Source organism: Gymnoscopelus braueri (assembly GCF_963280865.1).
Source record: "Gymnoscopelus braueri genome assembly, chromosome: 12".
Classification (NCBI taxonomy): Eukaryota; Metazoa; Chordata; class Actinopteri; order Myctophiformes; family Myctophidae; genus Gymnoscopelus; species Gymnoscopelus braueri.
The window spans coordinates 29,751,272-29,895,450 of record NC_137614.1 but is presented as its reverse complement, the minus strand read 5'-3'; the positions used below and the strand labels follow the sequence as shown (position 1 = coordinate 29,895,450).

The following is a 144,179-nucleotide window of genomic DNA, read 5'->3' as shown; positions in this document are numbered from 1 at the left end:
GAAATCAAATGTTTATTCGGAGAGAATGTTACTTCTTTAACCTAATGGTAAAGGAATTATATTAAAAAAATACATGAATGCACTTTTTGTAGGTTCCTGAGTGTTGGTAACAGGGTTGCGCCAGGTATAGCAAACAATAAATAAAACATGTAATAAAAAAAATATCTTTGATGCCTGAGCTGAGCCAATCAAGCTTTTGATAGTTTAGTACCTATTATTGATGAATATATAACAGAAATGTGTCAAATAGAAGGTTAATTTTTCAAAAATTTGAAAGCCCAAATGTCCTCCAATTCTGGAATGACCCTTTTATTAAAGTTGGAGACCTCGCACGGTAGTGGAATGTTCGGTCTATGAGCAGAGCAGCGCGCCTGTCAGTGCGTTAGAGAGGGGAAAAAAGTCACTAACACTCTGAGTCTGGACCATCCTAGTTACATTACCTAGGTACTTTCAGTTAGCAGAGACAAAATAGCAGTTTCATGTTTTTGTTAAAAAAAAATACCTTTGAGAAAGTGAAGTGAACAAACACGGCTGTACTTGGGCAGGTTGTTGAACGTTAATTCTGTGCGTCGTACAGCTGAGATCCAAGCCATACTACATCTATTTGAGCTCCGTGATGTTGCCTCCATGCTGGAAAGCTGACAAATTGTACTGCTTTATCTACCACATTACCTCGACCCGACCTGCTATGGCACTTATGAACTGAGCAAGTCCTCACCATTGTGACTGTGAGTTTAAAAAAAAAAACACGGTCGGGTCACTGTTTACAAGCTGTTTATGTACCCTCGGACCCCAACCCTCCGGCCCCTACAATGGCCGCCGCGACCAAATCACACATGTTGACGCCCCCTTCAGGATTTTTTGGTACATCCTATAGAGGAGAACTGACAGCTCTACTGTGTGTCCGTGTGTCTCTCCCCCACCCCCCCCCCCCCCCCCACACACACACACACACACACACACACACACACACACACACACACACACACACCCATGCTCTCCTTGTCTCTCTCTCTCCCCCTCTCCCTCTTTCTTTCGCGCTCTCTCTCACCCCTCTCTCTCTCTCTCTCTCTCCCTCTCTGTCTGTGTCGCTGTCTTGCACGTCAAAGGGTGCTCACTATCTCGCAGATGATGCTGTTCAAAACGGACCAACCGGATGTAAATTGCGAGATGAAATATATAGCACTTTATGATTATTAGAGAAGGAGACACATGTGAAGGTGGAAAATGAAATGTAGGAGATTATATACTTTTGCATGAGCGATTTTTGTGGCAAGTTGGGAGAGAATTGGCCCAGTGCTTTGGCCGTGAGTTGTTCCTTTAGGTTCAGGTTCCAAAGGCGCGCGGGCTCTCTGATTGGTGTGGCAAGATAATCAAAGTCTAGTAACTAGTAACTACATTTTTCAAATAGCCTAATTGTGGTGGAGTAAAAAGTACAATATTTGACCTCTGAGTAAAAGTAAAGAAAATTGGAAATACCCCAGTAAAGTAAAAGTACCTCAAAATTGCACTTAAGTACAGTACTTGAGTACATGTACTTAGTTTACATTCCACCACTGGTGGGCATGCAGGCTCTCGTCAGACCACACCACCCCCCAAAACTAGTTCTCTTCGGATTTGCACAAATCACGAAGATGGCCCATTTTGGATCCAAAACTTTTATCACCAAAAAACTCACAAGTCATACCGAAGACTATTAAAAAAATGGTACCCAGTTCCTCACTGCTTGGCACTCAGCATCAAGAGCAAGTCCCTGCAACATACTAGTGTTGTGTCCAGGGAGTGTACTTGTACAGTAGCTAGCTACCTCACTCTAAGGAAAGTGAAGATACTGTATGCTCCTGACAAGGCTCGTGAACTGTTGGTTCCAAAGGCTACTGAGCCTACTTAATCCCCCCCCCTTAACCGTAATAGTTTTAATTAGTTTTGTTGCATCATAACTGAACACTCAAACAAGAGCAAACTGGTTGCAACAGAACAGTTCGGAGAGACGAGTTTGATTGATTAACTGAATACTTTACTATACTTTACTACTATTATATATTAGTCAGAAATGTAAACAGCACGTGGTGCAGCCAGACATTAATGCTAAAAGGATAACACAAAAAAGTCCTTGGGACTTGTTTCCATTATGGTCCTATATTCAATTCATCAACATAGCAATAAAACTTAACACAAAAATACATGTCATCAACAAATACAAATGACTATATGTACAAAGGAGAAATGGCTGTAGTAAATGACGGCTCCTTACAATTACCTACCCTTGTGGTCTTCTGATAGATGTTTTTCTGACTAATTTTGAAAGAAACCAGTTTGATAAACATCCTTTAATGGATGGTAGGTGCTCGCCACTTAATGAAAAGATCAAAGCCATTCGGGTGCAGTTTAGAAAGAAGAGGAAAGATGAGGAGGAAAGGACACAAAGTTACAGAGGTATATCTTTTTTATGGACTTTTTTACAGGCATGTGTCTGCCACTGGTTTTTCTGATGTTGAAAGCTATCACGGGGCAATTTAGAAAGAAGAGGCAAGAAGAAGAAGAATGGAGACAAAAAGTCTACAGGTATTTGTTTTTATGGACATTTTTATAAGTATCTGTCATTTGTAAGAACCGCCCCCGTCTCTTAACTTTGGCTTGCACGCACGCACACACGCACGCCAGTGTTGCCAGATGGGAAATGTTAAATTATCGTACCGAAGGCTTAAAATGGTCGTATTTGAAAGAAAACTATAGTACACAGCCAAAAAAAGATAAATCACAGGTGTAAATATGTAATTTCACAAAAAATCTTATTTAATGTAAGAAACGACCTTGTTTGAGACTCCTACGTGACAAAAACGCATCACACTACTGCGCGGAATCAGGCAACTTCCTGGACCTATACAAATAAAAGCCTGAAACTGGCCTGGAAAAACACAATTTAATACCTCTATAGGGTCAGATTTACTGACTTATTTTGAAAAGCCAAACCGGATCCCGAATTAGCAGCCAGGGAATTTAGTAAATTCACTCACTATTTTGTGATATGGTGAAATTATCATACATTTGGGCATTTTTTAAATGATTGATCGTACATCGGGTAAAATTATCGTCCAACTACAATAATTATCGTACATCTGGCAACACTGATGCACTGATACACTGACTGTCTCCACCAAACTGCTCTGTTTTCGCACTCAAGACAGTGACACACATTCGGTCGGTTAATGGAATTTTTAGTGGCAGTTAGGACTAAGTATGCACACGCTTGAATATCATTAATGGGATTTCACGACATTTGTGGCTCTTGAGACCACATTAGAGAAACCAAATTGAAAAAGAGAAAGAAAAGTGGGCAGGGAGAGATCGAATGAGAAATGATAGGCTAAATACAGTAACATTAAGCCCAGTCCACTTTACTGTGACCATTTCTCTGTGAAAACAACTTCAAAGCTGTAATAGAAGAAAATATGACAAGGGACTCTAAATTGACCCCCCTCGAGAAACACTTAGAGAAAATAGAGTGTGGAGGCTGTGCCGTGACAGATATCATCATGAAAGGACTTGACAAGGGAGGGAGGTAGCCTGGTTCCAGCCGAATCTGCCTTTGCAAAATCGCATCGCACTTTAGCCCTCGGCAGATTAGGTCTGGCCCCCCTCCATAGAGATTCCATTTCTCTCCCTCCGCAGTGGTGTGGAGCCAACCAGGGCCCAGTATCCAAATGTGGGCGGGCGTATCACCTTATTTGGAGCAATGACGTACAAGGAAGCACTGCTCTGATTAGTTCGTGAACAAGGAAGCACTGCTCTGATTGGTTTAGGTCTAACCAATAGAGTCCGTTTGGATCTTTTTGTAACCGCCCCTTGTAAAAAATCTATCGTTGATAGGGACCAGACTAATATCCACGCAGTGTGTCGTGTGATATTGTCTGGCCACGCGAGGCTAGGAGGGAGGAGCTGCAATGGCTTTAGAAATGAAATTAGTCTCGCACGTTTCATCCCAAAACCTCCATCAGTTGTTTGTAATTTGTATAACAAGGAAAGCTGAACAGATATTGTGGCCCCGAAATGCGCAATACTGATTATAAAACACACGCATGTTAGCCTACAGCCAGTCTAAATGGGTTGAAGCAAAGAAAGAAAACCAACACTATAGAAGATGTGTAGTGTTTGTTTTGAGTTGTCTTTTTGCTTAGCACTTTTCCTTCAACATCAGTTGAAAAGGAAAAGCAGCAAATAGAGAATCAAATCAAGTCCAAGACGACAGTAAATTACCAATGCCCTTGCATTCTAAATGAGTCGTGTAGTTTAAGACAGGAGCCCTGGTTGAGTTAATAGGTGATTTAATACAGGTTTGTGAGTAGGGTAAAGGCAGGTGAGAATAATCAGTCAGTCCTCACTTGGAAAGCAGGAGATACAGTACACTTCTCTTCTCTCCTGTAAAAGTTTGGTTAAACTGTTTTAAGTTCTGCCTTAACGGAAGCATCGTTAGTATTTTATGTTCAATGTTATTTCTGATGTGTGTAGTTTGTGTAGAACAAATGTACTTTGCATTCTATGGGTTTCATTACTGTTTGCAACCATTGTATGTCTTGTATAATGAAGAACACAGTACCAACCTGTACAATAGTTACCTCAATACTTAGCTGTCGAATTATAATACCTATCTGTATTCTTACCTGTATGAATGGGATGCTGTATGCAAGCTGAATTAGAGTTCTTTTATTTGTACATGCCTTACATTATTGCTTACATTTGCTTATTGTAATTTATGTTCTCTCCAGTTTTACCCTACCCTTGATGGCACATTAAATGCACTAACGCAGTGCTGACTACAATACAGTGTGTACATTGAAGGAGGAGTTATCTGCCTGTCAGTCTGTGCAAGGGGCATAGGGGTGACAGAACAGATATAATTTATATTCACAGGCACAGCACTTCAACTGTGTGTGTATAATGGACAGCCCCAGTAAATCTGAAGAAAAATGAGATAATGGTGAGTAGTCTACCAATGATTAGGATCAGGTTCTGGTGAATTGTTTGTACATGTAATTAACATTAATAACCTGCCATTTCAGGATCATTATGGAAAATGTATTGCTTTTTATGACAACACCTAACATATGGCACCCTTCAATTTGAAGGCATTTGCATAATATGAATTGGTGTACAGTTTTATCGTCATCAATATGACTGGCAACGTCAGATTCCAGGCCGCTGCAATGTTTGATTTAAAAAAAATATGCGTGGAGGCCGTATTGTTGTAGCGCTCGGACACCTGCAAATCACAGATTGTGCAAAGCAATGATAGCTTTCCCCAACAGTCAGTTGGCAGTAATTACAGCAGAGCCAAGAGGTTGTTTCTGTATAAGATGAGTGCTTCATTTGTGGATATTTGACATCTGGTAGCTTCAGACACTCATGATTCCTCTGTTCCCTATGCAGCTCATCAAGGCATAAGGCTTCAGCTTCTGTCTGAAGCCTCTGCTTTGAGAATGACTTTACCGCACCCCACCCCTGTCACAATCTTCCCACAGATTGTAAAAAAAATAGCACGCAGACACCATTTCTGCAGCCGGAACATGGCTTTTCCAAAGACGTCTTGTCGTTAAAATCTTGTGACAAGGCAAAAAGATTCATGAGCCAAGCGAATTGAAGTGGAGGGATAGGGGAGGAAGGACCTCAACGAGAAATGATGTTGTCACAGAAAATTGTTTAGAATTTCAAATGGAACCAAACAAAAAGGTATGTTTTGCAGTGGTTTTGGCTCATTCCCAGATGATGTCATTCATTTTCGTGTCTCTCTCTGTGCTATAATCCCATTACTCACAGAAAAAGTTATTGTATTGTATTATTCCCTTGCTGAAATGCGGTTTCCATGCTGTTCTTTCCTCTGTAGCTACAGTACAATTTCAACTTGTTCCCAAAATGGTTCTATCCTCCACTATCCATGTCATTTCATTTCATTTCAAACCTTTATTTATTCGCAAAAGACATTGAGGTTGCCCTCATTTGCAGTGTCGTCGAAATACATCACAGTACAATTTCATTTTAATTTTTCACATAAATAGTCACATAAAAAAAACAGAACAGAGACAAAATAAAACATTTCCCTATTGTGTGATACAACACAATTTAAAAGCAATTGCAGACACTTGTGGGTAGACCTGCAATCAAGGTTTTAAATTGTCCTTATGTTAATGGAGAACAGATCTTACATTTAAGCTGTAGGTCATTCCAGGTGGTTGGGGCACTAAAACAAAAGGCCGTTTTCCCCAGTTCAGTCTTTACTTTGGGGACCTTTAGCGTGAGCCAATCACTGGAGCGTGTCCTGTGTGTTACAGGGTTCCAATCCAGCAGGGATTTGATATACAATGGTAAAGTCCCATCAATTGCCTTAAAAATGAATAGGTACCAGTGTTTGCTTTGCCTGTCGGTCAAAGCAGGCCAACCCACTCAAAAGAGATGCAGTGATGAGTCCTATGTGTCTGCTTGTTTTTCGATAAACTGGGAAGCGAGAGAGCTTTGGCGCTGTCTTTTCACTGTTCTACAAGAGCGACCCACCCAGTACACTTGTGTACGAGAGCTGATCCCATATACAGCTCTGACATGCTCCTGATGAGCACAGCTAAACAAATACTACTGGCCCTTTATTCCCTTATCTAAGAAAGCCTTACAGTATCTGTGCTCTCTGTCTTCACTAACCCTGTTCCTATACCGATACGCCCGTGTCAGGTGTACGTTTCAGGTTATGCACAAATGGACAATACATCCCCCAATGCATATATGCGTAGTACATTTAAGCTCTTAATATTGTGACTCTGCCTATCTCGGGCTGGCACTTTCCCAGTAGGGGAAATGATTGGCAGAGTGGGGCAGGTCATCAGCCACAGGTCCTCATCTGGGGGTAATTAGGGGAACCCTACTGTATATAAGGCTGGGGAAACTTAACATCTTTTTCTCCTCTTCTCCTCCAGTGAGCAGCATTCATTTGGGTTCCTGCCTTTATTTTCAGTTATACATTCACACAAATGCATACACCAGTTTCCACTCATCCATTACCCTGGTAAACCATCCCGGTCTCGTGAATTCACATTATCATGTGTCTTCTGCAGACCAGTCTGGGCCCAAGCACTGTGTGGGCATTCAGCGTCTGTCAATCACAGGGCCCTGAGCCAATCAGCGTCTGTCAATCACAGGGCCCTGAGCGCAGACCGCTACTCACCCATGCATTGACACTACAGCGCATCATTGTTGGTTAATTCCTATTTACTAAGTAAAAAAATGTTGTGGACCCCCTCCTTTGTCTCCTGTTTTTTTTTTGTGACAAGACGTATTTTCTAAGAATGTCAACATTTATCAAATATATATAATAAAACAAGATTCTGCCAGACCCAGACTTCACATGACGTGTCAGCCTGTGTCTATGCCCATGTATGGACGAAAGGGGGACAGACTTTTATGGCTGGGGCCTAAGGACAAAGTGACCAAAACCTGTTTTTTGCCCGTGTTTGGAGAAAACAGGTACAAAACATGCCCATGTATGGACGAAAGGGGGACAGACTTTTATGGCTGGGGCCTAAGGACAAAGTGACCAAAACCAGTTTTTTGCCCATGTATGGAGAAAACAGGTACAAAACATGCCCATGTATGGACGAAAGGGGGACAGACTTTTATGGCTGGGGCCTAAGGACAAAGTGACCAAAACCATTTTTTTGCCCATGTATGGAGAAAACAGGTACAAAACATGCCCATGTATGGACGAAAGGGGGACAGACTTTTATGGCTGGGGCCTAAGGACAAAGTGACCAAAACCTGTTTTTTGCCCATGTATGGAGAAAACAGGTACAAAACATGCCCATGTATGGACGAAAGGGGGACAGACTTTTATGGCTGGGGCCTAAGGACAAAGTGACCATGCCAATGTATGGAGAAAACAGGTACAAAGCCTCATGTAAGCCAGACCCCCTGGGTCCGGCAAAAAAAGGTCACCCTGAAAATAGCTGATCTACAAAGCACATATTGTCGCTGTCGGGCAGAAACCTTGTATGTCCAAAACTTTTAATAAAATGAAAACATTTACCTATATTCCAATGAATACAATGCAGTTATTTAGTCACAAGCTTTTGTTAATAGAATCCACAGACGCACTTAGGCACTTTTACTTAAACTTAAAAATAGCAAAAATAGTAATCTACAAGCTCACAGTGCGTCATGGTGTGATGCGTTGTGAGCTTGTATTTGTTTCGACTTTTGTATGATGAAGTAGGGCATTCATTTACAGAAAACGAACGGCAAAGACCAAATACTTTTTGACATATTTTGCCTTTAACGACATCAGTGTTAAAGTGGTAGTAAAAAGCATGCACAGACATCAACACAGAGGTATATAGAGATAGAGAGACATCTCCACCATCTTCATCCCAAAAAACACTGTACACAGTAAAATTGGATTCTGCTGCGTAGCATCCCTGAACCATCTGTCACACACTTGTATCTCTTGTACTGAGGGGTACATATTTGGACAAGCTTACACCAAATGACACCCCGATGTGTGTCAACAACACAGCTAGTTCATCTGGCTGCATGCCTGAACTGACAGTCAAAAAGGTCACACACGCTGATATGAGAGCAACACACGTAATCATTAATAATGCTTGCATGCAACGTGAACCGCAAAGCACACATTTTATGCTTTCCAGTCAACATCAGTTCCAAGAATGCTGACACCTGTTTGATTTGCTGCCACATATCTCCCAGTTAACTGTAACGTCTTCCACGTGCTCCCTGCTGTTTTATAGCCCGAAGTGGCAGACTGATAGAGGAGACATGAAGTATTATTGGTCTCTCGGTCTCTCCATTATGCGCCATTCACTGTGCTGTAAGTGGGACATAATCCTGATTTACTGCACATCTTGAGTTGACGGGACATGAAGAGTTGTGGGAGGCAGACGGAGATACAGAAGAATTACAGGAAGTAGAACGAGAAAGACAGACTTGTGGCTGGAACGGGCATGAAGGAGAAACTTTGCCTGCTTGGAACTTGAAACTTAAGGAAAATGCAAGCACAGCCACAGATCAACAGGCTTCAGCTTCAGTCCAATATTCAGGCTAAGATCCTCAGTGTTAAGGTAACTCCGCACCAAACAGACTCGTCCAGACTATTGCAGACTACTCCAGACTGCAACAGACTGGTATTCGGTTGGCAAAAGTTGGCATTTAAGTCTGTCAGCCGACTGGCCATTCATGTGCTAATTTGACTTTTAGCCTGCCAGCGTTGCCAGGTCTGCTTATTATAAGCGACTTTGGGCTTGTTTCCCTGCAAAGCCACTTAGGGATGTTCCCAGCGTTTTTTCTTCACTGACGTGCAGTGGTGTATTCTTTATTCTTCTTTATTCTTTATTAATTATTAGGATCCCCATTAGCTTCCACAAAGTGGTCGCTAGTCTAAGTAGTGTAAGTAACTAGTACATTTACTCAAGTACTGTACTTAAGTACAATTTTGAGGTACTTTTACTTTACTGGAGTATTTCCAATTGTCTATACTTGTACTCCACAACAATTATTTGAAATGTTTAGTTACTAGTTACTTTGCAGATATAAATCATTATGAAACATACATTAACCTCTTTTGCCCTATTTTATACCTATAAGCTATTTGAAAATAGCAGATCTACAAGCTCACAACGTGTTGTGATGCACGCGTTCTGAGCTTGTAGATCTGCTATTTTCAAACATTTTGGTACTTTTACTTTTGGTACTTTAAGTACATTTTTATACCAATACTTTAGTACTTTTACTCAAGTAAATGTTGAATTCTGGACTTTTACTTGTAACAGACTCAGAGTACATCTATTGCATTCAAGCCTGGAATTTCGTCATTTTAGGGGCAAGGCCACTTGGCCTTTGGTGTTGTAATTTTTTGGAGGGCACAAAGGCCCTGCCCGGTCTTCCTGCCAGGGCAGGAAGGCCATCCAAAAAAATAATAATGATTTTTAAGTCCAAAAATGATTTTTAAGTCCACGGAAATAATGCATTTAACTTGAAGGTTAAGGATCATTGTATTTTAATATATTATAAGAATAGTATAACTATCTGTGAAATATAACCCGTTTATTTCACAAAATAATGTGTTGGCAAATGACCAATATTTAGTTATATAGGTCTCAATATGTCACATTCAGCCCTGGACTTCACTGACTGAAGTAGGGGTCACATTAATCACATTAGATTCACATAATGTATTTTACCCACAATTAATTTTCATTCAAATGAAATGTTAATGAACTTGCACTAATAATGACTTTAGTTGATTTTTCACTCTTTAAAATATAGTATTTCTTAATTATTAATAATTACAGCTTCTTTTTTTTTCACGATTTTTTATTGTTTTTAAATAATAATAAAAAAGGAACATACAAGATTTCCACCCGACAGCCATAATATATAGCCAATATATGGTTCTGTATCAGTATATGAGTCCGTTTTTGCAGATTTCATTCTAATTGGCTACTATGCCTGCATATGAATTTCATGAGCCTGGGTAGGTCACCCTGGCTTGGCGGAGATATGCCCTGTAGCGCACACTCCGCCAGTGATGTAAAGTAACTAAGTACATTTACTCAAGTACTGTACTTAAGTACACTTTTGAGGATTTTTTACTTTACTGGAGTATTTCTAATTTTCAGTACTTTTACTTCTACTCCATACATCTCTGAGGAAAATATTCTACTTTTACACCACTACAATTATTTGAAAACTTTAGTTATTAGTTACTTTGCAGATATAAATTATTACATTATAAAACATACAGTAACCACTTTAGCTCTATTTTATACCTAGGCTATTTGAAAATAGCCGATCTACAAGCTCACAACACGTCGCGAAGCGACGCGTTGTGAGCTTGTAGATCTGCTATTTTCAAACATTTGAGTACTTTTATTTTTGGTACTTTAAGTACATTTTGATACCAATACTTTTGTACTTTTACTCAAGTACTTCTACATTGCAGTATTGATACTTTTACTTAAGTAAAACATTTGAGTACTTTTTCCACCACTGCGCTCCACACAGCAGCAGCAGGTGAAAGCAATTCACTTAAACGAGGGTTGTGTTGCGCACCAAAACTGCGCGAAAGTAGGTCAAATCAATCAATCTCTCTCTCTCTCTGGGAGCAACAACGAGAAACAGTGAATGTAGGTTTTCATAGACATGGTCGCTTGTTTCTCTCACATAATCTGGCAACACCGACAGCCCTCTGTTGTCACTGCCACTGCTCTGCCAGTCGGCTAAAAAGCTGAACATGTTCGGTCGGCTCTGGGTCGGCCGAAAAGGTCCCGATGGACCCCCCGACGGACCCCTAACCGACTGGACGACGCTTCCCGACGCCAAGTCGGCCCAAAATCGGGCCGACTAGGATTGGTCTGGAGTTAGCTTTAGAATGCTGAATGCTGGTTTTGTATTTACTCAGTATCTGGATAAGAGCCGCCTTCCTGTGCCTCCCCCGGTACTATTTCAATGAAATGCTGTAAAAATAGGAACGGGAGTAATATACCCACCCCCGTCTTTAAAAATATATAGTTTCATTTGTTTTAATTTTGGCTTTAAATCATTTTGTAAGGGCAGGGGTGACTGTTTTTTAAATGGTGGCTATCTTATTTTGGAATAAAGTCTCTCAGATGTTATTTTTTCAAACTAGTAACTAAACAAATGAAAAACCAGCTGGGTGCTCTTATTGTAAAGAAGACACAGGTCAAGGTTTTCAAGATTCTTGGTGATTATTTCCGGGGATGCTCATTTTCAAGTTATGCATACCAGCATTTCAGCATTTTAGACATACAGTAGGTATGGCAGCCAATTTCTAAAATGTTAAACATTATGAGGGAAGTTACGTAATGTCAAAACAATTAGTATAGACTTAAGTACTGACCATGTGTAACATTTATTTCACTTTCAGACACTATACCTACAGACCACTTTGTAACACGTATAGTGTTAACTCTTCCTCAAGCGCCAACTTTACCGCTATGGTCAGCACAAGCAGAGAGCGTGGCAGGAAAATAAATATTGGCATCCATTTTGTTTACACTAGTCTCATCCTGGCTATCGTATTGAGCTAGCGCTACCTGGTAAGGTAGATATCAGTGTAGTAGTGCTTATTTGTTATAATCCTGGTAACCCCAATTGAAAACATTTTTTTCCCAGTGTACATTTTTATTTAGCCTATTTCATCACAGCAGTTTGGCTGGTACAACTCGGGTGGTTCAGTCACACACAGTGACACACAATTCATTCTCTGTGTTGTGCGTTTACTCTCTCTCGTATTGGCTGTGCATTGAAAGGTACGTGGCAGGAGGGGTCAAAGTTGAATTTGGTTGACCTCTGGGCAGCAAGAGTGGAGATCCTCTGCGCTCATCGCAACACCAGAGCACAAGAAGACTCTTCATTGATGTCAGTGGCAGCTGCCACCTATATTCGGGTAATTTTTTTTCTGAAAGCCTTGCAAAACATTGCAAATGTTTCGTATTTAAGGCTGTAATTATTAATACGTGTCTTTGGACGTTTTTGACTTTTGCCTTTTTTGGGAGCCCTACTCTCTTTCCTTTTTTTGTGGAGAACCACAAAAGTCTTATCTTTTCACACATGGTTAAAAATGACATTCTCACTGAGAGAGCCAAGGTCAAAACTGACTAGGGGACTAATAAGATCTTTGGATCACGGGGGAGTTTTGCATCAGAGCTTGTTCTGCTAACAACCCTGATAGTGTTCTTGAATCACATCCCTCAGGTTCTTCTATGCCAATTTGAAATGAGTTCGAGTCAGGCAACACTTTTACTACCTGGCATGACAACCCTTGAATTATTCATTAGTCTCTAGTGATGCTTTGTTATGTTTTGAAACTTCACTCACTCACTTGGCTCTGCATTTGTATGCTTGAAGGGAAGAAAGAGAGGGGGAATAAAATGAAAACCTAAGTTCAAAGGGGATGAGTTACTACTGCAGCCCTCCAGAGAGTTGAGATGGATGGTGTTGTTGGCTGGTGCTTTTCCTTTGGAAAACTTGTCATTCATTCATCTTTGGTAGACTCAACTGTAACATGCCTTCACAGGTCTCCCTTCAAAATCGATCAGACAGCTGCAGTTCATTCGTTGCAGCTCAAGTCCTCACTAATACCATGAAAGTGAAGCATATCACTCCAGTAGTCAGATCTTTACATTTGGCTCCCTGTCTGTCAAAGAATTTATTTCAAAATACTACTGCAGGTTTATAAAGCACTGAAGGGTTTAGGGCCAAAATAAATGTCTGGTCTTGCGCTGCATAAAAAACCATCCAGACCCCTCAGCTCGTCTGGGACAGGTCATCTTTATGCCCCCAGATTCAAAACTAAACATAGAGAAGCAGCACTAGCTTTTAGTTTGTATGCACCACATATCTGGAAGAAATTCAGAGAAAACTGCAGGTCTGCTTCAACACTTTTAAATCAAAGCTGAAGACTTTCTGTTTGCTTCTGTCATATACTGTACCATGTTTTTATTATTATTGTGGTGCACAGTATTATTATTGTTGTTATTGTTTTATCTGAACTTATTATTGTTTTTTACTGTATCAACTCTTTGATAACAATTTGTATCTAATGTTCTTTTAAAGTTTGTTAATGCTCTTAATGTTTTGTATAAAACACTTTGAATGTGTTTTCCTTGCCTTAACCCTCAGATGCAAGTAATATAGCAAGTAGTTGACTACCGTACTCAGCTGCCAGCAGCTGGGGTTGCGCCTTGCTCAAGGGACCTTTACACATGAAAAACAGGTTTGTTTTTGGTGTGCATAACAAACGGAACACCTATTCCTCAAAAGCAACTTTCAGTCATCAGACCTAGACAAGATGCAACCAGGTCACATTTGAAGTTATTTGGGATGATTGAGTCGGGTCTGGATGCAGAGAGGAGCTGAACCATCAAAGCAGCAAAGCTTGTCTTGCACATAATCCACCCTCCTTTTGATAAAGGCTACAGCTTTTAGTTCATGCCATGTCTGCTCAGTATTTACTCTATTTTCAACATTTTGCATGCAAAATGTTAAAATGTAATCTGAATATAGAAAAACGCTTTTGTCTTCATGTCTCAAATACGCACGGGCAGAAACCCTTGGCGTTCGCCAGGAATGTTCCAATATGAGCAAAAAGAAAAATCAGAGGTTGGCCATTTCAGGGTTGGTGAACCCAGCAGTAGTCCTTTTTACCACCACGACATAATGCGGCATCATTCCTGGCACATCCGGACTGTCGTGATCATTCACCATAAAATAAGATTACATAATGCTGGTCTGACATGGAAGTCTACACCCCCCACAGAGTCAGACAATCTTGCAATGGCATTTTATGAAGAATCTTGGAATTACCACTGTGGTATGGAGGGGCTTGCCTCTTAACTCACAGCGATTTCCTGATTAAATGATCACAATAAAGTTAAAAAAAATACATTGGTTTGGCTTTATTGCATGCATTATTATCTCTACCAGGCCGAAGGCCAGGGCCTGACATTATGTTTTTGTCCCTATGTCTGTAAGTCTCTATCTGTGTGTTCATTCTGTGTGGACTGCAGCCAGCAGACCAAGGAAGCACCTCCACCCTAAATTTGTCGGCCTCACGGTGGTGCTATACTAGCCCGCTTTTCGTTTTGGCCTGTACTCTTGAACCGTAGGGCATACAATCAAACATATTGTCTCCGCCAGGCCGTAACGGCCAGGAGGCGGAGATTATGTTTTCGCCCTTTCTGTCCGTCCGCTGTTTGTTTGTTTGTGTGTGTTTGTGAATAGCTAATCTCAGGCACCACTGGGCCGAGCCGTGTAAAACTTTGGACGCACACCCCCAGTGGGCTAAGGAATTTTTCAAATCGGCCTCATGGTGGCGCTATACTAGGCCGATTCACGTTTAGCCCTTTAACTCGTTGTTCTTTTTTTGCAAAACACACGTTTTGCTCCTGCAGAAAACTCAGGCACACCGGTACATATCTCTGTAGTCGTTTGATCAAGATGTACAGTATCAGTCACATTTTTCATATTCCATTCCGGCCCAAGTTTGTGGGCCCTGCTGGTTAGCCAAGCCTGGCTGAGATCTGTGCTCAGAGGAGCACACTTTTGTAGTGTTTTTTCTTGAATTCTTTGGATCGTGACGAATATGTCACATTTTCTTGAATTCCTTGGATCATGACGAATGTGTCACATATTTCCACCTAGCTACATTTTATGCCATTTTCTTCCAAACACACCTTTTGTTATTACACATTTTTGTCAGAATACTCACGCTCACAGTTCAATGCACATGACTCCAATCTGGAGATATGTGATAAACATGTATCCTACAGAGTTTTGATATTCCATATCCATTGGCTATAATTGGCTTCCACGTTTTTTTTTAACCTTTTTTGTTATGTTATGATATCCTAGGACGAGTGGTACAGTAGAAACATTTCATAACTCCATCCCGGGTCCGCCGCAGCTAAAAAACGGTGCCTATGGGACTTGCGCTAAATCGCGTATTTTAATAGCTTTCACGAAATCTCGTCTAGCGAGACTTCCGGTGGGGTGCATTCAAGACAATCATGTTGCATAGTGTTCTGTCACTATGAACATCAGATCTCACCAAAACAAAAACAAAAAAAGCTATTAAAATATGCGATTTAGTGCAATCCCATAGGCGTAGGTTTTTAGCTGCAGTGGACCCGGTATGGAGTTATGAAAATTTTCTACTGTACCACTGGTCCTAGGATATCATAACATATTAACATAATCGTAAAAAAGGTACAAAAAACATTGGGTGAAATTCTCCTTTAATGGATAAATAGAACACTTTGTACACTTTGTGTTTGCATATCACGGCACAAAGTGTGGCATTTCTATGTATAATGTTCAAATATCCCTTCATTATCACAAGGCTCAGATCTGAGCATGTTTTAAGTACCTCTTGGATAAATGCATAAAATTATAAATTATAAAAGGATGAACTTCTTTCTTCCTTGATAGTCTGATTCCTTGTTCTTGAAGTTTTCATGTTTGTTTGATGTTTGCTTATTATTTTGGAAGACAAAATAATAATAATAATAATAATAATAGTACATTTTGTAAGTTATTAGAGCCCATGCAGGGTTAAGTTATGTTGTTAATCTTGCTGAAAATGTTGCTGTTTTGGAAGACTCTCAACAGCCATTACCAATGCATTGTCAAAGGACATTTTTTTTTTTTTTTTTTTTGATACAAAACAATTTCATTCAGCAAACAGCTTAATCCGATTCTGAGCTGCTCTGAGCTCAAACAGACATAAACCCAAAAACAAATAGCATCATAACTTCACAAACAGCCAGAAAATCGCTTAATCTTGTAAAAAGAGATAAGACACACACTGACACTGATTGCAAGTAAGACAAAGGGCACTAGACCACCTACATTGCAAACATTTTGTGCTGCAAATACAATATTGTTTCTATGCATTAATATAAGGCAGGATAGTACGATATGGGGACATGGGAATGTGTTGAATTAACCACTTAAACCATACTTTGTTGTCCAGCGTTGGGAACCTCTGCTCTAGAGGCTCCTCAATATGTGATTCCTTTTATGTGGTTGATTGGATGTTGTGCATTTGAAACTGATTGTCACATGATTCCAGAGATCATGTGTAGCTTATTGGCCCCTTCCTTTTCCCCCTCTACAGTAAGTCTCTTCACTGAAATCATATCTTATCTCACAACGCATCTCAATGCGACTATTTTCATTGAATATTTGCCTATACTGTATACTCTATACCTACCAGGGCTGTCCTACAGCTGTGTGTGAATGAGTGAATGGGAGAAGAGTTTAATCAAGATTTGGCTGAGGAAGGGAGAGGCAGGAGGAGAAAGAGAGAAAGTGTGTTTCGCCAGGCCGAAAGGCATGGCGAGAGAGTATGTTTTGCCCCCTGTCCGTCCGTCCGTGTGTCCGTCCGTGTGTGTGACATTCTGTCTGTGTACAGCTAATCTCTGGCACCGTTGGCTTGATCGCAGCGAAACTGAGCACACACACTCCCTGAATTTTTCACATGGGCCTTTTATAGCGCCACCAGGAGGCCGCTTTGTGCAGAACATATTTTTTGACAGTACTCCTACAGATTTTGTCCAAAAATCTTGCAAATCGGTACACAGTATCTCTATAGTCATTAAACAAAACAAATCTTTCAGATTTTTCCTATTCCATCCTGATTGGCTAAAAATGGCGTCCAAAGTTTTGAACAAAATGCCTCAAATCATGAACACAGCATGCAATTTCCGTGACATTTTGCATGCACATTCCCATTAGGCTGAGGAAGAAATGCCACTTGAACATTTTCAAATCAGCCTCATGGTGGCGCTATAACAGGCCGATTCGGGTTTTTACCTATAGCTGCACCAATCTGTGTAAAACTTTGTATGCGCACTCCCTAGAGATCAAGGAACAACTTTTTGCCCTGCATTTTTCACATCTGCGTGTTATAGCACCACCAGGAGGCCGACTTATGTAAAACAAATTTGTTTATATTACCGCTTCCGATTTAATCCAAATTTCACGCAAATCGGTAAACATGATGTCTATAGTCATGTGATCAAGACGGATGTGTCTGATATTTCATATTTCATCCTAATTGGCTAACTTTGGCTTCCAAAGTTTGCAGGAGAGGTCCGTTTACAACAAAATGCCTCAAATCATGTGCGCAGTGTGCAATTTCCGTGAATTTTTACACACACATTCCCACTAGGCAAAGGAAGAAATGCCACCCTTTTCACATTGGCCTGATATAGCACCACCAGCAGGTCTAATTTAACAAAACACATTTTTGGAACAAAATGCCTCAAATCATGAATGCAGTGTCCGATTGCCGTGAAAGGCCTAAGAACAAATGGCACCCGTTTCACGTTGGCCTATTATAGCGCCACCATGAGGCCACAATAACCTACCTGACCTGGCGGAGACCTGTGCTCCGAGGAGCACTTTTTCTAGTTGGGTACTGCTTTTGATAACGGAGTCATAGAAATGATGCAACGCAATGAGACTCAGAAAAAGGCGGGTGGAGGGCTGGAGGCAGTGGGTAAATGGTTGTGATGCATGCTGGTCAGCTTTTATATCACCCAAATGCCAAAATTTTGGCACCTACACCGATCATGAGCTGCAGCAAAGTGTTGGAAATGGAGAGAATAGATGGAAAGTTATTAGCACTCAGCTGGGAGATGGAACATAATAAATAGCCCTCCCAGTAAATTAGCTCTTCTATGTGAGTTCCCAAACGTACATAACACACCAGCATGGGCAAACACACATGGATGCATGCACACACACACACGCACGCACGCACGCACGCGCGCGCGCGCGCACGCACGCACGCACGCACGCACGCACGCACGCACGCACGCACGCACGCACGCACGCACGCACGCACGCACGCACACACACACACACACACACACACACACACACACACACACACACACACACACACACACACACACACACAGAGGTAAATGAACATTCTCATACAGACACACCTGTCTGTCATTTCAAGACATTAGCACTATACACGCCAACAGATAAATACGTTAGGGCACACAAATGGGACCCAAAACTTTCTTTCCCCCTGTCATCACCATGGCAACTGATGGAATTCTCAGATCAAAGGGAAACGGGGGTTCTTGTGACATGGTTACGTTCGTTTTTAGTAGTTATCGCCCACATGACGAAGGATTAGATTTACACCATTTACACCTAATTAGCTTCTGGTCAATTTCGGCACACAGTTTATTGAAGATCTCACTAAGCTGGTGCGCACAATAGCGTAAAAAGTGTCCACAGATGGCATAGAACCGATAGCCTTTCTTAAGTTCATCCTCTTAAGCATATTAATTACTTACTTACTTACTACTTACTTACTCAATCACATTAAACCTGGCATCTCTATTCTGGGCATGTTACTCATTCACTGAATGAGTAACATTCAGTGAAAATTGGGGTACATTTGCTGAAAATACGATGCATTGTAAGCTAGTTTAATTATTTTCAGCACATGGATTTAGTGTAGAAGGAAAAAAGGCGGGAGCCAAGTATTGAGCCCTGCGGCACCCTGTGGTCAATGAATATAATAGGATTTAAGTGGTTAAATAGGGCTGTGATACATTCCTCACATATCAAAATATCATTGAGATATCAAAATGTCATATCTAAGGTACAAGAGACAATCTAAAGCATGGAAACATTTTCAGAGAACTGAAACCTTTCGAAGCGAGATCTTCAAGAGCTTATCTATCATTCACATTCAGATGCAATGGTATTTGACAACATTGCTTCTATAATCTTTAATTCTGTCTTTTCGATTGCACAACCCACCTCCTGCCTGTCTACAATTTACAATTTAGGCATATAATCCTATGCATCTCCACCATGTTAGGGTCTCAAATGTCCTTGGAGATTCAGTCAAAAGATATTCCATCATTTACACCACCACTAACATAGACTCCAGAGTGGGTTCATAGCTCTTGTACTGTATCATCTTAGGGCATGCCATCCTATGAAGATGTTAAAAATGGTGAATGCCTGAATGGGTTTATAATGATCTAAATAGTGCCTGTATCCAAAGCATTTTACGATGTGCATTACATTAACCCATTCACACACACCGACGACGGAAGAAACCATGCAAGACACCAACCTGCTCACCCATTTAGGGGTTCAGTGTCTTGCTCAAGGACACTTGGACACTAACACAGGGGGAGCCTGGCACCAAACAGGGACCTTCTGTTCCCCAAGCGACCGCTCGACCTTCTGAGCCACAGCTTTGTATGTAGCCACATTGATATGCTTTAATGAAGTCTAATCACCAAAACGTTTTCAACTTTATCTCTCCTTATTGATGTGGCAAATCACATACTAATGAGGTATAATAGAATTAGACTGGCTGGCTGGTGGGGTTTATCTCTGATCTCGCAGTTGTGAGTAATTCTACATAACCGTGTGTCTGCTAAATGCCTAAATTGTAAATTGTTTTGCTAATTCCTTTTTTGCTAAAACTTGAAAGATTATTTTCCCGGTTCCTTTCAGGTTTTTGGATGACTTGACTGGGAGTTGTGGATTAGAATAGACCCAAAAAAAACTGTTGGACTTGGACTTGATCAATGTGATTATTTTGTGTGTTCCTTTTGTTTGTTGTTTTCCCCCCACACATCCAGCTTTCTGTTATGTGCTGGCTGTTCTTGTATGTATCTCTATGATGTGTTGTTTTATGTACTGTATCACATGCTTTTAAATCAAAGCGTATACCTAGTTCATGTCGGAATTAGTCACAACACAGCAAAGCAAACCCTGTATCGAACAGAAAGCATTCATCTCTCTAACTGGGACTTGTTGTTAGAGCTATAATTTATACTTTGTCACACAACTTTTTAACTGTCCCCCCTTTCTCACAAAAATAAGTGTCTGCAATCACACTGCATTACACTCTCTTACAGTACTTCTGGTAGACTGTAATATCTGGAATTGTATGTGAGAGCAAATGTGTCTTGAGGGCGGCGCTGCCAAAGTAACAAGTCACAGTGACAGCTTGGTGAATTGTTTCACCCACTCACACAGTGTCACACCGTCACACGCGCACACACACACACACACACACACACACACACACACACACACACACACACACACACACACACACACACACACACACACACACACACACACACACACACACACACGCGCGCGCGCGCGCACACACCCACGCACACACGGGCGCACACACACTACAGTATCACTGGCTCTGTCTCAAGATGAAATTACAGTACTGCTGTACTTAATCATCCATTCTTAATCATGATAATATTAGACTAGTCTAGACTATTATTTCTATTTTGATTTACCCACAGGCTCCTCCTCATTCTCAGTCACCTTTCCTCTACATCGTTCGTCTTCATAAATAAGCAGATGCCCTGTGCATTTCAATGGAGTACATCCCAGCACTGCTGGTATATGTTGCTCTCTATCTCTCATTCCATTGCTCCTTCTTTCAAGCTCTCTCGTTCTCTCTCTCTCGCTCTCATTGTATCTCTATCTCTCACTCTCTTTCTCTCTGATTTAAATTTATGTAACTGACATCTGTTCTTAACTTGACTTGATTTGTTGTATTGGCATTAATGTTGCATGAATGGTTTATCAGTGTGATGGCGTCAAGCTTTCATGTGTCAGAAGCTCAGCACAGTACATGTTGGGGCTGATCAACTTCATAACAAGGCAGGTAAATCCCAAACTCCTGCTGGTATTTACATCATTTGTAAAAAGCTGTGCCTCAATGTTCTTACCCATTTTGAGTTTTCTGACTTGCGGTCAAGGTCGACGACATTTGTGGCGTGTCAGGTGTGTGGTACTTTTAGATGGATGATCTTACTGTAACAGAGAGTACCCCCCCCCCCCATCCGCACTGTTTCTGTAAATATACACCTTTTATTGTCTCTGCCAGTCCAAAGGCATGGCGGGAGAGTATGTTTTGCACCCTGTCCGTCCGTCCTTCTGTCTGTGAACAGCTAATCTCCGGCACCGTTGGCCTGATCGCAGCGAAACTTTGCACACACACTCCCTGGATGCCAATTCCGAACCTCTGCCCCAAATTTTTCTAATTTTTCACATGGGCCTGTCATAGCGCCACCATTTTACCTGACCTGGCGGAGACCTGTGCTCCGAGGAGCACTTTTTCTAGTTGCTTCTGTATTGATGATGACTTGTATTGTATAGTATGTCTTCTTGTCTTGTATGTCTTTATGACCACATGGAAACAAGCCATCAAGGCTTTTTTTAAATCCTTTTAGCATTGCTTGCGTAATTGTACTTGCTGTACTGTTTGCAACTTGTTAATAAAGTATTCAATCAATCAATCAATCAATCAATCAATCAATCAATCAATCAATCAATCAATCAGGAAGATCTATCCACTGTTCCATCCCAAGGCTCTTGAGAGCAACCATTTCATGACAAAGTAAACAATGCTTCTTTACCGATTAACTTTTTGCTGTTATCATATGAACATTTCTTAAAATTTGACAGAGCAATTTAAGTTTATGGGGCAAAAGGGAGGAGTGAGTCTTCCCTGATGCACGGGCAGAACCAGCACACTGAGACAGAACGGTCTGTCTCAGTGTGGCAGGACCTATGGGCAAGACACACACACACAGGCCTGCTCGCGGACACATACTGTACACACCTCACTCGCTCTCTCTCTTCCTCTGAAAAATGTGAAACAGAAATGCATTTTTTTACTTCTTTTTTTTAGCATATTCAGAAATGCATCTAGCAACCCCTCCATATTATTTGGTGACCCCTCTGGGGGTCACGACCCCAAGGCTGAGAACCAGTGGTCTAGAAGAGAGTCTGTCTGTCTGTGTTTCCAGAACTAATCTCGCAAAGCGTTTGACTGGTCAGTGCCAAATTTCCTGCCAGTTCGCTACAGATTGATATACATATATTTTTTATACTTTTTTAAATAGTCCTAGGTCATAGATATGTCATAGATAGACGACAGACGAAAAGTTTAAACAAGAAAATCACAACTTTTCATCAATTAAAAATAATTAGTAGCTAAGTATTTCATGAATCAACGCGGCGCGAAGCGACGCGTTTTGAGCTTGTAGATCTGCTATTTTCACTAGTTTGGGTCCCGGGCAAGCGTAAAATTTCTCTTTTGGATCTTGAGCTAAAAAGTTTGGGAACCACTGGATTAGATCATTACCACCATCTTTGGTTGTAATGATTCTTTATGTTTTCACATGCCGTATTTTGTTGCTCGGATGTGCGTGGTTTTGTAAAGTACAAGTCTAACCTCTCACTCTGTCTCTCTTTGATCTTATAGTGGGAAAAGAGGATTGACATAGACACATTTAAATAATGTCACCTGACCTCCACCACCGTAGTCTCTGATTTGAGTGTTGGTCGGTTGAGACCACGCCTAGAGGTGACAAGGTCATCACAGAGAAAGGAAGGTTAAAGGATAATACCATCATTTTGTTTGCACCACAGATTTGGTTCCATCAGAGTAATTTGTCATTGTCGACACTCAAAACATGAACAACTTAAATGTGAAACAAACTTTATAACAGTCAAAGAGAAAGGATTAAAGGAGACATGCCTGCAACCTTCAAAACAGTTAATATGCATAGTGATTCTAGTGTCACAACACTGAAGTACAGCATGTCTACTTTAATGCATTGCGATGACTACGTTTTGACAATGATGGATTACGTCAATGGCACTAAAAACTAAACATGGGCTGTTCATGAAACAGAACCTTCGTAGTTGCATCTGGGTCCTCACCTGACACACACCGTGCCAACTATACGCTGTAATGATCATGTTCGTTGGTTTGCTTGGAGACCCATTAATACAGTTTGCAGAGCTGTCAATTCTAACGAAGAAGCACCACTCAGTGTACATTATAATTGTTAACAAGTTGATAGAAAGCTCTGTTATTGTGTCTTGTCAGGTGAAAAGTACCGTAAGAGAGTTTAAGTACAGACTGATGAAAGAAGACGAATGAAGAATGATGTGATATTATTTGAATGTTAAGGGAAGATTATCTGAATGAGTAAAGACAGAAACTGGAAATAAATGGGCAACTGACAAATCCTGATCAAATCTAACCTTTTAATTTGGTTAAAACATTAGGAGGGCTGGAAGGAGAACCACATGTCCCCCATTGTAAATACAAAGAATGAGTCAGAGACTGGAGGAGCCTGCCAAAAATGACACATTTAGAAAATTGGCCACTTTTGATTGCATCATGATTGGAACACGTTTTATGTTAACTTCTATGCAACTCGGATTCTAAAAGGGCTAAAAGAAATAACCACACAAGTTATGACACAAGTAAATACAAGTATGAGTGCAAATAAAAAACAGAACATCTCCAGATGGAAAACAAAGCAGAGCGAGCAGTCAAGCATAAGCTTAGCAATAGCAATTTACCGAAAAACAGATTGTGATATGAGGAATTGTTTTAATAAACCAATTTTTCATTTTGTGGGGGTCAGAATAAAACATTTTAATTTGCTGGAAAAGATGTGGAGACGATGCAGCTCCTTAAATGTTCTCAGATGGGATTCCCCAGATTTAGATGCAATTGTAGGAGTACTTGTTAAGAAAACATTATTTGGCAGCAACTATATTGACTCAAGTATACAGTAATTGCTTATACTACTCTCTGAGTGTTGGAGACCTTGAAAACACTTTCAAGGTCTCTAAGACTCTGAGCACGATTTGTATTGTATAGTTTTCAGACCTAAAACAAACCACCTACTGTACTGTTTGTAGCTCAGGGTCCCTCTTTATCTGTGGCCCTTGACCAGTGGTGTAGGAGCTTACGTGATATGCAGGCATAATTCACATAAGTCCACTACAAAATGAGCAGTGATAGGTAATATGTCGACCGCGATATTAAATTGCATAATGTGTGACACCTGCCTCTCGAAAACAACATCCACTCAGAGAGCTCTCTCCCCTCCTCTCAGTTATTCAACAAAGGATGTACAGTAGGAGGTTGTTCAAGTGTACGTGTTTGTAATTGCGGTTGTAGTGTTTGCCGGACCCAATGACCACTACCTCAGACTACATAAGTGCCCTTGCCCTTCAACCCCTGTCAAACAAAATGACATTAGGGAATAGCTCTTATCTTAAAATAAGATGTTACAGGAGGTTGTTCAAAGGCAGTTTCAGCTGCGACAAAGAACAAATAAAACATGTCAAGATATTTCAAACCTGACATGTGTTGAAACTGGAGAATTATTTGGTATACAGTCAAATCCTCTCTGTCAACGTATCCATTTGTAACTCAGAGAGTGTACAAATTTAACTAAATGGACCCTTACGGACCCGGACCTTTACAGGTCCATTTGGTTCAATTTGACATCACTTTTGGGGTTAAATTAACATTCATGAGTTTACAGTGATGGGGGCATCATGTTGTAGAGGTATAGGCACCTACCTCTACAACATGATGCCCCCATACCATGGTATCTCAGAGAATTGAATGGGGAGAGTAATAGCCACTTAAATATGGACCGTGTCCATCCACTGTAATGGCCAAGCTCTCTTCCCATTTGGCTGTGGACACCATCCTCAGCATCTGTCAACTTCTATATAGTGTGATAGTCAAAGAGATGATGTGGGCACTCTTATCCAACGCACATCAGGCATGAAATTGAATCCTTTCAGACGCTCGCCATCATCTCATGGGGTTAGGTGAAATGGAACACCACGGTAGAGTGAAAAGTTCATTCACGAGTAACCCTGTGAATGCAGAAATGCATTATGGTCAGACGTGAAGGTGTGATCTCATACACCCCCAAACACATGCATATACGGTACATGCATTGCACACACATAATGCACACAGGTGCACACGTGAGTACAAATACACAAATGTATTCACAGATATACACATGTATACACGCATATGTGTTTACATAAAGTAATGTGGCAGCAATACTGATGGTTTCTGTTGGTGTATAATGTAAATAATATAACAAGATCATATGCACATGTTCATATGCTGATGTTCTCCTTGCTCTTTTTTGTAGCATCTTTTGCATTATCTCTCTCTCTCTTTTTTATATTTATTATTTATTATTATTATTATTATTATTACCTATGCTGCTGCATTGTCTGAAGGAAGCCGACAATAAAGCACAACCTTGAACCTTGAACCTTGAACACACACACCTACATACAAGACCGTACACTCACTCATATGCACATACACAAAAATGCCCATATCTACAGTACATGCACTACTCACAAACAAACAAACAAACATACATACAGTACATACATACATACATACATACATACATACATACATACATACATACATACATACATACATACATACATACATACATACATACATACATACATACATACATACATACATACAAGCATAATATCTCAAATTTTATATAGCTTTTCTAACTCCCCAAATACGCTTTACATGGGGGAGGAGAAAACAACGAAATAACAACTCTATTAGGAAAAATAAATACTAAGAAAAGGCTAAGGAATTGAAAACAATAAAAGCAGTGGAATTATGAGAAAAGGGGGGGGGTGGAGTTTGCGGGGTAAAGGCCGTATTGAAGAGGTGGGTTTTTAGGGCGGGTTTTGAAGTTTTGGAGGGTGGGGGCTTCTCTGAGAGTACTGGGGAGTGCATTCCACAGGGTTGGGGCTGCAAAAGCAAAAGCTTGATCGCCCCAGGTACGGTACTTGGCCCTGCGACCTCAAGGAGGTTGGCGTCACCAGACCTGAGGGACCTCCTCAAACATGATGTCGAAGAGGTAGGGGGAACCAGATTGTTCAATGCCTTGTAGGTGGTGAGTAGTATTTTGAAGTGGATTCTTTGTTTGGCCGGGAGCCACTGAAGGTCGTGGAGGACTGGTGTAATATGGTCTATGGAACGGGTACTGGTGAGCAGGCGGGCAGCTGAGTTCTGGACATAATGAAGTTTATTGAGTACTTTGGAGGTGGTGCCATGGAGGATACTGTTGCAAAGTCTTGGGTAGAGCGGGTGAAGGAATTGGGGCCTATGATGATGATTTCATTGCAGTTGAGTTTGAGAAATGTATTTTGCATCCATGTCTTTACTTCTGTGAGGCAGGCAGTGAGGGTGGAGTGGGTAGTTGCTGTGATGGTCTTGGTGGAGAGGTAACGCTGTGTGTCATCAGTGTAGCAGTGGAACTGGAGTCCATGGAGGATCTGACCAAGTGGTAGGATGTAGATGATGAAGAGGAGGGGACCAAGAACTGAGCCCTGGGGGACACCATGGGTAACTGGAGCAGTGGAGGAGTTGCAGTTATTGATGGAGATGAATTGTTGTCGGAGAGGTAAGATGTTATCCAGGAAAGGGCAGTGCCGGTTAGACCAAGGGAGGACTGAAGGCGGGTGATGAGAATGGAGTGGTTAATGGTGTCGAAGGCGGTCCTGAGGTCGAGGAGGATGAGGATGGAGAGGAAACCGGAGTCAGCAGACAGGAAAATGTCGTTGGTGACCTTTATGAGAGCGGTTTCGGTACTCTGTGATGAGCGGAAGCCGGATTGAAATGATTCATATTGGAGACCATGTGAGATTTGAGATAGGATGCAACAGTTCGTTCAAGGTTTTCATGCCAGAGGTTATGGAGGATAGGTTATTTTAGTGAAGGAAGTGAGTGGGTGGCTACGGAATAGAGGGGAGGCATACATACATACGTGAAGTTTATGCATACATGCATACATACATACATACATACATACATACATACATACATACATACATACATACATACATACATACATGCATGCATACATACATGCATACATGCATACATGCATACATACATACATACATACATACATACATACATACATACATACATACATACATACATACATACATACATACATACATAGTGATGTGCAGGTCGGGTTTTTTCATGACCCGCCCCGCCCCGCCCCGCCACGGAACCCAACCCGCCTCAACCCGCCCCGCGAACCCATATATAAATCTATGGCTCAACCCGCCCCGCGACCCGCAGTGGGAAAAAAAAGATAATCATCATCATCATAATAGCTCAGATTTATATAGCGCTCTTTTAAGTACCCAAAGTCGCTTTAAATGTCTACAGTAGCACAACATTGTCATGGGCTAAATAAACAAGCATGTTGTTCAAAATAGTTTTTTTTTTTTTTTTTTTGCGTGTGAGAGTGGCTGACCCGCTCACCCGCAGCCCGCATAATTGCCTCTGAAATCCTGACTCGACCACCCGCGCCGCGCCGTGGGTTGACCCGCGGGACCCACGGGTTACGGGTCGGCCCGCTCATACATACATACATACATACATAGGCCTACATACATACATACATACATACATACATACATACATACATACATACATACATACATACATACATACATACATACATACATACATACATACACATCATCATCATCATCATCATCATCATCATCATCATCATCATCATCAATAAAGTCATCATCATCATCATCATCATCATTGTCATCAAAAGAGAAAAGCAACAATACGCTATCACTACATGTACAGTATGTCTGATTTGTTTCAGACAGAAACTGATTTTGGAATATGACATTTTGGTTTAAGTCATTTTATGAGTTCATGGAAAAGGTTATGTTTATTTTCTCTTTATGCATTCATAAGTTCAGAATGTGATCCATGTGCTCAGTTTCACAATCCAACTGCTGTTTGCCTCATGCAGTTACCACCATAAACTATTGATAGTGGTTCAGTGATCCACTGAAATTCATTCAGGGGGAATCCATTAGTTTTCTTCTAATCTCTGATTAGGCCTATTGGCCCATAACCTCCAACTTCCATTTGCATTTAATTTATGGTAAGTGGAAATAGCTTCCAATTTAAGAATAATACACAGACACAACATGTTACAGATGGGTACTCTCTACAGAGGATAGTGTTGCCACTCAAAGTATCTGGAATTATTAAGAACTGTTATGTACAGTTAATGAATAATACATTCCAGTGCTTGCCTTGCACTGCATTAAAATCACTATCTGCGTCAGGCTTTCAATTTGAGAGACGAAAATGATGATAAAATTGAAATGAATGACTGTGGACTTGACTTCAACCCAAAGAGGAAAGTAATAATTTAGTGACATCTACTGGAAACAGAACAGCAGTGCATGGAGTTTGAGAAATGAATTTAAATTCAGTGCCTAAATGGATTTTATTTGTGGTTTGAGACACGGGAGGAATAGAATACAATGGAACAGAATAGAAAACAAAAATGTAATAACAAATGAAGGGGGTCAGCTCTGTAGACATTGAACAATGCATATACTGTACAAGGTATGCCTTATTTAGCATTTTTATTTTTGGGCGGTGAAACCGCCCCTATAAGTGAGATTTGGAAAAATGTACATTTTCCTGCGCTGTGATCTGGGCCCAGGAAATTAGTAGAATTATCCTGCGCTGTGATTGGCCAATCACAGCCTATTCAGGACTGTGATTGGCCAGTGTCACATGACACATGTGCATAGCCTATATAAGCAACCATAACTTGAAAAAAACCAAAATTTGGTTTTTTTCAAGTTATGGTTTTGTCCATCATAAAGAGTGTTTCAATAAATGTATTTATCCTTTGTACATGATTGATCGACTCCATTCAGTATTGTGATTAGCTAGCAAGACACCGCCCACTTCACACAGGGTGTGATTTTTAATGTCATGTTGATGTTATACATGGTCATTACATCAACTTAGAAGTTGATGTTACTACTGCTGCAGAGAAGGTAACTGTTCCTATTGCTGCAAGGCAGGCCTATGCAAGGCATCTGCACATATACTAGTTATGCTTTATACTTTTTTCCCTTTATTGAGTTACACTGATGTTGCTACTGAGGCTTCTTCTTATATTTTTCATGTTGTTATTGTTATGCTATTACACAGTATTTTGTGGACACTTGCTTGTACTTATATGAGGAGTGACAAATAAACCTCTTTGATTCTTGAATAGAATAGAATTGCTGTATTGTTGTGGTTTATTGTTGTCTGAGGTTACATGCAGGCACGTGTATCTGTTTCTTTCTGTAATATCTCGTTTTATATGTTAGGGACTAAGGATGAAAATTAGCATCCCTGCTTACACAGACGTATTGACACTGCATTTCCAACTCTACTGTGTGCAGATTTGTTGTGTTGTGTGTGTGTGTGTGTGTGTGTGTGTGTGTGTGTGTGTGTGTGCGTGCGTGCGTGCGTGCGTGCGTGCGTGCGTGCGTGCGTGCGTGCGTGCGTGCGTGCGTGTGTGTGTGTGTGTGTGACCACCTCTGTAAGGACATTCTGAAATGGGTGGTGTGTGACTTGATGCTGCGGTAAGGTTTTCCTTATGCAGCGGGTAATGTTAATGTCATGGTGCTGTGCCAGCTCTGTGCCAGCTCTGTGCCAACTGTCTTCCCCTCACAATCCTCTGCAGCAGTTTGCAGTCTGGGGCAGCCAAACCACTGTGCCATCAGGGTTATTATGGTTAAAGGACAACTTCACCCATTGTCAATCTATCTTCATATTAAAGCTCATTATAGCTCATTATACAATAAGGTACCATTTTTGTCAACTCACTCTGTGTCTCAGAGGAGGGCTGTGGACAGTTCAGAAACCCGCCTACCAGTGACATCATCGATGGGGAATCAGAGCTAATAGAAACAGTTGGCTTTCTATTCCTGTAAAGTTAGCATGCTATAATGGAAGCCATTGTTCTCACGTTAATAAAAATCAACGAAATTGAAACAATGAAATATTGTTTGGAGAAAAGAAACCTGCCTAATGATGATGTCACCGGTAGGTAGGTTTCTGAAGTGTCCACAGCCCTCCTCTGAGACACACACCGAGTAGATTTCTGTTTACCATATCATAATGAGTATTAGTTAGGACCAATTATATGAAGATAGGTTGAAAATGGGTGAAGTCGTCCTTTAAGTAAAACGTAATAACAAAAACTAGAATCAATAAAACATTTTAGTTCATTGAAATAAACTAACAAACTGAAACTGTTTTGTGTGTTTACAAAACTAACTAAAACAAGCAAATCTGCAAGCTAACAAATAGAAATAATCTAAACTAAACTAAAACTAAGCCTTTGCAAAAAAAAAATTACCAGCAAACCCACTAATTAAAACTGAAAACTGAAATTGAAAAACATAAAGTCAAAACAAATTAGCCTTCACTGTCACCCTTACAGTACTCTCAGTGTAGTGATGAAAGAGGTTTGATACAGTTAATAAATAATAGTTTTGACATTCCGTTTGATATTATGTACTTATCTGTAGCCTAAGTAAACCTACATACTGAAGTTGACAAAAATGTAATCCATCCAAACCTGATTCAAAGTAGGCCTATTACATAATCCAAGGTCATGATAACCACATAAATGCATGACACAGGGAGGGATAGCTACTGCAGTTCCTAGTCCTTTCATACTATGATATATTTTAATTAATTATTGATTAGGGTATTGTCAAGGTGTCATGAAACCAAACTGTTAACACAAATCAAGATAATTGCAATGTAAATAATATATTAAATGATGAAATTAGTATTATTATTAAAGTATTAGTCAAAACAAATGAAACCAACTGAGGGAAGGAGAAAGAGAAAGGTGTGGTGCTGGCATCACTGTCAGACTCGCTCCAATTCCAGTGATCCCTTCAGATCAACACCGTGTTCCTATTTGAAAAGGCTTTGATAAAGTTTGAATCTATTCATAAGCCACAACACAATGAGCCATCCACAGAGCCTAGCCCCTCCACGTACTGTACCAGAGCCTTCCTCTCCCCCATTCCTGGCAGAGTAGTTTCGGACAAGCGTATTTGGTGGCCCTGTCTTTCCCTATTTAGGACTGACCGTGGGTAGCTACCTGGGACGTAAGTCGGGGCTTGATCAACCCTGGCTGGGTCACCTGGGCGAGGGTGTATGTTGCGAGACCCAAAACATTCTATGACCCCAGGCCACAACACTGATGATACGTCCCAGGTGCATCCATGTGATGTTTTTTCGTTATAATTATTCTATTTATAGTGGCTCATAGGAATTTATAGACTACGTGACAACCAGGAATAGATTGGTGACCACCGGAGAGACGGGTGACAGCCGGAATGTAGACGGCATCCGGGAGCAGTTTGGGTTGGCGCCCCAGTCTGTGTCTTCCGTGAGGAAGAAGCCCAACAAATCCACGGTGAGGCCTTTAGGAGGGCCATTCAAGCAAGCCGCAAAGGGAGCCTGCAGTACCACCACGGGCCAAGACACCATCACACCAGAATGAAATGTTTGGAGCGGGGGAGTCTGGTGCAACGCTGAGGTCCTGGACCTGGTAAGACGGAGGAGGAGCCCGGCCAGGAGGCCATCCACAGAGCCTAGCCCCTCCACGTACCAGAGCCTTCCTCTCCCCCATTCCTGGCAGAGTAGTTTCGGACAAGCGTATTGAGTGGCCCTGTCTTTCCCTATTTAGGACTGACCGTGGGTAGCTACCTGGGACGTAAGTCGGGGCTTGATCAACCCTGGCTGGGTCACCTGGGCGAGGGTGTATGTTGCGAGACCCGAAACATTCTATGACCCCAGGCCACAACACTGATGATACGTCCCAGGTGCATCCATGTGATGTTTTTTCGTTATAATTATTCTATTTATAGTGGCTCATAGGAATTTATAGACTACGTGACAACCAGGAATAGATTGGTGACCACCGGAGAGACGGGTGACAGCCGGAATGTAGACGGCATCCGGGAGCAGTTTGGGTTGGCGCCCCAGTCTGTGTCTTCCGTGAGGAAGTAGCCCAACAAATCCACGGTGAGGCCTTTAGGAGGGCCATTCAAGCAAGCCGCAAAGGGAGCCTGCAGTACCACCACGGGCCAAGACACCATCACACCAGAATGAAATGTTTGGAGCGGGGGAGTCTGGTGCAACGCTGAGGTCCTGGACCTGGTAAGACGGAGGAGGAGCCCGGCCAGGAGGCCATCCACAGAGCCTAGCCCCTCCACGTACCAGAGCCTTCCTCTCCCCCATTCCTGGCAGAGTAGTTTCGGACAAGCGTATTGAGTGGCCCTGTCTTTCCCTATTTAGGACTGACCGTGGGTAGCTACCTGGGACGTAAGTCGGGGCTTGATCAACCCTGGCTGGGTCACCTGGGCGAGGGTGTATGTTGCGAGACCCGAAACATTCTATGACCCCAGGCCACAACACTGATGATACGTCCCAGGTGCATCCATGTGATGTTTTTTCGTTATAAGCAACATATTTAGTTGATAAATGAACCCCCAAATACTCAAAGCATGATGTGGCTGAGAGAGAGAAATCCAATTAGTGCAGATAAAACAAAACTATAATGCAGTTTCTCACTATTACCACAAGATGGCAGCATTAAAACAAAAAAGAAGATATTCAGACAGCATCAGCTCAAAAATAATACACTTCTTCTGTGTCATTATCTTTGTCGGCCTGATCCACAAAACTGTTGTAAAGAAGACAGACCAAGCTTAGTTTTTTTTTTTAAATCTAAACACAATATGTTGGTATCATAAATGGCACCTTTAGTCCAGAAGGTAAGTCAATAGCATCTGCTCTCTGCTGATATGTTTTGAAACTGAAGAACTTCCTTTGACAATAGACCATATCAAGTAGCCTACTTGATGTGGTCATAGTTGTGGTCATAGTTATAGTGAAGATGAAAGTGGTGCTGTCTCCTCCAGACACACAGACTGTAATATCTCTCTTCCAGGGTATTCCCTTGAGGCCTGTGCAATTTTTAGAACAGGCTGCTGTGGTTTGTATTACAACAATAATGCACAACAGTTTAGCATAGGTGTGACTCATAGACATAGCCTAAGTACACACACACACACACACACACACACACACACACACACACACACACACACACACACACACACACACACACACACACACACACACACACACACACACACACACACACTCTCTCTCTCTCTCTCTCTCTCTCTCTCTCTCTCTCTCTCTCTCTCTCTCTCTCTCTCTCTCTCTCTCTCTCTCTCTCTCTCTCTCTCTCTTTCTCTCTCTCTCTCACTGTCGTGGAAATCTACCAGCACAACCTAAAAAAAAACTCACAAGAAACTTGGAATCTTAGAACATGAATTATTTGTGCACTGCAATGCAGAACTGAAATGTTCTATGAGTTTAATGAATACAAATTATGTTTGGATCAGTTGTCAGACATATTGTAATGAATTAGGTCCTCATTTTATGTAGCCTGGTGTAGCTAGACTATATCACTGCGTGGATATGAGTCTGGTGCTTCCATGAGGAAGTTTTTTTTCCCAAGGGGCGGGATCAAAACAATGGCCCTCGACGCAATTGGTTAGACCTACAACCAACTACCAATTACAGTCTCCCATATTCGAATACTGGGCCCTGATTGGTTACCCACGTCTTCTGGAGCAGGAAATGGATTCTCTATGGAGCGGTGCCAGACCCAAATCCCAGAGTGCAATTATTTTTTGCACTCGCAGATTCGTCTGGTCCCAGGCTACATTTTATGTCCTTGGCTGAACCATATTAATATTAGGCCAACAAAAATAAATAATAATAATAATTTAAAATAGGAATGCTTACCAAAACGTAAATGAAGAGTACAAACCATTGCTTGAAGTTGTCCTACATCAATTAAAACCTTGAAGTCAGTCCTGTCACAACACCATCAGTCCTGTCACAACACTGTCTTGTCCTGTCACACAGAATATGAAATAATATTTATTATTTGAGAAACTATTGATGAATTAATCTGTTTAACTGTGTAGATAAGGGTGGGTTTATATATCCACCATTATGTTTTTCAAAATAATATCCTAGGTCTACATAGTTTTTTGTCCACATCAATAAGAGTGCCTGGTGGCTATTTTGTGCTTCATCCACTATACAAATGACTGAAAAGTTTATATTTCTTATAGGAATCAAAACCATGTTAGATACAATCAGGGACATATATAGCTACTACTTTGCAAACTCTCTTGCTCGGCTTGGAAGCGGTGTTTCCCTTTAAAGAAACCCTGACGTATTGTTACGCAGCTGCTGCTGCCATCATCATCACACACTGACTCTCCTCCGTCTTCAGGTCTGGGCGCGTCAGCGAGGATCACCGCTCTACAGCGGAGTCCTGGCTGAAAACAACGTAAAGGAGATGGAACTGTAAGAGAACAGATAGAGCTACATGCAGGTAATAAAACGGGCTTTCATATATATATCCACAGACCATGGCAAAGGTGCCGTTCATTCATTGTCATCTTTCAATTTTTTTAGCCATGCAGGATGCTTCCTGCTTCCATGGAGAGTGTGTAGGGCACATCAAGGACTGTGAATAGGCGACATGTATGCATGGGGTGCTAAACAGTCGCGCTGTCATTTAGACACAAGTGCAAAGCATCGGTGTGATGCCGTTTATTCTTGGAAGGTTGGTGCGCTGCCTAGAATGGTAAGACTATTCCCCGCTGTTTACGGTATGTCTGCTGCAACACAAGGAGGGATGGTAACCGGAAGACTCGCCCCTAAACACGCTCGCCCCCATTTCTTTCGTGGACCGCTCGCCCCCAGCTGTTCTTGTATTCTTGTGTTTGTCTTATACTGAGGATACGGTTAGAAATAAGTTTAGGGTTAGGCATAGATTTACTGAGGTTAAGTTTAGGAATAAGGTTAGGTTTTGGCACCATTTTACTGAGGTTATATTATACGTTTAGGAATAAATAGCCTAAGGACCAGGTTATGTTTAGGCATAGTTTAACCTACTGAGGTTACGTTTCGGAATAAGGTAAGGTTTTGGTACCGTTTTACTGAGGTTGGGTTTATGCATAGTTTGCTGCAAACTATGCCTAAACCTGATATTCCTAAACGTAACTTACGTTTAGGAGAATATCAGGTGGCGACCGTGTGCCGAGGTCGCCGGAGTTGCCCCGGGGCGACTGTGTTTCGGGGCGAGTGTTTTGGTATTTGGAGGGATGCTGCGCAGTGCGCTCCAGCAGATGTTTGCGTGCCTTGTCATCCTGTGCGCCTTCAACGCTCCTGCGATCATATAGGGGCCTTTTGCGCGTCAGAGATATTTTGACCGCTGGCGTTTAGCGGGCTAATAACTTATTCTGCAGCTTCTGAGAGAATTGGCTATATTGCACTACAGGTCATCATGCTCTACGGCGGGGTGGAGAATATGTTCTGCATGAGGAAACGGTGATCTCACCAAAGTAGCCTGTATACGGTACCTGCCATGTTGATATAGGGAGCAAAGTCGTGACTGCTTCCCTGGCTCTGCAGTTTGACCTTGCAGCATTTTCACTTTTTAATAATAACACCCGTTGTGTGTGTGGCAGAGAGAGAGAGCAGAAGCAGGGTTTATTGGCATCCATGTGTGTCTTTCACTGCAGCTTTTAGACTTTGCAGCTGTGATCACTTTAAAGCACAATCCAATTTCAACTCACTGCACTGTAGGCTATAACATTTATACAGTGTGGCATTCACCAACATCATGTTGGTGAGTATAGGCTTGTACATGTTGGCAACATAGCTACATTAATTAATGTAGCTACATGTTAGTGAGTTACTGGCATTTGACACATTTACATCTGATCAGATCAAATGTTATTTTTTGTTTTTGCATATGCTTTGGATCTAAAGGCTTGAAAGGAGTTTGTAGACTATATTTTCTGACTAAATTAATGCATGAATGCATTATTTTCATAATGTAAAAGTGCCACGCTGTATAAGCAAATTCTTTCTTTCTTTATTGTATACAGTGGAGCTCAGCAGGTCTGTATATTATACAACAGTATTTTCCATCTTAGCATGGCTATGTTGTCAGCAGTATACTATAGGCCCCAGCCATGTCACAGCCTCCCTTTTACTCACGTTCCACACACGGACATGGACGGATGGTCACCATGGTGACCTGGCAGTCTCTTTGCGGCATGCTGTTTTGCTCGGATGAAACCACAGTGGAAATATGCACCATTGAGATGCAACCATTATTACATTATTTATTATATGGAGCTCATTTGCACAGCAGTAGTACTCTAACATACAACGTGCTAGCATAACAACACATCATTCCACAGTTCCTTGACATGGAAAAGTTATTTTTATTCTTTAGCAACAGCTATAAGGTTGCAAAGGCAATTGATTGTTTTTCTGTCCTCTAGCCTGAAGGACAGACAACATGATTACGGCTGTCTACTCTAGACTATTGGTTGTAGCTCTAATTACGCCATTTAGCTCCATGACATTTTGCTCCAGAGAGTGAAATGCCATTTTCAACCATGTTGCTCTCACCTTTATACGAGGACAGACACATCACATTCCTTCCTTGGGTGTAGCTTTATCTGCTCAGTTGCAAGCAGGATTATACTGTTCTGCGAGACAAACTTAGAAGAGTGGCTTTGAGGAAATAGTAATGCAAGGAATAGGCTAATAAAGTAGGAATAGCGAAGTGCTTACTGATAATATAGGTTTTTAAACATCAACTTTGTCATATAAATGCTTTTTAGCATGGTCCAAGCCTACAAGGCAATTATGGCGCTCATTATCCACCTAAGTCACCCATAATGACAATCCCAAAATAGGGATGTCAGGGTTCAAGTGGTTAAACAGAACGCAGAAGGTACAGTATACATATTGTTCAGTATTATGTGAATACAGTCTACTGTGTAGATTGTAAAACATTCATGAACCCAAGGCAGGGGTCTTCAACAGGGGGTCCTCAGAGTTACTACAGGGGGGCCGCATAATCTTTGTGTGATGGGATTATTAGCTTTATATTAACCACTTGAACCCTAGCATCCCTATTCTGAGGAGAACTTTAGCCAAAAATAGCAGATCTACAAGCTCCAACGTCTCGCGCTGCGCGGTGTTGTGAGCTTGTAGATCGGCTATTTTGGGTAAAGAGGTTTGGTTTAGAGGGAAAAAGACCAGACCAAGTATTGAGTGAAAGGTCAAGTTTACTAAGTATTGACGGTTTAAGTGGTTAAATGTCTGAAAATGCACATTAACATGAATCCAACATATGCTAATGATAGTGCCGTCAAACAAGTCTGTGAAGCTATCTATGAAATCTATGAAAAAGTTGAATCTGCAACACAATTTTATACAATACTGTATGTCATGGGGGTCCCTGCTTCATCTCTCTCTCAGCTAAGGGGTCCTTGGCCTGAAAAATGTTGAAGACCCCTGACCTAGGGTATAAGCAGAAGTCAGGCTGGCATTTCAATATAGTCATAGTTCCAACAGTTCCAATATAACATAAAAAGAGCCAAAGACAAGGTCGGAGCACAGAGTCCTGCACTGGTTTGGGGAACCGACGGGTGAATCTTGATGTAACGGGTGAAAAGTATCCTACAACGTAATTTGCGGATGTGGGTGTGGTCACAAATCAATAGGCCATGGATGGACCGAGGGTCTAAATGGCAATGCTTATTTGTGTAATGTACGTACATACATACTATGTAATGTACACACATAGTATGTACATTACATAAATAGGCTAGAATAAGACTATAATAAGGCTATTATATAGCCTTATAGACAGCATAAAGTTTGCATCAATGTACTGTTTTCAATCGGCTGTAGTTCACTTCAAAGTGTTATGAACTTTTGTTTGTTTGATTTTGATTGATTTGCGAGCCAGTAGAAAAAAAGTTTTTTGTCCAACTGATGTAGTAGACTGATTTTAAGTTGGGTGTGGTTCGGGTCTCAGAATAATTATATTCGAAGCAGGTCGGGCCGGGTATGGAAAAATTAGTGCTTCTGTTGGATGCGTTTTTAAGCACTGCGGGTACAGGTATGTTCAGGTTTCTAAACAGTACACGTGCAGGACTCTGCTAGGACATTAAGGCCTGGTTTATTCTGCATCAATGAAAACACCCAAGAGCAATCCCTCGTTCTAGAGTGCAATCTCAGGCTGTGCTGCCTTTTCCACACATCTTTATTTACAGCCTTCAATTACAGAAACAGACGTGGGCCACAACAATACTTTGAATGCTGCCTGGGCTGGGCTAGTTCATTATGCTATTGCATCTTTAGGCCTCGCATCTAATCTATTAAGTTGAATATTGTGAATACTGATTTCCTGTTAATACATTTTACTCTATAAGCTAGAAGGAACAGCAAGGGCTGCAATATAGTGACTCCAGTTTGGTGCTACAGTAATCCTCGTTTGTTCACTACAAACTCTCCAGTGAACCCCCCAGATTAGAGTGTTTGTGATTAAGTCTCTGAGAAAATAAGTGACATGGGAATTTCTCCCAGAATATCAAATTGTGTAGAGCAGCCAAATTAGTGATAAGTCTGTGATCCTTGTAGTGGGAGCCTGCCATGAGTCCATATAAGACCTGATTGTAAGCATCACTTCATCACCTCCATGGATTATTGGACTATTCTGTTTAGCTTTTCCTATTTTATTTCTTAAATTCTCAATCATGGCTGCTTACATATAACAAGGCAACTCTCCTACCGGATCAGGTCCGTCAGGAGAAGGCGTGCTCAACTCAAGGGGAGTCTTGAGGTGTGGTGTCTTACCACTTAACTGGGTGCAGGTTCTTGACGATATACAGTGAAAGGATCATCCACACTTGAGTAGTTTCTGTCACAGGTTCTACCTCGAGAGTCGAGACATATAGCTTAATCTTTTGTGTCACTTTTATAATTGTGTTATTATTTGGCCTATGTGAACAACACAAGTTAGATACTTTTTAATGTACAAACTCACTTAGCCTGATTAGTCTGATTCTGGTATAACAGGCCAAGGTTAAGTCCAAAATGTGCTGAAGTAGTAGTATACCATACATTAGTAGTAACAAGTTTTTTTCCATACCTTTGTTACTTTCAAGATAGCACTAATTTCAGGAAAAACTGTTAACTGCAAAACATGCTGCTGTCGTTCACATTTTCTGCTTTCACATGCTGTACACTGTTACATCATCATGTCTCTCTCTGTCTCATACACTTATCCTTCCTCATCCTGCCCTCCTTGCACTTTGCTCTTTCTTTCACCCATAATTCACCCCTCAGCTCTCTCCTCTCCTCTCCTCTCCTCTCCTCTCCTCTCCTCTCCTCTCCTCTCCTCTCCTCTCCTCTCCTCTCCTCTCCTCTCCTCTCCTCTCCTCTCCTCTCCTCTCCTCTCCTCTCCTCTCCTCTCGCTCCCTTCCTTCATCTCCATGGTGTAACTGTTGTGTTGATTGATTGACCACAGTTCCAGCTTGAAACTCTTGGATAAGCTCTGCAGCAGTAGGGCTCAATGAATAGAAAATAATCACAAATCGTGATTTGGCTCTTCACAATTATGTAACTGTGAAATTCAGCATTTAATTCCAACATATCATTTGGTCAGATGTTGCGCCTTGCCCTAATCTCCTCACCCTTACTATACACAAGGGGAAGGGGTTAATAACCAGAACATTGTATACAACCCATCTCTCCATCCACCAGGCTGAATAAAATCACAGATTACATACCATAATATGGTACATAATGTAATTATACAGTCATTATGTCATATAGACATTAATACACTTATAAAGAAAAAATAAAACAATATTTTACACACAACATCATCAGTACCAAATATTGTGAGTAATATTCATGATTACTATATTAACTACTTAAGCCCTATTTTATACTTATTGTCTCCGCCGGAGGCGGAGAGTATGTTTTCGCTTCGTCCCGCCGTGTGTTCACCTCCCTCCTAGCCAAGCTAACATTGGTCAAGCTCCACGTGACACGTGTCAATATGTTGACACCAATGCCTTTGATTGGCTAGAGGGACGCATGACGAAATAAAATCCTATAAATAGGTGTGTCACTTCAAAAAAGATTTTGATTTTGAAGTGAGGTAAGACAGGATCAATCAGTCTTGATTGGAACAGTACCTTCCAGTACAAATCACCCGTCCGTGCGTGTGTGTGTCCCTCTGAGAACACCTAACATTGGTCAAGCAAAGGCGCAGAAGGCCAAAGCTAAGAAAGCATGCTCATCTACAACAGTAACACAGAAGAGGACTATAGAGTTGAATTGATCCCACAACAAGGCCGAAGTCTTAATACTGTAACAATTGGCCACCTTGATCAAATACATTATGTAGCACTAGAGAAAACTGACATAGATCAAACACACCAATCAACTGCTGAAACTGTTCAAGACAATGAAGATGAAGAAGACAGACAAGCATTTGAACAAACCAGTCAATTACGACGACTCCCATATGACACATTGCTTCAAGAATATTTTTTTTTAGATGCAGACACTACATATTCAGTCGCCCCTGCAGAACACCAAAAACCACGCGCATTCTACCAAGACGACCCGTTCTACCAAGACGACCCGTGCTATTAAAATAGCACGGGTCTGCTGGCGGAGACTTGTGCTCCGAGGAGCACATTTTCTAGTTTTATACTTTATTACTTAGTAATGACATGCCCAAAATAGGGATCCCAGCATGAAAGTGGTTAAGGAAAATCATCATGATTAATCATGCAGCCCTATGCAGTGACTCTGCAGGATTGGTCTGATCCTCTTCAGTGTGTCATTATATTAATCATAGTGTTTGATCATTAGTGAGCTATAAGGGCACAGTGGAATTCTTCAGTTGGGTCTATATAACAGCCTGACTGTGGTTTACCTAAATAAGGTTCGCTGAGCATGCAGTATCTTTTTCAACACTGCAAACTCTGACTGGGGGCTTTTTATACCCATAACATTCTACTTCAGCACCTGACACTGTTTTTCTCTTTCCTCTTCTTTTCTTTTCTTTTTTTCAAAGGAAAGGTAGTTAAAGTAGCAACGTACATTTGAACATACTGTACCTGAAATGTGTCTTCTACTTTTAACCCATCATCTTAACTATTACTGTAGGAGCAGTGGACACTAGCTACTGGCCAGCGCCCAGGGAGAAGTTAGGGGTTGAGTGTCTTGCTCAAGGAGGACACTTTGATGCGATGCCGGGAGGAAGCGGGATCAAGACACAAACCTTCCGATTCCCGGGTGACCACTCTACCTCCTGAGCCACAGGTATTTTATAGTTGAAGTTCATTGACAAATATAGTATAGTCTTCAAGTCTTCCAAAATAAGCCATGCTATTGTATGTCGCTATCTCCGCCAGGTTAAGGCGGGGTGAAAGATTCTCTTTGTGTGTGTGTGTGTGTGTGTGTGTGTGTGTGTGTGTGTGTGTGTGTGTGTGTGTGTGTGTGTGTGTGTGTGTGTGTGTGTGTGTGTGTGTGTGTGTGTGTGTGTGTGTGTGTGTGTGTGTGTGTGTGTGTGTGTGCGCGCGCGTATTTAGAAGAGTAACAGTTTAGCATAGCTGGTGACTGGTGTGACTCAGATATATATGCAGACGCAGTGACTTTCAGGGTACAAGTTGTGAGTCTTCCACTGCAGTGAGCTGAGACACGGAGGACAGATAGTGGGAGATAAACACTCTGTTTCATGATTTTAAGAGCAAGTTCTTGTTTCCACCATGGACAAATAACTTTTCCTGTTATGAACTCTCATATAACTCTTTCTGTGCCTCAGCCACATTAATCCTGGTGTTCCTGTTTTGGGCACTTTTTGAATAAGCTTCAAAACTTTCTGTATTTTCCAAATTTATAATATTTTTCAAAGATTGCGGTCATTGCAGATCTACAAGATCACAAGCTTGGAGCTTGTAGATCGGCTATTTTTGCTATTTGTTGTACGTCAAAGTATATAGAGTTTATGCCCACATGCATGCAATGCAGATAGTACATCTTCACACATACACCTTGCAGTGTTTCGCAGAAGTTTGTGTGTGTGTGTGTGTGACATAGTTAAAATCACATCTTGTTAGGATTCCAAGGACGTTTTGTCTTCCATGAGACACACTGCAGTGTCACCTCTGCTGCAGCCATAGATAGGGAGGGACAATGTTTGTGCTGATGTGTGTTTGCAAATGTATTGTGTACTGTATGTAAGCCTGTGTGTGTGTGAGTATTTCAGGGCTTGTGAGCATTGTACGCAGACAATTAGATTTTCCCACAGCTCTCTCTCTGTGTCACAAAGTGATGCTTTCAGGCACTATCCTTGCTGTCACTTAATTGCTCTCTCTCTCTCTCTCTCTCTCTCTCTCTCTCTCTCCTCTCTCTCTCTCTCTCTCTCTCTCTCTCTCTCTCTCTCTCTCTCTCTCTCTCTCTCTCTCTCTCTCTCTGTGTCTTTCTCTCAACCTCTGCTTTTCTCCTCTCTTTGTGCAATGTTCATTTGAACTGGCTTGGTTGTCGTGACGTTTGTAATTTTGACATGTGTGATCAGTTTTACAGTAATTGTTTTTTTTTATAGAATGCTCCTCCCTTCTATTTGAGTTTCTTCATGATGCAGCAGAGATTCCTCATTTTACATACCTATGGGTGGGTGATGTGGCCAAAATATCATGATTTATTTAGGCAGTATTGCAATCAATACATATCACAGGTAATTAATTATTCAGCATTCCATTTGCACTCTTTTAAGAAAATCTATAACAAAGCAATCACTGATTATAGCATTCAAATATTTAAAAATACAAGTAAGAGAATAAGCATATAGCACAGATCAAAGTACTTTTTATTCATATTTGTATAACTGCCATACCAGTTTTGAATGGTTGACCAAGCAGACACTACAGAACTGTAACAAGACTTAAAGGGTCCTGTTTGGGGAAATAGGCTTCACTGCAGGTACGGCATGATGATGGACTTTTGGTACATTCTGAACTGGAGACGGCTGGAGTAGCCTACCTGTGTAGAGGCTATTTCGGTTGGAATAGACTGAATATATTATCAGTGGGTGTGTTGCAGGTGGATTCAATCATGTATCATATCATATGAAATGATCTCTTGTCATTACCTTTAAGAGCCACTCTGCTCTGCACAACAGTGTACTGGTAACGTTCACAGTGTCATGGAAGAAAAGTGTCCAAAATGTAATTTATCTCAAGCGCAAACTGAATTGAATTGTAGGGTGGTAAACAACAAACCTGCAGCACATCAAACAGACCACCAAGAACAGATGATATGAAGATCTGAAATAACAAATGCAGTTAATACCTCTGACGTTGGTCTTATTAGCAGTATTTCTCAACGTAAAGCCAAGTTCATAAGCCAAGTTCATTTCTGCCATATAAACTGCAGTATATGGACAGACACAAAACCCTACTTCTGCGTGGATCTCCTAGGCAGATGTCCAGGTCGGACCCTGAGCAGATTTCCATACATGTTTTGTGTCCTTGCAATGCGTGCATTTTGTACGCCCTGAATATGCTTCCAGTATACTGGATTCTGAAAGGCAAAGGTCTGTGGACTCTCCATCCATGTACAGTTTGTGTCTGGCCCCTGTTTTGAATATGACATAAGCACCGTAAGAAATGGTTCAATGATGTCTGCCAATGAACCAAACGGAACATGGCAGTCGTGCGTAAAAATCGGTCTAGAAGACCAATCAGTAAGCCTTTTATAAAGGAGAAGCATGACAGACTTGATTCTAAGTTCAGAAATCCCCCATAGGAAACAGCCTAAACACAGCTATTAAAGGAACATGATTATAGACATATGAACCCACATCAGTGAATATGCTCACAATCACATTAATGAAGTCTTACATCCTAATACGAAGGCAGCTGGGAGATGCTTTGACTTTGATCACTGACTTTGATCACTGATGAAACAGTGTCTGACAACACATTCTCACTCCCAACACGTCATATACAACACACTGCCTGCCAGGACCCTTTGGTGTCACCTTTTAAAGCACTGCGTAGTGCGTACCCCTTTGGTACAATCTTTTATTGCATTTGTGTACTTGCCAGAGTGAGTGCCCGCGCGCAGAGTGGCGCAAAGCCCGCTTCTGCCGACCCAACGGCATCCAACTTGCATACCAGTCTGTCTATCCCCTATGTTTACTGATGTGTGTGCTGGTGCCACTGTCCTACGCAGGCATCTACATGGACAGCACTGATAGAATGGACAACAGCTCTGGGCAGGATGCTTTCAATCTCTCTGTAAAGGCAGTTTGTGGAGAAAGATCCATCATACCCCTCGTTCCACCTGCTGTAAACGCACAGTAACATCCTCAGTGTTCATTTATCCACTTGCAGAGGGGTCCATTTTGTTACATTTGTACATCCTCAGAGACAAATGAACGCTCAAGATTTACTTGAGCAGGTTTACTGTCAGGCCCATGCAGACATGATGTACTGTATTGTATGAGCAAGTCCAGGATCAGCAATAACAGACACAAAGAACATCTCTTCTTCATACAGCACACATTTGATTTATGTGCTATATTATATGCCTCATTCTACCCCTCTCTCTCTCTCTCTCTCTCTCTCTCTCGCTCGCTCTCTTAGTCTCCACTTCTGCCCCTTCTATCCCCATCCTTCCAGCCGTCCTTCCTTCTTCCTGTTGACTTCTCCCAACTCTTCTCTCTCTCTCTCTGTGCTTCGCCATCCCCCTTTATCCATTTCCTGCTCCATTCCTTTCTTTTATTCCCTCTCTCTCCTATCACTGCTCTCCATTTTCCTCTGGTTGGGTGTGCACTTGTTACATAACAGACCTAACGTAATAAATTATGTATGAGCCTTCTGTGATGTGCCTTGATGTGACGTTGTTAAAGAGGATACTGCATTCCCTGCTACTGTCACACCAACAGTGTGTGCGTGCGTGCATGCGTATATGCGTGCGTGTGTGTGAGAGAGGGGATCAGAGAAAGTTAAATACAGTGCTAGGAGATAGTTAGTGTCTAGTAGTTGACTGTGGTTGGTCACTGAAAATTAAGAACTTTCATTCTATCCTTTAATAGCTTCTAGATCTGCTATTCTTGAAAAATCGTGAAAATCTTTGAATATATATTCTTTTAAAGCGAACCCTTGTAACTCAAATCTTTGCTTCTAGGGGTCCCTGGAACAAAATATTTTACAAATGTTCGCTTTAAAAATATATATATATTTAAAGATTTGCGCAAATTGTCACGATTATGGAGAGATGGGCGCCACAAACATGCATCACAAACACCAAACGTAGCATGCCTATATATGGAGAGGTGGGCGTCACAAACATAACATGCCCATGCATGGAGGTTACTATTATGGAGACAATTCTGGCGCACGGAGTGATGCGCAGACTGGAAAGTCAGTCGGATCAGCAGATCTTCAAAAAATATCGACAATCCCGCAAGTCCCCATATGGAGCACTCTGATGTCATCAAATACATGTCATAGTACTGACATAGATAAGCCTGGACTCCATATTTGGTCATTCCTCACACAGAACTCCATATATGGGCATAAAAGGTACGCAGACAGATGATACAAAAATCTCCATAAAGGACTTGGAATTGTAGGAGTTGAGGCATTACATTTTGTTTGACTCTGTTCCACAGATAAATATTGTGAAAATAGCCGAGCGTTTACATTTTTGCCAGACCCAAGGGGTCGGGCTTACATGAAGCTTTGTATCTGTTTTCTCCATACATGGTATGTCACTTTGTCCCCCGGCCCCAGCCAAAAAAGTCTGTCCCCCTTTCGTCACGAACTATTCATGACATCATTATTATGTCACAAGTAGTATAAAGTGGTTTGTAGGTGTGTTACATACTAGGACTTCATTCTGGGTCTGGCAGAACCAGGTCTCCTGGTCTTGTTTTAGAAGACTGGCCCGATGAAGTGAACGGAGGTGACGCAACTCTCCTTATATGGCTCTGCTCTAATCTGCATGTTATCTGAAACCCCATGGATATTCAGGAAACCCCGTGGAGAATCCCCATCGATCTGAATCTCATTTACTCAGTAGAAAAGAGCTCCTTTGGTTTTCTGTGACCGTGTAGATCACAGCGGACACCGAATAGCTCCCAAGAGGATTTGTTTTCTTCTGAAAACTTACTTCAGACTGTACATCAACCCCTAGCGCTCGCCTTTCCTTGTATCACTTATTGTCACCTTTTTTTGATAGACGCTAGATGCTTTATACAGTAACTATGCAGATATGTTGGTTACTTGTTCATATCTGTTGTTATTTTTTCTTGCTTGACCACAAATGCTAAGAATGTTATTTAGATGGTGTTTTGACTGATGCTAGGTTTGATGTTTACTGGGTAGGCCTATCCTAGATTCTGAAGCACTCAATTGTTTTCTTTGTACTCTACTTGTGTGTCCATTTACCCTGTCATTTGTGTCCCCATATCTAAACCAGTGGTTCTCAAAGTGCGGTCTGGGGACCCCAAGGGGTCCTTGGGGGGATCCAGGGTGTCCCCATCAAAATGAGTTAATATAGCACTACAATCAGTCTAACCACTTTAACCCTATTTTTTGAAAATGTTGAAAACAAATGTGGAAAAGTGGAATAGCTAATTAGACAAGTATATCCACAAGTTTCCTAGGGCATGGTGGGCATCACTTCCTGTCGATTTGATCCCTGATCCCTGATCAAATCGACAGGAAGTGATGCCCACCATGCCCTAGGAAACTTGTGGATATACATTTGGGGTTGGCAGGTGGGCAGGTGGGCACCCATTCTGGTTCACACAGTGACTACACAGTCACTGTGTGCTGACATGCATGCTGATTGTTGTTATACTGGCCTTACCTAGAACTCCATTATATAGTAGATTCATGCTTATTATTGTTTGCATTTAAAGGAGTTGTTCACACAAAACAGGACTGATTTTCTATCAATTACACACCACATGAAGCCTTGAATTCATGGAGATGTTTTTCTTTTTGTCGCATTCCTAAGCCAGTATTTGATGATCGGCAGGACTCAAAGAGTCTCCATAGAGTCTCCGCGGGTCATCCAAGTATTGGCTAAGGAATGCGACAAAATCCCCCAAAAAGTCCATGAATTCAAGGCTTCATGGGGTGAGTAATTGATAGAATTATTTTTGGATGAACTACCCCTTTAACATTATAAAGAACAAAGTGGGTTTGGAGGAAAATAGGCCTGTATTGTGTTGTGTTGTGTTGTGTTGTGTTGTGTTGTGTTGTGTTGTGTTGTGTTGTGTTGTGTTGTGTTGTGTTGTGTTGTGTTGTGTTGTGTTGTGTTGTGTTGTGTTGTGTTGTGTTCTGTTGTGTTCTGTTGTGTTGTGTTTCATGAGTTTGAGGATTTTTGTAAAGCTGAACTATTATGTACAGTTGTGTGTGTGTGTGTGTGTGTGTGTGTGTGTGTGTGTGTGTGTGTGTGTGTGTGTGTGTGTGTGTGTGTGTGTGTGTGTGTGTGTGTGTGTGTGTGTGTGTGTGTGTGTGTGTGTGTGTGTGTGTGTGTGCAAACATGCCTGCCTGTGTGTATGCATGCATGCGCTTGCAGTTACTTGCACGCATCAATCCATGCATACAGTAGGTGTGTTTATATAACACAGAAGGCTCATTGTTGCTGTGTCATCTGTACAGTAGGAGGTGACATAAGGACAGACAGGGGCACGGACTGTCCTGTCAGTTCAGCACAACTGAAGGACTTGTGACATCTAATCTGTTACAGATTACCCTGCTAAATTGTGCTAAGTAATTCTGTCAGGACCACTTTCATACCAATAAAACATTTTGACCACTTAATATTCCGTTAACCGGTCTATACTATATACTAGGCCCCCACCTTGTAATGTGTTGTTTGTAGATCGGGTATTTTTACAGAAAGAGTCATACAGAGAGACTCTTTGTAATGTACTGTATATGTTAGGGTCAGGCCCTTTGAAAGAGAACCACTCTTTCAAATGGCCTGTGTGTATGTATATATATATATACATACATACATTATATACTGTTATATTATATTTATATATCAGAGGTCACGCTAGGATTTTAAACTGCCGGCCCCAATTTCCGGAATGATTAAAATAACGGTGATACATTTGTTTTATGCATTAATGACAAGCAGGTCTGTAAATGCAGCCTAGCACTTACAGCATTATATCTTGGATTGAACTATTTTAACATAAACGAGTAATAACAGTATATATGTGTATCTGGCTCTAATCTTTAATTGAAGAGCATGCATAATAATTAAGTGTGAATCACATCAAACATCAGGCAAATGGTACATCCTTGCCTGATGATACACAGTATCTCTAATAGTCATGTGATTTTATCAACTTAATTGTCCCACAATAAGCTACCTGGCCTGGCAGAGACCTGTTCATTTGACATTATTGACACTTATGCTTGATTTTCAGTGTCACTTTCTTCAGCAAAGAGTAGAAAGTTCAAATAATTCATTTTTATGTGGATACACCATTTGACATTTTCAGGCACATCCTGTAAATTTCATGGTAAGAATTGTGCTTATGTCTTTTCAAATGACATGAAACCAATATTCTTACTAAATGTACGTGCCGTACATTTTAACAAACCTGATACATGTATTTAAATAAGACATTTTTGGCCAACCCCATTTTGTCTTTGGCCCACTTATTTAAACCATACTGCGCAACACTGTCCCTCAAATCAGGAGTTTTTGAAAACCCCTATATAGACTACAGTATAATAATAATAATCTCCCTGTTGACATCAGGCTATCTCATTCCATCCCCGTTTTTTGTCTGTCCATCTTTTCTCCCTGGCTTTTCACTCCATGAGATGTCAGCATGCCTATTGCCTGATTGACATCTCACAGTGGATGTCTTCTCGCTACCTCAAGCTCAACATAGGCAATACTGAGCTTCTCTTCTTCCCTGGGAAGTCCTGCCGCTTGCAGGATCTTTCCATTTCCATTGACAACAATCCGGTGACTCCTGCGCAAACTGACATGGATGTGGGAGTGATCCTGGACAGTCTGCTGTCCTTCAAGGCACACATTGCATCGATCACTCCCGGTTGCTGCTCTTATCCAATTCAAAACACTGGTGATGACCTACAAGGCAACCATAGGGCTTGGCACTCCCTTATCTTCAGGACACAATCCACCCCACACTTAGATCAGCTAACACAGGATATCTGTCCCCTCCATAAGACACCTTGGGCCAAAGCTCCAGGTGACCTACTGTAGACTCTGTGGAATGCCACAATTAGACCAAACTATAGGGATACACATTAATAATCAGATTTCTGAATATTTGTGGCAGTCTGTAAATTCTATTTTCTTATTTTCATTGTTCTCTTTTATAAATTATTTGACTCGATGTTGTTGTGGAGCACTTCAGAAGCCATTATTAAGTTATAGTACTCACTCACTTACTTACTACACACACACACACACACACACACACACACACACACACACACACACACACACACACACACACACACACACACACACACACACACACACACACACACACACACACACATACACGTACTCATACACATTGTACACATGGTACAATAATATGTGTATATTATTATACATACATAAATACACATGGTACATAGTACATACACACATTCGGTGCCATACACACATAACCACTAATGCAGATGAATGTCATCCCAGATAGTTGAGAGGTGTTTGACTCCGTGTTGTGAGATTGTAGAGGGTGAGTTCAGGTCTTCAGCAGCTGAGTGTGAACTTGACTCAGCACCACGCTGCATGCTGAGCCATCCACTGCCCAGCACACCGCCACGGCAGTCAGCCAAACTCTGACGCTGTGTGCACGTGTTTATTGCAGTGGGATGTACGCGCACTTGTATTATCTTATGTATCTTATGTATTATGTGTGTGGATTATGCCTTCCTCTACAGAATGTCAGGCATTTTGTGTGAACAAAAAAAACTAAAAAAGTGTTTACAGCCAATAGACATTATTGTTGTTACTTTAGTTATTATTTTGGTAATATGGTGGGGGTAGTCAGGGGCAAGATTCAAATAAAAGAAAAATATCAAAAATAGGTATTTTTTAAGAAACAGATTGGACACTGACAAATACTGAAATACCAGGATTTTCTTTGTATGATTTTAGTTTGTTTTAGTTTTGTATTAAAACACCCAGTAGGCCTCTACAATTAGTTCTAATTTTTCTTTTTTTGGAAAGCCTGGTTTTTATTTTTATGTCAGTTTACTCAAATGTTTTGTCGATTCAAATTTTTATTTTATTTTGTTAGTTTTAGTTAACTGTAATAACCCTCCTCCCCTCTGCCCTCATCCCTGTCCCTGCTTCACCTTGTCTTTGCGCATACTGACTGACTGACTAATCATTTGTCTGTTTACCTCAGGCTGGATGTCATTGAGGAGCTGAAGCCGCAGAGAGAGAGAGAGAGAGGGGAGGAGGAAGACAGGATATAAGAGCATAAAAGTGGAGGGAGCGGCTGTCTGGCCTCATGTCTGCCCCTGCTCCAGCCAATCGGAGGTCTGCGTCGGCCTCGCGCAGGTAGGTTACTCAGCCCTTCATTTGACTAATTTGCGATATTTCTACTCTGAGTGTCAACGAAACTGAGAGTGTAAAAATGGACATGTAGAGGTCCATTTTGGATCCTTGTGGGTCAGTCTTTATTAGATTTTAGTTAAGTTGGCATTAGATATTTTTTGTCCTCAGCTCAATTATTTTCAGATGAAGAAAACAAATGATGCTGTGACCTGGGAGTGTTTGTGTGCATGTATTGTGTATAACATCACTTTCTTATTCTTTACAAAACTTTCAACATGGGTTTCTATTCATCCAGGGGACCTGAGGTGAGACTCACAACTGCATTAAGAGCACCATAAGCAGTTCAGTTTACACTTCCAATTCTCTTACGCTGACCTTTTCTCCCTCATTCTCTCTATCTCTCTCCCTAACTCTCTCCATCTCTGCCTATCCGCCTCCCTCGCTAACCCCACCCTTCCTCTCCCTCAGTTTTTTTCCTCTGCAGTGAAGATTGTGTCAGCACTTTATAAGGCATACAGTTTTTCCACCCTATTTTTCCCCCTGAGTTGTGATTAGGCTTGTAATCTGATATTTTTGCTTTTTTATTTTTTTTATTTGAAAATGTTTGAAGAAGATTTGTGTCAATAATAAGATGCCAAAAATAAGGTTGAAAGCGTTTAAAGTGGCACAATGATTTGAATTGAATTTGAAAACATATTTCCAGTTGGCCTCCCTGGCGCCCCCTGGTGCCCCACTATGCACTACTTACTAAACTGTCATGTTACAGGAAGATAGTATTTTCCTGTAACATGTCAGTTCATTCATGTGTACTGGTGAGTTCTCTCACAGTGACTATACTGGCTGCACTTCTTTCTTCCTTGGTTCAAGACTGGACACAGGTTAAATAATAAGTAGCCTTTAAGAAGTAGTATAATATTGTGTTTTTACAGCCCCTTTTCTGGTGGCATCATAAACCCCCAGCAACATTTTCCCATCCATTAAGCGACTTAAGCAACATATTTCCAGTTCAACACAGACAAACACAGATAATTGTTGGTCTAGCAGACGGTTTTTTAAGCACAGTTTCTGTGATCAAGTTACTAATTTGGCAGTGATCAGAAGTGCATTTTGATCGGATTGCTTTTTTTTTTTTAAGTACTTAGCTTAATGTCCATGTTTGCCAAATAATCTATGCAAATATAATCAACTGCAGCAAGTGTTTTTAAAAGGGCTTTAATTAGTTAGTTAGTTTCATACAGCCATTACATCTGGTAGATATAAGGCTTTACTACAAAAAAAGCAACAGGGGAATACTGTTGCAGAATTCATCTGTTGTGATTCCATGCGCGGTTGACAGATGAGCCACCTCCTGGACAGGAACTGAGACTTGTGGTTCTAGTGGTACCGTGATGTGGTGCAGTGACGTCTGTGGCTGTGGTCTTTCCATCTCCTCCTCAGATTCAACCCTCTGAAGGAGCTGCAGCCCAAACGCCGTTTGCAGCAAATGCTGGCGTCCTCCTCCTCCTCCCTGCCCATCCCGGTGCCCACGGCGGCATCGGGGATGGCTGCAGCGGCAGCGACGGAAAACTCCATGGCCAGTTCCGTGCCCGTGCTCCCAGCGTGAGACACAACTTCAGTTACAGTCTCAGAGAGCATGCAACCGTAGCTGTAGCTCTAGCATGAACTAATGCAAGACCCACCATGGAGACGCAGTTGACTGACAGCAGCAAACACCAAGCAACAACCTTTAATGCTTATTAGTTATTGCAGGGAGTTAAGCCAGGACTCTAAAGGGCAGTGACGTGCATTGTGACATTATGCTGTCTTATCTACAGGGACAAATCGGAACACATCCATCACTTATTTAGCTCAAATTTGTGATGTACGCAACTCTTATGAGTGAAATGAAGTGAACTGTGCTGTTGGTCTCCCCAATAACAGCCAGAACTGCTGCTAGTGGTGGCCAGTCACAGCAAGCCAGAGGCAAAACTGCGACTAGTCACAACGTCCTGCATGTGTCGCAATGTACACATCTTGAAGCTTGATCCTGCTAAGTCGTCTCCCTAGCTACCTGCCAGCTACCTGCCAGCTAGCTAGCTAGCTATGGTACACTAAGACAACAGAAGGCTCGGTTGGGGCAATTTGGTAACACCATCTGGACTGTCTTGTTGTGATTAGCTGCGACATGCACTGCAGAGGCAACTCTGGAATTGTGCTGTGGATGTTTACCTCAGTACACAGTGACTTACGTAGCTCTGGCACCACCAGTGAATTGACCACCTGGATTAGTTGAAGCGTAAAACTAGCCCCACAGCAGACTGTTGGTGAGACATAGCCAGTGTCAATCTGTCAACAAACATACATACGATTAAGGTCTTGGTTTCTTTGAATTTGACATGCAATTCACACCAGAAGGTTAATGTCATACTTAATTTGTCTGTTATTTCTGCTGTATGAGAAAAGTTTCTGTCTCTCTCAATGAAAAGGTACAGCCCATCATTAGCCACTGGTTAAAGGAGTATTACTGTAGACTTACCTCCACTTTCACAGTGCATTTAACACTGCCTCCCTGTGTGGAATACCCCCACCTGTCACCACCTTCACCAGACACCCACCACAGCACTGGGCACCAGCTCCATCCCAGGAGATGGAAGGGATACACAGCTAAATACAAAGTGTTCGTTCAACTCTTGAGTGTAAAAATGGGCCTTAAACATAGCATGCCATATGGTGCTATGTCTCAAGGCTTTCTGCTTTTCTCTGCTCGTGTTTTTGTGCTTATGGTGGTCTGTCTTGCTTGTTGTCACAACACAATCCTCCAAAATGTACCTGTTATTTGACATCTGTTCCCCTTCTGGCTGTTCTCACTGACCCTGCTTGTCCCCGCCTCACTCCTTTGAGGCCAGTGACTGGGCAACACAATTCTACTATTTAAGCCCTTGTCATACAACGGTGTTATGCAGCAAAAATAGCCTATCTACAGGCTCAAAATGTGAGCTTGTAAATCAGCTCTTTTAAAAAATATAATTGGGGGACATTTTAGTTTTATTTGACCTTACAGGAACATTTATTTTGATAGAAGTTGCCCATCACAGAACCCCTTCCCTATCTGATTAATAATGAATAAATTGTACTGTTATTCGGTTAATTCAGCAGTACACTGATTTTAGTAAAAGATTTAACTTTCCTGTTATTTTTCAATTTATTTTCTACATTCATAATTAGCAATTCTATGTACAGTTTCTAGCATTTTGTCATCTCTGAGGTCTTAATGTTGTGGTGGAGAGCATAGTTCCCATTGTGAGGAGAGGTACAATGCCACTAGATAGTACAAGGTGATGCTGTGTGTATTCTAGGCTAACACGCCTTGGTTATTTTCAGCTCGGTTGCTTTGACAAAACAACAACAAATAGATATTGTCGATGTCGGGTGGAAACCTTATATGTCCAAAATTGTTACTTTTCAGGAAATTGAAAAAATAACCTGTGTTCCAATGGATCCAATGTAGTTATTTATTCACAAGTCCTTGTTAATGGATGAGGATGATGAATATGATGTATAAAAAAACATAAAAAGATGAAATATGGAGGTTTCTGCCCGACAGCGACGATGTAGTCCAGTACTGGTATAAAATGTCGGCAACAGTATAGCCTATATTAACACGGTAAAAGGCTTAAATTGATTTTGTTTCACATGAATCCATAGCTGAGTAAATCCAGGATTATTTTAATATTTCATTCAACCTGACATTGGTTTGTCAGTGCCCAATGTATAAAGTTTGCCAGTGTCTGATTAGAGATGTGGGTGATGTGCAATGCATATTATTTCTCAGGTTGTAGGTAGCAGATATGTTGCCGGTCGAGTTTAGCAAATAACCATATTCCATAGATCGTATACCTTTTTGGAAAACAGGCAGCTTTAGGTTATGAACCAGGAAACAACCACATAGGCCCCAGCCCAACCATGTACAGTAGAAATTATTATTACCTACTACTCAACGTTCCCTTGAAGACATTGAAGTACGTCCTTGGCTCCCTTCAGTGTTTGAGTGTATGTTGAAGCTTGTCCTATAGCATATAACATGCCATTTGGCAGTTTTCTCTCACCTCGACAGTACGGCGCGCGCACACGCATACAGTACCATGCACGCCGTATTGGTCAGGTGCTGCCACTTCCTGTCTCCTGTGATGTAACATCCTGTTGTTTCTTGCCCGGTCAGGTTTGACTACTGCAGGTTCATAGAGCTAGACTACGTTCCAATGGAGACAGGCTATATGGTTTCGATGCGGCCGACTAAAAGCTACACGTCGACCAAGTCTCCGACTAAAGGATACATGTCAACCAAGTCTCCGGAGAGGCACAGTCGCACAACAAACTCTCTACCCTCTACCCCTCGTTCTCGGTCTGTTGGCAGAATTGCTTTTATTTATTTATCACTCATTTGTTCTGTTGACATTGAATCCCTAAAGCATGGGTTTGGTCTGAATGTTGAGACCCTTTGAACCTCAATAAGTCCTTGTGAACCTTCACCACAATGTTCCATGATTACTATAGGCTACTGTACGTTTCATTTTGGATGGTGTCTGGACATGGGATAACATTGTTGTCAACTATTTGTTTAATTTGCTTTGAACAAATGCAAGTTATCTTTGTTTTATTTCGTTTGAGCAATTATTTTCTGCTGCACCATTGTCACAGCATTCATGTCTTAATCTTGTTTTGATCTTTGTTTCATCGTCGCTGAGCGCATGGCCCCATTCAGAATTCCCATTGTTGAAAACATCAGTGATGTTGTCTAATGGAGTGTGTCCCAAAAGGCAGAACTGTGTCAGTTTGAATTCTGAACACTGCTCTACTGTCTGTGAGTGCCTTCTGTGTTGTGTTGGTCTACTTGTGTCTTTCTGTGTTCTATTGGCATGCTAGTGGACCTGACTGATGTACCCTCTGTCCATGTGTATGCTACTGTACTACGGTGTGGTTTTGAATACGATTGGGATGACTATGATTGCAGTTGATAGAATTCCATCTCATGTCTCATTGTGCGGTTTCACGGCTACACTGCTATGATTGCCATGAGCGACAGATTAATTTGTCTCCTCCTACTTTGGCACAGGCGTTCAGCAGCCCCGCCCAGTAGCAGAGATCCTGTTGGCAATAACTCTCTGAGCAGCGGCAGCATCTCAGGCTCATGCAAGGGCAGTGAATGTAGCCCCACCAAGGGGTAAGAATGAAGATCATAATATGTTTGTTCTCCTTTCGCCTAACGTTAAAGACTGAAAAACTGAACGAACATGTTCAAACAGCACTAGGAACTGGACATAAAATGTGGAAATGAGGAGTGTAAATCTCTGACCTCACAATGATTTGATTTGATCATTGTGATAAAATGTATCAGTTTCGATACATAATTGTTTTAAAAAATATATATACATTTGACTGGAACTGGAAGTGATTTACTCAGTATTTACTGGAATATTGATCATTAAAAGAATCATACTCCCAAGTTTCAAGTTCTCAGCACATTTGTATTTATTATAATCGATCATACTCAATAACATTCCAAATCAATGCAGCTCAATCACCAAGATCAATGCATCACGATGCATCAATGCATGCATTTTTACACCCCTAGTCGAAATGTATATCAAAAGTGTAATGTATCTCTCTGATTCTATCATTTTCATGTTCCACATGAAACCATTCAGCCAGAAACCATGAATAATAATAATCCTAAAACATGCCCCTCTCTCTCTCTTCCAGACGGCACCAGACAGGGCACCAGACGGGGCACCAGAAGTACACGTCGTGTACAGACAACCATGGTATCCGTCCACCCCCACCAGAGCAGTACCTCACCCCCCTGCAGCAGAAAGAAGTGTGCATACGGCACTTGCGGTCCAGGCTAAAGGATACCGTCGGCAGACTACAGGACAGGTGAATAACAGGCTTGTTGTCCATTCTTTAGTCAAGCAGAGTTTGGGACCCACTGAGTATTAAATTAGTTTTCTGTATGTTCAGTCTATCAACAATGAATATGAATTATATACTGTATATATAGATGATATATATATGAAGTAAACCTGGTGAGATACATTGATTTTTTTTCCCAGCATTTTCTCTATTATGCTTTTGAAGTTGTAATAAGTTAACATTTTTCATATAAACAGCAGTATTATCAGATTCTAACTAATAAACAGCAGTATTATCAGATTCTAACAAATACATGCCTTGATCTGGTAATTAGGATGATATCATAAAATCAAGGTTACTGAATAAATCAGTCAAAGTAATTAACTGCAGTTTCATATTAACTGCACCCCTTTATGTTTTAGCCTCTCTTGGAAGACAAATGTAGCATTTGCTTACTGGATGCAAGTTAGCGGACACTAATTACTGCATCAGTAGATGGGTGTAATATGGAGGATAATTGCACTGATGACAACACTAGTACTGTACCATGAGAATTGGTAGCCGTAAGCAACTTAGATGCTATAAAACTATCTGCATTATAGCATCTAAGTTGCTTACGGATAGAACATTTTTACTACTATGTACTGACAATTAGAGACAAGAAAATGTAAGCTAACAAGAACATAGTATGAACACAGTTGAAATGTATATTCAACACATTCTCAATCATGAATCCATCAGAGCAACCGCCATTAACCTTCACTCCACAGTGTTCATCAAGCCCAGCGAAGGCAGTCAGTGTTCAGTTAAAGTCTCTATCAGACGGGCAAGTGTTTGTGTATGTGTGAGAGACGTTGGGTGAATGGTGTGGTGGTTGCAGATTTGTCCTTTCCGCCCTGGCAGGACAAGGAGAGCGGTTGTCCAGTATAGCCATCATCTTCGCACACATCAGAATTCCTCAATCAGAGAACTCATGGTCTCCGAAAAACCTGGCCTGCATACAACATAAAGGCCAATGTAAATTCCATGTCATTTATGTAAATGCATGAACTAAATAACCAGATTAAAACAAAACAGCTTAAACAAAACATTTCAACCAGTTTCACACACCAATTAAGACGTTTGATTTCAGTCACAGGATAATGAATTGACACTAGCTATCAGCAAAAGGAGGTGGAAATCCAAAAAGCCAGCATCACAAGTATTTTTTACTGATCATACGATACATCAAAGTTGGTAAAGTAAAGGATTTGACAATTGTGTCAATATCTGGAAATGTACGTGCGTATTACACTTTCTTTATGTTACATGTCCAACATCCGAAAACAAAAATGAACTGAACTGAATTGCACTCAACCTCTGTCCCTCTCTATCCTTCCTCCCTCCCTGCTATCCTGTATGACCATCCGTCCTCCCCAGGGACACCGAGATCGATGAGCTGCGGGGCCAGCTGACCAGAATGCAGGAGGACTGGATCGAAGAGGAGTGTCACCGCGTAGAGGCCCAGCTGGCACTGAAGGAGGCGCGAAGAGAGATCGGGCAGTTGAAGAACGCCGTGGACACGGTCCGCAGCAGTCTGAGCGAAGCAGGGGGCCTCAGCGGCGACGAAGGGGTCCAGAAGTACTTCCACGACATCAACACGCAGAACCACAAGCTGGAGAACCTGCTGCTCAGCATGGAGCTAGCCCAGACCGGTCTAGCCAAGGAGGGGGAGGCCGTGCCGGGCTGCCGCCTCCGAGTCGGCGGCTCGGCGCCCGCGTCTGTGTCGGGGGAAAGCCCTGGGGTAATACCCAGACCGGTGATAGGGGGGAGAGGGGGGTCGTGCTCCTGTGACTGCTCGCCGGCCCGCTCGCTGACCCGGAGCTCCACCTACACCAAGCTGAGTGATCAGGCGCTGGCGGACCGCAACGGGCCGGTCTTCCCCGGTCTGTCGGGTGACGGCACCCAGGACAGCGGCTTCGTGTGCTGTGGGGAGAGCGGGGTCCCCAGCCGGGCCGACCTGCTGCTGGAGGCTGCCTTCCTATCAGAGGAGACGGCCAACTTGCTCAGCTGCTGTGCTCAGACTCTGCCCCACTCCCTGCCCAGCTCCCTGCCCAGCTCCCTGACCCATACCTACTCCCACACCTTGCCTCACCCTCGGCCTCATAACCTCTCCCATACCCAGCCCCACCGCATGCCCCACTCCTCCACCTACGAGAAGCTGGGCACGGCCCCTTTCCATTGCACCCTCGGCGGAGGAGGCAGCATGAGCCACCCATGCCTGTCCCACCACCACCTCTACCTGCACCACCTACGGGAGACAGGCATCCAGACGGAGAGCTGCCCCGCCCCGGCGGCACCGGCCTCGGCCTCGGACCTGGACACCATCGCTGAACAGCGCACCTTCCGCTCACAGGCTTGCAGCCCCACCTCCACCTGGATGTCCGACGAGGGGGAGGAGGAGCTGGACTCCGTCACCACCACCGGCTCCATCACCACAGCAACCATCATGACGACAGCCACGGAGCCGATCCCCGTCTCCAAATCGCCCAAGGCCGCTCCCTTGCCCCGGTCCGCCACCATGTCGTGTTCGATTCCACTTTGCGGGGGGGAGAAGGGTGGTGGGGAGGAGGAGGAGGAAAAACAGGAAAGTGAGGAGAGGGAGAAGGAAGTGGCCGCAACGGAGTGGCAAAGAGGAATGTCAGACGCGGGGTCTGCGGCAGAGGGGTTGTCGGAAATCTCAGAGAACATGGAAGACGTCTATTCAGAGATAGCTGATAGAGAACAGGGGCAGGTAGACATGGAGCAGGTGGATGTGGAGCTGGGGGAGCAGGTGGACCCTGTGGGAAGTATTGAAGATGACTGTGAGGGCGGGGTGCAGGAAACAGCTCCAGGGGAACAGGGGGAGTCAGGGGAGACAACAGCAGGTGGGCAGGGCGAGCTTGAGTTGAGCGAATGCACTGAAGAAGAAAAGCAGGGAGACATTAACCCAGAGAATCCAAGTGGGGGAGAGAGGCTCCTTGCAGTGTCTGCAAAAACAGAAACACCAGAGTTGAAACCAAGTAGTCCAGGTTCATCTCCAGACGTGGAAAAGCCTCGCACCACCCAACCAAGGAGATCTACCTCCCACCAAGAGATTGCCGGGGCCACTGTAGTGGAGGTCTGTGATGAGGATGGCGACGAACGCGACACCAACGAGGACGTGGTCATCGGAAGAGGGGCCGCAGAGGATGGAGGAGACTCCGCCTCCGGTCCCGTCGAGAGAAGCTACTGGAGTCGTCACTTCCTGGTTGATCTGCTGGCGGTGGCGGTCCCCATGGTGCCTACGGTGGCATGGCTCTGCCGCGGGCCGGCGCGGGCCGGACAGCCCATGTACCACATAGGATCCCTGCTGCGCGGGTGCTGCACCGTGGCGCTGCACTCGCTGCGCAGAGGGGGAGGGCTTAGGCACTATCCCGCCGGCGGGGGAGACCTGGGAGGAACGAATATATGAGCAGAGCTCCCTGTCTGTCTACACAGAGATCTGTGGTGCTTCAGTATGACCTTTGGCCTTGCTAGCATTGTGGATGTAAAGTGGCAGGAAGTAATGGAGAGAATTCCCTTTCCTTTCTCTGTCTTTTTATGGACTAAGATCGCAATGCTTTGTAGCTGAGGGCAACCCCAAGAACAGGAAATGTGCATCTTTGACTTTGACGCCTTGCTAGCTTGAGCCTTGAGTTAGAAATGGAGTTAACAGCACTGGTTAACCTATTTCCCTCCCTCCCGGTCCTGAATCTCTCCCCCACTTGGTTTCCTCCATCTGAACAAGTATACACCAAAAGTCTGCCCAAGAAATTGACTTGATGGATTTAGCAAAGATAAAGGAATAAATTAGGCTATACATGAATGAGCGACCTGCATAAACTTCTAGCTTGTGTGTTCAACACTGATTGTTATATAATCGAGTGCAGGGAGATTTAAAGGTTTTACTTATCTATGTTGGGCTAATAGTGTGTGACCCTGGCTTGGTTTCGATAAGTGCTAAAATGATTGGCTGTGTGTATATGTATGTGCGTCTGTAAATAAAGTGTGTGTGCGTGTGTGTGTGCGTGTGTGTGTGTGCGTGCGTGCGTGCGTGAGTGCGTGCGTGCGTGCGTATCTCATGAGTAGCCAAAACACCTGGATGCCCATAGGCAGATGTGTCTATATTTGTGCAGTGGAGGACATTTAACCACATGAATCCTAGTATCTCTATTCTAGGCATGTCATAATAGGCGAACATTCTGCGAAAATAGCAGATCTACAAGTTCACAACTCATTGCAAAGAAGTTTAGGGTATAAGTGGTTAATATGCTCGAGTAACAGGCTAAAACACCCTGAAACAGAATTCAAGTGTGTATGTTAGACATTTCAGTTTAGACTGTGACTGTAAACAATTATCTCCTAAAGTTTAGAATAAGGAGTCCTGGGACTGCATTGTGTGATGTCCAATGGGGATTTATCCATTGATATTTGATGGAAATAGCAAATAACACTTTGTCAGAATACAGGGTGATTCTAAGCAGAAACTGGAAACTGTTCTGGTCCAAACCTGTGAAATGAAATAAAGCTTGTTTCGATGAAAAATTCAAAGACTAAATCAGTCTTCAAGTCAGCGTCAGAACTAAAACTGCTCTTCTTTTGATGACAACACAGTTCATAGCCTTTCCTGATATCTGGCTTCGGGAGAGAGCTGTATATGTTCATGAATGTCAATTGAAATATCTAGTATTATGACAATAATGTGTGAATTGCATTTGGGTGGAATTTGCTTAGCCATATGTTTGTTCCTTGTATCTATGAAGTTTGTGGGGCCGGGCAGCCTGCTGTCTTACTAAGGCTAATGGGACTGAATGTGGAGTTTTTGACCTTAGTTGTCGTAGGTCTGAGTGAATCTGAAACCCTCAACCCTGTGCTGTATACTTCTGCCAACTGCTGTCCTAGCGTACTGTATATTTAACTGTCACTCTGGTAGCGTGTAGTCCACCGTGCAAGAGTTAGTCAGAGTTAAGTCACCGCAAAACAGCAAATCATTCGAAAAAGGCATAATGGTTAATCATTTTCTTCACACATGTAAATCTGGAAGAAATTATGGATCATTTTATGTGACTTGTGTTTGCAGGGGGGAATAACAGCATTTAGTGTGTGTGTGTGTGTGTGTGTGTGTGTGTGTGTGTGTGTGTGTGTGTGTGTGTGTGTGTGTGTGTGTGTGTGTGTGTGTGTGTGTGTGTGTGTGTGAGAGTGTGTGTGTGTGTGTGTGTGTTGAGAAACATCTTGATGCAACCAGAGAGAACTGTCTCATAGAAGTTTTACGTCCTTCAGAGAAGAAATATAAGCAGAATGATTCCAATTAGTTTTTCTTTGGATTATTCTGTTTTGCACTATTATTCACTTTATGAATTTTAAGCAATTACTTGAAGTCAAGATTGTGTGTATTTATGTATTTTAAGTATAATATGTCCATTGACTGATGTCATTTAAATCTGATACATTACTTACATTACTGTATTCAATTGCACATTGTTTTGTTTGCTTGTTTGTTTGTTTGTTTTTTAAGCAAAAATGAATAGGGAATACTTCTTACTTACTTACGAGAACTGAACAGATTTCCTGTATTTTGCTTTATATCAGTTAAGCATTTCATCTGTACATACATTTGGATTCCCATTAGGTTACTGTGACATCTAACCATAAGAAAACATTAGAGAAGGCCTTAAGTCCAAAGGAAAAACACCTTGCAAACCCAAATATACAGTATAATGGGGAGGCAGCAACAGTTAAAATGCATTTTCACGCAAAAAAAGCCATATTATTTGAGTGAAAGAACATGTGTGGAGTTACTGTAGCTACTCCTCCAAATATGAATGCATTGTCATGTAATGATAATATATATATATAAATATATATAATCATGAAAGTCGTGTGAATGATAATCAAATAACTAAGCCATGTGCTTTAATGTGAGTCAGTTGAACTCCCAGCTCATGCAATCCCCACCCTACATACACAGATTAAGGACCTATTCTCCTCTCACTCTTGCAATTGAAAAAATTCAGAAATGAGAATTGAGATGGACCCCATATTGTTTATTCATTTTTTGTTTTGTTTTTTGCAATTAATTGATTTGTTAATTTATGTAATTGCCATTCGATTACACAGGCCCTCACCCTAGGCTTGTCATTTCACTGTTGTCACAAAGTGGGGCAACAGTAATAATCATCTTAGCCCCCATAAATAGCCCTATGCACAATAGTGTATACTTTGGCTGCATTCAATGCTCATGCTTAGTATGTGTAATGCTATTTGCTAACAAGTTCATTTAAGGCTTGCAGGGTTCTGCCGATTATAGATAATTGTTCTCTAACATGCTGTAATTGTTATTGCTTCAAAACTGTGTTTCGTTGCTTTAATGTCACATTTAGTGTTTTGGTTTAACACAATGTTTAACACAACAGGTTACAGTGTTATTGTATCAGTTATACTTGATGTACAGACAACCTGATTAGTGCTAGGTCCTCATTTTTAATTGTGACAGTCCCGTGCTAAAGCCTGGTTTATACTTCGTCTTACGACGTATCAGGCTTAAGTGTACTCTGTCTCAGGAAAGACTAAAGAAATATGTTGATTTGAAAATTTGATCTAAAGCATTGATAATCAGGCCTATGTAATCGACCATTTGCTAGAGTAGATGGTCGGTTTTTAGAACAACACAGCACTTAATTTCAACATTTCAAGATTGTTAATGCCTGGTAATTGTATATTTGACAATGGCCTCTGTTCCCCAATTGTCCATGAATGAATTTGTCTTTTGCTGATCCTTTTTTTTAATTGTTTATGCCATAACCCCTAAACATAATTAATTTCCTGCTGAAGCTACATTTAAGTCTGAGTGTGATGTGTGTAAATACTGTCAGTTTGCAGCAGTAACATTTATGTGTTTGAGATAATACGTATACTGCGAATATATAGATTTATAAACACAATGCTGAAATTCTTTCTTCTTTTGGTGGGGGTGACATCTTTTTGTGACTATTTGAATGTGTAGCGTTATTTATTCTGTCAGATTTACACGTTACTTCCTAACATTAAGGACACCCTCTACCTTTCAAATGCCTTGTATAGAAATTCAGCAGATTTCATCGACATGATAGATATATCTATTAACTCAATGTAAGATGAGCTATTTTAATGGCAATGGTAGTGTGTACAGTAACATTAGTGTCGATTGTTACTTCTCCATTCACTCTCCCACCACACTGTATAAAAGACAAAACCAAAAGTCTCTATATTAAACAGCATGGAGGAAAAATGCTGGCTTCATTTGTGTCTGAATCTTAGGCCTCTGTGGATGTTTCCTTCTTCTCTCTATGTTGCCTCTTGCCTGATATTGTTCAGTTTCTGTTGGCCCCCTTATCCATGTGAATTTCTAAAAAGGGACTCAAAAGTTTAATCACTTTGGGATGAGATCTGCTATTCTGTGTAGCCAACGGAGTGAATGAATGAGTCATCATTATTACCTCTAGCAGGGAAGAGACCGTTCCTATTGATCTACAAACAAATAATTTGACTAAGGGGCTTTGATTTGCTCCTGTAGAGCTTTATGTGCAGCCTTGTGTTACGATTCACCCTACCTATCACAGGGCATGGCTGTCATGGCAACCAGCACTCCGCTAATCATATCAGCCTTTTTATGCCAGGGGCCTATTTCACAAAAGCAGAATTAGGGGTTAAACCTGGATTTAACACCTATCCTGGCTTAATTTAGCCGGGATTAGCGATGAATCGGTTTCATGAAAGCTGAATTATCTTGCCAGATTAGTTTAGCCAGAGCACCCTGGATAAGTTTATCCATGACTCGATTTCACGAAAGACAATTTACGCAATCCTACCTTAGTTACCATGGAAATGTAGCTGTGAAGTTAGCCTGGTAGGAACCAGGCTAACAGCCAAGCTTACTAAATCCAGTGCCTTGTTCTTCAAGTTTTTCCTCAGTTAACTCAGCACATGTGTTTGTATATGGACTCATTTTCATGACCCTGCATTCAAATAAAATGAAATAAATACAATAAGATATAATCAATTTAATTATATTACTGAAATAGAGTGTGACCATGAATCATAATTGTTTCACAATGACTCATGTGATATGTTAACACTATAGTTCATATTGTTGTTAGATGTTTGATAATATAGTACAGATTTCTTTTTATATTATAAGAAATGTCTGACAGACAGAGGAGGAGAAGGCGCTAGGCGGGGCTTTGATGCGAGGCGGACCTGGCTTTTGTTGTTCCCCGCACATAGCAACCAGGAAGCTACGCTAGGGGAACACTGAACACGCGTTCACACGCACACGGGATAATAGTTATAGTCCATGACGGAGGGACGCCGACTTAGCAGAGCTTGAGGCCGAGGAGGCGCGCCCGAGCGCCTCCAGGCGAGAGTGCCCGCGCCGACCGGCCGATGGTCTGCTAGTCGAATCAGCGCCGTCCGAGTTGTAAACCGATAGGGTGAGAATAGATCTTTTCATGGGTTATTATCTACGTGTGCGTGTGTGTCGTGGATAAACTAAAACAAATGTTAAAAGCCAGAACACAATAAAATTATCTCAACAGTCATGCTTTCAATAAACCAAATTGAAAGCATGAGCGTGCGTGTGCACACATGCACGTTCATGTCTATGCACGTCTATGCACGTAGTGTGGCTTGCATTGCCCTCTAGTGTTGGTTCTACAGAATTGCCTGGGGGGCGGTGAAAATGAGCGCTCCTTTTTCAATTTCCCTGGAATGCCAATTTCCCTGTAACATATCTATATATATATATATATATATATATATATATATACATACACACACACACACACACATATATATAAATTATTAGTTACGGGTTTAAAAGACCCTCTTCACTGTACAATGTAAGTCAATGAGGTGCATATTTTAAATTATCAATTTCTAGTCAATGGAGAAATTATTTTTGAGTTCTTGTCCACCTTTGAAGTTACATCATGATGGCAAGGTAACTACACAACCCAAACCTCCTATACCAAAGTGGTCTTGCCCTTTAAGCAGTAAATCTGATCACAAACCAATGAGTTTCCCCACACTTATTCAATTCTTATGCGAAAATCTAAGATCTCTTGACCACGCTATGAGAAGCTGGGCTTTGCTGGTCAGTCCAAAAGAACACTTCAAAGCACTAGAAGACAACTTCTATTCATTATTCATTAAACATGTGTGATGGTGTAGCGGACTAATGCTCAAACTCTCAGCACCAGGTTTCCATGTTCAAGTCCCAGACCTATGGTAGTTGATCATGAAATTGCTGTGAATTTGTTAACATAAAGAACCTACTGAGTAATGGTGTAGTAATACACAGTCTTTCAGCAGAGAGTTTCCATTGTCAAGTTTTGCAGCTAAACTACAAAAGAACAACTCAAGAGCATTCAAAGGCAAAAGCAGGGTCGAGCAGGAAAGTTACATAATGAAGCTTTAAATGCTGGAGTATTTCAACTTTACTAACTGAAGGCTAATACAAAATAACGCTTCAAGAGTAGCCTACGAAGAGACATCTCTCCGCATTGAGATTCCATGTTCAAATCCCAGTCCTTCTTTGGTTCATTGCTTTTCAACTTTACTAACTGAAGGCTGACATATAAACACTTTAAGAGACAGCTGCTGAAAGACAGTGAGAGATGGTGTAATGGGATAGTGATCAGAATCTCAGCACAGAGGTTCCATGTTCAAGTCCCAGTCGTCCCATATTTCAATGTTGTAGTACTTTGACATTTTCAAGGCCAAAATACAAAAAAGCAAGTCAAAAGCACTAGAAGACACCTGCTCAGGGCCCAAAGGTGCGTTGGCGCAGTGGTGTGGTGCGCTTGAGTGGTTGCCTCTGCTACAGACAGTTTGCAGGTTCAAGTCCCATGCCATCAACGTACACGGAGGACCGGAGGACCGTGTCCCTCCCCTGTTTCCTGATAGCTAAAGGAGGGGGGTTATGACTGAAAGAACTCTTCCCAGCTAAAGTTTTACTAATTAATTAGTATTAGCTCCATCAGCCAATTAAAGCAGACACACAGGGTTATTGTAATTTAAAGGTGTCCCTGAGCAAGACACCCAACCCCTAACTGCTCCTGTTAATTAATAATACCTTTACATTTTTATGAGGTCACATCATTTATAATAATATAATATAATATAATATAATATAATATAATATAATATAATATAATATAATATAATATAATATAATGTTGTAAAAGACGTGTCTTTTCAACAGCCGGGCACACACAATACAACGCCCATACGCCGTGCATACGCCGTCCATACGACGTCCGAGTCGGACCTCAGTCAGCAGCTGTTTTGCAAAAAAAAATACGTTGAAACAACGTCGACACACGTCTGACTCGGACGTCGTATGGACGGCGTATGCACGGCGTTTGGGCGTTGTTGTATTGTGTGCCCAGTGGGTAAGATGTCTGTTGAAAAGACACGTCTTTGTGCAACTTGAATTGTGGATTTTAAGTTTTAGATGGCTTTTCCCAACCCCGTAGCCTAAGTGAACGGTGAACACCAGTGATATTGTAAGTTTATTAAGTGGAATTCATAATTCATAATTGTCAATTATTGTTTCCCCCCTTCCTATAAATGTAAGGCAAGTTTTAGATTCTCACGCACAAACCTTACATTTTCCCACCAACATAGAAAGAATGCTATCAGTAATTTATCTACATAATGCATATACACAATAAGTGAACGGTGAACACCAGTGATATTGTAAGTTTATTAAGTGGAATTCATAATTCATAATTGTCAATTATTGTTTCCCCCCTTCCTATAAATGTAAGGCAAGTTTTAGATTCTCACGCACAAACCTTACATTTCCCCACCAACATAGAAAGAATGCTATCAGTAATTTATCTACATAATGCATAATACACAATAAAAATATGCTATGAATAATTATGTTGTCAGTGCCTTTATAAAGCACTGCATTTACTTTTTTCAGCCAGCAGGTGTCGCGGCAACAACATGAAACCAAAATACTTGATAGTCACCTGACTTTTTGCCTTTTGTAGTCAAATGCATTTAAATAAAACTAATAATAATAATAATAATAGTAATACCAGCTAATGTCCCTGCCCTGGTTGACATCCTTATTTTTTAACTCTATGGTTGACATAATTATTTTAGCCTGCTTTACTTTATGTTCTTTATGGTAGTTAATGGAACCTCACTCTCTAGCATACCTGCCAGGGGAATTTTTAACAGAGTAGATGTAATTTCCAGATTTTGGGAGGTTGACACTTTTATCAGGCTTTACTAAAGTTAAAAGTAGCAATAAAAGAGCCATATTTAATAATAACATTTTGCTGGGGACCCCCTGGAACCCCCCCCCCCCAAGGACCCCTGGGGGTCCCCTGACCCCACTTTGAGAACCAATACTTAACGCTTTTGTGGGCGCCTTTTTAGGAGACCGGAAGCAGGTTGGGGTCCGCCCACTTCACGCAGATAGCTACGCGAGACGCGAGACTATGCAGATACGGGAAGTAAACCGGAGATGGTGTGTCTTGCCAAATTATGTTGTGCGAGTCTTGTTTTTTTTTGGCGATCTGCTGTTTTTGCTATTTTAGAATGTTTATGCTGAAAAGTAACAGTTTTGGCCATAATGAGGTTTCCGCCCGACAGACAATATCTGGATCTGTCATGACCATCATGGATGAACTTCAACCTGGTGTTTTCACTTTCTCCATTTCTGACCCGTTCATTCATCTACATAAATGTTCGGATTTCAAATATAAAGTTTTTGACCCTGGCGAGGGTGGGAGTTGAAATTGTGACTTCTGCTTAAAATGCGGCTGCTCTATCCATATAGATGGGTTTCCTGTTTGTAAACATGAGAGGATGATGCGCGCGCAGTGGCGGGATGAGCCTGTAGAGGGCGCTATTACCCTAAAAATATCCTATACCCTATTACCCATAAAATAAATGGTCTTCACCAGGTTTAATGAAAGCAGATTAAATGATGCAGTTTGTAATATCTTCTTTACTCAATAAAAATGATTTGTCGGAAGTTGGATCTGTTTGTATATAATAGCAGCATTATGCCTATTATGCCTATAATAGCAGCATTATGCCTATCTAAATCCCGAAAATAACAATAGAGTGAATGGCGCTTCCGGTTCGTTCTCCCCCGCGCATGCGCAGATTGCGCACTCTGCTCTGTGATGACGTCGCGCGGAAACCCATCTATAGCTCAGTCGGAAGAGCTCTTGACTTCAGACCACAAGATCATGGGATCGAATCTCAGCACATGAACCTTGGCATCTGAGCAATCTGGCCCCCACGGGTCTTCTATCTTTTTTCGCCTTTATCATAAAGGTTGCTGGACAATATATAGAGGATGAAATTAATAATTTATTAAATAATATAAAGGTAATATCAAATACATTGTAAAAAATGACAGACATGGCGCTTTATTAGCAAGACAGTCTTTTATTATATTATTCCTCATTTTGCAGGTTTCCCCTGAAACTCCTTTATTGTTACAGAGTAGAACTGCCTTAGAATCTCTACTAATGATGTGGCCATAGCTGAATGGTTAGAGCCTGCCTGACAAGCCATACATCCCAGGTTCGATCCCAGTCCTCAGCAGTGTGTAAAAGTGGCCCTGAAAAAGTCACTTAAAAGGATAGTTCACCCAGAAAATACTTATTTTCTATCAATTACACACTCCATGAAGCCTTGAATTCCTGGCTTGACAAGGTCTAGCTCGACAAAGTCGCTCCTTTTCAGCCTGGCTTGGCGTTCATGGAACGGAATAAACAAGGCTGTACGGACGAGACTTTGTCAAACCTGGATTTGACTTAAATCCAGGCTTATTTAATTCTCCTTTCGTGTAATAGGCCTCAGGGCTGCTTTCATGATTTCCATTTTTGAAATGTAGTATCCCCACAATATAGAGCACATATCATTATATATATATATATATATATATATATATATATATATATATATATATATATATATATATATATATATATATATATATATATTCGCATTGAAATTAATCTACAAACACAGATGGATCCTGCTACATGCTGGTGATATATGATAAGAAGCATGACGGACAAAGACAAGCTAATGTGAACAGAAAGACTGTTTATTTGTTTTACAATAATTATCTCGGTTACATTCGTATATAAACTTTTAGATTTTTCTAGCATTTTTTTACAGAACTGTGACGTTTTATCAGATTACATTTCTAGAAAAAAAAAAAAGGATACATGCATCCACACATGAACAGCATTAAAAAGTAACAAACTTTATATAACATTAGAAATGGAAAGACAAAACAAAAACAGAGTCACTTGTCAGCTCTGAGCTCGGTCTCACTGTGCTCATCAATTGAAGAAGGAACGGATTAGAGGCGCGTCCTCTAACAACGCTGAAGCAAACGGAGAGCGGCTTTATTGGCTGAAGACTGGGATGTGGAAATAAAAATGCTTTCGATTCACACCGACAAATTTCAACATCAAATTTAAGCATGTTCCTAATGATATAATACAAAGTTCCATTTAGTTGAGCTCGCTCATTTGCACGAGGCACCACAAGCAACCAATACAAAAACTAAACAGAAAACTAAACAACCATTGTTGAAATGGATACAGGAAAGACAACCTCTTTAAAAAAAAGGTAGCGGAAAGTGCACTTAGTGGGTCCGCCCAGCACAAGACCCTGTCCAAAAATCCTCCACACTTGCCTCCCTCAAACATCAGAGTACATTTTAACCACAGCGTCAATTCGTTTTTCGAAAATAGACAATTTTTGCTGTATGCAAGTTTGCAGATTGGCTATTTTCGCCGTGCGACACTGTCGTACGATGAAATCGGGCTTAATCGGTTAAACGGCCGTCCAGACCAAGCACTATAACTATATAGTTTTAGAAATAATTCTAACTCAAGTGGATGGCAGAGTCCACACCACAACTATAACCACAACAGGGATGAATGATATCGTTAAAGTGCTTGGTGTGGACGGGGCCTCACAGCCTCGCTTTCTGATAGGCATTCATATGTTATAGTCTTGTTTTCCCTGTGCCCACTGCATCCGTTTAGCTCCCCAGGGAACAGGAGGCTATGGGAGTATGTGAACAGGGCCGTCAAGTCCCAGCTGCATAGGGCGACTCTAGCATCAGCTGCTACCCCCGTTTCCCTACACTCCTCCCTGAAATGTGCACACATTGTTCCCAGTACCCTAAAATTAATACAAATCTAAAATGAACACAAATAAAAGCAGTCCCTCTCCATTACAACACTTGTTTTGGACTGGAAATGGAAAAAAGCTGTGTAGTGGAATGATATACTGTACATCTCCCAGAAGAAAATAATGTTTTTACAACGCTATTCTTTCCCCCATCTTCACAAGGCCTCCAAGCATGGAATTTATTTATGATTGTTAAGTATAATTTACAGCAGGTTTTGTAGGCCAAGCCAGACTTGTAAATTACATTACATCAAGCCAAATATCAATGGACAACATTGGGTTTCTCCAAATGTTTTTTGTGATATTTAAAAATCTAAATCCATATCCTTTAACAATGCAAGGCATGAATACCATGCCTTTGTTTTTTCACAATGTCAGAAATAACTCTCTAAGATAGAGTCTAAGATGAAGTCAAAGAACATTTCCTATCCATGAGACATTTCCTATTACTACGAGTGTAGTCTGAAGACTGGGGGGGGGGGGGGGGTATAGGGAATGAGAGCACAGCTATATTCTGTACAGTTATGGCAAGGCTTTGATGAATGACCACAGGAGATCACTGGCTCTTTACAGCATTTTGATGCGAGAGAGGTGAAAGGTCACTTGCCGCTGATCTGTCTCCACAACAGGAGGAAGCTCTGGACTCATGGTAGCGTGCATGGCTTTTTAAGAAACAAAGTTATGTACTGTCCTCAATGTCGCCTATCAAGACGACAAAAAAGAATGCATGTAAAACTTAGACTACAGGATTAACGTATAAAAGTACTAGACATGTGGAACACAGAGGAGGAGAAAGGGAACTGGCATAATATACTGAATAACATACAGAGATAGATGGAAAAGATTGAGAAACAAAAGGCATCTTGAATCATGTTAGCAATAGGCAATGATGACGACGGTAATGATTGTGATGCAGGAATTGGTTCAGTTCAAGGACAGAACGAGAGAGAACGACAGATACAGTAGGGATGGGAATCAAGAACAGGAATTGGACAGACAGACAGACGAAAGACTGGAGGAAAGGAATGGAGAGAGAGTTAAGAGAAGGATCTTTCTCTGTAGATTGTAGATATCCTGACTGAGGTGTGCGCGCTGTTCCACTGCATCTGCCCGGTCCTCACACCTCGGGGACGGAGTGGTCCATGGATGAACGCAGGAGTCCAGTAGACATCCTGGCAGACACACCGCAAATTAGCATACAATTTAGGCTTTTAGCTGACGATTCAGAGTGACTTACAATAAGCACGGTAAACACACACATCGATTGCAGAGAGACAGTGCTGTAGTGCCTCAGTAAAGTAGGATCACAAGAACCTAGCGTCAGTCTAAACAATATATTACCAAATGATAATCCGTACATTTAAACTATAGGATACCAGGTAGACAATGAACCTCTATCTAAATATTCTAAATGACATTTTTAACATTGTGTTCAAGAAAAAAACAAGTAACAAAAACATGAGAACAAATGACCATTGAAAAAAACTCCACAAAAACAGGACATTGACAACCTCGCTAAAAAGCCTCCATGGTGTTCAGCAGGGCAGTGTGCTTGAGATTGACTATGTTTCAATCGACTGTACATTAACGTTAATGCTAAGCGTGGCTTATTCAATATGCGAGAACAGACTATATGGATTTTGGAACACACAGGTCTCATTTTAAAACCAAAGGTTAAATAGTTTAATATAATAATAATAAAAAGCTGGTTGTCGGGTCCATCAATTTCAAATGGACCGACCGAGACCTGTGGCAATTGAAACCGATCCGACCTGTGCCCGAGGGCCAAGTCAATATTTTGGACCTGACCCGGCTCGGTTCAGGGCTCAGGTCTTCGGTTCCGGTGCAGACCCGTGCTACCCTCTAGCTTGGACACAATGTGAACTGTAGCCTCACCTTTTTATCATGTGTTCGTAAATGAACTTGGGCATGATGGTGATGGTCATTGTAGTGACAGAGGTGGTCAGAATGTCCTTGATCTGAGAATCCTGGGGGGAAATACAGAGAATTAAGAGCAGCTCAAAATATACTATGTTTATGCTGTATCAACAACTGTCATAAATAATCCATAAATACATTTACTGACAATGTTGGGGTCCTTACACAAAACATTTTACTCTTTAACACATTGATTGCCTAGATCGAGTTAACTCGTTTTTAGAATCCATCGCTTGATTGCCTAGATCGAGTTAACTCGTTTTTACATTTTTTGGGGAAAATTCCACAAGGGGCGACCTAACACAGCTTTGGAATGATCGATCGTCTCTCAGAGAAGAAAAATGTGGATGTGACGTCATTCCAAAAAACGTCACTTCCATCCGCCCCAATGATGGGATTTTCAGAAAAACGGCTGTAACTCAGTTTCTTTTTTTTCCATTGAAAACCACCCATTTTCAGCGGACCAAAGCTCCAAAATGGCGGATCGCGGTTGGAAACTTGTCGTTCCCATGGATACACAGATCCTTCCGTCTACCCACAGGAAACTTTTTCCGTGTGTTTTTTTTACACAATGTCGGTTCCACAGCGTTTCAAATATCATCGGATTGAGGTAATTATACGCCGGCACGGGGATAGAAAACTATGTTTAATATCTTGGCAATCAATGTGTTAAATGTCACTAATTTCAAAAGTGTCATAATAATGTCATAAGTTTAAGTTCCAACCCTACTACAATCAGAACAAATTTGTCTGATGTGTGTGCCATCACCTTGCTGGATAAAATGTTATTTTGTGAGAATACTTCCACCCAGAGAAAGTTACTTTTCTGCCATTTCTCATCTATGTTTGCCAACATTGCTACATGCTCGCATCAACCAAGAAGTCTCAGCTTGACAACAATAAATCACGGCAGCAGGATTTAGTTTTTGCATAATTTGTTTGTAAAATTCAAATAATAACAAAAGTACAGATGTATTATTATTATAATTATTATTATAATATTATTTTATAATAGACTCATTCATTGGGAAAGTTACGGTATTACAAGTTAATGGTAACCCCCAACAATGCCAAAAGAGACACAGCATGAAGCATATACACAAAGAGGGCTGACCTTGAGCCCGATGACATTTTGGCCGTTGATCTCACAGATGTAGTGGTCGGTCAGCATGCCGTTACGGGCAGCAGAGCCTTCTTTGACCAGCGAAGTGATTTTGCCAGACTTGTAGATGAAGCCCACATGTCCTGAGCTGTCTTTATGCATAGTGATGGTGCGCTGGAACGGCCTGGACAGATTAGGGATGGACAGAGATGCAAATGTTAATAAGAGTAACTGGTGTTGAGGCTTTACTGTGACAGTATGAGAGGTTTCAGCTGGCATCTCCTATTGTTAAAGTGTGTGTCTGTTGAGAATGTCTTCTGCACAAAACACAAAAAGCAGAAGGAAATCTGGGGCATGATAGGAAAACAAGTACCTCCACTGAAAATTTGATTGAAGTAGATTGAAGAAAATGGTGCAACAAGAAATGAAATTAATGAAAAACAATGACAAGTAATTGTGTTACTGTGTGTATTGGTTATGAGATTATATATAGTATAGTTTAGGTCTATTGTAAATAGCATATTCTGCAAAGCAGCACAAACACGGTGCCAACAATTAGCAGCAAACCCCAGAGTGGAGAGATGACCAGCAGAGGGAGACAAAGATTGAGGAATGTCTGGTTTGCGCTTCAGTAACATCCATTTTTGTTCCTGGTCTACCATACACTACCTCTTTAAATCACAGCAGACATAATGTTTTTAACCATTTAAATATAGCAATGCATATGCATAAGAATAATGTTTACAAGGCCAGCCAATGTACAGCATAGACAAGAAATACATTCAAAACAGAAATGTATATTTCCATCCTTAGTTTATTGGTTCGCAGAAATGTTATTAACTCTATGGATATTATGGCTAATGTGACCCGTTTGCTAAAGTAAATGTGTTTTAGGGCAACAAGGTTTCAACTTCAGTCTTCAGTTGGACTTTGTCAGGCATCATTCCTTATAGAAACAGAGTATCTATCGGTGCAGTAGGGCTGGGTACCAAAATCAATACCTTTATGGAATCTACCGAACTGCTTCATTAGCACTAGGTACCGAAAAATGCTTGGTCATTCGGTTCCACATTTCAATACAACAGCCTAATTTATACTCTGTATATTATTATTATTATCTGTACTATTATTTCCAGGTTATACATAGAATTTATATCTGCTTTATTGTCATTTCCATTTGTCCCTGTGATATTTCAGTACGTTTATTCGCAAATGGAGAGGGTGCAGGGGCTCCATAGCTGGGAAACGTTCTAATACATCCATGGTGGGTTTGAAATGATGTTCTTCTTTTTCAGACAAGACAGCAGAATGTATCATTTATACACAAGGTAATTGGAAATTAGAGTCTGTCAGCATATGCTGTTTGTCCTACTTATCCTGAATGATATTATTTTATTGTAAAGTTAATGTTACATGTGCACAGACCTAAACATGTTTTTTTGTCTTCCGACAGCGGAAAGGAAAAAGCTATGGGTATGATTAAAGGTGGAGTAAGTGATATATTTTTGTTAAAACGTTAAAGCTCTATATTCGGATATCATTGCTAAAGAGTTTTTGTTCAATAACAGGGGTCTCCCCATCACTCCAGTTCTTTAATAAACATTAAATCCATTTTCAGGTTGGAATACCAATTGTCTCCAATCAGGAGAGAGAACCCCCACAAAGCTTCAATTTGATACGATTCCAGTTCCAATTGTTTGTTAATTTGTTTATTCCGTATGAGTTCTCTCTCCTGAAGACTCCTGTTACTGAACAAAACTCTATAGCAATGATTATAAAAATATAGAGCTATTTAACACTTATTTTACCAAAACATGATCACAGGCCCTGAACCCATTTCTGCATCTCTAGAAAGACATTCCATAATTTTCTATGACCTGTGTCATATGTCCTCCTGCATTGTCCCTCCTCACCTGTCTCGGACGATGAGTTCAATGCGGGTCTCAGAGGCCGCCTTCAGGGCCTTGTGGGCCTTGTCCAGGCTCCATCCAGCACAATTCTGGCCATTAATCTGGAGGACCTGGTCCCCGAAACGCAAGCCAGCCAGGGCGGCGGGGGAGTTGGCCTGCACCAGCTGGATAAACACTCCCTGGAATAGCAGATAATAAGACAGAGAATGAAGATAAAACATAAGTAGATAGAGGATACACAGGAGGGTGGAGGAAGAATAGAGATAAAAGGTTAGAAATTAGACAGGAGAAAGAGGCAGATAATGGACAGAAAACAGATGAAAGAAGAAGAAAGGAAAGGGAGAGATTAAACAGACAGAGAAAAAAATATTGGAAAGATGGCAGGAGGGAGGGAGAACGGCAGGGAGGACACAAAACAACAGGATCCAGGGAAAGGACTTTACTATGCCAACCGTTTTGAGATATAAAAAGATATTTAGCTGTTTTCATTGTTTAGTGGGTTAATGCTGTACTGACAGTATTGTTTTTCTTTCAAATAATGGGGGGTTGCCTTCTCAACTCATCCCACTAATTTCAAAAGATACCCGTTGCATTACTGCAATTGGATACAAACTAAATAATTAACTCAAGCCGCTCCCAAGCAGACTGAGAGTCTCAAACAAAACACATTGACGACCAGGACTAAACCATAACACGTTAAAGCTTTTGTTCTTTCAGTTGCCACACCGACAAACATCAGCAGGTTGTCATTTTCCAATAAATCTTTCAAAACGGATTCAATGGTGTGATGAATAATTGATGTGAAATAGCCATCATGTCAAAAGGGGACTCTTGGTGCTGTAGACTCACGTTGTCAATGGCTCTGAGCCGCAGCCCCACCTTCCCGTCTTGGTCCTTGCACAGGATGACCTCCCGCAGCCCTGGGCGGATCTCTGCCCTCCTGATGCCAACGTCGGCCCCCGTCACGGGCCGTACCATGCCCCCGAAGCCTGAACTGGAGGGCACCGCTACCTGCTGAGGAGAGGGAGGGGGGGGGGAAGAACAGAGGGAGGGATGTGAGGAATAATGTAAAGAAGGAAGGGTGAATGGGAGGAGAGAGGGACGTATGATGGAGGGAGGGAAGGAAGGAAGAAAGCGTAGGAGTAAACAAAGGCAGAAGGAATGATTAAAAAGAAAGGAAAGAACGACAGACGGAGTAGGTGAGGGAGAAAGGGAGCAAAAGAACGAAAGCAGGGAGGTGAGAAAGAAAGAGAGGTGGGTTGAGAAAGAGGTGACTCGAGAGGGATCAAACACAAGAGGGGGAGAGGAGAGGAGGAGGAGGAGAGGAGGAGGAGGAGGAGGAGAGGAGGGGAGAGGAGAGGAGAGCCAAAACAGAAGAGGTTGGAGAGAGAGAGAATAAAGAGGAAGGCTCTATTAAAATTCAGCTGGAGATCAAAAGGAATGCTGTATCAGACACTGTGTGTGTGTGTGTGTGTGTGTGTGTGTGTCTCTCTCTCTCTGTACATGTGTGGTGGAGATGATTCAACCATTGCTTTTCTAAAAATCTCTCTGTTACTGTGACCAAACCCAAAAGTAGAGAATCCAGATGGTTGAAAGGGCACAGAGAGAGCCTTGTCATGCACGCGCACACACACACACACACACACACACACACACACACACACACACACACACACACACACACACACACACACACACACACACACACACACACACACACACACACACACACACACACACACACACACACACACACACACACACACAGTTGGAAGTGAGCAGAGAGCTCACACCCTCCTACACACAGCTCCAGGCTTGTGATGAGTCAGTTTGTAACGTGGGCCTCTAGGAAGAGAACAGCGCTCAGTTCTGCATGATCAGCAGCTCATCGCTCGAACCACACAGGGTTATCACGGTTTAGCAACAAAAAAAGAGTGGTTTTAAATTGCTACAGACTTACAGTTCTAAACTAGTGGCATCCCGACTCTTGTTTTGCGGTAAACGTCTAAAACTAAGTGTGCGTATACAAAAGGAATCATGGGAGGACCATGGGTAACAGGAATGCTTCCATGCACAGCGATTATCAGATCATTTCACATGTTAATTGCGTGTGAGTGTTGGGGGCACCACTAGCCGAGTGGTTAATGCGCGTACCACATATAGGCTTTGGTGCCTGACATCGAGTCCCTGATTCCCGGGCCTCTGCTGCTCGTCACTTTTTTTAAAAAGTGTGATTGTTAACACTTACATTGTCAGCCACAGGTACCAAAGCTAGGTTCCTCTGGACTTCATCACTGTTCAGGCTCAGGCCCATGTAATCTCCCAGTTCCTGTAGGTCAGGGTAGAGAGTACCTGGGAGAAGGGAGTGGGGGTTGGAGAAACAGGAGGGTGGGGTTGAGGGGGTAAGAGAGAGCAGGTGGGAGGTGTGGAGATGGAGAAAAAAAAAGGGTACAGACAGCAGAGAAGAGAGAAAAATGGAGGAAAAAAGAGCCTTTTTAGCTGAATGGATAAATCTTGGCATTTTACTTTAGTTACTTTTGGGTACAGCTTCATTACACAACTTAATGCATTCTTTTTTCAGTATTTTTTTTTTCCCAGGACGTTTTTAAACGTCTTTGGCAGGCAACAGCTAATTTCTCAAAGACGTTTATAAACGTCTTTGGCAGTTATAGAGTTAAACTCTGGCTCTATTCAACTAGTTTTGTCCCACATGATGATCCAATACCAATCAGAACTCATCACTTGGTTTAGTGTTTAGTTTCAACTGTTATACCTCAGTCTGACTGCCATGAGCACAGTAATGTAAACTAATGGGCTGTACAATACATCTCTCGGGCAAGTCAAGTTAAAAGCATAGACTAGGGCTGGGGTAATATGCAATTTTGAGGAACCGATAAATCTGGATTATTAGTAATTATTTCTAAGCTTTAGTACTTTTAATGATACAGATAATGTTCAATTGAATATAAACACACAATACACAGATATAAAAGTAATCCTATGTTGTTTGTCTTTGTAGCATTAACAGACCATGAATATGTTCAACAGACCTGCCTGCAAAAGTTAATCAGACTAATCAATAGGGGTGTCGGAAAAAATCGATTGGAATACGAATCGCGATTCTACTGTTGGACGATTCAGAATCGATTCTCTTTTTTTTTTTAATCGATTTTCAAAAAAAAAAAAAAAAAAAAAATGGATCTTGGATTTACCTTTGTGTGTTTACATTATTATCAGTTGATAAAACTTTACAATTATAAAAGCTACATACATGTACTCTGTTCTCATGCCAGCAGATTGGAGTAGATCCTGAAATCCTATGTTTTGAATCAAGAATCATTTTGAATCGAGAATTGTTTGTTTTGAAAAAAAATGATAAAAATCTGAATCGTGACCCCAAGAATCGGAATCGAATCAATTCGTGAGATAGCAGACGATTCACAGCCCTACTAATCAATTGCACTTTTTTCACGTCATTGACATATAAATAAATAAGGATTAATTTTTTTAACTGCTTTTCGATTAGTCGATTAATTGAAAAGTAATCAGTTGAATAATCTCTAAGAAAATAATTGATAGTTGCAGCCCTTGATATGTGGTCCCAGCCTGACAAAACACAAGTTAGCTACACAATCAAACTGAAGTATAATTCAGAAAGCTAAAGATTGAAAATAATCTCTGGACAGTTCAGTTATTAATAACTACCCATTTAATGTGTTTTGGGTTGCTCTCCCACTTCTTTATTTTGGGACGTTTTTGAGTCATACTGAAGCCCTCAAGGAAGGAAGGCATTCATGTCAAATCCAAGTACTTTCAAAATCAGGTAAACAATATTGGTGGTTTAGCAATAATAACATTCGGAATTTACAGCTGAGCCTTTGGGGTGTGTTGTGGGCTTACATCAGAGACAGTTATTATAAAAGGTAAACACTTAAAAAGCCTATTAGCTTTTCCTGTGTAGGAAACTGGACTTTGAGTCTAACCGGTGTAAAGGAATTACGCATACAGTAAGCAAACACTATCAAGGTGTGTATTGTGTATGTACCGGTAGCCGTTATCTCAACTAGACCTACCGGTAGTCTTTATCGCTGATCTCATTCTTTCCTGCATGCTTCATTGAATTCACACTGCCCATTACAGCAAACTCACGGCAGACACAAGTCCAGCTCTCTAGAGGAGAGTTAATAAGCAGCTTGTGTGCCACTGCTACAGTACAGTAAAACTTTCCTGGCATGAGCCATTCAGTTCCTGGGCCTATCAGGAAAGGCCACCGTTAGCCTCTTTGTCTGTCTGTGTCCATTTGTGTCTCTCCCAGACAGTACGTTTTTTTCTTATGTTTCTGCTTGCATGATGGCATGACTGTTGCAGTTTTCTGGTTTGGAGACCCCTAGCACTGCCCTTCCAGCATTGTGGATAGTACCGCACAACACACATCCTGACTATGTCGAGGGAGGGGACATGACATGTTGGAAGGTGGTAAGAAGTAGGGGGAAAAAAACCCTAAAGCAAAGAATAGAGTGAGAAACAGACAGACACGCAAGCCCAAGCACACACACAATATGTATGTGGTCCACCTATGTACTACTTTAGTATTGTCTGACAATACTGGTGATACCCCACAAATAATCATTATGTAGTTGTAGCTGCTAGTAGTTGTATTGGTGGTATCAGAAAAGAAGGACACTCTGGTTTAGCAAACACACTTGGAGGAACCATTCCAAACACCCACACTGGCCAAAAGATAATGTGAAGAAGAGAGGGAATTGTTATTGTACAGTCTATGATTCATTCCAACCTCCTACGTTGGGTCTTAAATATAGAAAAAACAAAACAAAACATAAAATCTGAAAATGTTCAGGATTTTCCCTGGCTTTTTGGAGGGCTAAGGTGCTGTGTTGCTGGTGAGGTGAAGTCCCTGTCCTAATATCGCGATATTCAAATGTATCGATATTTTCTTACACCACTATTTTCATATATTCGTCACACCTACCCAAATAAGTCACAACAAAAACTATCCTGGGACTGGGAATCAACTGGGTTATTCAGAGACGATTACACACAAATTTGTTGTGCATAACAAGGCCCTTCTCAGCATCAAATCATCAGAATCAAAACAATGCGCATGTCCATTTCTAAACTTGCACCAAAACGTTTAGTTTTACAGTACGTAAACACACTGTCTGCCAGGGTAGACTACATTAATCCCCCAAAAAAAATACATTTGACCATTTCATCGTTTATTAGAAAGATAAGATGTAATGTAACTAGCTATTGTAAACAGTTTTCTCATTTACTTTAGCATTAGCATCTGGAACAGTATAGTTAAATTAGTTTTCCTGTATTCTCAAAAGGCCTCACTCATTTGCAACACTGGCCCCAGGATCAGTAAATAATGTTTTCATGTAGGCCTAAAGATTCTGGGCAAGTTACAATATTGTCAATTATTTGCAAATGATGATGGAACTTGATTTATCAGTTCCATTTTTATAAATACAAACAAAATAGCAGATCTACAAGCTCACATTGCAATGCAACACATGAGCTTGTAGAAGGTCTTTTTACTATTTCCGTGCAACACCGTGACCGTCATACAACAAAGTATACACTTTTCCACGCACAAAACCCACAACAGAGACTTGACCATCAAAGCCATACTAAGAGCCTTGGGACTTTTCCTTTAACCATAAACTCTAGGAGAAAGGTGATATGGTTGAATGGAAACTTTAGGGAAGAAAGAAACGTCACATTGTCTATACACTGAACACGGTGACTACAGTTTACAGCATTAGCGTGCCTGAACCGCAATCCAGTGGTGTTGTCAGTCAAGCCATCCACTTTTACCTCCTTTCCTGTCTCTCTTGCTCTCCTCAGCACTGGAGGAGGAAACTCCTCCCTCAGTCTCCTCTACCACCCCCCCTCCACCACTCCTCCTCGTGTCTGTCACTCCTCCCTCTCTTCCTTTCGGTAGCCCTCCTCTCTCACATTCTCACCCCCAATCCTCCCTTGTCCCGGCAGTGCTGCCAGAGCCAGTCTCCATGGTGACTCATAGCTAGCTAGCTACCTAGCTGGGCAAAACAAAGGGCCGAAAGCCCACAGGACTTAGCATCCAAAAAGCACGACTAGACGAAGACACTCAATGAGTGGCAGAGGAGGGTGGAATAAAAGCAGGGGGTGGAGAGGCAGAGAGAGAGAGAGAGGGACCAGAGAGTGAGTGAAAATTAGAAGAATTTGTGCTTTCTGCTCTCTCCTCGAGGGCCCCTATGCCCATCTTTTGCCTGCCTTTTATCTTTTGTAGCAGACCCCTTTTGTCTCACTCTGTGCCCTCCCTTCTCTTTAGTCAGATACCTTTCTCTTTCGTTCCTCTCTTTCCACCAAATTCCCTTCACTTAACAGACCGTGGTGTCCCGGCCTACTTTCACAGACACTCCTGAAAATATTAAAACCAGAGGTTAGAAAATAAGATGAAAGGGATGTGGGGGGGGGCCAGGAAAATCGAGACAGTTGGCGGTAGGGAGGATGGGAGGTAGGGGGAGAGAGAGGAGAGATAATAGCCTATACATGGGGGTCTATTCACTCCCTTTATAACCGCCCTGGACCCTGTAACAGACCTCTGCCCACCCCCGGCCCTCTCACTCCACACATTTTATCTGTCCTCCATACAACCGAGCAACAGAACCCACTAGCCATTTTCTTCCCAAGAATAGAGTGGTTCAGCAGGACATACCCCCCGTGGAGAGACATGGGAAAAAAACACCCGGGCATCAGAAAAGAGAATGGAGAGCAGAAGAGAGAGAGAAGGATAAGGAGGACAAAGGAGATCAGACACGACTGGACGCCTGAGGTGTAGGTATATTTTTGGGCTGACCTGCTTCTCTTTCAATGTCGTGGGACTCACTTGATGCTTGTGGGCCGAGGGTGTCAGGCATAGGTTGGTAGGTTCCTTGAGGTTGGTATGTTCCCTCAGTAATGGCTGGCATGTTGGAGGTGGTCTCGGCAAATTGGGCCTGGGCCTGGGGACAGCAGAGAAAACACAGCAGTGGGGTGAAACTGTATGTTGATTTCATCTCTGTCTTTCAACTTTTTATGTGTTTTTGTTTGTGTAAATTAAAGGTCCTATGACATGCTGTTTTAGAAATATGTTGCCTTTAGTGACAAGGTTGGAAGTGGTTAAGTCTGTCTGTGGGTTTTATAAATATTTAACCAATGAAAAGCATTAACAAGAGCTTGTGACAAAAAAAACATTCGATCTATTGGAACAGATATTATTTCTTTCCCCATTGCCTGAAAACAAAGTAACGGTTTTGGACATACAGGTTTTCCGCCTGACAGCAAGCAACAAGATGCAGTTGTGAATATAAACAGACAGCCCAGTAAGTCTCTGCACATCAAACTATAGGCAGATACAGTACGCTGGCTCCGGGCGATAAAATGTAGCTAATAGGACCAGCTAAGTGAGGTTAAGCCACTCCTTCCTCTACCATATTCCACAAAAAATATCTATATATAGAACATCCTGGCTCACATGCAAATATCCCCTACTGTAAAGTTCTGGTAAGTGACGTAAACATGGCTGCCCTTGTTCACTGAACACCTGTGTAGGACGGGTACCTTTCAGGTAGGGCTGGACAATTATAAATAATCGACTAATCAATTTGTCTGGTAATTAACCAATAATTAAGCACTGTATTATACAGTACTTCCATTGTACAATGGCAGCGTACAGAAATAGTGAAAATAGCGAAATAATCGTGCTGGGCACTCGGGTGGCGCAGTGGTGAAGTCAACCGTGGTGCAACCGCCTTTGTCGGGGCGTCTATGTGAACACAATTGGCCCGTGTTCGGGGGAGGAAAGCCGGGCAGGGAGGGTGATATTGGTCACTGCATGTACTCCTAAGGGCTGGGGCGGCACCTGTCAGCGGGGAGTGTTGGGCGGGAGGAGTAGGACGAAGGCTCTACGTCTTCCCGGTGGGGGCTCCTCACTGGCAGGTGAGTCAGTAGGATACAGCAGCAGTGACGACACAGAAATGTGTGTGGGAAGGATTAAATTGGCATAACGAGTAAATTGGGGAGAAAAAGGGGGTAAAAATAAAAACATAATTGGCTAATCTAAATTTTAAAAAAAGAAAACAATTTAAAGAAAAAAAGAAAAAATTGTGATATTGATTTGAAGTCAAATCACCCAGCCTTACTTTCAGGGCATTCAATGTCTAACTCACTTTAGAGACATACAGAGGGAAAGAGAATGGGCTCTGACCACTGACTAAACACAGCAAGCCAATGATTTAATTCCTCAATCTTACCTTCATCACCTTGTCCACCTTCAGGTCCTCTAGGGATGGATACAGAGACATCCTGAGAAGAGAGATGGAGACTAAGTCAATGAAAAGCACTAGTTGTGCAATCTGTGCATTGTATTGTGTCTTGTGTATGTGTTTGACTACCAGTCGGAATATTTTGAAAAAAACGTATGTGTGTGGTGGTGGTTAACGGTCTAAAGGAAGAGAGGAAAACATGTCTCTATAAGATAAACACCCAGTCGGAGCCGGAGGAGACTTCAACAAATGCTACAAGAGGGTTCTACAAGGCTGCCAAAACTCTTAATGAGATTCCTGCTATTCGATTAAGTCTTTCCACCTAATCCTCTGTGATCCCTCTCCATCCATGTGATCCCCTCGTGGTGGGAGGTATACAAGAGGAGTAACGATTGTTGGAAGGAGGAGAGGAGGAGGACAAGTAGAGAGAGGTGGAACATAAAGAAAGGAACATCCGTCAAGCCCACACTGACTGCATATAAAATAATTGGATCAGAATCCTTTCTGGTTGCCCATGCCGGCTTCCACAGTCAAAACTTCATTGTTTTATTGCACCATGTAACCGTGTTGACACATATAGTCCACAACGACAGAATGCTCATAAATGCACAGAATGCATTATGGTTCCCACTGTCTGTCGGCCCTCAGGTTCATTATCTGTTGTAAAACACGACAGCGGTTATGCAAGTTTCAATTTGACTTCCCTTCTGTTCCGTCTCCATCTGGGTTTCAGACACCCGAAATGTCGCAAGCAACCTTCACCTTTCATCTACCCGTGTACTGGAAATGACAAACACGCGTGACTGTTGTAGGTCATCATCAGTTCAGTCAGTGGATATATTGTAGTGTTAATATTCCTTGCTTTGCATACTCTCTGCATACCTAGCGTGTGGTAAGCTCAATTCAATTCTTGACACTTGCCATCAGTCTCCACAGCTAGTATAATGCATGCCATGCTACTTCAATGCACATAGTGACAGAATGCTGAGGATGTACATTAATGCATGTAGGCTGCCATCTACGTTATGTCTTGCATCAAGCTCAGCTCATCATGTGCTGAGAGTACGGTTAGTATTATCCATGTACCACCTGACACCTGTACCTGTGTTCCCAAGTTCTTACAATAACGTTACTACACGACAGAAGCAAAGGAATACAAACACCCAACAAATAAACGATGCACATACCTTACTCACTGCACATTCTATAAATCGTTTTTTGCTGCCAATGCTGATGGTGTATGTATGGAGGTATAAATCTCATTTCAAATTCTATTAATCTGATACACATTTTTAATCCAGTATTATTTTGTGTATAATAATAATTATATTATACTGCTGTTGTTGCACAGTGTCAAGGATGTTTGAGAAGTAAACATTTAATATGAACTGAAATATGCTATACTATATAATCTACTATACTATGTGGTCCTCTTACACCAACAGTTGGAATGTTTGTGAGATCTGCATCTCGGCTTGAGGGCAGGGAATTTACTACATCTAATGACCAGAGAGTAGCTGTGCCAGCTGTTAAGATATGTCCTCTGTCCAGACCCAACCTTTATTATTTGATGACCCTTGGGGTTTAGGGGATGGGCTGGGACGCCTGGGAGCTTTCCTTGGTTTTAGGCTGTAATTTTTTCTTGTTACTTTTGTACTTGTATCTGGGATGGGATGGGCTGCTTTTGCCAGTATATAGACGAATCCACAGAGCGGCAATCATAAATGCGGTGTCAAGCGGGTGCCGCTCCGCACCGCAACGCCGCAGCTACAGGCAGCGCTCTGTGGATTCGTCTCTATAAGCTGTAAGTAACTAGTTAAGTGTTATGTGAGTCAGGTTTGTGTTGTCCCACTGAGACAAGTGAGTCTGGCTCTACTGTATTCGAATAGATTTAAATCTCTCATACTTTGAAATCTGAGTTCGTCTCATTATTGTGTACGTTCTGAGTACCCCGATATAGATTTCCAGTGGACATGCCGCAACAACATTCTGATGCTTGTACCAGTATGATATTTTTTGGTCAAGGTGTTTTGTTAAAAGGTTAAAATACAACATTCTGATAGTATTCATTGCTATATAGAGTGTTTGTTCAATAACAGCCCCCCCCCCCCATCTCTCCATCTCTTTAACTCATTCACTGCCAGGCTTATTGATCCATATGCCACAGGCAGGAAAAATGTTAGAGTCATTTTTTTCTCCGTTTACATTTTAACATTGAAGTGGATGGAGCATTAACTTTTTAAAAATCGTTTTCTCCTAGTTCCTTTGAGATAATTTTTTTTTTATTATTATTTTTATTATATATTATAATAAAGAAGCGATAGGCAAACTACTCATCTTTGCATGGTCAATTTATCTGGGCTGGGTCCTCAAAACAGGGTTTTCTAAAGCAGGGGTTTTCAACTGATTATGAACCAGGGACCACCACCCTGACTGAGAATCAACCTGAGGACCACTGTTGTGATATGGGGGAAAAGCTTGAAATTAAATAATGACTGTTAAGGGCTTAATTTAATTTGAGGTGAATTAAATCAAGCCCTTAACAGTTATCATTTAACTGAGATGTGCTAGTGGTCCAGAGCTAAAAAAAACTCATGTTAACTGATACATTGCAACTTAAGTATGAATCATGCGATTGATTATGGGTACATTTCCTAACTAGAAAATGTGCTCCGAGGAGCACATTTTCTAATTAGGAAATGTACGTGAAGCTTGACCAATACGTGAAGCTTGACCAATGTTGACCAATGTTAGCTTGGCTAGGGGGGGGGACACACAGAGGGACACACAGAGGGACGGGAACGAAAACATACTCTCCACCTCTGGCGGAGACAATAATGGTGACTCAAACAGGCAATCCGGTACAGTTTCCCTTGAGATTCTAACTCCCAGTTCTTGACATCCGACTTCCCAGTAACTGACAACATTGACGCGTCATTATACGTCACCAGGTCATTTACTGCACGGTTTCTCAACCAGTGGTCGATAAAATACTAATCTTCACTGTCCTACATAACTAAATGCTTAATCAGGGACCACATGCAATACCTTCACGGACCACCAGTGGTCCACGGACCACCAGTGGTCCACGGACCACCAGTTGAAAACCCATATTCTAAAGGTTTTAAGGTCAAGGCAGAAAGCAGAAGGTGATCGTGACTTTGCTATCCTGGTATAGCCATCCACAAAGCCTCATGGAAGGTAAATGTATCCTACTTTTCATTTTAACAACATGGCTCTGAATGAGGCAAGATAAGAAGATGTCTTGAAATTAGTCTGTCTGTGTGTGTGTGTGTGTGTGTGTGCAATCCATGGACAATCTCGCAAACCACTTGACTGATCAGCTGCCGGTGCTACTGATCAGCTGCCTTGGCCTAAGGCAGTATGCCAAGAAAGTGACTCCCCAAATATGTTTCACAAATTGTGATTCCCCCCCCCCCACATTTTCTAAATTCATAAGTGCAGATAAATAAAAACAGATCCAACCTCCGACTGCCACCCCATATTTTGGCAAGAATTAACATCCGAGACCCACAGGAAAGCCACACAGTTATTAGTCCCTGTCATCTTTTACTATGCGTGTGTGTATCATGAATTTGTTTTGCTTTTTACATGTTTTCTTATCACAGTCTCTCTATATGACAAAGTAGTTTTGTTAAAGTGTGCTGCTTCTATGCTGGTGTGTGGGACTGATGATTTTGCTCAATCCTAAGAGCAGCTGAGACAGAGAGATGGAGAGAGAGTCGAGAGACCCAGAGAAACTAACAGGCAGCCATGTCCTAAATGGTGTATGTCTTATGACTGTAGCAAAGCAAGCTAAATCAATCGGTCCATCGCTGAGGGGAAGTCAAGGAAAGATACACACTGCCTTCCTTTATGGGAAGTCAAGTGGCCTCAATGAGGCTATTGAATAACTATATGCCTGCTTACTATGACAATGTACATTAGACAGAGTGAAATAAAGAGAGTGTGGTAAAACATTTAGAAAGAGACTGAAAGAAAATGAAATATAATCATAACCGAGACAAGAAGAGTCACACAGATTTAAATACGTTCATAGAAGCATTAAAAAAAAGGAAAAGAAAGGACAGAAACGAAACCTAAAGAGACAAGAGGAAGAACTGAGTCAGCTCAGATGACTGATAAGGTAGTCAGCTCAGCTGACTGATAAGGTATCATACTGTAAAAAAATAAATAACAAGAATAACAGGTCAGCTGAACATAAGAACAATTTTAATCCATGTTGTTTAAGTTGAGCAGTCTCTATTAAAACATTATAATAATCCCATTATAGGTCATGGAAAGACCAAAAAAGCAGAAGCAGTAAACCTAAAGGCAACTACTTAATCAACATTACAAGATGGACAGGAAAAGGATGTGACGAGGATGATGATAATCCCACTCCCACAGATGCCCAACGGTGAATGTAATGTCTTTTCTCCCTTACACAAACACTGCAAATATGACAAACCACATTATTTGTAATCAAGAAAGAAAACTATATCTGCTCGACTGCTCCCCAAACATTTGTGAGCTCTATCCTCCTTATGAAAATTCCATAATCTCCCCACGCATTAATCTCTTCAATTCAATTAAGTGTTCAATGTTTAACTAATTGTCCACTTGGCCAGATCTCTCTATAGCTGGCCTGCTGATAATTCTTCTTCACAACTGACAAACAAAATGGTCTACACCTGTATACGGTCCAAAGTATTTTCCAAGCTGTCTCTGCAATTCCCAAACTTATAATGACATGTCAATTATCTCTCGTAATGTGGGTACACATTTATTACCACACAAGTAGGCGAAAATCTGGAGTGAATCCTCAACATGAATGAGACACTCTCTGACCATAATCACATCACTGTGAGGTCTGACTCTCAGTCTCTTGAGCTACTACTCCATCTTTGTAATTTCAGTCCTCACAAACAAATACACTATTGTGTCATTCAGCACAGAGAGGCACTTTAATACCATCCTGTGTTTGCTTTTCAGCTGTGTTTGTTTGCTTTGCGTCCCTCATTGAGACACAGACTAGGCTTATATAAAGGATAGGCGGAAAGAAAATGTGTTTGCGTGTCTCTTCTTGTAATGACATGACTAAGGTACACCTTCACAAGTGCCTGGTAGTTTGGACTATTGACTAATAGTTTCCCCCCATGACATTTCCATGGGGGAAAATCCAGCATAAAAAGAGACAAATAAGGCAGTATCAACAGGGATGCAAAACATTTTCCATATACACATCAGGCATCTATTATTACATTGGAGTCAGCATAGCAGTATTCAGCCATCCAAATGCAACGGTGGAGTGACCAATGGAAGGGGGCTAACTTCAGCCAGCCTGAACGAATTGGTTAGATACATGAAGAATGTGGTCCCCCTGGCAACTTATTCCGGTTCTATTGACATGGCTGGGAAAGGGACCGGGGACAGCGAGGGAGGGGGGATGATAAGAAGGAAAAAGACTGACAAGGAAACAGTGGTCTACTGCTTCCAATTGCCCCACCCCCATTTACTGTACACCAGTGGTTCTCAAACTTCTTCATTTCCAAGGACTCCCGTAACTCTGAGAGTGTACAAATGGAACCAAATGGACCCGTTTGTATACTCTCAAGTGTTACAGACCTGTAAGGGTCCGTTTGAAACCCCATCGAGGAAGGCTGAGGGTCCCTGGACCCCACTTTGAGAACCACTGCTGTACCACCACACCAACAATGTGGGTCTAACGGTAAAAAGAGACATTAATTTACCCAGTCAGCTCCTTTAAGCTGTATTATATAATGATGAAGTTATGACATCACACACACCCACTTGGCTCAAAGAGATCATCACTGCGAAGAGCTTTCGTTGATTCAAGCTTATTTTTCGCTGGAATGGAATTGTAATATTACTATGGATATAAGCCCAATGCTTGATCCTATCTGTCGATGTTCTCTACAACTTCTTGTGTTTATGTCAATTTGATAGATGAGTAAAAGAGTAAAATGTTGCTCGTTTCCCCGTTAGCTCACTGACTGGGCCATATAGTGATATAGAATTAACCCTAAGAGCGTTAGCTTGGGTGGATCAACACATCGCACATTATAAATCTTAATTTTGTATGTCCAGTGAAGCCTTGCTAACACACAGTTAGTTCTTTCTGCCTGTAACGTTGTTGCTAACTGTAACTGTACCCCATAACTAAACAGGAAACTAGCAACACTTCCCGTCTTTGTTCATAAATCAGACAAAAACATCAAAACACAGCGGTGGAGCAACGAAGCTAACGTTAGCAGCGTTGCCAGGTTTTGCGAGAGAAACAAGCAACCAGGTATATGAAAACAAGGCCAAAAGAAGCGCGCCCATCGCCCTTTAAACATGTACCAACCTGTACATGGAGTTCTTGATTTGAAAATGTTTGAGAAACACTGGTTTAAACAACATTATAGAACACAAGCCCAAATAAGCAACTACACTTTAGAAAACAAGCCCAAACGCAACCCGCAACAACTACCAATATTTACAAGCAACTTACCAGCAAAACAAGCCCACCGTCGCTTGTGAAAAGCGGACATGGCAACGCGGAACATTAGCTACAACAACGTTAGCACACATAGGTAGCTCGATACCGTTGCTTTTCGTACCACGTTTAGTCTCACCTTTAATGCCTTGGTCGCAAAAGTCCAAATGAAATGCTTGTAATAATGACTCCCACGAAATCTCAGACGCCCGGCCCGCTTTGGTTACTTCTGTATTTATTATCTTCCTCTCGTCTCGCACCTCGTCTTTGTGGCTGTCAACGATGCGAAGGAAGGGGATTTCTGTTGAAGTGAAGTCACCCCTGGTTTACTGGCCGAGGAATGTGGACTCCAATCCTATAGCCCGAAGGGACGTTCAGCTGCGCTTTGATTGGCTAACTGGTTGTCAGGCAATCCCTATAGAAAATGATTATGCCAGAATATCAACTGGATATTGGCAATCGCTCAATCTTCTTTCTATTTTATTTGTTTATTAAAATAATAATAATAATCCCAGATTGGGAGACAGTGATGACTATGCATAATTGCGATTAATTGTCCAAATATGTAAGAATATCAGTGGACACTACATTGCAGTGGTGTAAAGTAACTAAGTACATTTACTCAAGTACTGTACTTAAGTACAATTTTGAAGTATGTTTTACTTTACTGGAGTATTTCCAATTTTCTGTACTTTTACTTCTACTCCACTACATGGCAGAGGCAAATAGTATACTTTACTGACTCCACTACAATTATTTGAAAACTTTAGTTACTTGTTAGTTACTTTACAAGCTCAAAATGTGTCACGATTTGAGTTTGAAGTGGTCACTGTGGTTCCCAGGCAACCAACCCATTCAGTTTGTGAGTGACCGTCCCTCCGGGCTTTAGGATCTAGACTGCATTTCTCTCAATGGCGCAGACGTACAGTTACAGTACCAGACCACACCTCTTAAAACTTCACCTTTTTATCAACCGTGGTCACATGAGCATTACTCACGAGTCACGACAACGAAACTAAGTGACTTGGGAAACATAGGTCAACGTTTCCACTTGTTTTATGTTGTCATCATGGGTGTCATGTTGTCCACCCGTCAAGTACTCAGCTCAGCATGTAATAAATGGCCTATAGACTTTTTTTTTTCTCCACATGTGAATAGCCTGGCTGTAGATGTCAGGATTTCGGACCATTATATTGTCAACTCACCATTATTGTGAAATGATTGTTTGTTTGTTTTTTCCTTTTGTAGTGTATGGGTTTTATGATTTTAAATGTTTTTCAACATTGTATTTGTTTGTTTGTGTGTGTGTGTGTGTGTGTGTGTGTGTGTGTGTGTGTGTGTGTGTGTGTGTGTGTGTGTGTGTGTGTGTGTGTGTGTGTGTGTGTGTGTGTGTGTGTGTGTGCGTGCGTGCGTGCGTGCGTGCGTGCGTGTGTGTGTGTGTGTCACTGTCACTGTCCTCTCTCTTCCAGGCCAGCACCCTACTCACCCTACTCACTTTCAAAACTGCCCTAAAGATACACCTTCAGGAGGCTGCAATTCGAAAATGGCCCCTGTCTAAGTCTTAACCTACCCCCCCCCCCCCACCCCGTTTTCTGGGCGGTGAAACCGCCCCTATATGTGAGGTTTGGATATTTGCACACCAAATCCTGCGCTGTGATTGGCCACAAATGTACCCCCCTAACCCTGCACCATGATTGGCCAATCACAGTCTATTCGGGACTGTGATTGGCTAGGGAAACATGACACATGTGCATAGCCCTATATAAGAAACCATAACTTTAAAAAAAACATAAATGTGTTTTTTTTAAGTTATGGTTTCTTCCATCACTTCTTGGAGACACACTGGTAGGTTATCACTGTGATGACCACTGTGACCACACCGCCCACTTCACACTGGGTGTGATTTTTGGGCGGTGAAACCGCCCCGATATGTGATCTTCCAGACCATTGCACCTGATCTGCTCCCCTTTATTAACTCCATCATCAACACATCTGTAACTTCAGGCTGTGTCCTATCTGCCTTCAAGTCAGCCAGAGTCATGCCGCTCCTCAAGAAACCAACTCTTGACTCCTCAGACGACAAGAACTACAGACCGGTATCACTATTCACTCCTGTCCTTTCTTTCCAAAACTCTTGAACATGTTGTTTCCAACCAGCTTAAGCTTCATCTATCACAGAACAACCTGCTGGATCCCAACCACTTTCAATGTAGATATTATTTATGTTTTAATATGTTTAGACTGATGATAGGTTCTTGGTTTAGCCTACCTATCATCCTAGATTACTGACGCACTACACTGTCTCTACGCATTTGATGTATTACCTTGTGTTTACATGGCTTACAATAAATCACTCTGGATTAATTGTAAATTGTGTGTACAGAATAGTATATATACATATATATATATTATATCATTTCTGTTGCAACAATGCTTTTTGGTAATTACCTTGCAAATGGGGCACCATTTAAAAGGGAAATAAACAGACTTTGTTGCAACAGAGAAATAATCCAAATGCAAATTTCAAAACTTTTTTTGTTATGTTAATATATAGCACAAATGTATGTATATGTATTCCCCCACCCAAACACATTTTCCTCAGGCATAAAAAAGGTGAACTTGAAGTAACTTGGGAATGATACAAGAGCAAAGTTATGATTGCTTGATGACTGTTTACTGTGTGAACCAGCGTGTTCTGCTAGCTGAGATAAGTCATTTTCAATTGAATGTGTGGACTTTAGGCCCGTCATAACTCCATTTGAAGAAAGCTCAAGTCCAAGATTGTTGTTCTCTTCAAACCAAATGAACTAGATGAACACATTTCTTCTTTATGTCTTGCCAGTGGGCTGATATAATAGTTAATAAATAACAGATTAATAAATTAATCAAAAGGTACATTTCATTCAAGTGTGTATATCCACTTTGAAAGTCTCAAGTCCAAATATGTAAATTTGTCATTACAAGAAGCATGGTACATCTTAGGCAGAACATTGTATAGTATATATATGAAATAATAGACATTTTCCAAAAGCAGGTAGAGAGCACTTTATTGCAACGGCACATTTTAATTATTTCATCATTGGTTTAGCCTGCAGTATATAACTCATCAGCACACTACTTGACAGTACAGAGGTGGGCCGTTTTCATGCCACTTGCTGCATACACAGTAAAGTCCTGTGTTAATATACCTATATAACTCAGTGTACAATTGTTATCAAATAATTTGGTTACAGTTGTACACTCTGAGCGTAACAGTAACACTGAGGACTTTACTGTATAGGCAATATGTAAAATCAGCAGCAATGGCCAATATGTGACAGCCAGTGTTTTATTTTCTTCATTTAAACACAATTTAAAACTATTTTATTTGTGATACAAAACCACTAGGATGCCAGACTGTGTGTCAGCATGTCTTCTACCACAACACAGGGTTCATGTAGGCAGTGTGGTACTGTACTAGTGACACTGAAAAAAAAGAAAACATTACAGATAACATCACACGGCCATACAGTAGCTTTGTCATTTCTCAGAGATAGAAAGTTGGCATCTGAAAAATAGATAATGGCAAGTTGTTACACAAAATAAAGTCAGGGGTAGGTCACAATTGTATTGATTCCTCAGCCCCCCTTTGTAAATTTCAGGCGTTCCATTGATTCGTTTTTCCTCTATCTAAGAAAAACATCACTTAACTCCAATTGATGTGCGTTACCACAGTTCCTATCTTTGCACTGATCAACCTGTTTATGGCTTTACATGGGGTTGAATGATTTGACTGGAGAAAAAGGCAAGAACAAAGCAAGTCAACTGCAAAGCTTTCAACATGTACACACTGGGGGGGTTCCATCAGGCCTATTTCATGCAGATGGGGCAAGGTACACACTCTTCAGAGTTAAATTAACACTATTGATTTTACTGTGTAGTAACCATGGGTCTGGTAATAACACTGAGGCACACAATAGATAGAGCAATCTATGGTTGTCTTCTATGCCAATTCCTCATGCCTAGATCATGTTCAATTAACAATTATAGGAAAAGGAAAAACACAACATCAGCACCATCTAAAAGGGTTCAATGAATCTATCCAACAAAGCTCCTGTTTCACACCATTAAGGCATCCCACAACTGGTCTTCTCACAATACGTATTCAACACTAAGCCCTACTTGTCTAATGTCCACTAATTCATCTTTTCCTGCTTTTCAGCTGGGAGAGGTTTAGATACAAACGTGTGCTTTTCATATTCTCTTGTACATTTATTTTAGTTTATTTCTCAGTTACTAGATCAAGCTGCAGCCCTCTAAAAATGACTATATCAGTACATATTGGCTCTTAAAAGAGATGAATGTCACTGCTAGTAGTTCATTGGTATTTTGTAGTATTCATCAAAACCATGCACAACCAACGTTTCACAAAAACAAAGCAAAATAGAAGTAAAGCACAATTTTAAAAAAAAGTTCAACATTCAGAACATGGAGGTTTGTGAGGTTATGGCCCATAATTGTTTTTAAGAGGAAGAAAAATGATGGAAAAATATATAAATAACTGAGTCACTGAGACAAAATAACACAGATATTCATAGTTTGATAAAATAGTGACCATAAAAGTAGTGGAACAATTGACTCAAGCCTCTTAAAGAATCAAGTGCAGACTCTCCTATCTTCTCTCCATGTCACCCAGGTAGGAAGTCACCTGTAAAGACAACACAATGGAGGATAACAATGTTAGGCACAATTGACCCAAATGTTAACTAAAACACAGTTGCTGAAATGGACCATGGTGCATGACTGCCAGAGAGTGCATATACAAACATCCGCTATTTCAACATCCTTCCCACACCACAATTTAAAAAGGATTATCACTGCACAGTAAAAGCCTCAGTGTTAATTTAACTGTGCAGGTGTACAAATGTAACCAAATGGACCTGGTCCACTTGGTTACATTAGACTCTCACAAAGTCACAATGGAATTTGGACCACAACAGAAACAAGCCTTTGGATTTTTTTGTGTCTCATCCATTTGCCGTCTTTTTAACTCATTGTACTGCTGTTTGTCAATACAATATTGAATCAATCAAAACATTTGTACACCATCACAGTTAAAAATTGAATAGGAACACTGAACATTTTGTTGTGTACTGTACTTGTCACTGTCTTTTTCACAACCGTGACCTTTTTCCATAAATGGCTTTCCTTTTTATGTTTCATTAAAATGTTATCTACTTACCGGAACAGAGTTGTCTAAATCTAACTGAAGTTGATCCCTCTTCAAGATACAATTCAATTGCAATTAAAAGCCTGCTCAACTTGTTGTATACAATAACAGTTTTTGTGGTTTTCACATGGCTGAATTAAAATGTCTCGCTGAGTGTTTTTCCTATACCTTTTTTACATGAATGGCAGTGATGGCAGTGAAAGGGGTTTATTTTACCAGGAGAGTTGCATTGAGGTTTGCGACCTCATTGACAATTGAGACCTGGCCAAGACGAGGCCAAATCAGTATAAAAACAAGAAAACAAACTACGGTGGTGGGCTCAGGAGGTTTGCTCCTTCTGGCTGCGTGTCACAGTGTCCTTGAACAAGACAAGACACCCTAACCCTCATGAGCAGGTTGGTGTCTTGCATGGTTTCCTCTGTGAACAGGTGAATGTGAAATACATTGGAAAGTGCTTTGAAGGGTCAAAAAGACACTATATAACATGCAGTCCATTTACCAGTACCATTGTGGTCAAGTCGAAGTTCATGTACGATATTTGGCATAGGTTGTGAATAGACAATGACATATACTGTTAGCAATGCAAGTATGGTCCTTGAAGATAGCTATCGGTAGTTTTATTGAGCTTTTTTTCCTCTAGCTTGAAAGGTTGTGATTTTGTGCCAAGTTACAGTAAATGGAGACAACAGACAAATTATTACATCGTCTGGTCACAATTATTTCAGATAATAGCAATTATATATTGTCATAATCGTTTACATTAAAAGGTTCTTACATTTAAAAAAAATATTGCGGAAATATGAGATCTACAAACTCACAACGCAAAAAATATCCATGAATTCAAGGCTTTCTGGGGTGTGTAATTGATAGAAAATAAGTATTTGTTTGGGTTGAAGTTATTTCTCATATCTGCCGTGTGCAATTTCTATTTACGACGCCTAAAAGCCAAAAAGAAATTTATTTTTTAGTATGTTCCAATGTTCAATGCCAAAGACACAATTAAATCGTTAATCGCAATTATTTGTACGACTATGACAATTAATCTGTCATGTAAAATGTTATGATCGTGACCGCCCTAACAAGGACATGCTTGAATCTCATCAATCGCTTTATGTAGCACAGACTATTGAACTTTCAAAAGTAATACAAATACCGTACTTACATAAAATAAAAAATAAAAAAATCAGGCAGTGAATTTGTTTCATTCCAAGCTCAGAAGCTCAACATCAAAGATGAGGGTAGCATTAGGTGGGATGATACCAGGGTGGCCCTTGTTCCCATAGGCAAAGTCAGGTGAACAGGTGAGTTTGGCCCTCTGGCCGACACTCATCTGAAGTACAAAAGAGAAGAGATACAGTAGGTATATGAATCAAGAGTCACAGAAGTTTAATTATGTACGGCAGTGGTTCTCAAACTTTTTCATGTCAAGGACCCCCAAAATGATATGTGTATTTGGCCCAACTCAAAAATATTTTGTGCCAGGGATTTTTCAAAAATAGCAGATCTAATAGCAGAAAAATAGCAGCTCATAGATCTACAAGCAGATCTATGAGCTTGTATATCTGCTATTTTTGAATAGCCAAAGTATAAAATATGGTTAAAGTGGTTAAAATTATTAACTAATTTTGCTGGGGAGTGGGGACCCCCGGGTACCCAGCCCAGGGACCCCCTGAGAACCAATGACGTACGTACGGTATGCCTATCATTCAGAAATCTGCCAATATCTTTTGCCTTGGGTTTTGCAGAAATGTAATTATGTAGGCCTATGTCTATCACTCAAAAATCATGAAAATATCTTTTGCCTTGGATGTAAGGGGTTTTATAGCTGCATTTGGTTTAATGTACACTTAATTAGGCTGACTGGGTATAGAGTAAACTTTGTGATTTTTTTATTGTAAGTCAAGCCACATCTGGTGGAAGAAATTTAGTTAAATGTATTTTATTTTTCTGTTTTCTTTATCTACTGTTGGAATTGAAGATCTACATCCATGCTTTATCTTGTTTGCAATGCCAGTAATAACTTCAATGTTAAACAAGATAATGTAATCATACCAAAGGATGAATGCATCCAGCCAATTAACTAATTGCATTATGAAGTGTAAATTAATTTCCTTGCCTGCATTCCAAGTTGTAGTTCAGTCATTGATTGTTGTGTTGTAAAGATTGTCTGAGCATGTTTTATAATTTTTTTAATACATAGTAAATTGGGTATCATGGAGGTAATCTCACACAATGTTGTGTCAAGTAAAGGATCCTCTGAGGGATTGCATGAGGGAAACATTAACATTTGGTTTCAGTCTCAGACATATGGAAATATTAAAAACTGATGCACACTGCCCTTGGAAAACACCATAAATATCACATCACAACAATGCACAAAACTAACGTTTCAATATGAAGTTGAGGTAGCCTAAATTAATTAACACAGACACAGGCATACACCCACCTGCACAACACCCTCTTCCCAGCCTCGGATCACCTCTTGCTTGCCGATCTTGAACCTGAAAGGCTTGTCCCTCTCACGGGAGGAGTCAAACTTACGCCCATCTGTCAGGGAACCTGAGAAAGTAGACAGTGGGAAGGTGAGAACCAAAAATGTAGACTAGGCTGGTGCATGTCTACTCTAGCCCTGTGTGTGTGTGTGTGTGTGTGTGTGTGTGTGTGTGTGTGTGTGTGTGTGTGTGTGTGTGTGTGTGTGTGTGTGTGTGTGTGTGTGTGTGTGTGTGTGTGTGTGTGTGTGTGTGTGTGTGTGTGTGTGTGTGTGTGTAAAGGCAACTCCGCACCAAACAGACTCGTCCAGACTATTGCAGACTACTCCAGACTAGGGTTTAACACCGGGAATCCCGGGATGCGGGAATCCCGGGATTCCCGAGGTTATTTACCGTCCCGGGAATTGACTTCGGTTCCCGGGATCCCGTTTTTTTTTTTTTTTTTAGAAATGAATACTAATTAGTAGAAAGGCCTATCTACAGCAAGGAGGAATTACTATTATAATTAGCCAAGTTACTTGCCGCGTTGCCGACCAGGGCAGGGTCCCATCGTCCCGTTGTGAACCAATATGGGACGCACTGAATGTAACAGTAATGAACAAAATAAATCACAAGTGGCCGTGATGCCCCCCTGCCTGCCCTGCGCACGCTGATTTCACCGTTTAAAACAGTAGACACCAGTTGACTAGTTGAGATTCAACATCAAGTGAAACGCTGCATAAGCAGTGGGTAGGTTTGATTTCGAGCCTATATTCCAGCTTAAAATGCGCGCAAGCCAAGCAATGCTTTTGATAGAGAGAGAGGAGAGACTGGAGAGAGAGAGAGAGAGAGAGAGAGAGAGAGCAAGAGAGAGCGCGTGCGAGAGAGAGAGAGAGAGAGAGAGAGAGAGAGAGAGAGAGAGAGAATTAGACCGATGTGGTCCGATTTTTTTATCATCATTAATGTAGCCTACCCTACCTACACTTGCATTTTAGAACGTTCAAACTACCATTTTACTAGAACTACCCAGTAGAACAAGTGAACTGCACAACAGCTGTCTGTCTCATTGATTGTCAGTGGCAGCGCATGCATGTGCACATCAAAATCACACTACCAAACCCGACATTTGATCAACAACAAAATATAGATTAATACATTTGACAACATACAGTCAACATCCCAAAATGGAGTCTTAATATCCAGCAAGTAGCCTAAAATAAATTAATAACTGCAAACAATATCAAATCAATATCCTACAAAAGTAGAGATAAGCTGTGACCTCACCGGCGCTCTGATGGACAATAAATAAATAATCCTTTTGCAAATTCTCTTGTCAATAATGATACAAATGGAACGTTTATTTCAGCAGCTAGAGTTTGACATTGTTTGAGTGCGTGTTGGGTGCACAGCGCAGCTCCTCGTTTAAGTTAATTGTCTTCACCCGCTGCTGCGTAACAGGGCAGATCTCCGCCAGGGCACTATATTATATTTATATATTATATTTATATGATTTAAAAAATCTACTTAAGTCATTATTAGTGCAAGTTCATAGGTGGACACAATAGGGACATTTGGGCACCTCAATATAAAATTGGCTATTTAAATATCTACATATAAAAGCATTTTAGTGGGTACTTTTTTTTTTTTTTACCCTTTAACGGGAATTCCCGGGAAGCCCGGGAAAAGGTCTGAAAATTCCCGGGAATTAAATTTAGATATTTCCCGGAAAATGTTAAACCCTACTCCAGACTGCAACAGACTGGTATTCGGTTGGCAAAAGTTACCATTTAAGTCTGTCAGCCGACTGGCCATTCATGTGCTAATTTGACTTTTAGCGTGCCAGCGTTGCCAGGTCTGCTTATTATAAGCGACTTTGGGCTTGTGTCCCTGCAAAGCCACTTAGGGATGTTCCCAGCGTTTTTTCTTCACTGACGTGCAGTGGTGTAAAGTAACTAGTACATTTACTCAAGTACTGTACTTAAGTATAATTTTGAGGTACTTTTACTTTACTGGAGTATTTCCAATTGTCTATACTTGTACTCCACAACAATTATTTGAAATGTTTAGTTACTAGTTACTTTGCAGATATAAATCATTATGAAACATACATTAACCTCTTTTGCCCTATTTTATACCTATAAGCTATTTGAAAATAGCAGATCTACAAGCTCACAACGTGTTGCGATGCACGCGTTCTGAGCTTGTAGATCTGCTATTTTCAAACATTTTTGTACTTTTACTTTTGGTACTTTAAGTACATTTTTATACCAATACTTTAGTACTTTTACTCAAGTAAATGTTGAATTCTGGACTTTTACTTGTAACAGACTCAGAGTACATCTATTGCATTCAAGCCTGGAATTTCGTCATTTTAGGGGCAAGGCCACTTGGCCTTTGGTGTTGTAATTTTTTGGAAAGGCCCTGCCCGGTCTTCCTGCCAGGGCAGGAAGGCCATCCAAAAAAATAATAATGATTTTTAAGTCCAAAAATGATTTTTAAGTCCACGGAAATAATGCATTTAACTTGAAGGTTAAGGATCATTGTATTTTAATATATTATAAGAATAGTATAACTATCTGTGAAATATAACCCGTTTATTTCACAAAATAATGTGTTGGCAAATGACCAATATTTAGTTATATAGGTCTCAATATGTCACATTCAGCCCTGGACTTCACTGACTGAAGTAGGGGTCACATTAATCACATTAGATTCACATAATGTATTTTACCTTTTTACCATTTAAATGAAATGTTAATGAACTTGCACTAATAATGACTTTAGTTGATTTTTCACTCTTTAAAATATAGTATTTCTTAATTATTAATAATTACAGCTTCTTTTTTTTTTCACGATTTTTTATTGTTTTTAAATAATAATAAAAAAGGAACATACAAGATTTCCACCCGACAGCCATAATATATAGCCAATATATGGTTCTGTATCAGTATATGAGTCCGTTTTTGCAGATTTCATTCTAATTGGCTACTATGCCTGCATATGAATTTCATGAGCCTGGGTAGGTCACCCTGGCTTGGCGGAGATATGCCCTGTAGCGCACACTCCGCCAGTGATGTAAAGTAACTAAGTACATTTACTCAAGTACTGTACTTAAGTACACTTTTGAGGATTTTTTACTTTACTGGAGTATTTCTAATTTTCAGTACTTTTACTTCTACTCCATACATCTCTGAGGAAAATATTCTACTTTTACACCACTACAATTATTTGAAAACTTTAGTTATTAGTTACTTTGCAGATATAAATTATTACATTATAAAACATACAGTAACCACTTTAGCTCTATTTTATACCTAGGCTATTTGAAAATAGCCGATCTACAAGCTCACAACACGTCGCGAAGCGACGCGTTGTGAGCTTGTAGATCTGTACTTTTACTGTACTTTTTTTTTCTGTACTTTTACTTTTGGTACTTTAAGTACATTTTGATACCAATACTTTTGTACTTTTACTCAAGTACTTCTACATTGCAGTATTGATACTTTTACTTAAGTAAAACATTTGAGTACTTTTTCCACCACTGCGCTCCACACAGCAGCAGCAGGTGAAAGCAATTCACTTAAACGAGGGTTGTGTTGCACACCAAAACTGCGCGAAAGTAGGTCAAATCAATCAATCTCTCTCTCTCTGGGAGCAACAACGAGAAACAGTGAATGTAGGTTTTCATAGACATGGTCGCTTGTTTCTCTCACATAATCTGGCAACACCGACAGCCCTTTGTTGTCACTGCCACTGCTCTGCCAGTCGGCTAAAAAGCTGAACATGTTCGGTCGGCTCTGGGTCGGCCGAAAAGGTCCCGACGGACCCCCCGACGGACCCCTAACCGACTGGCCGACGCTTCCCGAAGCCAAATCGGCCCAAAGTCGGGCCGATTTGGATTGGTCTGGAGCCAGCTTTAGATAATACAACAGAGAATGCAACACCTGAATGAATCCCAAATTCATGTTGTATTGTTCAAGTTATGCACAAACACTAACTCAAACGAACAGACAATAGTATGGTGGCTTTCTGTAATAACCCTGTTTGTTCTTATGGAAAGTTAGCCTACACTAAGCAGAAAGAAACAGATCAACATTTTAGAAAGATTAGCCCCACTGAAAACAAATATATCTGCAGCCATCTTTCCTGCTGTGTGTATAGTGAGAGGGCAAATGAATGGATTCCAAGGATCTCAGAAATAGCCGCTGCAGCTGTCTCTGGGACGGATGGCACGACACACTGACACACACAGAAACAGGGCCATTTCAGGCCCGAAATAAGCATCAGTCCAAAGGATGTCTCCACATTAAAACTATTTACACCAGAGTGTGTGTGTGTGTGTGTGTGTGTGTGTGTGTGTGTGTGTGTGTGTGTGTGTGTGTGTGTGTGTGTGTGTGTGTGTGTGCGCGTGTGTGTACTGATCTTGTGCATAACATGTGTGGTGTGATTGTAATATGCATGTATGAAGAGAGGGTTTGTTTGTCTGTTGGTGTGTGTGTGTGCGCGTGTGCGTGTGTGTGTGTGTGTGTCATTTATGAGCAGACTGGGTGGGAGGTACTTCACTGGCCTGTGCAGTTGTGCACATCAGCGGGTGATTGGGAACTGGCAAGATATAGATTATAGTCCAAGCTGTGGCATCGGAGGCCCTGTTCAATGACCCTGTTCTGTCCCTCTCTGGATGTCAAGATAGTAGCACAATGAAATTATCCAGAAGAAGAGCTGAAGGGTTCCATCAAAGTCCATTGCAGGCTGAGCAGCAATCTGTTCACAACTGTGCAGACATTTTCAGACTGCACAGATTTGCTGTCAACAGGACATTGCGATCCCTGTACATTTACAAAAGAAAGGCTCTTTATAATGTCTTACAGTATCTGGTTTCAAGTGTGTTCTCCAAGCGGCCTGGCTTTGTCTATTGTATATTTATAATTGTTTTATGCACATCAGCCAATGCAGGCTAGTAAGCTCCAATGGGGGGGGGCTCAGACAAGTTTGAGGGGAGGAAGGGCATGCTCCTTTTTATGTGTGTGGTGGTGTATTGTCGGTTTGTCATGTAGGTTATTATTAGGCTAGTCGAATGGATGTGAGTTTCTCATGTCCTGTTTTTTGTGTCGTTTGGATTGTTATTGATACTATAATGTACAATAAAAAGAAGGCTCTTTATAATGTAATATCCTGTTTAATGTGTGTTTTCTAAGCTGTGTTGTAGACTGTCAGGATGGGAGTCCAAAGAGGAAATCCTGTAGTCTCTTTGACAAAAACACTGATGCCTGATCTTCGCATGACTGAAAACACTATACCGTGCCAGGACATGAATCCGGGTATTATTTTCAGTTACATAATCTTAAACCAAAGGGGCTTGGGTTGCAGACTGTGTTAGGAGACTGACAGATACATTTGTAAATTTTGAAACATGGAAGCTTGATCACATTTTTTTTTCTATAAAAAAAAAACATAACTGCTTATGAAAATCCAACTAAAAAACGGTCACCCAGACGGCGATAATCCGCTCTACTAAACGCCACCAATCCCCTGAACTTCAACAAAGAGCAGAGCAGTGGAAATCAGAGGTTTTAAATCCCTGGCTGTCTAGTCTTGTCTGTCTGTCTGACTGTCTGTTTGTCTGTCTGTCTGTCTGTCTGGGCCTCAGAATGAACCCTGCGGCGGGACCCGTCTGCGCTTTTTCCAGACAAGACAAATTAAATCTCATCCTGTTTGCCCAGAAATACTATTAGGCTATATCCAACTGAACACACTGTCTCGCCAAACTGTGTAGTGCAGATTGGGCAACTATGAGTCTTTGGGTACACGATACACCGACTAGAATGATTATGAAACGTGATAGTTGAATCCTTCCTATTGCATCTATTAAGGAATTCCACCGAGTGAAAAAAAAGTGGGTGAAAGAATGTAATTGTATGTAGACGACACCGTGACAGATGCACCCATGTTTTGAATGAAACGGGTCTGCAGCAGCGATCACTTGACTTGTCTGTCTGGCCTCGATCCGTGGTGAATCAACGAGAGAAAATAAACCCACAGTTTTAGCCCAGTGTTGCCATGTCCGCTTATTATAAGCAACTTTGGGCTTGTTTCTTCTGGTAAGTTGCTTGTAAATATTGGTGGTTGCGTTTTTGGGGGGGGGGCTTGTTTCCTAATGTTGTTTAAACCAGTGGTTCTCAAACATTTTCAAGTCAAGGACCTCCAAATTAATATGTATTCGTCTACTCTGCAGACGGTAGACCCCCCATCTGAAAATATTGTTATGCCAGGGACCCCCCCATACAAGATTTGTGCTGTTAAAATGTGAAGAAATAAAACTTTAAAAAAATATATTTTTTTTCCCCAAAAAATCTCCACGATTTTTTTTGAAAATAGCCAATGTATTATGTTTAAAGAGCGAAGGCAGGCTCGCTTCTTTTGGCCTGGTTTTCATAGACCTGGTTGCTTGTTTCTCTCACAACATCTGGCAACACTGCTCTAGCCAAGCATGCAGTGCGGAACATGCTACACAAATACAACGGTTTTAACAAGTTTCACATTACAACTCACCGACATAATGCACCACGCACGTCTGTCCTTTTTTGGGGAAAGTCCTTCCTGTGGGAGAAAAAGGCGCTTGATATAACGGGCATGCGACGCAAGGCTGCGGCTAGAATATAATAAATAACACCGCGCATAAATTCACGACAAATATTTAACAAAAGCACATTTTGAAAGCACTTAATTACCGTCGCCCGGGGTTATTGTCTCGATTTCGACTCCCATTTTGTTCCGATACTGAGCTCCTATCCCTCCACCCAGGCAATGCTCTCTCTCTCTCTCTCTCTCTCTCTCTCTCTCCTGCAGTCTGTCTGCTCTTCTCAGCTGTCTCCTAGTGGCAGTGCAGGCAGGCAGGCAGCGTACACCATGTGACATGTGTGTGTGTGTGTGTGTGTGTGTGTGTGTGTGTGTGTGTGTGTGTGTGTGTGTGTGTGTTTGCGTGAGTGCGTATGGTGCGTGCGTGCGTGCGTGGGCTACTTATTACTACTAGTACTATTATTTATTACTATACTTGTGAGGGTCGGTGAAGAAAGAAATAAGTTCCTATCACACAAAAATATGGCACCCCCCGTAACTCTGAGGACCCCCTAGGGGTCCCGGGCCCCCTGTTGAAGTCCCATGGTTTAGAGGTTAGGGTAGAGTTTCCCGCTGCCTGATTTATACTTAGGGGCACTCTGGTGCCAAACACTGAAAATAGCCAATCTACAAGTTAAAAATTGAATTTATAGAAATGACTTCCTAAAATGTTGATCTCCTCACAAGTAGGAATACAAACATGTGTGAGTGTGTGCGCCCATCCACACCAAGCCATGGACCAGTAGTGAATTGTCACAAAGGCCACAGGGCACGAGGAGCTTCTGTGTCTCGCTGTCCCCCTCAGGTGCATGCCATCATCTGTACAGCAGGCTATCGAGAACAGCAAGGCTGGCCCACTGAGAATAGTATGCCTTGCTCTCTTTATCCAGCACTGGTCGGCCTACCCAGCTCTGGACCCTGTCCAGGTCCGCATCCCTGTCCTGCTCTTGGTGCATGCTGTGTGGGTCTGTGGGCTCAAATGCTACACGGCTGTCTCTGCTAGTGACCTCTGCGCCTGTCGTCGCCCTGGAAAATGGCGTTTAGTGGTTTTCCACAAACAGCCCCTGGCCTGTTTGTGATCCCTCCTCCAGCCCCAGCAGAGGATGCCAGGCCTGGTCCCTCTGTGCCACGAGAGGGAAACAGACCAGAGAGGCCTGAGTATCAACCTCATATTCGTCGTCGGCTTCCGAAGTCCCATAGGACCATTGGATCAGCGCTTCTGGTTTCCCACTGCAGAGCTGGAGCAGCGCCTCTTGTGGATGTAGAGCCCAATACGGGAGTGGCAGTCCTTCTGACACTGCTCACATATGAAGGAGGTAGCAGGTCTTTCAGACAGGTTTGTAGTGCTTCTGTGGGCCCTCTTCTCATCCCACTGAAGCATCAGGTGTTCTTCAAACGTCTGCAGCCCCTTCTGGGTTTCAGGCCTCCAGATGTCTGTTTTTTGCTGAGGCCTCCCATGTGGTTGTGTCTATGTTTGTGGCTTTGATAACTGAGGTGTTGGATTTATTCCCTGATGCCCAGGAAGCCTATGTAGCAGAACTTGTCCAACAAAACAATGACCTGAATGTTATATGTAATGCACTGTTGGAGAACCCTGCGTATCCCAGGAGAGCGGCAGCAGCTATAGCAGTTCCCACCAGCATCCTGCTAGAGTCTGGAGAAACACAGACACCGGTGACTGAGGACCTGTTTGACTACAACAAGCTGGGGACAGTGGGACCAGAGGCCATGATGCAGGCTGTGGACCTGCTGATGGCAGACTTCAGGATGCTCAGCTGTCAGGACATCAATGGGCTCTCAATGCCCTCAAGGGACACTATGCAATCACACTCAAGGCCTTATGCAGCTTTTGACACCGTTGATCACACCATCCTCCTCAACCGCCTCCACTCCACCATCGGACTCTGTGACACCTCCCTGGACTGGTTCCGGTCCTTCCTGACCGGAAGGACTGAGTGTGTCTCCATGGGAGGTGCTCATTCCCCCACCCAACCCGTCACCTGTGGTGTCCCCCAAGGATCCGTGCTTGGCCCCACCCTATTCACCCTGTATATGCTCCCCCTTGGCCGTGTCATCAGCAGGCATGGAATTTCTTTCCATTGCTATGCTGATGACACACAGCTCTACATAAAAATGGACCCCCCCTGTCCCCCCCGCTCTGCAGTCCCACTGTCATCCCCGTCACCATCACCTTCATCCACAATCACCATCTGCCTGGAGGAGATAAAGGCGTGGATGAAACACAACTTCCTACAACTCAACAGCTCCAAAACCGAGGCCATTCTCATCGGCACCCCACACCAAGTTCAATCATCCCCCATAACAAGCATCACCTTCTCCGGCCAGGACCTTCCTCTCTCATCAGTTGTCACCAACCTGGGCGTCAAAATGGACACCCGCCTCAACTATGAGACCCACATCAAACACCTCTGCAAAACATCCTTCTTCCACCTTAGTAATATAGCTAAACTACGCCCCACCCTCACTCTTCCTGACGCCGAAAAGTTGGTCCACGCCTTTGTCTCCTCCAGGTTGGACTACTGTAATGCACTTCTCGTCGGGATCCCTAGCAAGAGCCTTCAAAAGCTCCAATACATACAGAACAGCGCTGCTAGGATCCTGACGAGAGTGCGCAAATACGAGCACATCACCCCCATTCTTAAATCACTACACTGGCTTCCCATCTCCTCCCGGACAGAATTCAAAATCACCCTGTTAACCCACCAGTGCATCTAAGGAAATGCCCCCCCCTACCTCAAGGAACTGATCGAACCACAGACCGCCACCCGCAGCTCCACAATCCGTGACCACTTTTAAGAGAGCACTAAAAACCTACCATTTTAACAAAGCATTTGGTTAGCTTTTTAAGCCGGTTTTAATAACCCTGTCTCTCCTTTTTAAACTTGTTTTAAACATGTTTTAATCCTGTTTTAGACTTTTTTGATTATTTTTTTATTTTTATTCTCTTGCAAATGGTTTTCTTTATCTGTTTCATTATGTACTGTAGCACTTTGAGGTTTGTTTCAAATGTAAAGTGCAATACAAATAAAATGTATTATTATTATTATTATTATGTGAAGCTCTGAAGAAATGGCAGGAATCAGGCGACCCCTCAGGAAAGAGGCGACGGAGTAGAGCTTCCTCTGAACGCTGCTTCGTAGATTTCCAGTTTGAGCATGGTTCAGTGAAATATGAGAAGAAAATGGTCTTCCTTGAAAACGACCGGCGTTATTTCAGGACTTATGCAACGCTGGAAGCCTCCGTTCAGAAGGAGCTCTCCTTCTATCAGCAGAAGGCCAAGGAATGGGCAGAGCACGAGGACTTCCTGCTGGCACTACAGGTCAATGGATGAATATAAAAACGACGGACAGCTGATCGAGTGCGGCTGCTGCTATGGCGAGTTTGCATTTGAGAAGATGACCCAGTGTTCTGACGGTCATCTCTTCTGCAAAAAGTGCCTAGTCAAATACACTCAGGAGGCAGTCTTTGGCTCTGGACAGTCTGAGCTGAGCTGCATGGAGGGTGGGTGTACCTGCTCCTACCCGGTGTGTGAGCTGGAGAAAGTTCTGCCAGAGAACATCCTCTTGAAATATTACGAGAGGAGGCTGTTGCTGCCACCTGTGGTGACGAACTAGTACGGTGTCCATTCTGCAACTTTCCAGCCTTGTTGGACAAAGCCATGTCCTTGTCACAAACTGACAACTGAGAAACTATGGCCTGGCTCCAAGGCCACAACAAAAAAGGGGAAACGACACAGAGGTTTGCCAAAAATAAGTTTATAAATTTATAATTTATAAATTATAAATTAATAAATGATCAAAAGGTAAAGCAACTGGATTCAACTGAACATAATTAACTTATTTCAACTGAGCATAATCAAAGCAGCATGAGCATACAGTGCTCTTCGGTGTGACCGCTCCAGCGGCCTCAGGAGGACTGAAGAGAAAGAATATCATTAGAGCAGGTATTTTATAGTGTCTGAGGAGACAATGGCCAGGTGTCTCCCCTTCCAATCATCTCCAACTCCACCCTCCAAGTCAGCACTGCAATGGAAATGTACTGACACACACCCACACATACTCCTATAGCAAAGGCCCAGGGGGCCGTCACAAGGCACTCAAACTCATCACAGGGTCACCATGACAGTCTGTCAGCGTTTCCATGTAGTCGGCCTATTCGATGGTGCAACTAAAAATCATACCCTTTGAGGGTCCAGGCCAGTTGGCCCTCTGGTTCGTTAAAATGGAGGAGACAGGTCAGGAAGGCATTGTTGGTCTAGAGAACAGTTTCCCATACAGGGAAGGGTGTTTAAGAGCCAGAACCACAGCACCCGTTGAGTTACACTTTCTGCTCAGCCCAGTTGAGGGAGCAGCTGCAGTTGTAGGGGACCACTCTCGCTGTTCTCCCTTTCTTGAGACAGCACTGTGCACAGGCCTTGAAAATGGCTTGAAAATGCATCATTCCTTGTCCGATGAAGAATATGGTCTTGGGACGGGCCTCAGTGGCTAGCTCAACGTGCCAGTAACTGCAGAGGTCCAACAAGCTGAACCAACTGGAGCCTGCGATCCACACCATCTTCAGTTATTGCTCTCTATAAGATAGCCAGCCTGGGATCCAAGGTGACAGACAGACAGACAGACAGACAGACAGACAGACAGACAGACAGACAGACAGACAGACAGACAGACAGACAGACAGACAGACAGACAGACAGACAGACAGACAGACAGACAGACAGACAGACAGACAGACAGACAGACAGACAGATATTGAGAGACACCTTACTGCATCAGGCAGTGTATTATTATTACTGGGGCATGCCCCCTGGTGGAGATTTGTACACCTTTCTAGTTGTGCGTGTGCATAATTTAATAAAAGTTGTGCGTGTGCGTGTGCGTGTGCGTGTGCGTGTGCGTGTGCATAATTTAATAACACATTTCCCTGTTCCAAATAGTCTTATTTATTTTCTTAACGGTTATTTAAACAATATTTAAAGCCAATTAAATAAAGTTTGTTATTCAGAACCTTTTAATATTTGCAATTGTTGATATTGCAAACTCTTAAATGCATGTATTCCTCCAAATGAAGTAATTCAGCATAATTTGAGTAGCAAAGAAATAATACAAAATAGTGATTCATTTGCATGAACATTTTAGATCTGTAGTTTTCAGATATTCTCTTCAGATATGTCGTTCACAATATTTGAACCATTTAGCTGATTCCATGACAAATTGAGTTGAAACTTAATAGCCTTCTCAGCGTACTTTTTAACTAAACCACGTTTAAAGTAGACATTTTAGTAGATTAGTAGGCTATATTTGGTTTTACAGTAGATTTATATTCCACTTGTTACTTTAGTAACTGAGGAGGTTCTGCCAAGAGAGGGCACTGATGGGCACCTTGAGACACATACTCGTCCATAAAGTGACAAGCCAGTGAAAGCTGATTGTATGACATTCTATATAGTAGTGTGTATATATGCCTGCCTCTTATATTTCATCATGATTTGTGTGCATGGGGTTCTCATCTTAAACAAGCTTAGTGCTTAATGAGAGTTCCAGTTTAGTAGACCTTGTATTGTGAATTTGTACTTCCATGTACTGTTACTGTATGTACTGTCATGTAGGGCCTACCATTCTCATGTCTTACTAAATAAACTACATCAATCAATCAAGCCTGGGTATGTTAACATTGAAGTTTACAGAGAACGGGATTTGCAGATATAGGCTACCTTACTACAGAAGTAAGTAATTGCTGCAATCTCAATAGAAATGTAACAATTTTACAAGTAGGCTACAACACATCAGTTTTCACTTGTATTAAAGGGCTATTCACCAGCCAGTTGGGCGGGGTTATACACAAACACAACAAATGTTCCGGGTTTGTCAACAGACGGACATTCATTCACTTTCACTGCTGGCCGCTCAGCTCGCAGCAGCAGAGTGCATGTGCGAAGCGAAACGTGCTGAACGGGCAGGGTCTACACAACTGATGGACGGTTCTCGGCTTGTGTAGAAAATAGAGAATTAGAGTGTATATTGATCACCTGCAGCCATGAAACCTTCGCACCTCTTCTATTTAAGCTTGCTTTTTGTCTTGGCTCTGTTCTGTGAATGTCACGTTGTTGTTGACTCGCAGAACGAGATCCTGAGCAATAATGAAGATAACGTCAGCACGGACTTGTCTCAGAATGAAGATGTTGTTAACTTCAGCATGGACTTGTCTCAAGTGTTCAGGAAAGTCAACGAGCGTTACCTGTCCGTCGCCATAGATGCTAGTCTGGTGGCGGAGGAGAAGTTCATGTACCTTCTGAGGTAGGCATTTGTTTTACGTTTACTATTTGTTTTAATATAAAATAAAATAATAGGCCATTTGTGAACAATCAAGGGGCGTAGGCTAAGTATTAATAGCCTACCCATTTCAATATTGTATTAGACCTTCCGCCGTTTGTCAACGTTAGAATAATGTATCATTTTACTTTCAGTTTAGGAAATGATAATGATATAGTGTACTTTTGTTTTTACAAGCTCTCCTAGGCTCCGGACATTAGCAAAAGCCTTATCACCAGCATTCCTGAGATTTGGAGGCACAAGACAAGATTTCATGATCTTCAGCCCTCATAAGGCATTTACACAGTCCCCCAATTATCATCCACACAACTTTGTTTTAAATACAGGTTAGTTCAAATGATGACCATGGTTACCTTCATACTGCGGGATCAAAATTCGAATGAAAAATCATTGTGATTATGGTTGAATAGAAGGTTGAATAGAACTTTCGTCATTTTATTCCACCTCATTATGTGATTATTCCCATTCAGTAGACCTTTTTTGACATAAATGGCTATAATATTACTTCCTTCTCAGGTTTTACCAATGATACAAATTATTTTCCATTTAATGTAGCAGAGCCTTTTTCAGTGAGCCAACATGGTTCCATTCACAACCTGAATTAGTATCATTCCTGTGAAGGAAGTAACATACACTACTATTTATATCAATATGGCTATCGTGAAAAATTAGATTATGGTCAGTAATATATCTCTTTGTAATTAAGATGCTTGTGAGAAACTGGAGCTGCCCCCATTACTGGAAAAGAGGTTGAAGGAAGAATGGGCTCAACAAGTAGTACTCCTTCAACAAGAGGATATCCAGAGGAAGTACAAGAGGACAAAATTCACAGGTAGCCTATGATATGAAGGTTTCTGCAATATACTGCCATACTGTACTGTAATGTTTTATGTGGACATTTGATTTGGTATTCCAGTATAAATGGATGTATATCATACTCGCTGAGTGTATGAACATAACAAAAGAAAATAATTGTGACTTATCTTGTTGGCAGAGTATGCTGTGGATCTACTTTATTCCTTCGCCAACTGCACAGGGATGGATCTGATCTTTGGTTTAAATGCTCTCCTCAGAACAGCTAGCAATGCCTGGAACAGCAGTAATGCCAGGTCCCTGCTACAGTACTGTGAATCCAAACAATACAACATGTCCTGGGAGCTGGGAAATGGTAGATTTCTAAAACATGAAAACACCTTTTTGCCACCTTTGTGGCTATGTTGGATAAAACACGTATATGCTTTTATTTTTCATTCAAATTGGTGCCCAGTTCAAATGGTGTTTGTAAATGCATTGTGACATGATAATGGCGAGGGCCCAGAAGGAAATGAGCTCAGACTCTCAAAAGCATCTCCACGTGCTTTGGATGTTTTTAACTTAATTCTGTTTCTCCAAAACAGCATTTCTCTTAAAAGACCTGTGAATAAGATCTGTAGCAGCTGTATGTAACAGCTCCATCACTGTTTTTGTCATTCCTAAACTTTATAAAGGGGAATCCTTTGAAATGTGTTGTTTTACATAGGTTGGCGGTTGAGCTATCGCCACAGAACAAACTGTGCAGTGTTGCGGTATTGGCACACTTCCCCTTTAAAGTCTGAGCTATTCAAGCTCCCCTAATTTTTCTCAACCAACCTTTTTTGAAAGCAGATAGGTTAGGTTACTTTACTTATTATTTCTCTAAAGATTTGAAGAACAAAAGTTCTATTTGCATTGTAGAAAATATTAAGAATCTCTTTCTGCTAGTGCACATACATTTAAATTTAGATTGGAGAGTGTGGAGGGCAGCAATTCAGGAGTCACGAGTTGGTGTTGGCTCGCATCGCATCGCACATTTAAATGTTTTCAGCAACATTTGGGTCACATAAACGTCACATGTCATAATGCAAGTTAATCTTTGGATACCATAACACCTGTTATACATCTATGTACATTGTCAGAATAATCAATTATCATTTCAAAGCTGTTAATTTATTTCCTGTTTGATTAGAACCCAATAGTTATGAAAAGAAGGCAGGGATCCGTGTGGATGGGAACCAGCTCGGCCAGGACTTTGTCCACCTCAGAGAGATCATAAAAAAATCAAAATTGTACCACAATGCTGGACTGTATGGCCCAGATGTTGGCCAGCCACGCGACTTCAGAGCAAACCTACTGGAAGGGTGGGAGTTGTACTTTTTATAAAAACTATTTTGGTTGGTTAACTTAAGCCTGATTTTTACTTTGGCTGTTCGAAATAGCCCATCTACAAGCTTACAATGCATTGCATTGCTACGCATTGAGAGCCTTTTCTTGTAGATCTTCTATTTTCGAATATCTTGAAAATCTTAGTCTTTTAATGACATCTAATATAGGGACAATATGGTGAACGTGTTTGAACTGTACCTGAGGCTGACTAATTGTTTCTACTAAACATTGTTTTCATTTTATAACAAAAAAGCTTCTAAAAACAGAATAAGCCTACTCTGTCAAACACAAAGCATGTGAATTTGAGCAGAATTAAGAGAGGATTCTACAATTCAATTATCTCATGTGACATGCATACTTCAGTTAACTACATCAACCTAGTCCCTTGCCCTAGCCTAGTCCATTGCCTTACTGGTATTTCCAGTTTGTTGTTTTGCTGCCCTAGAGGACAGCAGTTGAACAATTGTCTTCTAAATGCACATATGCAGGACTCTATAATGCTGTAATATAATATTGTGAATGATACCCTCATCAGGTGCCTTTTTAAAACGGACAAAGAACAACTTTCTACAATCACAACCAAATATGAATTAAATACTAAATATGGTAACAATATTTCCCTCCAACAGATTTTTAGAAAGTGGGGCAGAGGCAATTGATGCATGCACTTGGCACCAGTAAGTTGGCCTATCCTCCCATTAATGGCCAATAAGTTAAGAGAGTGTGTGTGTGTGTGTGTGTGTGTGTGTGTGTGTGTGTGTGTGTGTGTGTGTGTGTGTGTGTGTGTGTGTGTGTGTTAATACATTTCTTTTTGTGTGCAATTCATACAAGCTGAGCTAATTAATGTATACGTCCTTAGTTATTATGTGAATGGGAGAGAGACTTCCTTAAAGGATTTTCTGGATCCTGACGTGCTGGACACATTGGCCCTAAAGACCAATGAAGTACTACAGGTAATGTTATAGTTGCAATCATGTGGTTCATTTCAAATCTTAGTGCTTGATGGAGTTAATAGAGTTAATAGAAGTTACATTTTGCTCCTGTCCTCAGACAGTTGAACTTGTCTCTCCTCGAAAGAAAATATGGCTGGGTGAGACGAGCTCTGCCTATGGAGGTGGGGCTTTAGGACTGTCTGACACATTTGTAGCTGGATTCATGTGAGTATGTGTGTTAGCTCACACATGTATTAATATTTATGCATATTGATTATTTATATTTCTGTTTTGCTCATCTTTATTCTTGTCTCGTATTCACAATGAATCAGCATATCAGTGTTTTGGGCTTACTTACACAGAGAAACACTTTGAAATGTGTGGCTGTTTGAATGATCACCTGAAAGGTCTGGTCATATTTATACTTTTGGTAGCACTTGCTATGCATCCTATGTGTATAACGCATCATGAACATACTTATAATGCATTATAATAATAATAAAAAGTGCATGTCTTTAGCTTATGAACATGTTTGACTTATTGTGTATAAATCTATTAATCTAATAAGACTGAGTTAAAAAAGTTACCATGTAATTACACAGTAACTTCATGATACTCAAAATTATATAAAAAGTAGAAATTCCTTGCTCATCATTCTGCTGACATAAAATGCTATTTTATATTACAACCAACCACTTACTCGAGTCAACACATTGATAAATGTCCCATTTGACAATTTTTTGTGACATAAACCATTTGTGAATCACTGATTTATATAGGTGGCTGGATAAATTAGGACTTGGTGCCAAATTGGGATTGGATACTGTCGTCAGGCAGGTTTTGATTGGTTCGGGGACTTACCACCTGGTTGATGACAATTTGGATCCACTTCCTGTAAGCATTTAAATGACTTTGTGTTGGTTCCTGAACTGGTACCAGAGCCCACTTTCTAGTGTGAGTCTGAATGTTTAAACTCCCTTCTAGGTCCTTACCCTAACCGTAACCACACCAAACTTAATTATCTGTAACCTAATACCTATCACAACTACCGTATTTTAACCTTCTGTCAATAGTCTGTACTGAAACATCTGTGACCTAATATGTCTAAACACAACATTTGAACCTTATAACTAGAGTTGGTCTGCTCCACTCTGGCTGTGGGTATATATGTTTCAGGAGCCACTACCAATATTTTTGTATTCTGATTTAAACCTTTAATGTTCAATTATATATTATTTAATTATTTTATTGCCTTTTTGATAACAAGAAGTGCAATTATATTATTCTTGTTGCTTTGGTAGGACTATTGGCTGTCAGTTCTATACAAGAGACTTGTTGGACCTGAAGTTTTGAAGATCGAGGTATTTAACACTTTTGGCCAGAGAAAAAGAGTGCGACTGTATCTGCACTGCACCAATAAAAAAAGGTATTCTTGTATTACGATTTTGACTTTGACCTAAATGTGACCTGTCCTTGACATCACAGTTATAAATAATATATTTTTAATTTCTAGCTCAAGTTACAGAAGTGGAGCAGTCACGCTGATTGCCTTGAACATGAACAAGAGTCCAGCTAGAATCTTACTTCCTGCACAGATGTCTGTCAGCACAATGGAGGCCTTTGTCCTTCAGTCAGACCAGCCAAGTGAAGAGGGACTCTACTCAAGGTACTGATCATCCTAAGCTCCTTCGGTTGAGACGTTAGTCTGTAGTATTAAATAAGCCTCAATCAGTCCATATTTAACATTATTGCTGTTCGGTGGAAATCTTGTAAATCCAAAACCATTCATTTTCATGAAATGGGGGGGGGGGGGGGGGGGGCTGTGTAGTTATTATAGTCACTAAAATAGGGTATTCATTTGTGAAGAAAACATAAAATGGAGAGATACAAGCTGTGTGTGTCTGCTTGCCTTCTTTCCTTGATGAATGACGAGTGTGTTGTGATATTTAGGTCTGTGAAACTCAATGGAGACGTGTTGAAGATGGTGGATGACAAAACTCTTCCTGAGCTCAATGGACTTCATCTGCAACCAGGAGAACATTTACAACTGCCTGGATTCTCATTGGCCTTCTATGTCTTTACAGAGGCTCAGGCACTAGCATGCAAGTGACTTTAACCACATGAACCCTAGCAGCCCAATTCTGGAGTGATTAGCAGATCTGCAAGCTGAGCTTAGTGAAGAGACTTGGTATAGAGGGAAAATTTAGCGGGTCCATGGATAGACCCCTGGAGGACACCGGTCAATTACGTATATAGGGTTTATGTGGTTAAAATGGTATCAGATAGACATGAACATAAACTCCCAGTACAATATCACTATTGTCAGCAACAGTCACATGTACCTCACGCAGGGCTAGTGATCACTGGACTGGCGTGTAAATTGGCAAAGAATGTTAACATAATTATAGCTTTGTTCATTTTCAATGAAAAGCTGTACTTTATAAAACACTTTCTGGGAAATGTATTGAAAGAATGATTGAATGAATGCCAAGATTTGTCTTATTCTTTGTTTTATTTAAAGCCAGAGAATGGGTGCTTTGAAGTCAAATATCGTACAAGAGACACTACTGCATTAGCACCATTCAACAGATTGCAGCAGCTATGTTTACATTTGGGTATAATGATGTTTATGATTAATGGTTTATTCTTCCTGCTCCTCTCCATGTGCGATGATGTAACAAAATGACTTGTAATCCAAGTTGCCTGTTGGATCAATGGTGGAAGACTGGAACATCTGTTTAACCTGAAATTGATCAGATAAATGTCACTAATGCATTATTTTTTACTATGAAAGAAACTTTATTGCCATAGAGAACATTAAATTGTTTACCTCCTCAGTTGTGAATTTGTCTGCTTGTGTTGTTAGTAATTTCTGTAATCTGAGAAAATGGTTGGATAGTTACATTAGAAATCTTTATTTTCTTGTTGGACAGACAAGTACAAATCAACCTAGTTCACAGAACTTACTCATCTTTGTGTATGTAGCCTTTTGCATCGGGATCGAACAGTTTGAAAGCATTTAAGATGGTATCTTCTGGATCTGAGCCTACATACCATAACACGAGAAGAGGGGCACTATTATTAAAAACTCATAGGTCATACTAACATTAGTTATTTTCCCATGTCGACTTTATTAGTCACACAAATCATCTTGAACGATTAATGGTGGCTCACCATGTAGCTTCTCTCCAAAGAGGGTGAGAAACATGGTAAAGTTGATGGGGCCGGTGGCTTCTTTCAGCATGTCTTCAAGCTCATTGTCCTTTACGTTCAGTTTGCCTGAGAAATTTATATTTAGATAGCATTCATATATATATTTCTGAGTATATAATAAATTGTGAATGTGTATGCAATACATAATTTCAAGTCCTGTTTGCAATGTCTGTTTTTAACAAATACAAACCCAAAGATGCATATGTGTCCTTGAGATCTTCTTTATCAATAAACCCATCCCGGTTTTGGTCAATAAGTGTAAAAGCCTGATCAAGGAAATATTAATAAAAGTTAAGTCATGTAAGTACAACAAACATACTTTTACCAACAATAAATAGTAAGTCAATGTTTGAACTATGATATTCAAATGAACCTCACCTCTTTAAACTCCTGGATCCGGGTTTGTTCAAACATGGAAAAAACATTAGATGAGGCTCTCTGGGCTCTTTTGGCACCACCTTCCTTCTTCTTTGTCTTTCTACTAGCCTACAGCATATGGGATGATTATTTTCAAAAACATGTTAAGTTATTCAAGTACAGTATTAGGCCTACAGGTAATCCATCAACACAGCATGTTAATTGGTAAACTTAAGACAATATGGTACAGTACAATCTTCATGATTATTATCAACTCAAAAGGGTAGAATCCTTTCAAGCGATAAAATATTTTCAACACGTACCATCTCTCTTTGTGTGGTGTTGTTCTGCTGTTCCAGTGAGTGTGCCTAAGGACCTATGAGGAGGCCTTTTAAATACTGCTGCTCCCTGGGATGGCCTGTGATGACAGTTAGGATGAAGCAGGTTCCAAGAGGCCAAATTGGATCTAATGGGTAGCTACTCCCAGACCCCTCTATATTCTCCATACATGGACAAGTTGTCTGACAAGATCTTGCTTCTCAAGAGGCCTAACTAACAACTGCTGTTGATGATCAAAACCTTTTAAAGGATTGCTATTTATTCCATAATGGTCACAAGTGGGTGCTATTCCCAAGCTGATTATTATTTTTAGGGTCAGAAAATGCGTAATTCTTTCCTTACTGCCTTAGGCTACCTGTGATCTTTGCTTCATATTTCAGATTTTTTGTTAAAGGACCATACAGTGACAGTGTCAACAGCTTCGATACATCGTCCATAAACATAGACCATTTACCCATCAATGGCTTTATTTTTAGATTGTTTAAATTTTCTCCAGTTATTAAACATTACCAAAAGTACCCAAATTATTTAGTCAAGGTTGGCCAAATTGCACGGTCAAGGATGTTTGAATTTCATTCACAAGCCAATATTTTGTTCAACTAAAAATATATTTTTTAATGGATAAAAATCCAACAACAACATGACTTTGACAGAAATAACCACACAATGATATTTAGTGGGTTGGATTAACTATCTCAAGCAAGTTTCAAGTGCCTGCAAGTTGAAGATAAGATAAACCTTTGTAGATCCCCAGAAGGAAATTCAGGTGACTCACAGCAGCAACAGCAGTAAGAGTGAAACACAGGAGAGGTACAGGTAAGAGTACAGGTCAAGAACAAAAGCAAGCCTCCTGTAGAGGCCCCTTTCAAGTTTGTTATCTCCAAGAGGTTATGTTTGTGTGTGTGCGTGTGCGTTTGGGACAATTCCAGAACGGCCGCACCATTCCAGGCCGCCAAGACAGGGCAAACGGCAGGTGGGCCACCCAAAAAAACAATGTAATTATTACGGTCATTTCCGGGTCGCGCGGCCCAATTATTAGTTACGTTACTGTTTGGGCTGGGATGCTTTTCAGCAGTGGCGTAATTTACATAGGCAGTTGGCCCTTGGGCCAACTGAAACCCACGGTTCCAGAGTCTGACCCTGAATTTCAGAAGCTGAATCAAAAGCACCCCTCATACTGTACAGTTGTACATTTTATGAACAGGCAAAGTAGGCAACTACCCGGGGCCCAGAGCATATAATGGGTCCCTGAAGGCTCATTCAAGATGGTCAGAATTGTGAAATTCTGTGCAGGGTCCCAGCTGTCTCAAGAATCGCCTCTGCTTTTGCTGTTCTTTCTGTTTGCTGGCCCACACACACAAGGCAAATTCTGCCCCTGGACATTCTGTAATAGGCTACTCTAGAACAGGGACGTGGGCAAGATTTTGAGGCATGACATCTACTTATCCATTTTGCATGACTGGTGATAACTACATACACCAGAAAGTAGTTTTAATCATAGGCTGCTAAATTGATTCAAATAATGCAAACACAGAATAAGTTAATAGTTTAATATGAATATGGAGAATGGAGATTTTAAGTGATATGCACATGAAACAATAATGCAGAAATGATTTATTTGACTTTTAAAATACACTTGATCCAGTTACATGTACAGTGTCGGTACAAATGGTTGAGATTTAATTTCCTTCACTGTGGGCTGGAAAAATGCAGTCAAATGGTTTAAGGTTTGTCCGAAAGTGCATGTTCCCTTTCACCATCACTGTGCTTTGTTGCTGATGAGACAAATGCATACTTAAAATACTGATGACAGCACTTTATCCAGTTTCATGTGCGGTACACATATACAACTGTGATTTCAGTTCCATCTTCCTATTTCTTGTTTGGAGAAGTCCCATTCCCATTCCACATGATGAAAACATTTGTGTCTTTTGTCTCATGGTGTCTGTTCCCAAACAAATTCTGTCTCGTCTCATTAATAGTGGTTGAAAAATAGTAGTAGCCTAGTAGCCTATTAAACAGGTAACACACCTGGACCAATATATGCCGCTATGGTCATTCCCGTGTTCATTCATGCTGTGCCACTCCACTGATATGATTAATTGGGGTTAACATTCAAACCAGCAACCTGTGATTGGATTGTGGATGATACGAACTGATGTTTTTGAATGGGTTTTCAAATTGCTTAGAACAAAAAGCCTCTTGGCATCGACTGATAGAGAACAGTCCGATCCTGTACCAGTTAGAGACTACAGGTGTGAATTCTCCTCTAAGTCCATGGCAACCCTTCTGTCTTCTTCCCTGGTGAAACACACAAGTGCTTTATTTATAGTATACACATATACAGCATGTGTGTGTGTGTGTGTGTGTGTGTGTGTGTGTGTGTGTGTGTGTGTGTGTGTGTGCGTGTGCGTGTGCGAGTGCGTGTGCGTGTGTGTGTGTGTGTGTGTGTGCGTGCGTGCGTGTGTATACATATATATATATATATATACTTTTTTCAGTATATATACAGTACATACTGTATAAAACGAAAATTAAATATATGATATTTAAAAAATACTGTGTACTGTGTTGAGAAAGTGTGTTATCTACTATCTGCCATGTAGCTGCTTTGTATTTTCTTAATATTTCTGGATTGGAGAGAGATATTTAGACCATGGTATGATTACCAGGATAGAGAGAAACAGCAGTGTTAGAGAATGGTTACTCACGCTGCTACTGCCTTGAGCAGATCTCTCTGTATTTGCTGTCGTCTCTTCTCATTGATGGGGTACAGACAGAAGACCAGCATCCCAATGAGAAGCAGAACGATGGGCACGGGGGCAAACAGGATGCGAAGAGCAGTGGTCACTGCTGGTGGGTGACTGCATGCCCCAGGCGTATAGCCAACAAAACTGAAGAAACAGTGGACCCAAACAGTGAGTTTGACAGAAAGAAGTTAAATCGTACATCTACCTGGTTGGAATATATTTTTTGGTACACTTTAGTTTGTTAGGTATTGTCTTTTTTTGTTTACAAGAATTAGGCCTTAGAAGATGATAATTCTCAAATGAGTGGTTTGATGATGAAGGTAGAGGCCATAACATACGATCACAGATAACTAGACCACTCCCATCAAGATAAAAGTTTTTCAGGATAAAGTTGAGTCGGTCTTTGAGAATTTTTACATGTGAAGGATTACCGCTAATCTGAGGTTGAAATTATTATTTTTTGAGAGAAAACAGTAAAAATTGATTGATTATATCTATGGGTGATAAGAGGTCTTGGGATATTATGGCTTTCCAGGGGAACACTGTCGTTTGCTTTTGTCACAATGCTTGACCCATGATGACATGCATATTTGTATGTCTTTTGTCTTGTATATTGTCTTTTATACTAATAAAATGTTAGTGAAAAAAGGATAAAGGTGATCACTCAGAATAACTTTGTATTGATTTACATTACCCTACCCTCTAATGGGACAATGGACCAAACCATGCCAGGACAGACAGACAGACAGACAGACAGACAGACAGACAGACAGACAGACAGACAGACAGACAGACAAATAATTCACTACCGAATTTTTGAAAATCTATGAAGAGATTTGCTTAAGCCCAAAATAGGGACGTGAGGGTGAAAGTGGTTAGACAGCAGATAAAACAGCGAATCATACAGCTGTGCCAATTCATACTCAAATTGTTGAGTGTCATAGTGCCCTCTGCTGGTTATCAGTTTAGGAATAAAATCTATTAATTCATGAACCCTGTGTGTGTGTGTGTCTGTCTGCCCCAGGCATAACTCAGACACCGTCCGACCGATCAACCTAAAACTGTGTGTTTGTGTGTGTGTGGGTGGGTGGGTGGGTGGGTGTCTGTCTGTCTGTCTGTCTGTCTGTCTGTCTGTCTGTCTGTCTGTCTGTCTGTCTGTCTGTCTGTCTGTCTGTCTGTCTGTCTGTCTGTCTGTCTGTGTGTGTGTGTGTGTGTGTGTGTGTGTGTGTGTGTGTGTGTGTGTGCGTGTGCGTGTGCGTGTGTGCTCGTGTTCGTGTTGGTGCACTGGGGAGTCTCCTTTCTGAGAACTGCAGCATCGACCCAGAAATTGTAAATCGGATCAGGCAAGCATCAGCTGTGTGTGTGTGTGTGTGTGTGTGTGTGTGTGTGTGTGTGTGTGTGTGTGTGTGTGTGTGTGTGTGTGTGTGTGTGTGTGTGTGTGTGTGTGTGTGTGTGTGTGTGTGTGTGTGTGTGTGCGTGCATGTGTCTCCAGGTAACTCACTGTAGCACCAGAGTGGATATCCCTATGGCCATGCCTCCTCCAAACTTATTGAAGAAAACAAAACAGGAGAAGAACATCGGTTCCAGGTCTTTATCATCTGGGTGCTTCACCTTGAAATCATCTACCACATCTGGAAGCATAGACCTGTAGCAAGACAGGTATAATAATAATACATTCATTTGTACACCTTTCTTGCAAAACATGCAGCTTAAAGTGCTTTACACTAAAGTGATATATAAATACAAATTGTGCATTGCATAAAAAAGAAAACAAGAAACCCCTAAAAAGAAAATGGTTAAACATTAAAGTACATCAATCACTAAGAAAGATAGATGGAAAATAAAATGTAATAAAATGTTGAGAAATGCTGCTAGTAGAAAGGCCAGGTTTTTAAGTGTCGTTTAAGATTTAAGACAGAGAGGGGTAGAAGTGTAAGAGACGCGAACTGCCTTATCCCAAATTGTTGAAGCGCAAGGGGGCGGAGGGGGGGGGGGCGGCTGAGGAGAGAGTCAGCGCACTGAAGTCAAGGCACAGACTACTGTGTTGTTGACGGACAACTGATGCACGCTTATGGGAAACAACAAAAATAAAACCTGGCAAAACAGTTGCGTGCATTAGTGCAAGATGAGGATAAAGGAAACATTCAGTCTAAATGTCCAGTTTGCTAATTCTACTACTACTTTTGTATTTGAAACTTTAAATTTCTCTAAATATTATAAACTTTCAGGACAGCCTAAGTACAAATATCATTTATGAAAAGGCTACTATAGGCTACAGTGACGTCGGACTGAATAATGACTTAATAATGGCGAGAATTAGCAAACTGGACATTTAGACTGAATGTTTCATTTATCCTCATCTTGCGCTAATGCACGCAACTGTTTTGCCAGGTTTTATTTTTGTTCTTTCTCATAAACGTGCATCCGTTGTCCGTCAACAACACAGTAGTCTGTGCCTTGACTTCAGTGCGCTGACTCTCTCCCCACCCGCCCCCCGCCCCCTTGCGCTTCAACAATATGGGATAAGGCAGTTCGCATAAGAGACATAAAAAGGGCTGAAGACAGGAAGGAGGACAGGTTGACAGACAAGGATGGAAAAGAGGGTCAGAGTGGGAATCAGTGTGATAGTCAAATACATCCAATGATTCACCAAGCCTTACAGGATATCGTCGCTGTCCGGCAGGAAATGTATACTTTAACATATGACAGTGTCATTCAAAAGTAGTGAAAATGTCCTGTCTACAAACTCACACATTGTGAGCTTGTACAGTAGATGGACCACAATGGAAACAAGCCCCCCACGGCTTTTTGTGTTATCCTTTTAGCATAGCTTCGCTGACTGTACTGCTGTACTGTTGACAAACAATCAATCAATCAATCAATCAATCGATATGGCGCCCGCTGGCCTAGCGGTCCAGGTGCATACCACGTAGGCTCTAATGCAGCCTGACGGTTCGAATCCCGATCCCGATGACCTTTGCTGCGTGTCACTCCCCGTCTCTCTCTCCCTGTTTCCTGTGTCTATCTCCACTGTGTACTATCAATAGCGGCATAAAAGCCTGAAAAAAATCAATCAATCAATCAATCAATCATCCTTGACACTGTTGTATATTTACAGATCTAAACCATATTTTGCTTACAGCAATGAAGCTGGCTGTCTTGATCTCTGAGGTAATCAGGTACACTTAATCTTGACCAATTGTCTAAAGAAGAGATGGCTGATAGCCTAGAGCTCAGGGGTGTAAATTGTAATGAGAATTCTATTGTTAACTTGGAGACCGTTGGATCAGAGAGTGGCCTCTTTCTGGTCACACCTCAACAGCTGGGTGGGGCACACCCTCCCAGGAGGCAGCCAGATAGAGACATTAACATCAACAGATGATCAAAGGGTCTCCTCACTTCAACATACCCAAGATCCTCCTCTTTTTTGGTACCTACTGCTATATAGATGGACTAAAATGTAACTGTGTGTGTGTCACTCCGAGGCCGAGGGGAGCTGAGGCTCCATAGAACTCTGTTTGTACTCTGTTGGTATGAAATAAATCGGATGCAAGTAACGTGACTGACTGGAGTGACGCCTCAATCCATTCTTCCACCATTCATACACAACTTTGGAACATTTTATTGGCAATATGGCGTTGTTGGCAACGACACGTTTCTACAAAAGTGCAGTAGGACATTTACCAAAACATAGTTAAGTCAGTGGTTCAGATACCACAACACAACAGAATAGTGAAGCAGTGGTTGCATTTTCTTCTCCATGACTCAACCAATCGTCTGAAAGTAGGACAGCCCAAATACGCTTAGCTGTCTGGGTTTTGCTACTGCAGTCTTTATCGGAAAATGGATGATAGCCTGCAAGCATATGCTGTTTGCATGGCACGAAATGAAGCTACTGGAAATATGGACGTTTTGTCAGGTTTTATGGCTGTGTCAGGGGCGGCCATAGCTGAGTGGTTAGTGAGCCCGCCTAGGGAGCCAGAGGCCCTGGTTGCCCCAGGTACGATTCCAGGCCAGGCCAGCAAATGTGTCGATGAAATGAAATTTGTCCCTGAGCAAGACTCTTAACCCCTAATTGCTCACAGGCCCTCATTGGAAACAAGACCGTAAGGACTTTCATGAACGGACCTGTTAAAGGAATTATTTTATTTTGTTATACTCACTCAATTTGTGTCTACATTTATTAACACCCATAACGCTGTTACATTGCTTATTGCCATTTTAGTCCCTGTACATAATGATTATTACCAATGCATAAGTGTGTCACTATGTTGGGTTCTGAATATATTCCAGGCCAATAGGTGGCACTGTATAACTGCTGATGTACTGCTAGCTAAGAGAACCAGAGGAGGTGTGAGTTGACAACACTAAAGAGACAATAATACATGATTAAAGGGATATTCCACCGCGCCTCAAGCCGAAATCAGGCTGATCCGGTGCGTCTCAGGGGCAGACACGTATAACTGCACAGAGAAGGCGCTGCAGCAACACGGATGATGTAAGGTTACATCTTCTTACGTCATTGATGACCTGATGAAGATGTAACCTTACATCGAAACGTTGTCGTTTTTTGCACAGGAAAAAATGATTGCCTTTCTTTGTTCTGAGACATAATACATATTGGAAATGACACTTGGCATGCAGGGCTTTGGTGAAGGCCAAATTAGTCAGGCACTAAGTGTGATATTGTTGTGTTGCAACAACACTGACATCTGTGTCAGACTGTCTGACTCCTCTGAAACAAGATAATCATGAGCAGGAGACAGAGGAACAAGTATGATATTAAAGTGAAAAGAGGAATATTATGTGGAACAGTGGTTCTCAAAGTGCGGTCCGGGGACCCCCGGGGTCCCCAGCAAAATGAGTAATATAGCATCAAGCTCAGTTTAACCACTATAATCCTACACACATACTGTATAACACATCGCAATGTGACACGTTGTGAGCTTGTAGATCTGCTATTTTCTAAAAAATACCAGCCAAATACATATTCATTTGGGGGTCCTTATAAGAAAGTTTGAGAACCACTGATGTATAACACACTTACATGCCTACACATTCTCACTCTCCAGTCGTACGATAGTGATGAGTTGGGGCAACATCTGACCAAGTCATTTCACAACTTCACAATTTTCACATCACAACTCTCTTGGTAGTCCTGCTTCAGACCCAGTTACACACCTGTTTCAACTCTTGTCATCAGCCCTGCAGTTCTCTTCTCATCTAATCTTGCAGCCTATAAAGCTGAGCTCACACTGCAGGAGTTTTAAAATCCTAACCGATTTTGAAATCAGGTTGCATCATGCACATAAGGAGAAACTTAACAGATTATGAAAACAAAATCCAAGACGTCTTGCTTGATTTAACAGATTATGAAAACAAAATCCAAGACGTCTTGCTTGATTTAAAATCAACCAGTGGTGCAGACAGCAGTTATGGAAAAGAAGACCAAGCCAAACAAACAGACCAACGCGTATCGACTCTTAGGTCTTCATCAGACCCACCCTTCTGTAGCGTGTGACTGAGCCCTAACACAGACGAGTACGGGCAAACATACTTACCAGGGCAGCAAGTAGAGCACTGCTAGACTGCACCCAGCAATTATGGACAAGGGGATGAAAACAGGAAGACTGCCCTGAACACTGACTATCACCGCCAGCACTGGAACATAGATCTGAAACACGGACAAGAAGTAGAGATTATTACCAGCATTTTAACATACCAACATAGTACTAATAATTAGTTTAGAATACATTCACACAATACTCAATTGACAGACACTGCCGATTGATAGACTATACATAATACAGTATATTTGCTGATTCAGTGGCCCATTACAGATATTTAGTGCCATCTTGCTATCTTGTTTTTGACTTTTACTCTGTGCCTCCCCTGTGCTTCAACATTGTAGCCTACCGTTGCTGCTGTGAAACCAGAATTTCCCTCCAGGGATCAATAACAGTCTTATAACTTATTTCAAACTGTGATCCAAGCAGGCTTGATTTCTTCAGAATGTAGTATGCATCCTCTGATCAACTCACAGACATGCCGATGAAGAGTGTGGTCTTCTTGCCCAGCCTGCCCAGCAAAAGCTGCCACAGAGGGATTGACAATGTGGCTGCTGTCTGAAGGAGCAAACAGAGACAATAAATACGCTAACTTGCTTTACATCTTACAGTGAACCCATCTTGACACGTCAATGAAATCACTTGAAACTCTGTCTGAGCGTGAGCTTTCAAACATAACTGAAACCCCTATGTGACAATAACAATCCAAAGCAGTGTGTTAAACAGCCTTGATCACCATTTCAACGTTTTTTCCCAAAATGTGTATACCATGACACAATTCCAAGAAACAATTAAGTGTTTACAAATCTGAGTCCCATTCTGTAACTCAATCTCTCTTAGAATGACAGAGGAGAGGGAGGGGTACAAAAATAATGTCACAAAATAAATATATAGCTGCTTGCAGGCCCTTGCATCAGGGAACACCTTGGAGATAAAAGGCAAATGGGAATTGGAAATGGATGTTATAAGATGAGGTATTGGAGAAACAGCCCATTGTGGAAATGATGTAATTGAAAATGTGATATTTCAGAACACCTTTGGTGGTATCCAAATTTGATAAGGATAAAACATACTGCAAGCAAATAGGAGATCATATCCACATCTTATGGGATTGTACAAAATCTCGAACTTATTGGAAGGGGATTCGTACAGAATTATTGGGCTATACTAAACATAGATTTACTGTTAGACCCAAAAAGAGTGTATATTATTGGATCGGTTCCAGAAAGGTTGGCAAATAAGTGGTGTGCATACAGTATAACATAATTCTTCTGTTGGTAGCAAAAAAACAAGACGATTACTCTATTCTGCTTCGGCCATTACCGTCCTACTTTAGTCAATGGCATGAGAGGTTGTTGAGAGTGTTAACAAAGGCAAAAATCACGGCTAAGCTCCAGATGAAGTATGACAACTTTTATTTTAATTGGGCCCTGTAATAGGTCATCTTAATTTGAGAATGTATTTTGTTTTAGCTGTCCGAGTTGTTCTCTTATTTTCTTTGCTTTTGGTATTGAGGGTGGTGTTAGGTTATATGAAAGAAACTAAAACATTGGAAATAACAAAAAGAATAATTCTATATTTATAATTCATTTGAATCTTTTATATTACTAGATATTCAAGCCACTACGCTGCCTTCAAACCTAGTCCTATGTTGCGCTGATAAGAGCAATGGTCACCGAAGTATGGCCATTTGAAGTGTTAAACACTGCTATAACACTGCTGCCGAGCAGCGATAAACTAGCAGCAGCCAGGTCCACTGTCATACCTGTGCGACCTTGTTCGGGAGGTAGCGGAATACGACCACTTCCTGGTAAAACTGGATGTGAACAGATCCACTTCCGGGTTGCACCATTGAACTCCACACCCCTCAGAGAGTGTGTGGGCGAAGTTTCTAGGCAATCCGACAAACCGGAAGTAGGAAGGAATGTTTGGTGCGGATCGGAGCAACGGTATGCCTCGCAGGTCCGCATGCTTCGTTTGTGACGTCCATCTGCCTGCCCGCCCGCCCGCCTGCGCACCCGCCCACCCTCTAGGGTGGACCCGGTCCACCCTGGACCGATTGGCCGATGGAAACTGTGCACGCATACTCCTTGGAGGCCAAGTAAAAACCTTTGCCCCAAATTTCTCACATCGGCTTGTTATAGCGCCACCAGGAGGCCGATTTTTACAAAACATATATTTTTTTTAATTACTCCTACAGATTTTGTCCAAACCTCACTCAAACTCGTACACCTTATCTCTGTAGTCTCTGTAGTGATCAAGTTGTATCTGTCACATTTTTAGGATTGTATTCCGATTGACTACGACTGGCTTTCAAAGTTTGCTGGAGGGGCACGTTTTGCTCGACATGCTACTGTACAAGCACCGCTGGAATGATCGGCAGGAAATTTTGCACGCACACTCCCAGTAGGCCAAGGAAGGATCTCCACCCAATTGTTTTTCAAATCGGCATGTTATAGCTCCACCATGAAACAGATTTTTGCAAAACAATTGTTTTTATTTTGCTGATATAAATTACATTTTATTGATGCAAAAAGGCAAATAAACATCCATGTATGTATGTATGCTAGAGTAAAATCAATTTGCATACAAAAGGAACATGAAATAAAACAATGACATGAGCCCCCCCTCCCCCACACTATTCACCGCTACAAAGAGTATAAACGTTTAAAAACATACAAAGGCATAGGGATATTTTTACTATAGTTCCTAGCGCTCTGTAACTATCAACAGTCCTACCTTTGCTTGTCCTTGGACTTTGCCTGCCTCTGCTTCTCATCTTGTGTTTGGGTCCTACTCTCCTGATTAAATTATATTTGTTTTGACCAAAACATTACTTTGTGGGGAATGATGACTTCTGTGAATAAATGTGTTTTTGTACTAGAGACACACACCATCATATGGAGATGTTTTTGTGTGTGATTGTGGCCACAACTCCAACACAGCTGTAGATCATTATGGAAGTATGGACTATATTTAAACACTGTTACTTCACTTCATAGTTGGGTGGTCTTGGTGAAGGTCCTTGTGACTGAAACGTCAAAATAAATCAATGCAGAAGTACTGTGATGTTGGTGTGTAAAATAATTCACTTTTCTGTTTTAATTTACACATTTCAGCTTCTTTAAGGTGTGCATCTTGTAGCATCGCGTTTGACTTAATTTATTTTCTTTCTGTTCCAACATTTCAATGTTGTTGTATTAAGACCCAAATGTATTCAGAGTATAGTAATTAATGTAGCAGTTTTCCCTGATAGCATACGGGGTGCGGGGTGGGAAAAGAGGACTACACATGGACAAATAACATGCAAAATGCTACCAGGCAAACACCTGTACACAATGCATGGGTAGTAACAATAGACTCTCTGCTGTGTTTTATCTGCCTGTTTTATCTACAAATGCCTACATGGACTGGCTCCCCCTCCCCTAAGGGAATGTATTTTGTAGGAAGAGGGACACGGGCCGTGGCAGTGGCACTAGGTCAGACTCAAGAGGGGACTACGAGGCAGTAGCGATGGTTCTGTCTTCTGTGTTAAATGCCATTACTTTTGTTCTCTTGGCATTGCGCATTGAGTGTAGGCTTACTCACCATCAAAACAAGTAACAGGTGCTGGAAGTACGGCCCCATGCCTACAGCGTGGGTGAAGAAAAGTGCAGCGTTCCCTTGCGCCATCTATAAACGAGATATCACACATGTGGTGAGGAGTGGGGGTGGAGGACAGTATGAGGATATCTTTGAGGTAAAAAAATAACCATTTCTAGGAATAAGTAAAGGTGGCCATGGAAACAACGATGAAACAATCCGGTCTACAACAGTTATCAAAGATTCATTTGACCTATTTGAGTAGTTATTTAGATATTTAGTGATCACTTATATACAGCATATACAGACACAACCCCAGCGACAAACCCCTACCTGAAACGCAAGTGAGCAGAAGAGGAAGCCAAACACCAGCTTGACATAAGGTGTGTGTCTCACCAACATTTTCATGCCAGTCAGGAAGGGCATCTTTGTCCTGCCCAGAGTGCTGAGGGGAGCTGCAGCGGAGGCCAGCAGAACACAGTGGGGGGTCATAAACAACCTACACAGTAAAATCCTCAGCGTTAGAGTTACGATGGACGAATTACACTTAAGATTTTTACTGTGTTTTGCTGACTGTTTAATACTGAAGAATAGCAGTGCTCATATTTCCTTCTAGCAATCAATATGGTTGTCGTTAACAACAACAAAACAAAGAGAAAAAAAGCAGCTCACAACGCTTGTAGATCTGCTATTTTCAAACATGCTTTTCGTTAAATGATTAAACTTATCATGTCAGAGGAATGTTAATGTTATAGGCAACAGTTTACAGGACACACCCAGTAATCTCTGTTGGATAAAAACAGTTCCTCGGAAATTCATGGAATAACCCAGTAATCTCTGTTGGATAAAAACAGTTCCTCGCAAAATCATGGAATAACAATTGACGCTTAACGGCTCCACTCATAGAGAAAGGTCTTATAAGTAGTCCAGTAGGATTGATCTACTATTTGAAAATGATCATACATTGTCATACATCTCAAGCTTGGTTTTAAAAGTCAAATTGTAAGGTATGTGTATACAGTAGTATATGTTGTACATTATGTAAGAAATTGGTAGCTTGAGGTATAGACTCCATTTATGGTAAACTCTAGGAAAGTGATTCTCAAAGTGGGGTCCAGGGACCCGAAGGGGTCCTTAGGGGTGTTCCAGGGGGTCCCAAGGAAGACTTCTTAATATAGCATCAAAATCAGTTCAACCACTTTAACCCTATATACTCTACTAGCCGATCTACAAGCACATAGCGTGTCGCGATGCAATGCGTTATGAGCTTGTATCTGCTAATTATTTTTTAAATAACACAAATCTTGAACGGGAGTCCCAGGCGGGTTGACATAAATTGTTTTTAGAACGACGTGCTCTAGGAGATTACCACATTCATGTGAGTTTTATAAAGCATTTTAACCACAAATGTGACTCACCCAGCTGCTCCTTGACTCCCAAGAAGAGCACAAGACTGGAAATGAAGAAGAGGCTGGTCTGGACCACAGCAGCAACAGCATAGGCCTTCCTCTGACACACAGACACACAGTTTGATCGCCAATGTTATAATTAGGTTATACTTAGGTCAAAGACAAAAAGATAAGATGAGGTTAGGTTAGGTGAAGTAAGGTTATGGGAGAAACAGTAGGTGAATTTAGCAGAGTTATTTGAGGGAAGACAGTGGTTCTCAAACGTTCGAATTTCAAGGGCCCCTATAACTCTAAGAGGGTACAAATGGAACCATTTGGTCCAATTAAAGTCTGCTACTGTATATGATGACAGCTTTACATAGCGAACAGGATAAGGAAAGCAACCAGCAACAAAAAGCGATTATTCTATCGCCGACATTCTGAAAGTTGGCTTCATATTTGCGATACATTTGAATGCAGTAGTTAATTTATCCATTTGTAACTCCAAAGAGTTATATTAACACTGATGATGAATTTACGCTGAAGGAAGAAGAGCATAACGCATGGTCTGCTGTAAGAGTCCATTTAGGTCAATTTTTACACTCTCATGGATAAATGAACACAAGGGGCCGTGTCAACCAAGACGTTTTTCCCTGAGCGCAGTGTATGTTTTGAATTGTTTATAACAGGAATTTATTTTGAACTCGCTCATTCACGTGTGGCGTTTTTTACTGCATGCTGAGAGCTAAAATATTTTCAACTTGGGCATTTGGACGTGTTTTAGGTAAGCGCTTTGGTGTTTTCGCCGGGGAAAAAAAGCCTAGGTGGACATGGCCCCTAAGGACTTTACTGGTAGGAAGAGTATAATGCATGGTATGCCACTTTTAAAAAATTGCTTACTATATGCTGAAGACTGTCAGTGAGGGATGCAGTTACATTTTGGAGGGCAGGAGAGGAGAAGTTTAGGAGGGAGGCATCAGTGTAGTTTAGCAGACTGCAGGCCTGTGCTTTCTTAGCATGGTACACTCCCACTATCTGACCTTGAATTATGGCCCCAGCCAACACTGCAAACATCTCAACCCCCATTCCTGGATGTTGAGAGACACAACATGACACATGTAAAGATCACAGCTGCTCAAACATTTTTCACTTACAGGCAGCAACATTTTTTATTTTGTTTTGTCTTTCCTTTGTTTATCTAATTATAACATTTTATTTTGTTGTCCATTGTTTATTTGTCTCCTCAGTTATTTCCTCTGTATTTTTGGTTTTACTTTTTAAGAAACAAAGTTTCAAAGTACACTTCCAAGATATGAATGCATGAGGTCTCATTACCCCAATTTAACCCAACCCTCATCTAAAAACACACATCGACCCTGGCAAGTTGTCCTTTTACAGCACAGGCACATAAATGCATGCTGAATACATACATAAAAGTATTAAAATACCATAACATATCATAATATATCAAAATAATATACAGTAATTGGTCATTGGCCACATGAACCTTAGCGTCCCTTCTCTTGACTTGTAGGTGAACATTCAGCGAAAATACGCTTCACACACGTGAATACACATGCACACGCGCATTGGCTTCATTATTTTTCAACCTTCTCTCATGTGTCACAGTCTCTGCTATAATTACACAAAGTTTCAATTTACACATTTTAAGTGGTTAAGTAATGACATTCCTGACCAATGACCACTTAGTTACTCATTATCACACTATTTAAAAGGGCTTTTCAGATGGGGAGCAACTGACACGCAGAGTAATTCATTTTCGATGAGAGGTGAGCGGGCAGCTAGGGGAGGTGTAATAATTTTTTCAGGATCATAGTGTATTGTAATTCTCATAGTCCTGCCTACTGCCTAAAAATGTTAATAAAGTAGTCAATCAATCAATCATAGTGTATTATGATTCTTGAAGTTGAAATAAATTATAATAATTGTATAATGCATTATAATGAATAATAATAAATAACCAAATGTAAGGGCTTTTCAGACGGGAAGGGGTTATTTTATAATGCATTATAAAGTATTACAACTTTGAGAATTATGATACACTATGATTGATTGATTGACTACTTTATGAATGAAACACACAGAGATTCTGAGCATCCTCCGCAGACCTACGGACAGTCAGATACAGACATTTGTGGTTTGTCGATAGTAGGAAACCGTTGGTCCAACCGAATTGTCACTTGGTACTGCACACCCCCGGGACACACGCCAAGTTTGAGGCCATTCGGTCAGGTGGCGCTTGAGTTATGTCTGGGATGGACACTTGGACAGACAGACAGACACAGGTTTTGTGAATTAATAGATATAAGATGTTTCATAGAAAGTGTTACCGTATGGGTTGTTGATATTTATTTTGAATAAGCGGTTGGTGCATGGATTGACCACTTTATTTTTTGTTTTGTGTACATGTTGCAGATTAGCTAACCTACCTAACACAAGAGAACATTCTTTCGATAGGTGGAATGCAGTTAACTGGTTAATTTGTTTGTTTGGTTTCATGTTAAATACCATTTTCAGCTAACACAGCTGTGCTTGAACTGCCATTTTTATTGCTGTGCTTAATACGCTAGGCATGGCTTTATTTAATTTTATACAGTTTTTTTTGCGTTTAGGAGTTGCTGTGTAAAATGTGACGCCAAGGAATGCAATTTTGAAGGTGTGATTCACATGTTTCATATGTTTATATTTCCTTCTCTAAGCTTGCAGCAAACAAAAGTGGAGCCCAGACAGCCTCTGAAGCCAGCAGGGGAGTCGGTTGCCAGTAGCTGGTGGAAGTGTTATTGCTCTGCTCAGCATTTTAATGAGTTAGGAAAGAAACAAGTTTTCTTTTTATCAATAAAAAGGACCTGTCTTTCTATTTTACCCAGGACTCCTGTCTTCTAATTGTAGCTGGGTTAAAGTACATACAAAACATCTAAAACTATCTGAATACAGTTCAGGATCCAAGGTTGTATTTGTAATATTCCATGGCACATGCAGGTACATGAGTGCAAAATTCCATTCCAAATTCCACCATTTTCACATTTGTGATAGGTGTGTGAGGGAAAGAGCGAAAGGTTATATACTGTCGTCGTCGTTGTGTGTGTGTGTGTGTGTGTGTGTGTGTGTGTGTGTGTGTGTGTGTGTGTGTGTGTGTGTGTGTGTGTGTGTGTGTGTGTGTGTGTGTGTGTGTGTGTGTGTGTGTGTGTGTGTGTGTGTGTGTGTGTGTGTGTGTGTGTGTGTGTGTGTGTGCATGTGTGCATGTATTTGTATATCAATCGATGTGCTTGATGACGACGATGATGATGGTACTGTGTAGTTCAATCTTCAGTCTTACTGTATCCTGTGGCTGAGTCTCTGTCTTTCTGGTCTCCTCCCAGGAACATGTTCAAGGATGAGTAGGGAATATTGTAGCACTAAACAGAATAAGAGAGTCATTTGAAGCACAGCCTTCTGGTAATAAACCCCAAGCAACTAAGCATTACAGGTACAACAGCCAAATCACAGAAAGTCTTGAATTCTACACATATATGGAGATATATACTGTAAATATGATTAGCCTACAACAAAGGCACATTTACGTATAATACAAATAGGAGTAGGACCACTGTATATATTTATTATTTTTTTCCCTTTTTTTCCCCAAAAGCAGTGTAAGCAGTCCAGAGATAATGCATCTTTAACCAGTGCATTATCTCTGGATACACAACACCACAGTCAGAATATTGATGACTTACACTCAAGAACATATCAAAGAGGCATGTCCAGATGAGGAACCAGGTGAAACTAAAGGCTGAAGACATGGAGGTCTGTGGCACGAACCACATCATGATGTAGGAGACGAGAGCGAATGGCATAGAGAACACTGTCCTGGAGGAGGGAGTTGCTAGAACATTTTAGTGAGTAGCATGTGAAGGCCGTGATGGGACAATGTAACTGCAACGTAAATGTGAGCACTCGTCAAAACACTGTCTTTTACCGGATGCGCGGTTCTGAATTTGTTATACTTAAAATTTTACTCCACTACATCTCAGAGTCAAATATTGTACTTTTTACTCTAATTATTACTACTACAATTATTAGAAATCTCTGTAGATTTGGATTATTATTATAAAACATATTAACCACTTCAGCCCTATTTAAACTTTGGCTATTTGAAAATAGCCGATCTACAAGCTCACAACGTTGCTTGTAGATCTGCTATTTTCAAAGCATGTTTATGCATTTTCTGAACTTGTGAAATGGGACATTCTGCACAATGAGTACTTTTACTTTCAGTATATAAGTATATTTTAATGCCAATACTTTTGTACTTTTACTCAAGTCAATTTTGAATACCAGACTTTTATTTGCAACAGAGTATTTCTACATTGTGATATTGGTGCTTTTACTTAAGTACAAAATGTAGCCTACTTCTTCCACCACTGATGAAGAAACAACAAGTGTCCCCCTGCTGTTCCACTTACTCACCAAGGGATGAGTTTGCCAATGCGCGTCCTGCCACTCTTACTGACCATGTATCCAACAATAGGGTCTGTGATGGCATCCCAAGCTCGTCCCACAAACAAGATGAGAGAGGCATAGAATGGACCCATCTAGACAGAAAGGAAGATTGTAAAATCCAAGAGAAGAGATTAAGCTGTGTAACTGTTTATGTGCCCTGTCCCTATTATGCTTATTATATATTGCAGTGGTTCTCAACCTTTTCAGGCTGTTACCCCCCCCCCCCCCAAAATAATCACATTTGAACTGGGGACCCCCAAAAAAATCATATTCGAACTGGGGTCCCCCCCACCCTGATAAGCACTTGGAATGTAGGAGTCAAGGCATTCAATTTAGTTTGACTCGGTTCTACAGATAAATATTGTGAAAATAGCCGATCTACAAGCTCACAACGCCTCGCGTTGCAAGGTGTTGTGAGCGTGTAGATCGATGTTTTGCCTCTTTCTTATATTATTTGACAATTTGGCCAATTTTATAGTATAGTTTGTTGATTACTTTTGATGCAGTAATGGTCTTTCTCTTTTCTTTATTTTTTATTTTTAGGGTATTAAAAAGGTCTTAAAATGCCTTGTCACTTCACTGTCATCTGGGGACCCTCCCAAAATCATGTGGGGACCCCCCTGGGGGTCTCGACCCACAGGTTGAGAACCACTGATATTGCACAACAAGCATGACATCGAATTAGCTGAACCAGAACACTGACCTGTACCACATCCAACAGAAAGATTTGCAAAAAGAATCCCTTGGCAGTCTGAGTCATTTGGTAGGGCATGCCACCCACTGCATAGCTGATCTTCCTGTACAGAGGGATGCCTGCTGTGCCTTTCTGTAATGACAGAAAATATTCTTGATTGATAGCCTGATGACTTTATTTACAGCAATACAACAACCACGTTTACTTTAGCCGAACAAACTCTGTCAAGTTATTGATCAATAACTTCATGGACTCGTAAACTATTTACAGTAAAATTAAGCTATTCAAAACAGATTGCATTCAGTGTCAACGGGGCAGTCATTTTTAATGCATTTGAAAGTAATGACCCTCCTAGGCTACAATGCTTAGGGTCTCGTATGAACAGCGCGGTGGAAAGTAACTAAGTACATTTACTCTAGTACAATACATTTTTAGGTATTTTTACTTTACTGGACGTACTTCCAATTTTCAGCACTTTTACTTCTACTCCACATCTCACAGGCAAATATTGTACTTTTACTCCACTACAATTATTTGAAAACTTTAGTTAGTTTCTATATTTGGATTATTATTACAAAATATACAGTAACTTCTTCAGCCCTATTTACATTTCGGCCATTTGAAAATAGCCGATCCATGCAGGCATTGAGCTTGTAGATCTGCTATTTCCAAAAGATTTGTATACATTCTATAGATTTGAACTTGTGAAACGGGACATTCTGCATAATGAGTAATTTCTACTTTTGGTACTTTTTAAGTATATTTTGATGCCAATGCTTTTGTACTTTTACTGTAGCCTACATTTTGAATACCGGACTTTCACTTGTTTTATTTTATTTATTTAACCTTTATTTAACCAGTAAAATCACATTGAGACCATAGTCTTTACACTTGTAAGTTACAAGTGAAAGTTACTCGTACAAGTTGTAAGTTGTAACCGAGTGTTTCTGCATGGCAGTATTGAAGTAAAAACATCTGAGTACTTTTTCCACCACTGACGTTCGTTTACACACAGCAAGTTTACATCAAAGTTACATACGCGTGGTTGCCAGTTATTTAGACTTACTGTAGTTTGGACAGATCCTCTTTGACGCAGCGGAGACTCGTCCGCCATGGTCCTGTTCTTCACACTCATCATAGATCATCAGACCCTGACCAGAAGTCAGCAGGGATTTTTTCCTCATCCATGGCCAGGTTCCGAGGTATTTCCTTCCTCACGTCAGCCAGCCAACCCGCGCTCTGCATTTATGCGTGTGTGTGAAATAACCGTCATGGATGGGCTGAGGCTTTCCGAAATACCAGTGGTGTAAAGTAAGTAACCATATGTTTACTCGAGTCAAGTACTGTGCTTAAGTACAGTTTTGAGGTATTTTGACTTTACTGGAGTTTTTCCAATTTCTATACTTTTACTTCTACTCCACTACATCTCAGAGACAAATATCATACTTTTACTCCACTACAATTATTTTAAAACTTTAGTTAAAGTTTCTTTGTAGATTTTGATTATTATTACAAAACATACATTAAAGGACGACTTCACCACTTTTCAACCTATCTTCATATAATAGGTCCTCACTAATACTCATGATAAAATGGTACAATTTCTTTCTACTTGGTCTGTGTCTCATAGGAGGGCTGTGGACAGTCCAGAAACCCGTCTACCAGTGACATCATCGTTAGGCATGATTTTTTTTCCCAACAAGATTTCACATTTTTTATTTAGATTTTTATTAACACGAGAACAATGGCTTCTTTTATTGCATTGCAACTTTCCAGGAATAGAAAGCCTGCAGTTTCTATTAGCTTGGATTCCCCATTGATGATGTCACTGGTAGACGGGACTCTGAACTGTCCACAGCCCTCCTCTGAGACACAGACCAAGTAGATTTTTTTTTTACCATTTTATCATGAGTATTAGTGAGGACCTATTATATGAAGATAGGTTGAAAAGCGGTGAAGTCGTCCTTTAACCACTTCAACCCTATACTTTGGCTATTTGAAAACAGCAGTCAGCAGATCTACAAGCTCACAAGGCATGCAAAGCAACACATTGTGAGCTTGTAGGTCTGCTGTTTTCAAGATATTTTTTATAAAGTTTTATACATGACGAACTGTGAAATGGGACATACTGCATAACAAGTACTTTTACTTTTGGTACTCTAAGTATATGATGATGCCAATTGTGTACTTTTACTCAACTGTATGCTGTAATTGATTGCACACACGCAGATGCAACCATACACACAAATGTAACCAATCTTCTAGCCTATTTGAAGAACTAACAGAAGAATTAACACTACCGCAAACAATGGATTTCTTTTAACCCACATAGAAAAAATAACTAGGCCTAATCCTTTTCCGTGACTTTTGGGTGTATTGATTTAATAAGCCATTGCGTCTATATTTATTAGAATACAGACAGATTATAAGAAGGCAAAGTAGACCTTGCAGACTGCAGAGCAATCAACCAGATGAAAGTTGTCATTGGGTTTTTATGGTCACCCTGACCTAAAACCATGCACAGTGAACTACACCAATTGGCCTTGTGGTTGATTGATTGATTGATTGATTGATTGATTGATTGATTGATTGGTTAATTGGTTAATTGATTAATTGATAAACAAAGAGAAACATTTGAAGCAAGCTAAAATTAACGATAAACAATGACAAACTAAAGCTAATGTATCCATTGTGGGTATTTTGTGTCTGTATAGTGTGGGTGAGAAGCAGGTGACGAATGTGTCCTATCAGCATCATGACAACATCAAAATATTAATTACAATTAACATTAGTCTAATAATTCTTATCAGCATCAGCATTACATCATCTAATGTTTATATTGCACATCAGCACAGTTAACAGACCCTTGTTGTTCCCACTGGATTAGACATAATGTAGACTGCACTTGTTGTACTTTGTTGTACTTGTCAGTGGTACCCATTGCACCTGTTCCCAGAGTAACCAACAGATAAATGATCAATAGAAAAACTGTTTTTTACAACTCTGCAGAAGTTTCCCTTACACATTACACTTTGATTTGCTTGGTTATAGGCCTACTTCTTCTCACTAAATGCATGTAGCCATACTGATCGGTAACTAGTATGATGTACAAACAAGCCTACTTCTGAATTGTAAATTGAAACATCACTTTTTCTTGTTATGGAGCAATTGATCTTTATCATCGCCAATTCGTCATGTTATCTGGAGCACAAATTCGCAGAACTCTCATCTTGATGAATGCATTTTTGTAACTAGTTTGAAATTTGCCTTTACACGCAACCTGGTGATTGCCGAAGACTAAGTCATAGCGTGTGAAGCCATCTCTGGGTTTTCTGAGGTTATGAGGTCATGAGTTTGAGTAATGCAGAATGGACATGTAAATAGCTACTCAGCAGGGACGGATTTAAGACTCAAGGAGGCCCTGGGCCAAACATCTTTTAGGTGCCCCTACACCACACTACCCAGAACGGGCAGTAGGGTGGGCTCGCAAGCATACTATCCGAGATGTAAGGTAGTATGTGTGGGTCAAGAAAGCACCTGTAGACATTTGTTCGTACAGGATTTACAGTATATATTATATGCAAATAAATATCAGGTAATACCTACAGTATTTACCTGATATTTATTTGCAAATAATAAAAAATAAATCTTAAAAATACTTGTCACCTGACCTCTGTTATTCAGACTTTAGCCCTGTTAGTCAGATGTCTATATAGGAGGGGACTTGCATTCACCTTATTGCTGGCCGCGTATAATTTAATGGTGACTAGGTTCTGCCAAGCCCGCCAGCTTCTTGGCCCTGCTCCAGGGCGGCTCCATTGCCCTTTTCTGCTGCTTCATTCAATATCTGGTCACTTCCGCCCAAGTCGCCCAAGTAGGCTGCAGGTGTAACACTGGTTAATAGGAAACCCCCAGCCCCCCTACTTCCCTATACCTGGTCATGCCCACGGTGGGTGTGGCCAGGAATTAGGTGAATATATTCAAAGTAAATATAATGTATATATTTACATTTAAATAAATTCCGTTGGGCTTCGTGGCCTAGTTCCCCCATGGTCCCGTTAGTCAAGGGCCCCTAGGTGCGTATCATTTAATGGTAACTAGAATTTGCCAAGCTCTGCTTGCGATTGGCTGATTGCACAATTTCGCCAATTTAGGCATAGTTCCAAGTCTCTGTAGGCACACCTGCCAATCAAAGTGACTACTAGCCAATCACAGCGTGTCCTTTCCGGGACTTGTCAGAAAAAAAGTTGTATAACAATATAACGCCCCATTGGCACAGGCCCCATTGGCCTGGTCCACAACCTGTCCATGCTACTCAGCCATTGTGCTGTGGTAATTAGAAACACACAATTCAAAGATATTCCTACAAGGAAATCTCCCTTCCCATGTATGAAAATCATCAACAATTTGCACATACTGTAGGTGCAGTCCTATGCCAAACTTGCTCAACTGGCATAACAGTCTGTGTGGTTCTAACTGGAGCTACAAACCACCAGGAAACAAGGGTTGCAATCAATTATCCAGTTTTATTTTCCAGATAATGAAGGTTGGTGACATTGATTGGTGACATGATAAGTGCCATAGTTCTAAACAAAGACCCCAAAAATAATCTTGCCCAATTAAAATATCATGAACAAAAATCTAGCCTGTAAATCATAATAGTGCAATTAAAATAATACATTGCCAAATATTTACATAATAATATTAAACAAAATAGATCAAAACATCCATTCAAATTCAACATAATTCACACCAGTAAAAGGAAAACTGCAACCGGCGCTCTAGTTATAGAAAGAAATTCAAAAGACACACAGTCGGCAAACATCCAGGCCTGTATTTATAGTGGGAGGAAATGAGTGGGCAGTATTATCACAGCTACATTGAACCATCTTAGTGTCTCGTTGTGGAGCGGAGGGGAAATTAACTTTCTAACTTTTCCGCATCTGGATTTGTGTTTTTTTCTTCAGGGAGAGGAATTAATCTGGAAACAGGGCATATTTATTCTCGCCCTTGAATAATGACCTTTCGAATAAACGAACCTTTCCAGGTTACGTTTCAGTTAGGCCATGATGCTCAAGGAAGTTGAGGATCAACTCTCATCACAACCTGACCTGAATTAGTCAGATTTGGAAGGTAGAATCTAATAAAGGCTGACCAAAACTGATCAGCCAAGATCTGACTGTGCCTTCTCTTGCCAAGGAGTTGGCTTGAACAGTAGATTGCCTGGGGAAGATATCGTCAGGCCGCCCCATCGACAACAGGTTTGGTGTGGTCAGGGTCAGCAAGGTCAGAGGAAATATATGCAAGGTTTTGAATTCAGAATGCCTTCTACTTCAATCAGGACTGTGAGTAGGGACTGTTTCTGTTGTTGGTTGGTTTCCTAGTACAACCCGGAGGGCTATTTTTATTGATTTGATCTCTCGTCGAACTGTGGGGCAGATGGAGGATTGAATTGGAAGTTTATTTGTCTACAAGCCAATTGCTGCTTCAAGTATGGTGTCATGGCCTGGGATGCATTTTGCTGCTCTGCCTCACCTGCTTTGTATTCATAGTGGGAGGAAATGTGGGCAGTACTAGCATACTAGGTACTCTGAACCATCTTAATGTCTCCTTGTGGAGCGGAGGGGAAATGAACTTGTTGATTCAAACAGTCTGACTAGAGTTTATAACTTAAAATTCATAGAAAATCTGTTATGTGCTATCACTTTTCACAAAACTGTGGGTCCAACTGCCCAAGTGAGTTCACATGCTTCAAGCTGGCAGGAATTGTGAAGTCAGGTTAATTTAGCTTATTATACCCTTTATTATCCTTTGTGTACTGTCTGTCCTTTTCCATAGCGCAGTAGTTGTACTTTGGTGCATTTTATAAATGTGTTGCGGTTTCTGTCACCATCTAGTAGTTGGAAATTGCTTAATGCATCTTAGTGCAACCATGTTGGTTGCATAAGTCTTAGTTCAAAGTCACCTCTGATTTTCCCTTTTCTCTGGGTAGCTTCATGACACACCATTGGTGTCAAAGTCCGAGTTCAAGACCTGGATGGAATGAACATCTTATACTTACTCAGGCATCGTGCTGTGTGAATTAGAGACACATGACTAGGTTTGATAATAATTTTGATCCAGACTGAAAAATGCTCAAAGGTCAGCAAAGAAGGTTAGGAAATTTGAATGACCTAAAATCACCTTCAGAAGCATAACCCACTCTTGTCCTGTTCAACTAGTATTGGCCATTTAATTGGACAATGCTATTTTTATGCTAATACTCAACACTCAACGCTAAGCAACAAATTTTAATTTGTTACACTAGGCCTATAGATTACATTGCAATAATACAATTGAATAGAAAACAATGGGTCCAAGACATTTCCATTAGTCTATTTTTTTGTAATAGTTATGGTACATATACACCCTATAAAAACAAATTACCCAATGCTGACAGCTGGTCAGCAGGTGGTTTCATGAATGTATAGGTACTCGAAATTCCTCTAGAGTTCGACACCTACGTGCCACTGCAGATGTGACAGATATGGCCATATATGGAGATCTGTGTCTGTGTCAGTCCTTGTCCCTTTTATGGCCATATATGGAGATCTCTGTATTTGTCAGTACATGTCCCTTTTATTCCCATGAATGGAGATCCCTGATGTCATGAGTATAGAGTCGAAGTATTAACAAACTTTGGGTTATGTGCTGTACAGCAACAGTCCTTTTTGGCCCCAAGGAGGTTCAAACAGAGCCAATAGATATCAGCATTATTGTTATTATAGTCCATACTGTGTGTGCACTCAAAATATTGGGCACATACCGCATACCACAAACTTTTAGTTATGTGTGTTCCTATGTGTGTTCCTATGAGTCGATATCGCAGCACACTTTGGAATTATACGGCAGCCTAGCAGAGAACTAACCATCTCATCATGTGCAGAGGCCATGCATGAGGAAAAACAGATCTTCAAGCTGACTCGGTCGCTATGGAGTATATACGGACATCACTGCGAGTGACTGCAAGGGAGGAAAAGTAAGTGCAACATTATTAGCTGGTTAGTGGTTTGGCATGATTGATTTGTAGGGCGAATTGTGGTGGAAATTGGAGAGGTGTTCTGGCATAACATGGCAACAAACTGTCCCGCCCCCTCCCCCTCTGTTGTGTGTGTGTGTGCGCGTGTACGTCCGGCCTCGATAGGTCACCAATGTTGGTGCAACTGTCAAGCTACCCACCCAGACAAACAGCCACGCATGTGCGAAACATGCCAATT

General features: G+C 41.2%; 7 protein-coding genes across 12 annotated transcripts; 3 read left to right on the top strand and 4 right to left on the bottom strand.

Moving 5' to 3' along the window:
• Positions 1 to 34,675: 34,675 nt before the first annotated feature.
• Positions 34,676 to 64,263, top strand: snphb (syntaphilin b). The gene is made up of 6 exons (XM_080443465.1): positions 34,676 to 34,769; positions 41,438 to 41,593; positions 50,706 to 50,860; positions 55,950 to 56,057; positions 56,597 to 56,770; positions 58,166 to 64,263. Exons 3-6 carry the CDS (start codon positions 50,811 to 50,813, stop codon positions 60,216 to 60,218), a joined length of 2,385 nt encoding a protein of 794 aa, XP_080299591.1. The 5' UTR covers positions 34,676 to 34,769; positions 41,438 to 41,593; positions 50,706 to 50,810; the 3' UTR covers positions 60,219 to 64,263.
• Positions 64,264 to 69,887: 5,624 nt separating this feature from the next.
• Positions 69,888 to 91,109, bottom strand: sdcbp2 (syndecan binding protein (syntenin) 2). Of its 4 annotated transcripts, none has more exons than XM_080445356.1 (9): positions 90,915 to 91,109; positions 84,262 to 84,313; positions 82,827 to 82,971; positions 78,210 to 78,313; positions 76,811 to 76,972; positions 75,965 to 76,140; positions 74,064 to 74,235; positions 72,908 to 72,999; positions 69,888 to 72,183 (listed from the first exon to the last, which is right to left on the bottom strand). In XM_080445356.1, exons 2-9 carry the CDS (start codon positions 84,310 to 84,312, stop codon positions 72,129 to 72,131), a joined length of 957 nt encoding a protein of 318 aa, XP_080301482.1. In that variant the 5' UTR covers position 84,313; positions 90,915 to 91,109; the 3' UTR covers positions 69,888 to 72,128. The 4 variants fall into 4 exon arrangements, with proteins under 4 accessions (XP_080301482.1, XP_080301481.1, XP_080301484.1 ...); XM_080445355.1 differs by having other exon boundaries at positions 76,811 to 76,975; positions 90,915 to 91,107; XM_080445358.1 differs by having other exon boundaries at positions 82,857 to 82,971; positions 90,915 to 91,107.
• A 3,508-nt stretch (positions 91,110 to 94,617) lies between these two features.
• Positions 94,618 to 105,322, bottom strand: fkbp1ab (FKBP prolyl isomerase 1Ab). Its single transcript, XM_080445632.1, has 5 exons — positions 105,181 to 105,322; positions 105,002 to 105,049; positions 98,431 to 98,543; positions 97,147 to 97,314; positions 94,618 to 95,462 (listed from the first exon to the last, which is right to left on the bottom strand). The coding sequence occupies exons 1-4, from the start codon at positions 105,215 to 105,217 to the stop codon at positions 97,186 to 97,188; spliced, it is 327 nt and encodes a 108-aa protein (XP_080301758.1). The 5' UTR covers positions 105,218 to 105,322; the 3' UTR covers positions 94,618 to 95,462; positions 97,147 to 97,185.
• A 1,215-nt stretch (positions 105,323 to 106,537) lies between these two features.
• Positions 106,538 to 108,773, top strand: LOC308096473 (E3 ubiquitin-protein ligase RNF216-like; the record flags this gene model as incomplete). Its single annotated transcript, XM_080443893.1, is given in 5 exon segments — positions 106,538 to 106,853; positions 106,856 to 106,915; positions 108,148 to 108,412; positions 108,414 to 108,660; positions 108,666 to 108,773. Coding segments are annotated over 5 exon segments (996 nt in total).
• Positions 108,774 to 110,988: 2,215 nt separating this feature from the next.
• On the top strand, positions 110,989 to 117,367 carry hpse (heparanase). The gene is made up of 12 exons (XM_080444295.1): positions 110,989 to 111,381; positions 111,595 to 111,743; positions 112,124 to 112,249; positions 112,412 to 112,585; positions 113,402 to 113,573; positions 114,228 to 114,275; positions 114,458 to 114,551; positions 114,649 to 114,755; positions 115,310 to 115,424; positions 115,832 to 115,956; positions 116,044 to 116,196; positions 116,481 to 117,367. Exons 1-12 carry the CDS (start codon positions 111,122 to 111,124, stop codon positions 116,638 to 116,640), a joined length of 1,683 nt encoding a protein of 560 aa, XP_080300421.1. The 5' UTR covers positions 110,989 to 111,121; the 3' UTR covers positions 116,641 to 117,367.
• On the bottom strand, positions 117,169 to 118,201 carry LOC308096827 (myosin light chain 5-like). The gene is made up of 6 exons (XM_080444296.1): positions 118,122 to 118,201; positions 117,934 to 118,009; positions 117,705 to 117,809; positions 117,498 to 117,576; positions 117,361 to 117,409; positions 117,169 to 117,273 (listed from the first exon to the last, which is right to left on the bottom strand). Exons 1-6 carry the CDS (start codon positions 118,155 to 118,157, stop codon positions 117,172 to 117,174), a joined length of 447 nt encoding a protein of 148 aa, XP_080300422.1. The 5' UTR covers positions 118,158 to 118,201; the 3' UTR covers positions 117,169 to 117,171.
• Positions 118,202 to 120,022: 1,821 nt separating this feature from the next.
• On the bottom strand, positions 120,023 to 138,067 carry LOC308096927 (sodium-dependent lysophosphatidylcholine symporter 1-like; the record flags this gene model as incomplete). 3 transcript variants are annotated; one of them, XM_080444451.1, is made up of 14 exons in its annotated part: positions 120,023 to 120,735; positions 121,151 to 121,333; positions 122,691 to 122,834; positions 126,751 to 126,863; positions 127,231 to 127,314; positions 130,345 to 130,428; positions 130,672 to 130,793; positions 131,757 to 131,847; positions 132,627 to 132,814; positions 135,064 to 135,142; positions 135,464 to 135,591; positions 136,197 to 136,321; positions 136,933 to 137,055; positions 137,990 to 138,067. In XM_080444451.1, the coding sequence occupies 13 exons, from the start codon at positions 136,941 to 136,943 to the stop codon at positions 120,555 to 120,557; spliced, it is 1,533 nt and encodes a 510-aa protein (XP_080300577.1). In that variant the 3' UTR covers positions 120,023 to 120,554. The 3 variants fall into 3 exon arrangements, with proteins under 3 accessions (XP_080300577.1, XP_080300575.1, XP_080300576.1); XM_080444449.1 differs by having other exon boundaries at positions 135,464 to 135,596; positions 137,990 to 138,061; XM_080444450.1 differs by having other exon boundaries at positions 120,552 to 120,740; positions 135,464 to 135,596; positions 137,990 to 138,061.
• Positions 138,068 to 144,179: the final 6,112 nt, after the last annotated feature.

Excerpts from the sequence above, each read along its gene's own strand:
- LOC308096827 (XM_080444296.1), bottom strand. The coding sequence starts at position 118,157 with ATGTTTGAACAAACCCGGATCCAGGAGTTTAAAGAG. Across the intron at positions 117,577-117,704 it reads CTTTGGAGAGAAGCTACATG|GCTCAGATCCAGAAGATACC; the intron begins GTGAGCCACCAT and ends TATGGTATGTAG. Across the intron at positions 117,410-117,497 it reads GGCTACATACACAAAGATGA|ATTACAGAAATTACTAACAA; the intron begins GTAAGTTCTGTG and ends CCATTTTCTCAG.
- snphb (XM_080443465.1), top strand. The coding sequence starts at position 50,811 with ATGTCTGCCCCTGCTCCAGCCAATCGGAGGTCTGCGTCGGCCTCGCGC. Across the intron at positions 56,058-56,596 it reads GAATGTAGCCCCACCAAGGG|ACGGCACCAGACAGGGCACC; the intron begins GTAAGAATGAAG and ends TCTCTCTTCCAG. Across the intron at positions 56,771-58,165 it reads GTCGGCAGACTACAGGACAG|GGACACCGAGATCGATGAGC; the intron begins GTGAATAACAGG and ends CGTCCTCCCCAG.
- sdcbp2 (XM_080445355.1), bottom strand. The coding sequence starts at position 84,312 with ATGTCTCTGTATCCATCCCTAGAGGACCTGAAGGTGGACAAGGTGATG. Across the intron at positions 78,314-82,826 it reads CGACATTGAAAGAGAAGCAG|GTACTCTCTACCCTGACCTA; the intron begins GTCAGCCCAAAA and ends CCCTTCTCCCAG. Across the intron at positions 72,184-72,907 it reads TACGAACACATGATAAAAAG|GATGTCTACTGGACTCCTGC; the intron begins GTGAGGCTACAG and ends TGTGTCTGCCAG.
- hpse (XM_080444295.1), top strand. The coding sequence starts at position 111,122 with ATGAAACCTTCGCACCTCTTCTATTTAAGCTTGCTTTTTGTCTTGGCT. Across the intron at positions 112,250-112,411 it reads CAAGAGGACAAAATTCACAG|AGTATGCTGTGGATCTACTT; the intron begins GTAGCCTATGAT and ends TCTTGTTGGCAG. Across the intron at positions 114,276-114,457 it reads GATGCATGCACTTGGCACCA|TTATTATGTGAATGGGAGAG; the intron begins GTAAGTTGGCCT and ends ATACGTCCTTAG.
- fkbp1ab (XM_080445632.1), bottom strand. The coding sequence starts at position 105,217 with ATGGGAGTCGAAATCGAGACAATAACCCCGGGCGACG. Across the intron at positions 98,544-105,001 it reads GTGCGTGGTGCATTATGTCG|GTTCCCTGACAGATGGGCGT; the intron begins GTGAGTTGTAAT and ends CTACTTTCTCAG. Across the intron at positions 97,315-98,430 it reads GGGAAGAGGGTGTTGTGCAG|ATGAGTGTCGGCCAGAGGGC; the intron begins GTGGGTGTATGC and ends TTTGTACTTCAG.